This window comes from Bos indicus, chromosome 11, assembly GCF_029378745.1.
Source record: "Bos indicus isolate NIAB-ARS_2022 breed Sahiwal x Tharparkar chromosome 11, NIAB-ARS_B.indTharparkar_mat_pri_1.0, whole genome shotgun sequence".
NCBI lineage: Eukaryota > Metazoa > Chordata > Mammalia > Artiodactyla > Bovidae > Bos > Bos indicus.
Genome location: NC_091770.1, coordinates 13,073,864 through 13,204,599, shown reverse-complemented (window position 1 = coordinate 13,204,599; position 130,736 = coordinate 13,073,864). Strand labels below are relative to the sequence as shown.

The following is a 130,736-nucleotide window of genomic DNA, read 5'->3' as shown; positions in this document are numbered from 1 at the left end:
TAATTGACAGAATGTGTGCCATATATTTAAGAGTTTTGGTGCAAACTGGCTACAGAAACAGAACAAGAATTTCTTGGCCTAGGGGTTTTCTTATTTGTTAATTTTTTTCTACAGGCTTAGTTTAGAAGAGCTGAACAGTTAGCTCCATTTTGAGCTAAGTTTTCTTAGAACAAGGGCGGTTTGGATGACATGAAGTTAGGAGGTAAGGCCATTAAAAAAAGCAAAATAAAAACAACTTAGGCTTTTTTAGATGCAACTGGGTGTTCTGAGAAGTTAACCAAAGTTTTGTAAGAGTGTTAAGCTCCAAACAAAGAAGGGAGAGATTTTTGTGTAAAAAGACTACTGTTTGCTAGTTTTGCTAAGAATATAGATTGATGTTCATAAGACTTAAACCTTAAGAAGGGTTGGGGAGGGCGTTTGGAGGGGAAGTTGTCCCAAACTGATTGCCTGTGGACCATTTGTTGGACTGTAACAGTGTTTTATGTTTAGGATTAGTTGCCAACACTTTAAAATAAATAAAGCAGATTCAGACTTCCCTGGTGGTTCACTGGTTAAGACTGTGCTTCCAATGCAGGGATCATGAGTTTAGTCCCTGGTTAGGGGACTAAGGTCCCACATGCCATGATGAGGCCAAAAGAAAAAAAAGCAGATTCACTCACACACACCCCCTGCATTCACACACACACACACACACTACACATACACCAGTCTGCATTTCCAGTGTTTAAAGATTCCATGAAGGCTGAGATTACTTTAATGTGCTGCTGCAATAGACTGGAGCTGGGGTGTGCCTATCCCTTTTAGAAAGACACCTCCCCTTGGATGTCTCCACCATTCCCTTTTGCCCCTAGTTTCGAGGCTAAGTGTCAATAGTCAGTTACCCTTTGTCCTTGTGCTACTGTTTTTTCACTGTAGTTTTAAGAAGGAAGGACAGTATATTTTGAGTCCACTTTTCTCTCAAAAGTAGGGAAAGAAAAAGCCATTTTGATTATTAAAAAAAAAGAGATTTTTGTTGTAGAAATGCAGAATATTACTGTTTTAGTATGCAAAGTATATCTGTATCAAAAAAGCACAAATTAAGATGCCATTTTATTTTTCAATTTCAAAGGAGACTTTATTTTTATTATATGTTTATTTTGCTGGGTCTTAGTGGCAGCATATGGGATCTTCAGTCTTCATTGCGGCATGCAAACCCTTAGTTGGGGCATGTGGGGTCTAATTCCCTGACCAGGGATTGAACATGGGCTTCCTGCATGGGGAGCACCAAGTCTTAGTCACTGGACCACTGGGGAAGTCCCAAGATGCCATTTTAAAACCAACCATAGGTAGTAAGCAACATAACTAGTATATGGAAAAGTTACAATAGGGCTTGTTTTTGAATGTGAAATAAGGGACACTACTACAATATGTAGCTATTTACGTGGAAAGAAAAAAAGTTCCTGGGCATCAATACCATATAGCAATGGTAAGTTCCTAAAGCAATGCCTGTTGAGTAGGGCAGAAATTATGTACCTCAAAGAGAAAAAAAGTAAACGTAAATATCATTGGAAATACTGTTTCATAGCATACTGAAGATATGACCAGGTAATATTACAAATTTAAATCATTTGTGGCATTTTTGATTTAAGCTCATGAAAATACATAAAGAGATAATATCACATAGTTAACACGTCTAGTCAAGGCTATGGTTTTTCCAGTGGTCATGTATGGAGTGAGAGTTGGACTGTGAAGAAAGCTGAGCGCCAAAGAATTGATGCTTTTGAACTGTGTTGTTGGAGAGGACTCTTGGGAGTCCCTTGGACTGCAAGGAGATCCAACCAGTCCATTCTGAAGGAGATCAGCCCTGGGATTTCTTTGGAAGGACTGATGCTAAAGCTGAAACTCCAGTACTTTGGCCACCTCATGCGAAGAGTTGACTCATTGGAAAAGACTCTGATGCTGGGAGGGATTGGGGGCAGGAGGAGAAGGGGACGACAGAGGATGAGATGGCTGGATGGCATCACTGACTCAATGGATGTGAGTCTGAGTGAACTCCGGGAGTTGGTGATGGACAGGGAGGCCAGGCGTGCTGCAGTTCATGGGGTCGCAAAGAGTCGGACACGACTGAGCAACTGAACTGAACTCATTTGTGATGCCTGAAAATTTTCATGAAGACATTTTGGATTTGTTGCCCATGAAATGGCAATATCAAGTGACTCTTACATATGTTAGAAAAGTCTGTCAAAATTTAATGTAAGTGTATAAAAATATATTAGCTTGGTTATAGATAGTGCTCCTAGATTAGTGAATAGTTGGGGTTAGCATTGGACCATGTTAAAAAGTCAAGGCCTAGATTTAATAAATTGTTTATTGCAGATTTTACTAGGAATAATTTTTAATTATTAAATTAAATTTTTAATTTGCTTAAAAAATGCAGCCAAGATAGTAATGATCACCATAAATTGGATAGTAATTCCTGAACTTCAGATGGTTCAAGACTTTGAAGAATTTATGGTATGCATAAACCTAGTCTTCAATGTATAGTTTAGAGATGACAGTGCTTTTTTAAATGGTTATAAAAAATCAATCTGTACTTGCATCCAAGGGAAAATCTTTCCTCTCAGTTTACCAGTGATGAATGACTCAACTATTTGGCTTTTTTGGTTGGCGTTACAGCTCATCTAACTAGTGATCTTAAAAAAAAGGATTATTTTTACAAGGGCATTCAAAAGGCGTGCCATATAATTCAGCTCTCCTATTTGTAGTAAATATATATATATATATATATATTTGGCAAACTTTTTTTTTTTTTTGGCTCTGCAGCAGTTCCTGGACCAGGGATCCACATGCACCCCCTGCAGTAGAAACACAGGGTCTTAACCAGTGGACTGCCAGGGAAGTCTGGCAAATATTTTTTCAGAAATAGTCTGGATCACTGTCACATACTAAAGTTGGTTTCCAAAAGTGAAAATTGTGGCCTTACTGTCATTCCCCCAATTATGGAATTTAAGACTGAATTCTAAGAGATTTTTTGATTTTATACTTTATGAAAATGAAAAATTAATTTTTCAGTTAATAACAATAAGGTGAATGGATGGCTACAAGTGAAAGTATTCATTTATTTATTTGAATGTGCTGGGTCTTAGTTTCGGCATGCGCGATCTTTAACTGAGGCGTGTGGATTCTAGTTCCCTGACCAAGAGTCGAACCTGGGCCCCCTCCATTGAGAGTGTGGAGTCTTAGCCACTGGACCACCAGTTATGTCCCCCAAATGAAAGTATTAAAAGCTAAATTTTATAGCATCGGAGCATTAGAATTCTGAATCCTAAATTCAGAACTCACTATGCAAAGCTTCATGTTTGTTTGAAAGTACCTGTGTTTAAGAGGTGTTGTCTTCTTTTATGAAAATCAGTTTAAAAAAATATACTGGATTCAAGGGCTGAGCTCTGTATTATAGGTTGCATGCTAACTACATTGACATCTTGGTAAAGGGTAAAGGGTGTCAAGGTTTTGGTTCTAGATCAAAAATATATGAGCTGCAAGAAAATTTTAATAATTGTTTCTCTTTTAATTTGTTTTTTATTTCAGTTTCAAATTTATAATATCTAATACCATAATTGCTTGCATTTATGTTACATGCCTAAATCATGGTTCATTAAAAGTAATGTTTAATTCTATTTCTGGTGTTGAACTTTCTGTTATCTTGATCTCTTCAATTATTTATGTTCTAGCTTGTCCCCCATGTGTGTCGCACGTCCCCAGTAGGGGTTGGAATTTGTGACTCTTGTCATAGTTGAAAGGTGAAATGTTAGCTATGTCCTTGGGGAAGATGGCAATGAAAATACGGTGATCACATCATTCTAATTAATTACACTGTTATCACGTTTTCTTAACTTAGGCATTAAATCTATTTGCATGATGGTTTGTTTCATGGTGGCAGTTTTAGGGGATGAAAATTGAGCATTTCAACATTGTAAGTATATATCAGACAGCTCAGTATCATGGGACCAGAGCTTTTCCCTTCACCCCTCTCTCACCCCCTGTAGAATCTTCAGTGGGAGTTCCCTGTGAAAACTTCTAGGCAAAGCATTAAAAAACAGCACCCATAAGCTTTGATAGGGTCAGAGACCCCACCCAGACTCAGTTTAGACAGGTAATTCTGTTCAAGTGAGGAACCAGAGGCTGTGCTACTTATGTTTTGTACTAACTCCTGAGATACTGTCATTGCCTCATTGAAATTCTTTGGTTTGGGATCAGATGCATGTAGTCTGTGAGAAGCTGCCTGGTACTCCCCTCTCCCTGGCAGCGCTATCCTCCCCTTGGCTCTGATGCTGCTACAGCTCTGCCTTCTCAATTGCTTGCTGTGTATTGCCTTTTCATAGAATTACAGGCTTGAAAGACTGTAGTAATGCTTTTGACCACAGAAAAAAAGTTTTTTTCTAGTTTATAAACTGGCCCGAGGAAAACAGAGAAAAAGAGAATGATGGGAAAAGTTCTTCTAGCGGGGAGGGAGGACGGCACGCGGGCGTCGGCGTGGCCCTTGCGCTCTCCCTTTCCTTCCCAATAAAAAAAAAAAGAACAGTTCTTCTAAATCTTAAGGAATTTGTAGGTACTGAATTGTCACTGTGAGTATTTCCCTTTTTCTTCCCTAAAGTTCAGTATCTCTTTGGGTGTTTACATTTTAATTTTGCTGAATGTTTAGGAAAAAATCTATTTATTTAAGAAACGGCAATTTCAAAGGGTGAAATGTCAGCTCTTCACCTTTCTCCATACTCCCTTTTGACCTTCTTTGGGGTCAGATAGGTATGACAAGAATATGTTTCTGGATCTTTTCTTCAGTAGTTCTCAAATGTGGTCCCTGTGCCAATAGTTTCCTGTACCGCCTGGAAACGTACTAAAAATGCAAAATCTTGGGCCCCATCCCAAACCTACAGCATGAGAAACACTTGGGGCCTATGTCGGTAGCAATGTGTGATGATCGTGGCATATGCTAAAGCTTGAGAACCACCACTCTAATGACTTGAATTATATCTCTGTTAGCTTTGTACATGGAAACCTATACAAGTTTTAAAACTCCTTTAGTGTCTTCATGCTTTCCTGTCATCGCTTTGGGAGTCTGGGATAAAGTATATATTGGAGTGAACTGGGGACCTTTACCCTAGCTGGCTGGGACTTGTTTGGTTGTTGCAGTCAGTGAACTGCCTTGAATGACAATTACTGATTGTTGAGGTAACGGGTGAGATAGAGATGCCATGGGTACTTTCAGAAGAAATCAGATCTGGCATCCCAGGAACTAGTGACCTGGTTCTGAGACATGGCCAAGACCACTTATTCTCATCTTGATTAGTGGCGGTAGTTTAGTCACTAAGTTGCCTCCAACTCTGTTGCGACCCTGTGGACTGTAGCCTGCCAACTTCCTCTGTCCATGGGATTTCCCAGGCAGGAATACTGGAGTGGGTTGCCATTTCCTTGTCTTCATTAGCTAGTGTATGTAATTCACTGGAGAGAAAAAAAAGTCTGAGTATACAACTTTGCATGTGAAATCGTGTGTTCAGTTTCTTTTTATTGTGGTAAAATATGCATAACATGAAATCTACCATTTTGAACATTTTTAAGTATACGCTTCAGTGACGTTAAGTACGTTCACACTGCTGCACACCTATCATCACTATTCAGCTCCTGGACTTCTCCATCGTCCCACACCGAAATTCAGCACCTATTAAGCAGTAACTACCCATTCCTCCCTCCGTGGAGCCCCGGACGACCACTATTCTGCTTTCTTTCTCTATGAATTTGACTATTCTAGGTTCCTCATGTAAGGGGAAGGATACAATTTTTGTACCTTTGTGTCTGACTTATTTCACTTAGCATAATGTCTCCAAGGTTCATCTAGGTTGTAGAAGGTATCAGAATTTCATACGTTTTAAGAGCCAAATTCCGTTATGTGTATATACCACATTCTGTTTATCCATTCACCTGTGGGTAAAATTTGGGTTGTTTCTACCTTTTGGCTCTTGTGAATTGGTGTACAAATATCTGCTCAAGTCCCTGCTTTCAGTTCTTTTGAGTATATACTTAGAAGTGGAATTCCCAGATCATATGGTAATTCTCTGGGCTTCCCTGGTGGCTCAGATGGGAAAGAATCTGCCTACAATGCATGAGACCCAGTTTTGATCCCTGGGTAGGGAAGATACCCTGGAAAAGGGAATGGGAACCCACTCTGGTATTCTTGCCTGGAGAATTCCAGGCAGAGGAGCCTGGCAGGCTACAGTTCTTGGGGTTGCAAAGAGTCATTTAAGTTACTCAAAATCAACTGATTCGTGGAGGTAAAGGAAGAGAAATATGTACTATTGAAGAGGGCCGGAGGGACTGCTGTTGCCTTTTTCTCACTTTGTGAATATGCAGTCCATTCTGTAACAGTCTGTGGAAACTGTAAATAGTTTGAAGGGTCGCAAAGAGTCAGATACGACTGAGCGACTGAACCGAACTGACCATTTATAAAGAAGAGTTATGCATGATTCAGGAGGCGAGACAAACGAACAATAGTGGTATTTTTACACTTTGGGGCAGGAATATTAGTTTTAAGGGAATGTCTCACCCATCGCAGGATTTTTATTTATTTTTGTTGAAGTATTGTTGAGGATGAGATGGCTGAATGGCATCACCCATGTGATGGACGTGAACTCAGGCAGACTTCAGGAGGTGGTGAGGGACAGGGAGGCCTGGCATGCTGCAGCCCGTGGGGTCGCAAGTAGTTGGACACGACTGGGCGACTGAACACGTAGACACATTGATTTATACTGTGTTGGGTTCTGCTGCATAGCAAAGTGCTTCAGTTGTTTGTGTGTTGTTTTTAGTCACTGAGTTGTATCTCTTTTGCAACCCATAGACTGTAGCCCGCCAGGCTCCTCTGTCCATGGGATTTCCAGGTGAGAATATTGGAGTGGGCTGCCCTTTTCTCCTCTAGGGGATCTTCCCCACCCAGGGATCTTCTACAGATCTCCTACATTGGAAGGCAGATTCATTACCATTGAGCCCCCAGGGAAGCCCCTCAGTTACATACACACATTCTTTCATTGCAGGATTTTTAGTATATCTGACCCTTGGCTGTTAAATGCCAGTAGTTCCTGAGTTATTGAATCTATCAAAGAACCACTCCTACAGATCTTCAAACATGAGTGGGTGGGGCAGGGGTTAGGAGCATTCTGTCTTGGTTTGTGAACACTAGAAGAGCAAAAGAGGAAGAACACAAGAAGGTCATAAAGAAAGAAGGTTGAGTGAAGAAGCATTAGAGGAACTGACCACCTGGTCTTTAGGATTGGTTGCAGAAAACTGTGAATGCTGTATTTGAATAAGGAATTTTCAGAGATTATCTTGACCATAAGGTGGACAAGCAGGTGAGTTGGGTGCACTCAGTTTCTCTCGGAGGTTTAAGTTGGGCTCTCAGTTGCCAACACCAGGGAGCTGGCATGAAATGGACATGTGTCTAAGAGACTCTACAGTCTTCCCCTCTGACCCTCACACAGGAGTGTTCCCCTGGGACCTGCACTGGTCTTGTCTTGCCGGGCCCACCCTGTTCCTTCTCGCTCTCAGAGGAAGGGAAGGGGAAATACCCTTGAGGGGGAGACCATCCTTGAGGTGAAGAAATAGGTTAGTGACTAATTTAAGAATTCTGATTTGATATAAAGTGTTACTGGAGTAACTAAGGAAACACAGAATGAATTCTGCATAAAGAACTGTTTTGACTGTTATAACCGGAAAGTTGCATAGGTTTCCCTTCAGGAGGGACTTGGTGGGACAGCTTTCCTTTCTGGTTTTGGGCATGGCCAGCCTTGGTCTAGAAGTTCAGTAATAGACTGGATTATGCCCAGTTTTGGTCTCCACACTTTTAAAAAGGTATAAATTCAGGAGTACATAGAAGGGGATCAAAATTTTTCCAGAACCCTGCTCAAAGGTTTAAATTTTTCAGTAGCAATACTACAAAAGACCACAAGATGGCAACAAAAGAACTCGAAAATGCCACTTTTTTTTTTTTTAAGTAGATTTGGAAGAGGTGAGTAACAGACCAGATGTTCCTTGATGAAAACAAGAAAAAGAGTTTAAGAATGCATATACTTTAAAACTTACAGAATAATCAAAATGCTTGCTCAGTAGATTTTTTTCAGAGTAAATTTGTGCTTGCTTATTGTTTAGGTAAAGGATTTCATACATGTTAAAAGACAGTATTGTGGTGTCACCTGTGAATCTAAAAAAACACCTCAAACTCAGAGAAACATAGAGTAGAAAGTGGTTTCCAGGGACTGGGGGTGGGAGGAGCAGAGGATGAGTTTGTTAGATGGCATCACTCACTCATTGGACATGAATTTGAGCAAATTCTGGAAAATAGTGGAGGACAGAGGAACCTGTTTTTGATGTGCTACAGTCCATGGTGTCACAGAGTCAGACATGACTTAGCAACTGACTAAGCAACATAACCACATCTTTATCCATTCCTCTGTCAGTGGACACTTAGATTGCTTCCATGTCCTGGCTGTTGCAGATAGTGCTGCAGTGAACACTGGGGTCCATGTATTTTTTTGAATTATGGTTTTCTCCAGATGTATGCCCAGGAGGATGATTGCTGGATCATATGGAAACTCTGTTTTTAGTTTTTTGAGGAACTTCCTTGCTGTTCTTCATAGTGGCCACAGCAATTTACATTGCCACCAACAGGGTGGGAGGGTTCCCTTTTCTCCATCTCTCACCAACATTTGTTATTTGTAAGTCTTAATTTCTTTAGGATCAATTTCTAGATATAAAATTGCTATATTCAGGATGAAGACATTTTTAAAAAAAGGTTTTGTTAAGGTAAATTGCCTTCCAGAAAGATAGCATCCCCATTGATATTGAATGGGAAAGCTCATTTTTTTTCCTTAGGAATAGGCCTTTCTCTGTTAAGCTCCTTCAGTCAATTTGACTGTTTCAGTCTTGACCTCTGTCTTTAGGCATCTTCAAGGTGGGGAGGCACAGCTTATCTTCCTCTTGTCCACAGTCTGCATCCCAGAGACTGGCTTACTACCTTGCGGTATATACCTTTGTCCCACCTAGAGTCATCTGGGGTGGGCTAGAGGAGGCCCGGAATGGCCTTGACTCATCACCTGTCCTGTTTCTGTGGCTCTTTTTGGATCCTTATCAGATCTACCATCATGTCTCCTTCTGCACTTTAGATTTTTTTTTTTTCCTAGGCTGTGCTGGGACTTCACTGGGGTGTATGGTCTTCTCTCTAGTTGTGGCTTGTGGGCTTAGTTGCTATGCGACTTATGGGCTCCTAGTTCCCAGACCAGGGATTGAACCTTGCATTGGAAGGTGGACTCTTCCCTACTGGACCACCAGGGAAGTCCCTCCTTTACTTAGCATGCAGGAGAAGCTTTTGCAATGTAGTAAGGTTAGTATATCTGACTCACACTATTTTGGGATTTGTGTCTAGGCAATAAAGGCACCTCTTTGCAAGGCTATTTATGGTGTTTACTGTATGTTTTCAGATAAACCAATTTGACTGAAGCTTGTTCTTTCCTGCCATAAATAGTCAATTATATGACAGGATAGTTTCTGACTTCGAGATACAGAAAAACCAATTCAAACAAATTCATTGTTTTACCTAGCAGCAGTAGAGTGGGCTTCAACCTGGTAAAACTCAGCAGTGACTCATTTATGTCATTATTGCTGTTGTTGTTTAGTTAAGTCATGTCTGACTCTTTTGTGATCCCATGGACCCCATCAGGCTCCTCTGTCCATGGGATTTCCCAAGCAAGAGTACTGGAGTGGGTTGCCATTTCCTTCTCCAGAGGATCTTCCTGACTCAGGGGTTTCTTTACTGCTGAGCCACAAGGAAGCCCTGTGTCATTATAGAACCCAGGTTTATTCCTCTCTTCATCTGCTATTATCTGCAGAGGCTTCATCCTAAGGCTGCCTTCTCGTGGTGGCAGGGGAGCTGCCAGTAACTCTGGAGAATGCCACAGACTTCCTTGGTGATTTCTTGGAATAGAGGCAGGGAGGATCTTATTCTACTAAAATGAAATAAATCTTTGAATCTGTTATAGTATTGCTTCTGTTTTATGTTTTGGCTTCTTGGACTGAAGGCATGTGGGATTGTATCTCCCCGACCGGGGATTAAACCCCTATCGCCTGTGTCGGAAGGTGAAGTCGTAACCACTGGACTATCAGGGAAGTCTCCTCACTTTTAAAAAAATTTTATTTTTATTTATTTGGTTGCACCCGGTCTTAGCTGTGGCAGGTGGGCTCTCCAGTCTTCAGTGCGGCATGTGGGGTCTTTAGTTATGGCATACGATCTCTTAGTTGCCCCCAGGCCTTCTGCACTCAGAATGTGGTCTGAGCCACTGGACCGGCAGTGGAGAAGTCCCTGAATACTGTGACCACGAGAATGGAATATTCTGACTGGTCATGTGTCTACTATGGGGTGTGTCGGCGGCAGGGAGGTGCAGGTCAGCCACATATAAACTACTTAGAAATGGTTCCCTTCTGGAAAAGGGTTTGGTTACTGGAAGAAGGCAGGAAAATGCTGGGAACGCAAAAACAACAGTTGCTCACTATGATGGAATTTTATTAATAGCAATTCAGAGGAGGTTAGTTTGACTAGAGCAATGGCCTTCAAGTTGTGGTCCCTAGACCTACTGAATCAGAATCTCTGAGGATGGGGCCATCAGTCTGTGTTTTAATAAGTTCACCAGGTGATTCTGATACAGGTGAAGTTTGAGGTCCAGTGATAAAGAGGTTTCCCTCAGGAGCTGTGGAAGTGCAGTGGACTCTCAGTTAATTCTGGGTATAGGGGGATTTCTTATGGGAGGCCTAATATTGTTGGGTCCTAAAGTAGGAGGCAGACCTCACTGTGTGAGGAAATTTCCATTTCATTCTCTCTAACTTCCTGTTCTTCTTTTTCACTGAAGCCTGTGAAAGCCTTCCACTGTCAGTTTACCATATTTATCCTGCCTCTTTGAGCCACTGTGACTCATCTTTTCTTTCTCCTAGAATATCCTTTTTTTTTTTGTCGTCACTGATTTAAACCCTGTGTGTGTGCTCTGTGCTAAATCTCTTCAGTCGTGTCCGACTCTTTGCGAGCCTATGAACTGTAGCCCGCAAGACTCCTCTGTCCATCGGATTCTCCAGGCAAGGATACTGGAATCACAACCCGGGCATTGAACCCACATCTCCTACACTGGCAGGTGGATTCTTTACTGCTAGTGCCACCTGGGAAGCCCTAGCCATTCTTGAAGGTTCAGTTTAAACTTGTCTCTTTTCCAGGAAATCTTACCTGGTAGTCTCAATTTTCATACATTTTAATGATTCCTTGTATACCAGGTAGCACCGTGGTAAGTACTAGAATTGTCTAAATGAATTATACTATTTGGTTTAAAGGATATATATATGCATATTTTTGGAAAAGGCAATGGCACCCCACTCCAGTACTCTTGCCTGGAAAATCCCATGGACGGAGGAGCCTGGTGGGCTGCCATCTATGGGGTCACACAGAGTTGGACACGACTGAAGCGACTTAGCAGCAGCATGCATATTTTTAAAGACACTATTAGAATGCCCGATAAAAAAGGCTCTGCTGCTGCTGCTAAGTCGCTTCTGTCCGACTCTATGCGACCCCATAGATGGCAGCCCACTAGGCTTCTCTGTCCCTGGGATTCTCCAGGCAAGAATACTGGAGTGGGGGGTTGCCATTTCCTTCTCCAGTGCACAAAAGTGAAAAGTGAAAGTGAAGTTGCTCAGTTGTACCAGACTCCTAGTGACCCCATGGACTGCAGCCCACCAGGCTCCTCCATCCATGGGATTTTCCAGGCAAGAGTACTGGAGTGGGTTGCCATTGCCTTCTCCAAAAAAGGCTCTACCAGTTTACATAGTAACCACCTTATGAGGATACTTTGTTTCCTACATTCTCCTCATCAGTATAGACACCATCAGTCTCTCTAATTTTTGCCAGTCTGAAAAATGAACTATATCTCTTGTTGCTGTTTTAATTTGCATTTCTTTGACTTTTACTATACCTGAACATCTTTTCTTTGTTGGCTATTTGCATTTCTTCCATATCTTTCTTGTTAATATAATACCTGTGTCAGTTTGTGCTTTGTCAGAATATCCTAGAATGAGTGACTTATAAACAACAAAAATTTATTTCTCACAGTCTGGAAGCCCAAGATGTGGTTGCCAGCATAGTCAGATCTAGTGGTAGGTTGCAGCTCCTATCTTCTTGTATCTTCACAGAAAAAGAGCAGAAAAAGAGCATAGAGCTCTCTGGGGTCTCTTTTTTAAGGGTTCTAGTTCCATTCAGGAGAGTTCCACCCTCATGACCTAATTACATCTCAAAAGCCCCACCTCCTAAAACCATCACATTTGGGATTAGGATGTAGATTTATGAGTTTTGGGGGCTGGGGAGGGGGCTGGGGGGATGAGTGGGAAGGAACACAAACACTTAGGACATAAAATATTCTAAGTCCATTAGTTTTTTTAAATTATGATAATAGTTAGTGGTAATACTTGTATTATGAAAATAATAAAGTAATAACAGAAAAAGTGATCTTTTTCTTTTGGTGTACTTTTTTTTTTTTTTGCGTTTTAACCCACTCCAGTACTCTTGCCTGGAAAATCCCATGGACAGAGGAGCCTGGTAGGCTACAGTCCATGGGGTCACGAAGAGTTGGACATGACTGAGCGACTTCACTTTCACTTTTCACTTTCATGCACTGGAGAAGGAAATGGCAACCCAGTCCAGTGTTCTTGCCTGGAGAATCCCAGGGATGGGAGCCTGGTGGGCTGCCGTCTATGGGGTCGCACAGAGTTGGACACGACTGACGTGACTTAGCAGCAGCAACACATATATAGGTTTATGTAACTGCCACCATAATCAGAATAAAGAATAGGTTTTGGACTTCCCTGGTGGTCCAGCAGCTGATTCCACACTCCCAGTGCAGGAGGCCAGGGTTCAATCCTTGGTTAAGGAACTAGATCCCGCATGCCACAACTATTACAAAATCAGGTGCAGCCAAGCAAAAAAAGAAAAGAACAATTTCATCATTCCAAAAACTCGCTTGTGCTAGCCCTTTGTAGTCATACTTTTCCTCACCCATAACTTCTGACAACTACTGATCTGCTCTCCATAACTATAGTTTTGTGGCTTTGAGGATGTCAAACAAATGAAATTGTATAGTTAGTTCAGTTCTGTTCAGTTGCTCAGTTGTGTCTGACTCTTTGGGACCCCATGGACTACAGCACGCCAGGCTTCCCTGTCCATCACCAACTCCTTGAAGGTTGCTCAAACTCATGTCCATCGAGTTGGTGATGTCATCCAACCATTTCATCCTCTGTTGTCCCCTTCTTCTCCTGCCTTTGATCTTTCCCAGCATCAGGGTCTTTTCAAATGAGTCAGCTCTTTGCATCAGGTAGCCAAAGTATTGGAGTTTCAGCTTCAACATCAGTCCTTCCAATGAACACCCAGGACTGAGCTCCTTTAGGAGGGACTGGTTGGATCTCTTGCAGTCCAAGGGACTCTCAAGAGTCTTCTCCAACACCACAGTTCAAAAGCATCAGTTCTTCGGCACCCAGCTTTCTTTATAGTCCAACTCACATCCATACATGACTACTGGAAAAATCATAGCCTTGACTAGACAGACCTTTGTTGGCAAAGTAATGTCTCTGCTTTTTAATATGCTGTCTAGGTTGGTTATAGCTTTTCTTCCAAAGAGCTAGCGTCTTTTAATTTCACAGCTGCAGTCACCATCTGCAGTGATTTTGGAACCCCCCAAAATAAAGTCTGTCACTGTTTCCATTGTTTCCCAATCTATTTGCCATGAAGTGATGGGACTGGATCCCATAATCTTAGTTTTTTGAATGTTGAGTTGAAATTGTATAGTATGTAACCTCTTATGGCTGGATTCTTTCACCTAGCATGATGTTTTGAATTCTTTCAAGTTGTTTCATGTATTTGTTCCTTTCTATTGCTGAGTAGTGTTCATTGTGTAGATGTACTAAAGTTTGTTTATCCATTCATCCATTGAAGAACCTTTGGGTTGTTTCCAGTTTGGGACCGTTACAAATAAATCTGCTATGGATATTTCTATACAGTTTTTGTGTGAACATAAGTTTTTATTTCTCTAGGGTAGATCTCAGGAGTGGGATTATTGGGGCATACAGTAAATGCATTTAGCTTTACAAGAAAGCAGCAAACCATTTCCTAGAGTTGGCTGTATCATTTTGCATACCCACCACAGTGTATCATATTACCCTACCACCTTTGCCACAGCTAATTAAATCAGGGGTAAGTGCCTTAGACTTGTGAGTAGACTAGCATGAGAACTCTGCAGCAAAAAGGATAAGAGCACCTCAAAAACTGAATTTGAGATTCTCAAAAAGAAGCGAAGCAAAAGCCAAAGTAGAAGCGAAGCCCAAACCTAGAAATACTGAGTCACCTGTGGTAGACTTATTAAGTAGGGAACAGTAAGTGCCTATTTCAGAGGGAGTGAAGAGATAAATCAGCAGAGCTGCTATTGGATCATGAACGATGAAAAGCTCATAGCCCATTGTTCCTTGAAAACTGACCTGGCTGCTGACTTGAAGACTTACACCTTTAATTTTTTTTCTTTTCTGTGTAGCCTTGAACTCTCATTAGTTATGAAGGGAACTTTTAATATAAAAGCTTCATTGAGATATAATTCATATACCATAAAATTTATCCATTGAAACTATTCATTGTTTTTTGTATATTCGTAGTTACATACTCATAACCACAATCATTATTAGAAACATTTTCATTACTTCAAAAAGAAGCTCAATACCCACAGCAAAACAGCCTTTCTTATTATGGGGACCAGGTATAGTTCCTGCTCATCCCTAAGTAATAGGTTTACTTTTCTTGCATGCCTATGAACATATTCAAACAAGACAGTCTCAGCTTATGGCCAGAACCAGGTATCAACCTACATTCTCAAAGTTGAAAAGCTTATCTCCCACATGTGATTGTTCACTCCTGTGGGGTCCCGTGTGATGTCCTCCTTCCCAGGCTATAAGTATTAATAGTAAGTGAAAGCAAACTGCTCTCAATCTCATTTTTCCAGTGTTGGTTGTCAGGTGTTCAGTCATGCCCTTAATCCTAAAATGGGCATTCCAACTTCATGAATAGGGCGATGAAGAAGGAAATTAAAACAAGCGCCCAATAGTAGATTTGAGTAGGCAAATCAGCACACTTTAAAATAGTTATTTCAGATTTTCCCATCAGAGGAGCAGGAAGGAAAAAAAATATATAAAATTTTTTAAAAGAACAAACCCTAAGAGGAATGTGGAACAGCATCAGACATACCAATATATTACAGGAATCCCAGAGAGAGAGAAAAGAGAAAATATGAAAGAAGGACATTTTGAAGAAATAATATACAAAAACTTTTCAGATTTGGTGAAAGACATACAATTACACATCCAAAAAGTTTAATGAATTCCAAGCAGAATAAAAGAGATCACTGGAAGACACAATATAGTCATATTGTTAGAAGAATAAGACAAATCCTGAAAACTTCCTTGTAGATTTCTCTCATCTACAGAAACGAGGCAAGAGAGAAAGGACCTATCTTGTACAAGGATGCCTCAGTAACAATGACAGCCAGTTTCTCTTCAGAAACCATATTGGCTGGAAGGCAGTGGGATGACTTGCTAATGTGCTAAAAGAAGAAAATGTCAACCAAGAATTCTATATCTGGTAAAACTATCCTTAAAAAGTGAAAGAGAGTCATATTCCTTCGACTGCCATTGCTGCCATCCCAGGAAGATGGAAGGTGGGAGAAGAGCCTGTGTCACTTGTCACTCAAGTCCTCCAATTGTTACCCCAAAGAGTTTAGGATAGTTAACCTATGCCAAGCTTGTTAGCACTCCAACTCTGATCCAGAGTTGATCCAGGATTGCATCCAGTGCAGTGTCTACGTCATCAGTATTCTCTTTGACTGGAGAGAGCTCTACAGTATTTAATGGGGCCCAGAATGTGTGTGTCTCAGCTAATCCAGTGGGAGTTTCCAACTACAGCAATAAGCAAAGACATTAATCAGTCAGTCAGTTTAGTCGCTCAGTCATGTCTGACTCTTTGTGATCCCATGAATTGCAGGACGCAAGGCCTCCCTGTCCATCACCAAAGTGATGGTGTTCACTCAAACACCCGGAGTTCACTCAAACTCATGTCCATCGAGTTGGTGATGCCATCCAGCCATCTCATCCTCTGTCGTCTCCTTCTCCTCTGCCCTCAATCTTTCCCAGCATCAGAGTCTTTTCCAATGAGTCAACTCTTCGCATGAGGTGGCCAAAGTGTTGGAGTTCAGCTTTAGCATCAGTCCTTCTAATGAACACCCAGGCCTGATCTCCTTTAGGATGGACTGATTGGACCTCCTTGCAGTCCAAGGGACTCTCAAGAGTCTTCTCCAACACCACAGTTCAAAAGCATCAATTCTTCGGCACTCAGCCTTCTTCACAGTCCAACTCTCACATCCATACATGACCACAGGAAAAACCATAGCTTTGACTAGACGGACCTTTGTTGGCAAAGTAATGTCTCTGCTTTTCAACATGCTATCTAGGTTGGTCATAACTTTGCTTCCAAGGAGTAAGCGTCTTTTAATTTCATGGCTGCAGTCACCATCTGCAGTGATTTTGGAGCCCCCCAAAATAAAGTCTGACACTGTTTCCACTGTTTCCCCATCTGTTTCCCATGAAGTGATGGGACCAGATGCCATGATCTTAGTTTTCTGAATGTTGAGCTTTAAGCCAACTTTTTCACTCTCCTCTTTCACTTTCATCAGGAGGCTTTTTAGTTCCTCTTCATTTTCTGCCATAAGAGTGGTGTCATCTGCATATCTGAGGTTATTGATATTTCTCCTGGCAATCTTGATTCCAGCTTGTGCTTCTTCCAGCCCAGCGTTTCTCATGATGTACTCTGCATATAAGTTAAATAAACAGGGTGACAATATACAGCCTTGACGTACTCCTTTTCCTATTTGGAACCAGTCTGTTGCTCCATGTCCAGTTCTAACTGTTGCTTCCTGACCTGCATACAGGTTTCTCAAGAGACAGGTCAGGTGGTCTGGTATTCCCGTCTCTTTCAGAATCTTCCAGAGTTTATTGTGATCCACAGCCAAATTTATTGACACAAGTGCTACAACAGAAGGAATATCTGGTTCTGGTGCTGGTATTGAAACAGTCTTTGGTGGCCTTATCATTAGATATGACAGAAACCCTTCATGAAAGAAAAACAGTTCTCATATGCTATTCTTGGACTTGCCTTGTCTGAAGTGCTGAATCTCTTTTGTTTGGTGGTTTCTTTCTTGATTTTTTTTTTTTGCCTTGCAACAGAAACTACTGCTTAAAATGTTTTAAATTTGTATTAATAACACATGTAACTGTGTAGCTTACTGTGACTCTGAAAACTGTAGTGTTGGTGTTGTGGAAATGTATGTTATTTCCAAAGTCATTTTATTGAAGGTAAAAACAAAAGACAAATGAAGGAGAAATGAGGATATTCCCAGATAAAAACCAAGAGAATTAGTTATTAGTAGACATGCCCCATAAGAAATGATAATGAAAGTCCTTCAGGATGAAATGAAAGAGCTGCTGCTGCTGCTGCTGCTAAGTCGCTTCAGTCGTGTCCGACTCTGTGCAACGCCATAGACGACAGCCCAGCAGGCTTCACCGTCCCTGGGATTCTCCAGGCAAGAACACTGGAGTGGGTTGCCATTTCCTTCTCCAATGCATGAAAGTGAAAAATGAAAATGAAAGAGCACTAGATAGTAACTCAAAACTATATGAAGAAATAAAGAAAAATAGTAGAAGTATTGACAAAGGTAAATGTAAAAGTCAATATTATTGCAAGTTTGGTTTGTAACCTTTTCTTCCTATATGATTTAAAAAGTAAACCTATGGTGTAAAGTAATAACTATAAATCTATATTAATCGGCATGCATTGTATAAAGATGTTCCGTTCATTTCAGTTCAGTCACTCAGTCGTGTCCGACTCTTTGAGACCCCATGAATCGAAGCACACCAGGCCTCCCCTTCCATCACCAACCTCTGGAGTTCACCCAGACTCGCATCCATCGAGTCAGTGATGCCATCCAGCCATCTCATCCTCTGTCGTTCCCTTCTCCTCCTGCCCCCAATCCCTCCCAGCATCAGAGTCTTTTCCAATGAGTCAACTCTTCGCATGAGGTGGCCAAAGTACTGGAGTTTCAGCTTTAGCATCAGTCCTTCCAAAGAAATCCCAGGGCTGATCTCCTTCAGAATGGACTGGTTGGATCTCCTTGCAGTCCAAGGGATTCTCAAGGGTCTTCTCCAACACCACAGTTCAAAAGCATCAATTCTTCGGTGCTCAGCCTTCTTCACAGTCCAACTCTCACATCCATACATGACCACAGGAAAAACCATAGCCTTGACTAGACAGATTTTTGTTGGCAAAGTAATGTCTCTGCTTTTGAATAGGCTATCTAGGTTGGTCATAACTTTCCTTCCAAGGAGTAAGCGTCTTTTAATTTCATGGTTACAGTCACCATCTGCAGTGATTTTGGAGCCCAAAAAAATAAAGTCTGACACTGTTTCCACTGTTTCCCCATCTATTTCCCATGAAGTGATGGGACCAGATGCCATGATCTTAGTTTTCTGAATGTTGAGCTTTAAGCCAACTTTTTCACTCTCCACTTTCACCTTCATCAAGAGGCTTTTTAGTTCCTCTTCACTTTCTGCCATAAGGGTGGTGTCATCTGCATATCTGAGGTTATTGATATTTTTCCTGGCAATCTTGATTCCAGCTTGTGCTTCTTCCAGCCCAGCGTTTCTCATGATGTACTCTGCATATAAGTTAAATAAACAGGGTGACAATATACAGCCTTGACGTACTCCTTTTCCTATTTGGAACCAGTCTGTTGTTCCATGTCCAGTTCTAACTGTTGCTTCCTGACCTGCATACAGATTTCTCATACAGATCAGGTGGTCTGATATTCTCATCTCTTTCAGAATTTTCCACAGTTTATTGTGATCCACACAGTCAAAGGCTTTGGCATAGTCAATAAAGCAGAAATAGGTGTTTTTCTGGAACTCTCTTGCTTTTTTTGATCCATCGGATGTTGGCAATTTGATCTCTGGTTCCTCTGCCTTTTCTAAAACCAGCTTGAACATCAGGAAGTTCACGGTTCACATATTGCTGAAGCCTGGCTTGGAGAATTTTGAGCATTACTTTACTAGCGTGTGAGATGAGTGCAATTGTGCGGTAGTTTGAGCATTCTTTGGCATTGCCTTTCTTTGGGATTGGAATGAAAACTGACCTTTTCCAGTCCTGTGGCCACTGCTGAGTTTTCCAAATTGCTGGCATATTGAGTGCAGCACTTTCACAGCATCATCTTTCAGGATTTGGAATAGCTCAACTGGAATTCCATCACGTCCACTAGCTTTGTTCGTAGTGATGCTTTCTAAGGCCCACTTGACTTCATATTCCAGGATGTCTGGCTCTAGGTCAGTGATCACACCATCGTGATTATCTGGGTCATGAAGATCTTTTTTGTACAGTTCTTCTGTGTATTCTTGCCATCTCTTCTTAATATCTTCTGCTTCTGTTAGGTGCATACAATTTCTGTCCTTTATTGAGCCCATCTTTGCATGAAATGTTCCTTTGGTATCTCTAATTTTCTTGAAGAGATCTCTAGTCTTTCCCATTCTGTTGTTTTCGTCTATTTCTTTGCATTGATCGCTGAAGAAGGCTTTCTTATCTCTTCTTACTATTCTTTGGAACTCTGCATTCAGATGTTTATATCTTTCCTTTTCTCCTTTGCTTTTCGCTTCTCCTCTTTTCACAGCTATTTGTAAGGCCTCCCCAGACAGCCATTTTGCTTTTTTGCATTTCTTTTCTATGGGAATGGTCTTGATCCCTGTCTCCTGTACAATGTCACAAACCTCATTCCATAGTTCATCAGGCACTCTATCTATCAGATCTAGGCCCTTAAATCTATTTCTCACTTCCACTGTATAATCATAAGGGATTTGATTTAGGTCATACCCGAATGGTCTAGTGGTTTTCCCTACTTTCTTCAATTTAAGTCTGAATTTGGCAATAAGGAGTTCATGATCTGAGCCACAGTCAGCTCCTGGTCTTGTTTTTGCTGACTGTGTAGAGCTTCTCCATCTTTGGCTGCAAAGAATATAATCAATCTGATTTCGGTGTTGACCATCTGGTGATGTCCATGTGTAGAGTCTTGTGTTGTTGGAAGAGGGTGTTTGCTATGACCAGTGCACTTTCTTGGCAAAACTCTATTAGTCTTTGCCCTGCTTCATTCCGTATTCCAAGGCCAAATTTGCCTGTTACTCCAGGTGTTTCTTGACTTCCTACTTTTGCATTCCAGTCCCCTATAATGAAAAGGACATCTTTTTTGGGTGTTAGTTCTAAAAGGTCTTGTAGGTCTTCATAGAACGGTTCAACTTCAGCTTCTTCAGCATTACTGGTTGAGGAATAGACTTGGATTACTTGATATTGAATGGTTTGCCTTGGAAATGAACAGAGATAATTCTGTCGTTTTTGAGATTGCATCCAAGTACTGCATTGCGGACTCTTTTGTTGACCATGATGGCTATTCCATTTCTTCTAAGGGATTCCTGCCTGCAGTAGTAGATATAATGGTCATCTGAGTTAAATTCACCCATTCCAGTCCATTTGAGTTCGCTGATTCCTAGAATGTCGACATTCACTCTTGCCAACTCTTGTTTGACCACTTCCAATTTGCCTTGATTCATGGACCTGACATTCCAGGTTCCTATGCAATATTGCTCTTTACAGCATCGGACCTTGCTTCTATCACCAGTCACATCCACAGCTGGGTATTCTTTTTGCTTTGGCTCCATCCCTTCATTCTTTCTGGAGTTATTTCTCCACTGATCTCCAGTAGCATATTGGACACCTACTGACGTGGGGAGTTTCTCTTTCAGTATCCTATCATTTTGCCTTTTCATACTGTTCATGGGGTTCTCAAGGCAAGAATACTGAAGTGGGTTGCCATTCCCTTCTCCAGTGGACCACATTCTGTCAGATCTCTCCACCATGACCCGCCCATCTTGGGTTGCCCCACGGGCATGGCTTGGTTTCATTGAGTTAGACAAGTCTGTGGTCCTAGTGTGATTAGATTGAATAGTTTTCTGTGAGTATGGTTTCAGTGTGTCTGCCCTCTGATGCCCTCTTGCAACACCTACCGTCTTACTTGGGTTTCTCTTACCTTGGGCATGGGGTATCTCTTCATGGCTGTTCCAGCAAAGCGTAGCCTCTGCTCCTTACCTTGGACGAGGGGTATCTTCTCACAGCCACCCTTCCTGACCTTCAATGTGGGATAGCTCCTCTAGGCCCTCCTGCGCCCCTGCTCCTCCCGGCCGCCGCCCCTGGCCTCAGGCATGGGGTTGCTCCTCCCGGCCGACGCCCCTGGCCTCGGGCGTGGGAGTGTGGGGTAGCTGTAGTTGGTGACAATAACAACATAAGGAGGGTGGAGCTGTAAAGAATTTTTTAATATAATCTACATTGAATTGGTAGAAAGTCTATTTTATCTAACTAATACTAATATAGCCTCTTCAGCTTTTTATTATTGGTAATATTTAATATTTGCTTGATATTTGTTTCCCATTCTTTTACTTTCAACCTAATTGTTTCAATGAGTCTGTAGTGTATGTCCTGTAGACAGTATATATTTGAACGTACATTTGTATCTATTTTGATGATCTCTGCCTTTTGATTGGATTCTTTAATCCATTCACATATAATATTATTTATATGATGGATTTATGTCTATTTTGCTTTTAGTTTTCTATTAGTCTCATAACTTTTCCCCTTCTGTTCTTCCTTTATTGCTTTGCTTTGTATTACGTAGTTGTTTTCCTAGTGTAACATCTTCATTCTTTTAATAATCTTTTTCTTTATGTAGATTGTTTTGAATTATTTTCTTAGTTCTTGCTCTAGGGTTTACCATGTACATTTAGACTTTTCAGAGTCCATTCAGGTTTGTACTGACTTGGTAGTTATATTTAAAAGCATCACTCTTATAGAGTACTAGTGCCTTGTCCCGTTTTCAGTGCTTTAAAAATAACATTATATATATATTACATGTGCCAAAATACAGTGTTATAAATATTACTTTATATAATTTTATGTCTTTTAGGGAAGCTGAGAGAAGAAAGGAGAGCAAGTCTATATTTATAGAATTTACTATAGTAACCTTCTTATTTACCACTTTTGGTTCTCTTCACTTGTTCCTGTGTTTTCAAGTTACCACCTGGTGTCATTACCTTACGGAAATACAGATTTGCTTTCATTCATTTTCTTCTATTATTATCCAAATGGATTACATTTCTATGTGTTGTAGGTCAGCCATACAATTATATAACGGTTCTTTTATAAGTTGATTTTTAAATCACTTAAGAGAACAAAGGAAAATAAATATTTATATTGTCTTTCATAATTACCTTTACTGGTGCCTTTCCTTTTCCTGAGGATTTGAATTACTGTCTGCAGTCTCTTGTTTTCCACCTTAATAACTTTGTTTAGCATTTCTTGTAAGATAGGTCTTCTTGCAACAGATTCTCAGTTTTTATTTTGAATGTCTTTATTTTACTTTCATTTTGGAAGATACAAGATTTTTGGTTGACAACTTTTTCCCTGTAACACTCGAGTATGTCATTCCACTGTCTTTTGGCCCCCATTGTTTCTGATGAGAAATCAGTATGCCGTGAGTCATTTTTGTATTGCTGCTTTCAAAATTCTTTTTTGTCTCTGTCTTTTAACATATTTACAATGATATGCTTGTATGTGGATATATTTATATTACTTGGATGAGCTTCATGGATGTATTGACTAAATGTTTTTCATCAAATTTGTGAAGCCATTGGACATTATATCTTAATTTTTTTTTTAACTGCTCCTTATCTCCTCTCTCTTCTTCTGGTACTTCCATTATGCATATGTTGGTGCACCTACTGGTATCCAGCATTCTTCTGAGGCTCTGTTCATCTTTCTTCAGCCTTTTGTCTCCTGTGTTCTTTGAGTTGCATAATTACCACTGGTCTATCTTCAAGGGGCTTCCCTGGTGGCTTGTGGTAAAGAATGCACCTGCCAGTGCAGGAGATGTGAGTTGGATCCCTGGGTTGGGAAGATCCCCTGGAGAAGGAAATGGCAACCCCCTCCAGTAGCCTAGGAAATCCAATGGACAGAGTAGCCTGGCGGGCTGTAGTCCACGGTGTCACAAAGAGTCAGATACAACTTAGCCACTAAACAACAATAACAGCAACAATGACTGTTGTCAAGAGAGCTGACTCTTTCTTCTATTAGTTCAGATCTGTTATTGAACCCCTTTAGTTAACTTGTCATTTTACTTACTGCACTTTTTATCCTCCACAATGTTAATGTAAGTTTTTTTTTAAAATTACTTCTCTCTGTTTATTGACATTCTCTACTTGTTGCAATTTTGTCATACCCTTATCTACTTCTAGCATGGCTTTCTTCAGCTCTTTCAATATGTTTATAATGATTATTATGAAATCTTGCTAAATCCAACACCTGGACCCTCTCGTAGCCAGTTTCTGTTGCCTATCTTTTTTCCTATGTAAGAGTCAGGCACACTGTCCTGTTTCTTTGTATGTCTTGTAATTTTTTTGTTGAAAATTAGACCCTCTAGATAATATATTGTAGTGAATCTGGATACTGATTAGCCCTCTCCCTGGGGACTTGTTTGTTGCTATTTGTCTACTTAATTGTTTAGTGACTTAACTATTTTAGTGAAATCTATTGCCCCTGTAATGTTCAGACTCTGTACGTGCTCCTCAGAGGTTGTAGCCTTCAGTGTGCACAGATTGCTCTGCGATGACAGTGTTTCAGCAGGGCTCTTTGTGTCTTTCCCTGATCTCTCTGTTAAGCTGTCTGCCTCTATTGGTATCACACCCAGATTTTAGGCTGATTTTTCTGCTGTTTCTGTCTGTACCCTGGGACATAAATTTCTTTGTAGTTTGGTCCAATTAAATTTGGCCTCCTTTACTAGCGTACTTTTTTGAGACTAGTCTCTTGACATGTTTTCTGTCCCTAGAAGGCTATTTTAGCTTTTTTCTTTCACTGGTTCTCTCTGTTAAACTTGCTGACCTAACAGTTTAGCTTGCTGTTATTATTGAAGCTATCAGACTTCCTTTTAATTTCTTAACTCAATTTTTCCATTATTTTTGAGATAATAGAAAAATTGGCTTAGGCTTGAACTTTTCTATACTGTTTTAAATAAAGTCATTTCCTCTTAGGAGAGATTAAGAGCTCTCTGTTGTTATGGCTGCCTTTCTACCTGGGCAAAATTTCTGAGCCACTGTGCCAGAGCAGGTGTTAGGGACAGTGGCCCACTTCTTTGGAATGACAACCCTGCTTAAGAGCAGATCACTGGGTGAGGCGGTAGCCTCTGGTCTTCCTGGAGTCGAGTCACTGTCCTGCCAACAGCTTGAAGGAAAGTGAAAGTATTAGTCACTCAGTCACATCTGACTCTTCAGGACCCCATGGACTGTAGCCCACCAGGTTGCTCTGTGCATGGAATTGTCCAAGCAGGAATTGCCAGGTGGGTTGCCATTCCCTTCTCCAGGGGATCTTCCTGACCCAGGGATCAAACCCAGGTCTCCCACATTGCAGGCAGATTCTTTACTGTTTGAGCCACCAGGGAAGCCCACCAATAGCTTGGGACAAGGGCAATTAGGGCCACAGTATCTTTGGCCTGCTTCATCTGGGATTGAGCCTCCAATTTATGTGTGTGGTCTGGGCTTAAGAAGGGAGCCCTAAACCTCTATGCTGCACTTGCCTAAAATTTATTCTCTGTTACACAGAGTTAGGAGGGAAAAGAAATGTTCGCGGCTCATCCTTCTGGGGGTGGGGGAAGCCATATCCCTTTGGAGTCAGGGGAAGAGGGAAGCCCATCTTCTTGTCAGTACAACCTAGAGTAGAGTTTCCATCACATGAGCTTGGTGGGAGTGACAAGTGAGTGGGTTATGGGTAAAGTGCCACAAACTTTCACTTCTTACCAAGAATTAGTAGATTTTCTTAAATGTTTCTTCATTTGCCATGTACCTTTAGAGCAATTTACATAGAATTTAAATTATTGTCTTTAAAAATAATTTTCGCCAGTATGTTTGGTTCACTGGGGAGTATGTCTATAGAACTCTTCATGCTTCCACTCTTGAAATGGACCTTTTTGTTGAGTTGCTTTTGTAGCTGGTATGTAGAATTTATACAGAGATATGTGTGTGTGTGTTGCTCAGTTGTGTCCAACTCTTTGTGACCCCATGGGCTGTAGCCCACCAGGCTTCTCTATCCATGGAGTTCTCCAGGCAAATCCTGGAGTGGGTTGCCATTCCCTTCTTCAGGGGATCTTCCCACCTAGGGAATTGAACCTGGGTCTCCCGCATTGCAGGCAGATTCCTTACTGTCGGAGCCAACAGGGAAGCCCACATGCAAAATAAAGTGGTAAGTAATTCATAAGATGAAAATCCTGAAGGTAAAGGATTATTCTTATATTTTTTGCATGAGGAAACTATTTCTTTGTATTGCTTAGAGTTCAAATCAAAATCCTGTTATTTCTAAATCCCAGGTGCTTGTTCAATGACTGATATGCTTTTGATTTGTATTTTTAATGAATTGAGACCCTAATCTTCAGATAACAAAGGCATTTGTTATGTACTGCTACATAAAAAATTTCCCTGAAACCTAATGGCCCAAAACAAAAATACACTTTTTTTTTTTTTTTTTTTTTTAATCCTTACCATTTCTATGGGTCAGGAATTCATAGCTGGGCAGTTCCTCCTTAGATTCAGGCATGAAGGTGCTTTCAGGATGTTGATTTAAGCTGTAGTCATTTATGCTTCACTGAGGCTGGGGGTTCTGTCTCCCAACTGGCTCCCTGAAACGGCTGCCAATTTGGTGGTAAGTTGTTGGCTGGAAGCTTTAATTTCTCTCCTTATGGGCTTCTCTGGCTTTCCCTAATGTGAGTAATCCAAGGAGAGAAGGGAGTCAGTCAGAGTTTACTCTTTTCATGGCCTAGCCTTGCAAGTCACATAGCATCACTTGTACCACATTCTATTCATTAGAAACAATCTGGTAAATCGAACCTTCCTTCAGAGGAAATGGAATTGGGCTCCCCTTTGTGAAGTGAAATGTATCAAAGAATTTGTGGACTGATTTAGAAACCATCTTAAGAAGAGGCAAACAGATTTCAGTTCACCATTGCATTAGCTATGATAAAAACTCAGAAAAATATCTAGTTTTCTTGAGTTAGTTTCTACAATTCTCTATATATTATACTTGGCTACACAACTTACAGTCTGGCATAAATCCTGCAAAATTCAAGTATCAGTAAGAACTATGTTTTCTCAATGTTTTTGTTCTGTTGCAGGACCTGAAATGGTGTGGGATTTCTCAAATTTTCATCATGGCCCCTTGTCTATCCCAGTAGTTAGATTTGGATTCTAAAGACAATGGTTGCCTCCAAATTCTATTAGGATAGTTGCAATTGAGATGAAATGGCGATGAGCTTCTTTGTCATTGAAACAAAGCCCCATTTATGTTAACAAATCACAGGATATGTTTGTGATGACTATTCTTTTTCTAATACGTTTAGGCATTAAGCTGTGACTGTGCTGAACGGGCAGAAGCTGAGCTCTGGATAGAGCTGCTTGTCTGACCAGTCAGAAAACAGAGTGGGTAAAATAAGAGGGTGGGGAATTGTAAAATAGAGTGTAGGTGAGAAGAGGATATGGGGTAGGATAGCTTTTTTTCCGATATTAGACATTTTTAGATGGGAATGAGAATATCTGTAAGTGGTCCAAGGAGACTAGATGACATGAAATCCTGGAGTAGCATGAATATAGTAGACTCTAAAGAGCCTGGCAGGCTATAGTCCATGGGGTCACAAAGGAGTCAGACATGACTTAGAGACTAAACAACATTAAGATTGAAAAAATATTTTGCCATGAATATTGATGAGCATCCTTCAGTTTATAGGAGATTTCCAGACACATCTTAATAGGCAAGCTAATCTGGTCCCCTCCCTTTAAAGAGATTGAAACTCAATGAGTTTAGTATCAGAGCAGGGACTAGAAAGGTCAGTTCCTAATCTAGTGTTTTATTCAGTGTTTTTATATTGCCTTGAGTGGTTCATAAGGCTTTGCATTATCTGGTTCCTTGATACCTCTCCACCTTCAATTTCCCCTACATCCTGTCACCTCAGCTGAGCTGGCTTTCTTATTCCTCCAACACACCCAACATGCTCTCTCCTCTCCAAGGAGGACCTCTCTGATTACCTTATTGAAAGCATAACCCAGCCCCTTGCTTCATCATTTTCCTTATTTGCCTTATTTCCCTTTAAAGAGGTTATTACAGTTAAATGAGATCAGATGGGTGGGCCCTTATCCATTATGACTGATGTTCTTTTAAGAAAAGGGAGAAACACCCGGAATGCACAGGCATAGAGAAAAGCCCACTTGAGGACCCAGCAAGAAGGTGGCCGACTTTCTTGTCCAAAGAGAGAAGCCTCAGGAGAAATCAAACCTGTCCACATCTTGATCTTGGACTTCCAGCCTCCAAAACCGTAAGAAAATAAGTTCTTGTTGTTTAAGTCATCCAGCCAGTGGTATTTTATGGCAGCTTAAACCAGTATTCCTTGTTTCCCTCCACTCATCTCCTTAGTTACTCATGCTGTTGCAGCCTTGTTAGCCTTCTTGCTGTTTCTCAAATATGCCAAGCTGGCTTTCACCTCAGTGAAACACCTCAGTGAAATGTAAAACACTGAAAGCTTGGAAAGCTCTTCCTCCCACATATCTCTGCTGCTGCTACTGCTGCTGAGTCACTTCAGTCGTGTCTGACTCTGTGCGACCCCATAGACGGCAGCCCACCAGGCTCCCCCATCCCTGGGATTCTCCAGGCAAGAACACTGGAGTGGGTTGCCATTTCCTTCTCCAATGCATGAAAGTGAAAAGTGAAAGTGAAGTCGTTCAGTCGTGTCCAACCCTCAGCGATGCCATGGACTGCAGCCTACCAGGATCCTCCATCCATGGGATTTTCCAGGCAGGAGTACTGGAGTGGGGTGCCATTGCCTTCTCCGAAATATCTCTGCAGCTTATGCTTAATTCCCACACTTCAGTCAGGTTTCTGCTCACATGTTGCCTTCTTAATGATGCCATCCTATTTAAATTTTAGCCTTTGTCACCTCTTGGTTCCCTATGTCCTGATTTCTATGTTTGTTTTTCCTCATACCACTTATCACCATCTGACATACTACATAGTTACTTTATTGTCTGTCCCTCCCATTAAGGCTGGAGATGCCATGAGAGCAGGAGTTAGTGTTGCTTTCTGGTTTGCCACTGATACTTTGGTACCCAGAGGGCTCCTGGCACAGAGTAGGCCCTCGAGTAATATTTATTGGATCAGTTGGTGGATGAACAAATGGCACTGGCCCATAGGTAGGCAAAAAGATTGATAGGATAGACTAGAGAGGCCATAAATCCATTTTCATATATAGGAATTTAATAATTTGTTGTCATTTTTTTTAAAGGGAAGAAATTGCAGAGAAGGGAGAAATGGTTGTTTACTTAATGTATGGAAACTTCATGGTTGATGTAATACATTTGGAAGAAGACAAAGTTAGGTTGCTACTTTTTATCATACAAAGAATTCATCTTAGATTAATTGAATGTCTAAATGTAAAAAAGTTATAAAAATATAAGCAAAAATATAGATATTTTAGAAGAATTTTTGGATAATTTCTGTGTGTATATGCTTTGGGTTGGGTGGGGGGGTGAGATGAGGCTTCTTAGACCGAAAGCAAACAATTAACAAACAAAACGCCCACACCATTTAGAAGTCATAACAGAATAAGTGACAAATTTGATTACATTTAAATTTTATAATGGCAAAAGACACTAAGAAATAAAAATTGTCAATGAGGAGGAACCAATTGCGACATATTTGACAAAGGGTTATATTCCTTGTATACAAGCACCAGCTCTTTATAAAAGAGACAGTCAGCTCATTAGAAATACAAAGTGTATTAAAAGGGCTTTAAAAAAAAAAAAAACTCATCAGGATCATTCATCCTTTCGTCAGATATACACTGATTTTCTACTGTGTGCCAAGTATCATTCTAGGTATTAAGAGATAAAGCAGTAAGAAAATCAGACAAATGTCCCTGACATCATAGATCTCATGTTCTAGTGGAGGGAGATAGGTAGGAAATAATGAGATAAACCATAAGGTATGTTAGAAGGTGATAAGTGCTATAGAAATAAGGCCATGTAAAGGAGCAACATAAAGGAAGTAAATATAAGAGGTTACAGCACCCAACTCTAGGGAAATGAATAAGAAAACTTAGATGGAATGGATGCTTTTTCTAGGAGAATGTAAATGACAAGAATGATTGTGGAGGCAGGAGAGAAATTCTAGCCAAATTATTATATGTCTTAAAATATCTAGAGAAAGTTGTTTAAGAGCAACCCCTAGAAAAAGCGCCAGAAGAGGTATTTCAAAGGTGAATTCTACCAAGGTTAAAGAGCAGACAGGTCCATTGATTTTTTAAACTATTTTAGAGTTTAGAGAAAGAAGTGAGGTTGTAGAGAATGATTATTTGTTAACATATTAATAACAATGGGAATTCATATAAGTTTTTTGAAAACTGTTGTGTCAATATCTAGTAAAATTAAATTATCTATCTCCTTTAATCTGGCTGTCTCACTATTGGGATTCTTGCCTTTGGAAATAAAAAATATCAGTTGGTAAGGCTGTTTGTATAAAACAATGTTTGTAGTATCAACTTCAGTGTTCAACAGGTTGAATTAATTGATGGGTGAGTTATACTATGAATATTTTATGCAACTATTTAAAAAAGAATTTATATGATTTACTTGGAGAAATGTCAGTAATCAGGAAAGCAAACAGCAGGCTAAGGTGTAAATCTTTGGGGAAAAAAGAATGAAGAACATTTCCAATTACACGCAAATAACATGTTTGTGTATGTTTATATGAATATAAAGAAATATATGAAAGGAAATAATCACACTTGAACCTTGATTATTTGGAGTTTTGGGAGAGCTTGGCTTTTTCTTTGTTGTTTTTGGCTTGTTGCCTCTATCAAAATTTTTAGTATGAAATGAATATCCAGTAAGATATTTTATAAAAGACTTTTCTTTCAGCATTTTCTATGCTAGTTTTAATGTGAATAAAAGACGTACATCTGCTTGGGTACTAGGTAAAGCTGATGCTAGAAACGGGGGAGTTGATATTAATTTGGTGGTATCCAAAAGGCAGTATAGCAAGAAGAGATAAGAAAGCCTTCTTCAGCGATCAATACAAAGAAATAGACGAAAACAACAGAATGGGAAAGACTAGAGATCTCTTCAAGAAAATTAGAGATACCAAGGGAACATTTCATGCAAAGATGGGCTCGATAAAGGACAGAAATGGTATGCACCTAACAGAAGCAGAAGATACTAAGAAGAGGTGGCAGGAATACACAGAAGAACTGTACAAAAAAGATCTACATGACCAAAATAATCCCAATGGTGTGATCACTGACCTAGAGCCAGACATCCTGGAATGTGAAGTCAAGTGGGCCTTAGAAAGCATCTCTACGAACAAAGCTAGTGGTGACGGAATTCCAGTTGAGCTATTTCAAATCCTGAAAGATGATGCTGTGAAAGTGCTGCACTCAATATGCCAGCAAATTTGGAAAACTCAGCAGTGGCCACAGGACTGGAAAAGGTCAGTTTTCATTCCAATCCCAAAGAAAGGCAATGCCAAAGAATGTTCAAACTATCGCACAATTGCACTCATCTCACACGCTAGTAAAGTAATGCTCAAAATTCTCCAAGCCAGGCTTCAGCAATACATGAACCGTGAACTTCTAGATGTTCAAGCTGGTTTTAGGAAAGGCAGAGCAACCAGAGATCAAATTGCCAACATCCTCTGAGTCATCGAAAAAGCAAGAGAGTTCCAGAAAAACATCTATTTCTGCTTTATTGACTATGCCAAAGCCTTTGACTGTGTGGATCACAATAAACTGTGGAAAATTCTGAAAGAGATGGGAATACCAGACCACCTGACCTGCCTCTTGAGAAACCTAAATGCAGGTCAGGAAGCAACAGTTAAAACTGGACATGGAACAACAGACTGGTTTCAAATAGGAAAAGGAGTACGTCAAGGCTGTATATAGTCACCCTGCTTATTTAACTTATATGCAGAGTACATCATGAGAAACGCTGGGTTGGAAGAAGCACAAGCTGGAATCAAGATTGCCGGGAGAAATATCAATAAAGTCAGATATGGAGATGACACCACCCTTATGGCAGAAAGTGAAGAGGAACTAAAAAGCCTCGTGATGAAAGTGAAAGAGGAGAGTGAAAAAGTTGGCTTAAAGCTCCATATTCAGAAAACGAAGGTCATGGCATCTGGTCCTATCACTCCATGGGAAATAGATGGGGAAACAGTGGAAACAGTGTCAGACTTTATTTTTTTGGACTCCAAAATCACTGCAGATGGTGACTGCAGCCATGAAATTAAAAGACGCTTACTCCTTGGAAGGAAAGTTATGACCAACCTAGATAGCATATTGAAAAGCAGAGACATTACTTTGCCAACAAAGGTCCATCTAGTCAAGGCTATGGTTTTTCCTGTGGTCATGTATGGATGTGAGAGTTGGACTGTGAAGAAGGCTGAGCACCGAAGAATTGATGCTTTTGAACTGTGGTGTTGGAGAAGACCCTTGAGAGTCCCTTGGACTGCAAGGAGATCCAACCAGTCCATTCTGAAGGAGATCAGCCCTGGGATTTCTTTGGAAGGAATGGTGCTAAGGCTGAAACTCCAGTACTTTGGCCACCTCATGTGAAGAGTTGACTCATTGGAAAAGACTCTGGTGCTTGGAGGGATTGGGGGCAAGAGGAGAAGGGGACAACAGAGGATGAGATGGCTGGATGGCATCACTGACTCGATGGACATTGAGTCTGAGTGAACTCCAGGGGTTGGTGATGGACAGGGAGGCCTGGCATGCTGCGATTCATGGGGTCGCAAAGAGTCAGACATGACTGAGCGACTGAACTGAACTGAAAAGGCAGGATTTGTGAATTTGACCAGATTTTGCCAATGATTGAATTTTTGCCAATGATTGAACTCTACAAAGTAGAGTTACGTTGAGAAGTTACTCAGGTTCTCTCAACCCAAGGTTTTTAATTGGTAAAAGAAAGGTTAAAAGTATTTACCACATTCAATTCAGTTCAGTTCAGTCGCTCAGTCGTGTCCAACTCTCTGCGACCCCATGAATTGCGGCAGGCTAGGCCTTCCTGTCCATCATCGACTCTAGGAGTTCACTCAAACTCATGTCCATCGAGTCGGTGATGCCATCCAGCCACCTCATCCTGTGTCGTCCCCTTTTCCTCCTGTCCCCAATCTCTCCCAGAATCAGAGTCTCTTCCAATGAGTCAACTCTTCGCATGAGGTGGCCAAAGTACTGGAGTTTCAGCTTCAGCATCATTCCTTCAAAAGAACACCCAGGACTGATCTCCTTTAGAATGGACATGTTGGATCTTCTTGCAGTCCAAGAGACTCTCAAGAGTCTTCTCCAACACCACAGTTCAAAAGCCTCTTTTACCACATTAGGTAGGTATTTTTATTGTTTAACAACTCAAGAAAGGATCTTTAAAGTGTTAAGCTTTTACCTCAATAAGATTTAATTGAATTCATATTTCCTGACATTTTCAGTGGCTGTGATAGACCTCGCATTATTGCAAGTATATATCTATTTCTATATCTTTATATAGAGGATAAAAGGCAGGCAAAGCATTACAATATCCAATGCCAGATGAGTACTATTTATTTTAATGTATTATTGAAGGCAAAAATGATCAGGGAAGACTTAATGGAGGAGGTGGGACAATGCAGGTCTTACATATGCTCATGATTTGGACAGGATAGTATTGGACAGGCACGGAATCGCAGAGGCACTGATACCGGTGCAGGAGTTTTGCCAGGGACGCCTGGAGTAACACACGCGAGAGCGCCCCCTTCCGGAACCAAGTTTCGCTGGTCGGTTTCTCTTGTCTACGGGAGAACCATGTGCCGGGGGTACGCAGGCGCGGGCAGCAGATGAGGGCTCGCCAAGGCTCGGCAGACGCGCATGCGTGCGGCTCTCTGGAGGCGGTAGCTTCTTCGGCGTCGAGACTGGAGGCTGAGTGCTAAACTGTGGGGCGCAAATGGAATCCGGCGGTTAGTCGGGTAGGCATAGGTAGGACGGCTGCCTTGTGGGGAACAGGGGATTGGAAGGCGGGAGCCCAAAGCGTGGAGGTCCTGAGCCTTTCCTGTACGGTCCAGGCCGACCATTGTATCTGTGTCGCAGCGACTGCGCACAAAATGGCGGCGGGCTGACGGCGGGGGCGGGAGGAGATTGGGGGACCCCCGGGATGGGAAGGGAGCTTGGCTCCCCAGCCACAGCGTCGGTTCACCGCACTGCTCCGGAGGGGCAGGTCGGGCACCGGGGTGAGGACCCTGCTTCAGAAAGAGCCGCCTGACGCGTTTGCACTGGGCGGAGGAACGAAAACAGCCCTTTGGCAAGGCCGTGGCTGCCCCTTCCCCATCGGCGCAGGGCCGGCCGGGCCGCGCCAGGCCTGACAGGAGGAAGCGGTGGTGAGGGAGCTTCGCGGAGGGAGGAACCATTCCCGTCGGGCCCGGAGGAGAGGCAGTGGAGCTCGAGCTGAGCCCATTAGCGAGCGACATTGTATAAGAAGCGTGGAGGAGAAGAACGTGTTTGTGTTCGGGGCTGGGGAAGGGGGAGCTGAGGTGAAGGGGGAGCGTACGATGTAGCGGCTTTGGCTGGTCCGGGTTTCTTCTGCCTGCCTTGTGCGGGAATGAAAGCCAAGAGAATGTCGTCTCTGTGCGGGATACGAAGGGCTCACGAACTGCTCTGATACTTACTTCCAGATTTCTCAGAGGAATCGAGAATGCGGATCGCTAGTGATTCCTAGCTTGGGCCCGTTCTGTTCAAGTTGGGGGGAGAACGTGTACCACATACGAGAATCCTTGAGGACAGCTGAAACAGATCTTCTGTTGAGATAACTGAATGAGGGAGACTTCTATTATTACAAGACCTGTAATTGAACTAGACAGTGAAGGCTGCCTCAAGCTATTTCCTCTTAATCTTAAAATTTGCTCCTAGGCAAAATTTGGGGGGGGAATACTATTTTAATCTGGAGGAGTTCTGAAAAAAATTTGTTATAGGGATCCGGCGACTTACGTTGGTTTAAATTCTTTTTCTAACCAGCTTTGGAATTGTGCAAACAAAAAATTTTTTTTATTGTAAAGGGTTAATGTATTTTTCAAGGATGTCTGTTGGCTCATTTACAATTAAAATTGATAAACTGAAAAAACTTACAAAAATGAGGTTAATGAAATTTATACAGAAAAATGAACGCATAATTTACATTATTTCAACATAGCTTTAAATATTGTTGATGAGGTATTCTAGACTTAGTGGGCTTATGTTGTATTCTTTTTCTTTTTGGCAACATTTCATATACACTTTATTTTGTATTCCCATACTTTGTAATATACACTTTTAAGTAATTATGTAATATACACTTTAAAATAATATGTAATATACATATTTTATGTAATAGACACTTAAATAATATACACTTTAAAAATTAACACGTTAGTACACTAAAATATGCTGGACCATTCCCTTGATTGGTTGTTGAAACCAAGTGAGGGAAAGATAAAACAGTTGGAAGAAATCACAAAATCTCATCCGTTTTTATTACTAGCTTTATGTCACACATATCTATTACCTTGAGTATTGGTTATATTTTAGTTTTGTAACTGTAATGTGTTATTTTGTTATGGAAGGTGTATACAGCAGATACTCAGGTTTTAAAAATGCTTCTTAGAATCAGTGATCACTTTGTATTTCATGGCTGTCTTAAAGGTTTTCTCTTGGGTGCTCTTAAGAAGGTCATCTCTGGAAATTTTGTTTTTATGTAGTGAAAGAAAATGAGAGACAAATAGTTTAGTGGAAAGAGAATAGGCTTTGGAATCAGAAGATTTGGCTTCGAATCCCAGTTTTCCTCTTACTGTCTGAGTGAAATGTGGGGTAAGTTATTTTAGTCTTCCTGAACTTTTATGTCCTTGTCTGTAAAGTGGTAATAATACTGCTTCCTGCCTGGAATTATTGTGAGGGAGAAAATGTGTGAAAAGCCCCTATCCTTTGAGACATAACTAGGTGCTTAATAAATGTTAGTTGTTACTACTGCAAATTTTTAGGTGCTTTGGAAGCATCTTTTGATAGAAAATTGCAACCTGCAGATAGTCCCTCTTAATAAAAAGAAGAGGCTTAAAGAATGTAGGTTAAATTGATAGAATTTTGGAGCTGAAAGATCATCTAATGTTTCATTAAAATACTTTGTTCATCTATAAACTTTATGTATACCTCTCTTACTTTATGTATACCCCTCTTGAAGCACGTATCAAAATTGTAACCATTTATTTATATGATTGTTAGGCTCATCTTTGTATCTGTCTCAATGCCTAGTTTGTGTTAGATACTCGCAGGTCGGGTGAATGAACTCAGCTGATGGTTGCCAGAGTCTGGGTAAGAACACAGGCTTTGGGGTCCAAATCATGCTTTGCTCCTATGACTTAACGTATACTGATCAGGGTTTGGAAAAAAATCTGTCCAAATGATTAATAAAATGCTTTATATACTGAGAAATAGTGCTTCTAGTCTGGGTACCCAGTAACATATTTTGGGGTGTTTTGCAAGTAAACAAGCCACTGAATGTTGAAGTGGTTTAGAGATCCTCCAAACTGAAAGTAATTATACTTGTGGCTAAAGCCAGTAAGCCTTCTTTATGTTTAGCTTTTCTTACTCTTTCACTGCTTCAACTTATTTATTTACTGTAGTCTGAAATTTGTGATTGAAATGAAAATGAGAGGAAGATAGGTATATGGAAAATAAGAGTAATGGAAAGGAAAAAAACATAGTAGGGAAAAGGTAAGGTATAAAATAAAACACAGCTCTAATGATCAGTGAAGATCAAGAGTAATGGTTTTGTATTGCAAAGAAAAAAGTTCAGGGAGTTTAGGAGAAGGAGTTTTTAAGGTGTGCATATTTTGATATTTTCTTAGTGCTACCTTGGGAAACTTATATTTTGGATTATTTTTCAACTCTTGAGCCCCTTAAATAAATACCAAAATATATTTATTGTTACAGTCTTTAAGTTTTCATACTTTTCCCTTGCCTCATTTCTAGTCCATTTTATTAAACTTTCAGGTGATTTCTTTGTTGTCTCTGCCTAATGAGTGACTGTTACCAACTTTCTATTCTTTTTAATTTCCTCACTTGTTAGAAAAATTTTTTTTAATTAGGGAAAATTTTAAGTCTTTACAAAAGCAGAAAGTATTATATACTTATCACCCAGCTGCAACAATTAAAATTTACAACAATTATAAGTAAATCTTGTCTCTGCTCTCCACCCTGTTTTTTTAAGCAATTCCTATGACATATTCCTTAATTTATAGTTCAGAATTTTTCTCTAAAATTTTAGAAAAAGACATGAATATCACACCTAAAGTAATAATAATTCCTTAATGTCAGATATTCAGTCAATTATTCAAATCTCCCCATTTATTTCTTACATGCTACCCCACCGTATTGATATTTTTGGAAATTATCTAGGTCTTAATGAAAGACAACTACCTGCTTCTTAAGTAAAGCATTTTGTTTATTAATGTAACATTTTTTGAGCCATCTGTTGCATGTCAGGGGGTATAATTTTAATCATTTTTTACATCAACAGTACGTGGAGTCATGGGTTAATCAGCTTGCTGAGGCTCACATTTTTAGCACTCCAGGATCAGAATTAAAGCACTGAGTCTAGGGTCTAAGTTCTTAAAAAAACACTATGCTGTGTTAGTCGGAAATTTTATTTATGGGAGTTACCCAATTTTGCATGAAATCACTGCTGGCACCCTTCGTAGTAGGGTGGGTGTCTTCAGATCAGTGGAAGTTTCCCCAAAGATCAGATTATTATGGATTGCATAATGGTCTGACTAACAGTCAATAGTTAGGGAGTGAACGTGATGTAGAAAAAGAATAGCCAAATCCAAAAAAGTGCTTAGGGCTGATTTTTTTTTTATCATTGCCAGTTTTCTGCCTGTAGCCATACTTACTTATAGTCCTTTTTTGACTGAGGATGTAACTAAGATGTTAGGTAGCCCAGTGTTGGGTCATTAACTATTTTTGAATGAGTTAAAATGCTGGCTGACAGGGGAATACCCTATTTCCCTTCCCTCTGTCCTTTTGCATGCTTGAATGCACACACACCCTTATTTTTTCCCTGAACTATTTTGAAAATAACTTGCACATACTGTACTCTTAACCTTTATTAGTTTATTAGTTATTTAGTAGTTTATTACGTAAGAATAGGATATTTTCTTCTGTGGTCATAGTACAGTTATCAGTCTCAGTAAATTTAATGTTGATTTGATTTTTTTTTTTTTTTTTACCATTTTCTGATTTTTTTTCAGTTGACCCAATAATGTTTCTTGTAGCAGTTCTCCCCCTCTCTAGTATAGGATCAGTCTAGGATTAGGTAACTGCATTTAGTTATCATGTTTTTTTAGTCTTGTTTACTTTGGAATATTCTGTAGTCTTTTTATCTTTTGTGAGGTTGACATTTTTGAAAAATACTGTTTGCTTTCATTTAATAGAACATTTCTCACTTTGGATTTTTTTTTTTTATTCTTTTTTTGATGTTTCCTCTTGAGTAAATTATATGTCCCTGGCCAGAAAAATCAAGTTTCTATGTTCCCCCCATGGTACCAGATCTATAGATGAAGTCCATCTACCCTTCATGAATTATGATGTCTGAGCACAGGTTTGGTCAAAATGTTTTTTTCCCCCTTGAACTGATCTGTGGAGATTTAACACCACCCAAATGTCTTATTCCTCATTAAAATTTAACTCAGGATTTTTGCCTGAACCAGTCTTTACATTACTGTGATGTTACACAGTGATTTTCCAACTTAGTGATTCCTCTGTGTTTACAATGATTGATTGCTATGGAGGTGTGGACACCTGGTTTTTTCAGTGGTTTGTAATTTATTACTGTCCAGTTGTTTATTGCTTTCTCTTACATGTGTATATGTATGTGTGTGTATGTGTGCACATGTGTGTATGTGTGCACGTGTGTGTATATGTGTGTGTGTGTGTGTTAATCCCTCAGTTACGGCCAACTCTTGGCAACCCTGCAACACCATGGGCTGTAGCCCACCAGGCTCCTCTGTCTGTGGAATTTCCAGGCAAGAATACTGGAGTGGGTAGCCATTCCCTTCTCCAGGGGATCTTCCTGATGCAGGGATCGAACCCAGGTCTTCTGCACTGCATGTGGATCGTTTTACCATCTGAGCATCAGGAAAGCCTGTATATGTATATTTATAATCCTGTTTTCCACAGTCAGAATCCTGGTTCCCAGTGCTATAAAACATTTACCTAGGCTCTTCTCGATCCCATGGCATATCTGAAGTTATTTAAGAATTAATTCATCCATACCACTGCAAAAAAAAAAAGCAAAAAAACCCAGACTACTAAAAAGAGTGAGAATTCTTAAAAGTTATCTTTTCTCCTAAGTCAAATAGTGGTTTTATAAATTACTTAAGTAGTTTTCCTTTTCCCTTTTAAATAGCTATGGTGTTCATTTGAAAAATGAATTAGTTTGCTTTCAGTTTTAGCTTTCCCCTCTTCTTCCCATCCTTTTTTAATTAAAAAAAAAAAAAAAAAAATTACATTGTTAACCTGATTCTGAAAGTCAAAATTATATAGTAAGGTATACTCCATAAAGTATCATTTCCATTTATTTCCTTTCAGTCCTTTCTGTTACCCCTTATGTAACCTACTTGTTTCCTGGTTATCCTACTTCTTGTAACCGTTAAGCTAAGTGGATATATGTGTCTTCTTGTTTCTATTTTTTACATAAAAAGACACATACGCTGTTTTGTAGTTTGTAAAGACTTTAAGGCATTTGGCATTTTAAGACATTTGGCCAGATAATTTAGGTATGCTTAATTGAAGATTTTGGATGGCATTACCGATGCAATGGAGATGAACTTGGGCAAACTTTGGGAGATGGTGAGAGACTGAAGGCCTGGCATGCTGGAGTCCATGGGGTCGCAAAGAGTCAGACATGACTGGGCGACTGAACACCAACAAATTTAAGATTTTGGAAACCCATTCTAGGCAGGTGGGAACATTTTTTGGCTCATGCACTTCTTGAGGGCAGGGAGGGCAAAGATGCAGTTTTACCTCAAGAACAACTGAGTAGTAAATGTCTTCAGTACTATAGTTACCTCTTGGTCCTGCTTACCTGTTACATTGGCATTATTTTGTTTCAGTGTTTGTGCTTTCTCACTAAGGTGGTGAGTATGCTGTCAGCTGCATTTTGTCAACAGTTTTATCCGTACTTATGATTTTTCTCATTTCTAGTTTTAAAAAAATCCCAGAAAAGATTTCTTTATTCCAGTTTGGATTTGGTGGTTTCTTTTGGACTGATGTGTTTTATTTTTTGAGAGTACTGAAGTAGTAAGTAGAACCACCATCTCAGGGGGGCATCATTTACTGGGAATACTGTGTTGTCTGTAAAGAATCATTTATGTGTACAGTATGTATATTCCTAAAAAAAGAAAAACATGTAAAAATTATACTCACGTATCTTATTTATAAAAAAGTTTGTGTTCCTGAAAATAATAACTATCAAATCATTGCTATCCAAGGTTTTTAATGGCTTTCATGGTAATCTATTTCTGATATTGTGCATTATTAGCAAGTTGATCTTCCATTTTCTTTAAGATCTGAAATCATGATGGTTACCAATCCTTTGTGAAGTTTGTGATGCCCTTCATGATAAAAACAATGTTTCTAGTTATCTGCTTATTTTTTCTTTGTTTCTTTGGCACTTTCATTGAGGTGTGCCACATTTTGGCATTTTAACATCCAGCATGATATTCTGTATTTACGCTTGTGGCACCTTCAGAATTCTGTGACTTCCATACCTTTTGTGGGACAAAACTAAAGGTAGAAGAGAGTTGGCTGAGTGGATCTGTCTGTATATACTAGAGGAGATTAGAAGGTTGAGAACCAGTTAAACTGAGAAAAGCACAGAAGTAACTGGTCAGTGTAATACTTGCGTTGTTAGTAAGTGTGAAGGTAGATTTTATGTATTCTGAGACACAGTTGCTCTGACACAGGGTATCAAATCAGGTATGTGGGTATAAAACTAGAAAAGTAATGTTAATGGTAGTTTTCCTTTTGTGGTAAGGTTAGAAGACTGTTCTTTTCTGCATGTCATGAAGATGATATTTCTTTGGGGAGGGTGGTCATGAACAGGTATTGCTTTTTTAATAATTAGAAAAAACAAAGCTATAAAATTTAAATTTTATGTACCTAGAATACAGGATGGAAAGAACATTGAGAGGAGTTCAATTTGTGACCTTGCCAGTTAGTTCTAAGGCTTTACTTAATCGTAAACTTGAATTCCCTTGCTTACTTGGTGGTTGTAAGCTCAGATGAGATAATGAATACCGAAATGCTTTTTAAACCATGAAGTGGTTTAAAGTTCAAGTATGGGGTTTGATATAAATCTTTTCATTGTGAATCTAATTGGAGCCATTATGATCTGCCTGACTAATTTTTGGTGATGCTTTTATATTTTTAGATTTCAGACTTCTTTATCAATACGTATAAAGAAAATGAAGGATTCTTTTCCATCTGAAAGACTGTATCAAAATAGCAAGTAGTTTTTGATTGTGGTAGTGGACATGTCAGAAAGTATCTCAAGGGATATAATGGTGAATTTTTTAATACATCAAGCTATTCATTTCTGTCTCAAGAATTCAGTTTCTACTAGATGCTTCCAGAGTTTTTCTCATTGACTATATCTTGTTTCAGAGAGGCATGTTCTAGTTGATAGGGCATGGAAGATCGTTTTTAACTGCTACTTGTCTTCAGGAGTTCAGAATGTTTTCTGACCATTAAATACCCTGTTTTTGAAAAATATGGAACATAGGAAAATAAAATGTTAATTTAAAATAGAACTAGTATAGTTCATACAATGAAGTTTTGTGTACCTTCTTCCCCTTTCCATCCATGTATGTGTGCATATATACAAAACTAGAAATTCCATCAAAATATTAGTTCATTATCAGTAATGATTTTACTGGTAAGGATTTCACTTGCTGCTTTTTATTGTTTTCTTTAACAAGCATATATTATTTATATCATCAAGAATAAAAATTCATTTTAAAGGGTGAGTATTATTTAATCACAATTGTGTTCAAAGTAATTAATAATTAAGGACTCAGGTCTCAATTCAGATTTTTCTAAGTTAGTTTAATGATGTGTTGATTCTCTGTAAATTTGTTGGGCGAATGAACCTTTTTGTGGCCAGAACTCCTGGAGTTAAATGAAAAAGGCTTTATAATTGTTGTCCTTATTTGTTCAGTTGTTTTCCAGGTGTTAATGCCAAATTTACCCTTGTCTTACTGGTTCTTGTTTCTTACCACATTGTTTTTAGGTTATATCAGTTGCATTCTCAAAAGACTTAAGGTTTATTTTCTTTGGTGTGGGATAACCTAATTGCTACTAAGAGGCTTCATATCAAGAGCCCTTGGCTTATTTTGCTTAATTTTACTCAATCTCACAAATAGTTTTTTCCCCACCAAAATAAATATTGAAACAGAGAGGAATGAGATATGTGTTATCTGAATGAATGAACTGTTTAATAACAAGTCAGTTGAGTCAGGTGGGAAGGAATGATGTAGGGGAAAATGAACTAAATGAGATTTTAGACAAATCTGCATGTTATTTATATGTTGCCTGAAAATCATAACAGATTAGCTGATTTTGGCTTTGTTAGACTTTGGTGTGATAATGTTAGATTTGATAGAGAAGTATGAAGTTATGTTGGTTTTATACTCTCCAACCCTCCTTTTTTGTTTTCTGTTAAACATTTCATACTTAATATTTAGCACTGTTTTTGGGGGGGTTTTTTGGGAGGGTAATGTTCAGACGTGTGAAAAAGTAGAGAGGAAAGGTAATAAATTCTTTTGGACCCGTCACTCACCTTCCTCAACAAATATTTTTGCTAGTTGTGCTTCATCAAACTTCCCTCATCCACTAAACACCACACTTCACCCCTGCCAAAATGCATCCTTTGTTTTCTAGATTATTTTAATGAAGATCCCAAATTATTTGTTACACTTGTTAGGTACAATAACATTTGATTCTTTAAATACTGGTGCATCAGTGAACCTCTGTGGATTTTCAGTTTATAATAGTCAAAGAAAAAGTGTTTAGTTGGGGGTTGGGGAGCTTGCCTTTTTCCAGTCTTTTTGCATTTTTGAGTTTTTTTTTTTTCCAAAAGACATTTCCATTATTATGAATTAATTGCTTCAAAACATCTTTTATAAAACACAGTTAATTTTGGTGATTGCTTTTATTTTTGGACTTCCAGAGCACCTGTTATATTGTAGTTCTTCCAGGATGGATCTTGTTTTCTGGAGATTTAACTCTGTTCTTCTTCTGAGTCTGTTAGGATAGAGGTTGTATGTGAAAAGAGAAATTATTTTTATGATTTCTGCTTTTGCTCATCTCTTAGCTCCCCTGCCCCAAATTTAACTCCCCTCTGCTTTGCAAAGATTAAAAAATACTGATGCTTAGGAGTGTAATTTACCTGCCTGAAAGGTCCCTGCTTAATGGAGTGAGGGCAGGGAGAGTGACACTAACGTTTATTGGGCAGCTCCTTTATTAGATGTTATACACATTTATATTTCATCTAACTTAGTCCTTAACAGTCGGAGAAGGCAATGGCAACACACTCCAGTACTCTTGCCTGGAAAATCCCATGGATGGAGGAGCCTGGAAGGCTGCAGTCCATGAGGTCACTAAGGGTCAAACCCGACTGAGCGACTTCATTTTCACTTTTCACTTTCCACTTTCATGCATTGGAGAAGGAAATGGCAACCCACTCCAGTGTTCTTGCCTGGAGAATCCCAGGGACGGAGGATCCTGGTGGGCTGCCGTCTGTGGGGTCGCACAGTCGGACACGACTGAAGTGATTTAGCAGTAGCAGCAGTCCTTACCAGTAATCCAGAGAGGAAGATACTGTCCCATTTTACTCATGAGAAAACTTATGGTCCAGAGGTTAAGTAGCTTGTCCAAGACCTTAATAGTAAGTGGTGAACCTTGTAGAATTCAAACCCTTCTCATCTGACATACATTACTAGTTTAGAAATGAATTTGAATATTGCATGAATTACTGCATTTATTAACACTAATAGCTGAAAGTGTGCCATTGTTCAGTTGCTAAATCGTGTCCAACTCTTTGTGACCCTAAGGACTGCAGCATGCCAGTCTCCCCTGTCCTTCACTGTCTCCTGGAGTTTGCTCAGACTCATGTCCATTGAGTTGATGATGCTATTCAACCATCTCGTTGTCTGTCATCCCCTTCTCTTCCCACTGGAGTGGGTAGCCATTTCCTTCTCTGGGGGATCTTCCTGACTCAGGGATTGAACCCAGGTCTTCTGCATTGCATGGCTTTGCCATCTAAGCCATCAGAGAAGCCCAAAGTGTGCCACAGGAAATGCGCAAAGAGATTCTTGTAAGGTGTGACTTGGAAACAGTCTTGAAGAGTGAGCTTGGTTCAGAGAGCTAAGGGTATTCTAGGTAGTACAGTATGAATAAAGTGTGGAAGCAAGAATGTTGAAAGTGGTCAGGAAATTGCAAATAGACCCATTTGGCTGTAGCATACATTTTTAAATTTAATTTTACTTATTTTTGACTGTGTTGGGTCTTTGTTGCTGCGCTGGCTTTTCTGTAGTTGTGGCAAGTGGGGGCTATTCTTCATTGTGGTGTGTGGGCTTCTCATTGCGGTGGCCTCTCATGGAGCATGGACTCTAGGTGTGCGGGCTTCAGTAGGTGTGGCAGATGGGCTCAGGAGTTGCAGCGCACAGGCTTAGTTGCTCCACAGCACAGAATCAGTCCAGAGTCTCCTGCATTGGCAGATGGAGTCTTTACCACCAGTGAAGCCCCTGTAGCAGAAACTTTTCATTAAGTATTATTGGCTAGTAAAATGTGAAAGGTAGATTGAGATTAGATTATATACTAAATGCCAGGTTGACAAGTTTGGACACTATCTTGCAGGTAGCAATAAAGTGGTGAAGGTTTTTATGTAGAGGAGTGATGGTAAATGCTTTAAGGATATTAGTAATGACAGAATGAATTGGGATGAAGGGCAGCTGTGGTGAGAGTGATGAGAGCTTGCAGTAGGGTTGTGATGATGGTGAAAGGAAAAAAAATTCTATATTAGAGATTTTGACAGGAATACATAGAATTTTATAGTTAAAAAAATTAGTTAAAAACGGAAAATAAGATGCTTTTGAGCCTCTGTGACTGAAGGAATTGGTGTAGAGAACAGTATTGAAAATGGATAGTTTGGGAGAAAATTCCAAAGTCAGTAAAAACAGTAGCTAAAAGTTGGCATAAAGGAGAGAGGTTCTTCAGAAGTATTTTTTTCCTCTGTCTTCATAGATAATTTTATTAAATAGTCCTAGAGTTACTGAAGATTCACATGTCTTAACTGAAGCTATATTTTGTGTTGGGCCAGAATACTATAGCTTTGTCAGAAACATGCAGTTGATAAATTTAATTAGTTTTAAATTTTTAAATCATCCCAGCAGTCTCTCATTTTATTACAATATTTTATTTAGAAACCTTAACCTAGGCTGGCAAATCCCATGGACGGGGCAGTCTGGTGGGCTACAGTCCATGGGGTCGCTAGGAGTTGGACACAACTGAGCGACTTGACTTTAACTTTTCACTTTCATGCATTGGAGAAGGAAATGGCAACCCACTCCAGTGTTCTTGCCTGGAGAATCCCAGGGATGGGGGAGCCTGGTGGGCTGCCGTCTCTGAGGTCACACAGAGTCGGACAAAACTGAAGCGACCCGAGGAGCAGCAGCAGCAGCAGCAACCTAGGCTATTCTACATTTTCTAAAATTTGATAAACACATGTTGAGTAAGATCTTATTATCTGAAATCTCTCTTCTCCCAGTTTCCTCAAAACTCTAGAGGATACCCACCCTATGAAGCTCAACTCAGGTATTCTTGACTTCTCCCAGAAATAAATCCATTCCTGATGTTTTTTAGTGTTGTTGTAATAATGACACAATCTGTTTTTCTTGTTACATCGTTTGCACTTTGCCTATAGGAATCATGTTTTACTTGGCTTGAATACTTCATAATGATTGTCATATTAGATAAAAATTTTTAATAAAGTGAATGAATGATTCTGAACTCATTCCTTTCCACTAAAATCAAAAGGGTCTGTGCAGGGAAGGGGGGAGATCTTTGGTGATAAACAAGAACTGAGAACTTACCGACCACAGCAACTGAATGTTATTTTCACCCCATCCCCCAGTGGCATGCAGTATTTGGACACTTCTAAGAAGTTTTAAAAGGAGTTGTAATTGCCGCTCTGCACCTAGGACAGCACCCAGCGCAGCATAGTGTACAGGAACTCTGGCTTGAGGTTTGGGGTTTGTATTCTGGATTCGGGAAAGAAGAGCAAGTTTTTGGGAAAGTTTAAAATCCTCATAAACAACTCTAAAAATGTATGAAATGCAGAATGGTTTCATGGCTTTGTTTCAAAATGTTTTACACTGGCTGTAGAACCCACTTCATGAAGTAGTTTGAGTTAAAATGATCTAATATTTGTGTTTTAACTTTCAGCTTTGTGTTATTCTTGGAAAATTTCGCACCACTTGTGAATTCCTTGAACCTGGGCATTGCAAACCCACTTCTGTTGGGCCCATCTCCTTTGCACTTTGCTCAGATTAAGACTCAGTTGGCGCTGCAGCAGCTGAATGCCATTGCCTCACATAGTTCAACACCACCTTATACTTTATTAAATCAGGCTTTCTTGAAAATAGCCATGTCGAGACCCAGGTTTAATCCTCGAGGAAACTTTCCACTTCAGAGGCCACGAGCACCTAACCCTTCTGAGATGAGGCCTCCAGGACCATTTATGAGGCCTGGATCTATGGGTCTTCCAAGATTTTACCCAGCAGGGAGAGCCCGTGGAATTCCACACAGATTTGCCTGCCATGAATCTTATCAGAATATGGAACCACAGAGAATGAATGTTCAGGTAACTCAACACCAAACTGATCCAAGATTGACCAAAGAAAAATTGGATTTTCATGAAGCACAACAAAAGAAGGAGAAGCCTCATGGTAGCCGATGGGATGATGAGCCTCATATATCTGCGTCAGTGGGAGTGAAGCAGAGTTCTGTAACACAGGTTACAGAGCAGAGTCCTAAAGTACAGAGCCGCTATACAAAAGAGAGTGCCTCAAGTATCTTAGCAAGTTTTGGATTATCTAATGAAGACTTAGAAGAACTCAGTCGCTATCCTGATGAACAGCTAACTCCTGAAAATATGCCATTAATCTTGAGGGATATAAGAATGCGAAAAATGGGGCGCCGATTACCTAATTTACCTTCTCGGAGCAGAAATAAAGAAACACTTGGTAATGAGGCAGTTTCGAGTAATGTGATTGATTATGGGCATGCAAGCAAATATGGCTACACAGAAGATCCACTTGAAGTACGTATTTATGATCCTGAAATTCCAACCGATGAGGTCGAGGATGAGTTTCGGTCACAGCCAAGCATTTCTGCATCTGTTCCTGCTCCAAATGTGATGTGTAATTCTATGTTTCCTGTTGAAGATGTGTTTCGACAGATGGACTTCCCCAGTGAGTCCTCCAGTAATCAGTCCTTTTTCCCAGTTGAGAGTGGAAGCAAGATGTCAGGTTTACACATTTCAAGAGGACAGTCAGTCCTTGAACCTGTAAAATCTGTCAGCCAATCCATTAGCCAGACAGTTAATCAGACAATGAGTCAGTCTCTGATTCCTCCTCCTATGAACCAGCAACCTTTTTCATCGGAATTAATTTCAACTGTAAGCCAACAAGAGCGGATCCCACGTGAACCTGTCATTAATTCGTCTAATGTACATGGATCGGGAGGAAGTAAAAAGAATTACCAGTCAGAGGCTGACATCCCCATTCGGTCTCCCTTTGGGATTGTGAAAGCATCCTGGCTACCAAAGTTTTCGCATGCTGATGCCCAGAAGATGAAGAGACTTCCAACTCCTTCTATGATGAATGATTATTATGCAGCATCTCCAAGAATATTTCCACATTTGTGTTCTCTGTGTAACGTAGAATGTAGTCATTTGAAGGTGAGTGTTTTTAAAGATCACTGTATCATGATAACTCAGTGCCCAAGTTTCATCTAAATTCTCATATGTATGCTGGTGTTAACTAGTCATTAAGGAAATGGCAGAAATTGTGATTGCAATGTCAGTGCTTAGTTGTAATCTTAAGTAGCCTGGCCTAAGTATTGAATTGAGTGTTAGGCTTTCTGTATTCCTGTGACTGGGCACACCACATGGATTTTTCCATTTATTTTGAACTTTTGAGAGGTTATCCCAGAGAATGCAACATAAAATTTATATGACACAAACTGTATTTATAAGACAATGTCACATGAGTTACCTTTATCTGAATAAGAGAATCTGTTAGTAAAAAATAAAAATTTGGAATAAAATATTTGTACTGCACACTTTTAAAGAGACAGTATATTTTAGCTTTGCATGTATCTTACCTGTTTTGAGCTAAAGATAGTTAATGTTGATTTAAATATTTTCTGACTCTATGATTCTTATCTGGATTTTTAGTGCTTCATGAGAAGGAGCTTCTTAAGATAACTAAATCCATAGCGTAGCAAAATTGAGTCAGAATGAATTATTGGGACCAGCTGTGGGCTCAGAGCATAGAGTGTAAAATGATCTGTACAGAGAAGAGTCTTTAAAAAACAAAGGAGCCTTAGGTGTCTTCATGGTTAGGAGAGTTAGAATGAAAGTATTTTACTGAGGTCCTGAGGAATAACGTAGAATATATTGTTTGATAGTAATCACTGGTGGATTTGAGTAGAATTTTCTGAATATTTATTTACTATATATGTTTGGAAACTACTGTTTTTTCTATTTACTAATGTGATTTGAAGATTTATATTACATGTGACCAGGAAGGAATGTATTGCAGTATTTTCTATGGGAACAAGCTATGATTCAAGGCTGTAGCATTGGTTGTATACTTTAATAGGCTTAAAAGTCTATAGGTGTTTATTCCCTTGGTTTTTTTTCTCCTTCCAGTATTGTCCTTTTATTGTCTTTCTGTTACCCACTCACCAGGTTTCAGCCAACAAGAATCTGATACCTGGAACTGATGCTTCGGTCAGAAATGTTGTTGAAAGCAAAGGAAATCAGCATTCTACCTCATTTTAGCCAGATTTTCTGAGTGCTAATAATAATTGCCTTGCTCTGTCAAAGGGAATAGCAAAGTCTTTAAAAAATCTCAGCACTTAGTTAAAATCTAGCCCTGGCCCAAGTACTGAATTGAGTGTTAGCCCCTCTATGTTCCATTTATTTTGAACTTTTAGTTAGTCATGATGAATCTAAGAAAAAATAATATCTTAAAAGTTTTAATTTTTATTCTGTTGAATAGAAAATACACACATTCAGTAACTGTTTACTGGTTACTAATTTTGTACATGATGCTACATTAGGTGCTGGAATGAAAATAAACTACATAAAGTTTACATGTTGTTCTTAAGCAGTTTATACAGTCTCACTGAAGAGAAAAATTACACACCTAAGGAATTTTTTAAAAATTAGAAGGCAACAAATAGTTTGGTGATTGTAATTGACTTGTTTGGATAGGCTGTAGGGAGAGAGAGATTTAATATTTCTATCTTGATTGTAGGCTTATATCAGTTTAGGCCAGCATTATCAATTTACCAATACTTACTGTGTATTTCACAGTGTGTAATTAAAAATCATGCTTTCTGGCATCAGAAGACTTCTATACTCCAGTTAGATAAGACTTGTTGAGTGACTAGGTGCACTAAGTCTGTCTGGATTAAAGTGATCTGGTCGAGAAGACTTCATGGAGTAGGTTGAAGGTGGTTCTTGAATGATTAGTAGGCTTAGATGTACCCAGGGGAAGGGGAATGACATTTCAGATGGGAGTAACAATGATAAGTTTGAGGGGCCTAGAAAAACTAGCCCAGGGAGTTTAGATGTGAAATGAGAGGCATTAAGCTAATTAAGATTCTTTGATTCATGAAATGACACATTAAAAAATATATTTCAGGAAGATAAATCTGACTGCTGTGTGCAAGATGAATAGGAATGAAGAGAGAGAGGGTAGGACGCCTAATTTGAGGCTTCCCTAGTTATTCAAGTGTATGTTGGTGACAGTATGGATTAATATGATAAAAGTACAATAAAAATAAAAATCTTCCTCACCCAGAGATCAAACCTGAGTCTCCTGCACTGCAGACCGATTCTTTACCATCTGAGCCACGAGGGAAGCCTGTAATGTGATAAAAAGACATTAAACATTAAAAGAAATCATTTAATGATTATTAGAGTTCATAGAAATCAATTGCCTTTTTAAATGAACAGATACCTTTTAACAGCCGGAACAGCACAATGGACCTAATTAATGAATTCTTCTCTACTAGATGACAAATGATAGGGATTTGTGAACATGGACTTAGGTAGTATAACCTACCTCTCTTGTTTCTGTGATGTATTTTGTTGCCCTGTAAGTGTGCATGTATTTGACATTATAAATGTGTAACCAATAAATATAAATTATCAACTGCAAATTTTTTTTGCTAAGTAACAGCTAACGATGTTACCTACCCCTGAGTCAAAACTACAGTCTGAAAAAGACAAGAAAAATGAGGAATTTTTTTTTTTTCTAAATTGAGTTTCAGACATCAGAGAAGTCATGCTTAGTTTAGAAGTTATGTCTTTTTGACTGTCACAGTTGGTTTAGAAGTCTATCCTTGGTTTAAAGCCATGTCTTTCTGACTAAAATAATTCAGTTCAAAAAAATACTGACATAAATGGTTTTTTTAAGTAGTTGGTAGATAAGAGAGTGATATGGGTAGGTATTTTCAAAGTTGGATTCTGGGTCCACTCAAGTCTGCAGTCCTTGCTGCATCTTCTGCCTAGTAGGTAATTACTACTCTCTGGAGAGGAGTCCCGCTTTTGGACCCTTGTCTTATTGGAGAGTAGAAATTGGGGTGGTGTAGATATATTTACTGAACCTAAAAGTGAGTAATGTCAGTAAAGTGGATGTGTGTGTGTGTGAACTGGACAGAGTATGCCTTAAATAACTTTTAGCTGTCAGCATTAGCTGATAGTTGCTATGTCAAATGCATATCTAGTATTCTATCTTCATGTTTTTTCAAGAAAAGCTGAAAGTCTGAATTTTTATATATTGGCAACTTATTCAAATAAAACACTTTGTGGTCCGATTAAATCATGCCCATTTTGATACCTGTCAGTGTGTCTAATGTAAACAATATCTAGTTACTATCAAAGATACGGGTTTAGCAGTACTAAAGACTCCTAACTGCCAGTCTCTTCTAGCTTCCTATTTCCCTGAGCAGGATATGCAGACTTTATTTTTTGTAATCCACAGTCAGTTCCATGGCTTAATGAAATACTTTAGGGTTTGTCATAACCTGCTGCTGAGTATTGCAAGTAGCATGCACTTGTTTTCAGATAGTTCTTGACAAGGCAGATTCCAAAATTAGTGTCAACTGTGGTTTTTAACTGGATAGTTCTAGTCTTTGGCAATGACAGACTAAAATGTTTTTGAAATGGAAATGAATAACATTTTCCTCAAGGAATGTTTTAAAATATGGAAGGAACTGTTCAGTAAGTTTTCTACCTGTCCAAATATTGGAGACACAATAAAACGTTACTCACACTTTGCTTTTAACTAATTGTTTCACTTGGGGGACTCTCTTTGAAAATTGTAGTGCCTTAAAAAAAAAAATCAGATGTGTCTTCCAGGAGCTTTTATGGGTACAAAATATAATTTTAGGGCAGCTTGTGAGTGAAGTTAAAGGAGAAAGCATTTTGTTCATTGTCAAGCTCTATATGTAAGGCATATTATGTCTTTGAAATGATACTGCTTTCCACTATATCCTGAAAATAAATGTTTTGATCAGCAGCATTTTTTCATATTTTTACTAATCTTATCCTTTGTCAGTATATAGTGAGTACCTTGTTTGGAATGGTATTGGCCTGAGAGGTAGGATTTTTTGTTGTTAATGTTGTTAGCTTGAAGTTTAGAGTTGTAAGGCATCAAGACTATATTTTGGAGATGCCATTTCAAATACCATTCTATTTATAGAGTTCTTGATACTGTCTGTAGTGCGTGTTTTTTTTTTAATATTTGAGATGAGTTATTTCTGATCCATGCTTTTATTTTCTCCAAGTTTAAATGTATGTTTGACTTCAAAATGAGTATCTATGGGTAGGATTTTTAAAATGTTTGCCATAGCTAAAATGTTTTAAAATGGCAGCAATGAGTTGATATTAAGTGCTTTTATTTAGAGTCCTTTTATTTTTGTTTGTGAAATTTTTATTGAGTAGCCATATGGTATTTATAACTAGGTTTGTTTAATTTTTGAAAAAACAAAGGATGCTGTGTCATGTTAAAAAGCCTAATGTAATTAGTCAAATGAGGAATGTTCTAATTTGTGCACTTTTCTCCTTTTACAATAGGATTGGATTCAGCATCAAAATACATCTACTCATATTGAGAGTTGCCGACAGTTACGTCAACAGTAAGAACAATTTTTTTCATTCTTATAGGTGGCAAATTTACAGAATAGTTAAATGTTTCAGGTATAATTGTTTGACACCTTTAGTGTGGTACTTTGGAGAAAAATATTTTTAGAAAGCTATTGCCTATTTGAAATACTAACTTTATACAAATTTATTTAAACTTTTTCTAAAAGAGAATTAAATACAATCCTTTTTTCTGACTCCTTCCCAGTAGGTAAATTTAATATAATTGGTTCGTTCCTGCTGCCTTGCCTTCCTTGGAATAGTTTATCTGCTTCAGAATACAAAGCCTTCCCTTCTCCTATACTTCCCTCTCCTTCTTCCTACCCTTTCCTCAAAGAATAACTAACTAAAAACCACTCAAACCAAACTCTAGTATTTAATTTCAGGTCTAAATCTCTCTCGGTTTAGAACCTGTTTTCAGAAAAAAACCCTTAAGTAGGAAATGAACAAGCTAGATATGGTGCTTCCTAACCATTGGTTCTTCAGTTCTTTCGCCTTTTCCTTCTTTAAGACAGGGCACCTATGAAGGTAAAAAGTGTGATTTTCTCTTGCGTCGTCTGGAGTTAACATAAAATTGTGTTCCCCTAGTATCGTTAAACATGCTGATTCAGTTGTGTGTCAAATTCCTGGTCATTATAATGATGATGGTAACATGTTCTTGAGCAAATGAATTTGTGACAGCTGTTTTGGTTTTTCACATTGTTCTTTATGAAAATGTCACCACAATTTTTTTGAGATTATTCATGACTCTCCTTATCATACATGATAAACCTTTCTCGGACTAGTTTTTTGAAGTAGGGACATTTATAAGCTCATTTAACTAGGAAGCTTGAGTGTTTCTAGTTTTAGGAATGGCTGGATTAGGTGCTCAAAAATCAATGTGTCAGTAATACTTTCATTTCTTGTCTGTTCCTTTCTGCTTTGTCTTCATGAGGACACTTCTCCACAAAGCAAAGTGACCCCCTTAGTTCCAGACTTAAGTGATCTGAATATCTAGCATTCCTGGAGTTAAAAATAAATAAAAGCACTTCTTTTCTCATAAATCCTGCGGAAGTCTTTGGTTTGAGTCTTTTGGACCACTGTGGGTTAGTTGTCCATCTCTAAACCAATTACAGTGGTTGTAGGCATAGGGTACTATGACTCAGTTGGTGTCATGTGCCTACTCCTGATGTAGGGTGTGATAGAAGCCCTACCTGAATCATATAGACTGAGAATAGAGAGTTGCTTACCTGTATAGATCTGTGCACAAAGACATTGGTTGTCATATAAAGATAATTTGTTACTTAATTGGACCATACTGCCATTGTAAATGGAAAATCTCGCCTAAAGTCACAAATTTTCGCACAGAAACTCAGTGGGATGTCTCATTTTTATGAAGCTAGGGGATTTAGATGTGAGGGAATTAGTTGCTGTAGGTAGGCATTAAATGCTAGTTACAGGAGTCTAGCTACATGCACTGCCATTAATTTTCTATGCCAAATGGCATTTATGCCTACTGAAAGCTTTTTGTGTAGATAAGCCTTTTTTTCATGTACATAGGACCCTAATTTTAAAGCAGGTAGTTTCCGTGCCTGGTACTTTGTTGTTCTGTTTTACATTTTTACCTTTTTCAGGTACTCTTGAATAATTTTTTCATGGCTTTCTCTCTACTGCTTAAAAAACAAATGCATTAGATTTGATTAGGTGCTTTGGATCTTTGCAAGACAAAACATATGCTATTTCATTGTTTTTTTATAAGCTGCATTGTGCTTCTGTACTTAAATCTATTTAGTCATTTCTTTACTGATGTACGTGTGAGTGCTCAGTTGTGTTTGACTCTTTGTGACCTCAGGAACTGTAGCCTGCCAGGCTTCTCTCACCATGGGGTTCTCCAGGCAAGAATACTGGAGTGGGTTGCCATTTCCTCTTCCAGGGGATCTTTGCAACCCGGGGATCCAACCTGTGTCTCCTGCAACTCCTGCATTGGCAGTGGATTTTTTTTTTTTTTTAAACTACTGAGCCACCTAGGAAGCCTGTACTGATATATATTTAGGTTTCAATTTTTTTTCTTAAAGGTTTATTATCTCTTCTCTCCGTCTTATTGAATCTTTCTGGGTTATGACACAGAAGTAAAATTGATTAACTTGAGAAAAGATAGTGCATTATCTTTAGTATTAAAAATAATAATTAACATAATAAAGAGCTATATGCTTGTGTGCTGGACATTCTTCTAAATGCTTTTTACACAGTGTAATCTTCAAAGCAACTCTGTGAGATCATATTTCAACCCTGTGAAATAATAATATTTCATAATATTAACTGAAATATTATGTGAGAGATACATGTAATGATTTTTTGTGATTTTACCAGTGAGAGGCAGCTTCCCAGCTGTCATACTGCAAATAATTGGCACAACTAATATCTAACTCATGGCTCTTTTTTAAAACTTTTTTCCACTCAATACTTTATTCTGAAAAGTTGCTCAGGTGCAACAAATTTGAAGGGATAATAAACATAGTCTTCCTCTTTATTAACCAACTGTTAACATTTGATGTGTCTATTATACTTTATATGGACATTTTTAATATTAGTTACAGTTTTTAAAAACTAGTTGAAAATACATTGCAGTCATTGTAACACTTCACTCCTTAATTCAACATCTACCTCTTAAGAAAAAGGAAAAAAAATTTTAAAGCTTTTATTTTATATTGAGGTGTAGCTGATTAATGAACAATGTTGTGATAGTTTTAGGTGAACAGGGAAGGAACTCAGCCATATGTATGTATACATGCCATTCTCCTCCAAGGCTCCCCTCCATAAGAATAAGGAAATTTTTTCTACAGTGGTTATCTGTTTTAACTACAGTATAACACATGATCAACAATGATTTCATAATACCTTCTAATACACAGACCAAATTCAAATTTTCCCATTTTTCCCAAAATGCCATTTATAACTATCCTTGCCTCTCCCACTCCCCACACTTTTTTTGAGGCTATTTTCACAACGGTTGACTTTTGAAATGTCTTGTCTTGTAGACTGTTCCACATTCTGCACCTTTCTGGTTTTTTCCTCTTCATTAAATTCAGGTTGAACATTTTTGTCACAAAAACTTTATAGGTAATATATATACTTATGTATCACGTTGGGATATAGATGATGTCGTTTACTTAGGTCCTTGTTCTTAGCCATTATATTATATTGTCATGTATTATGCTTCTGAAACATTTTAAAAAACTGGTTAGGTAACACACAGGCAGCAGATATAAGAACATGTAGTCTAGTGGTTAACTTAGATCTAAAACATCATTTCACATCTGAAATATTATTACCCCCTCTTGAATTGGAAAGCTCTGGAAATTTAGTAATTTCTCTGTGTTGGCAACAAGCTGTATTTCCAGGATCGCACGTAAGAGAAAGCTAAGGCTTACTTTTATTAAGTAACTGACTTTCAGATTGTTGTACTCAATCATGTCCGACTCTTTGTGGCCCCATGAACTGTAGCCTGCCAGGCTCCTTGTCCATGGGATTATCCTGGCAAGAGTACTGGCTACTGCTACTGCTAAGTCACTTCAGTTGTGTCCGACTCTGTGCAACCCCATAGATGGCAGCCCACCAGGCTCTGCCGTCCCTGGGATTCTCCAGGCAAGAACACTGGAGTGGGTTGCCATTTCCTTCTCCAGTGCATGAAAGTGAAAAGTAAAAGTGAAGTCGCTCGGTCATGTCTGACTCTTCACGACCCCATGGACTGAAGCCTACCAGGCTCCTCCATCCATGGGATTTTCCAGGCAAGAGTACTGGAATGGGTTGCCATTGCCGGAGTGGGTTGCTATTTCCTCCTCCAGCAAAATGCAGTACTTGGGTGTAATCTCAAAAACAACAGAATGATCTTAGTTTGTTTCCAAGGCAGATCGTTCAACATCAGGGTAATCGAAGTCTTGCCCCAAACACTGATGCTGAAGAAGCTGAAGTTGACCTGTTCTTTGAAGAGTTACAATATCTTCCAGAATTAATACCAAAAAAAAGGATGTTCTTTTCATCATAGGGGATTGGAATGCAAAAATAGGAAGTCAGGAGATACCAAAATAACAGGCAAGTTTGGCCTTGGAGTACAAAATGAAGTAGGGCAAAGGCTAACAGAGTTTTGTCAAGTAGAATGCACTGATCATAGCAAATACCCTTTCCAGCAACCCAAGAGATGACTCTACATGTGGACACCACCAGATGGTGATGGTGACCAAAATCAGATTGATTATGTTCTTTGCACCCAAAGATGGAGAGGCTCTATACAGTCAGCAAAAACAAGACCTGGAGATGACTGTGGCTCAGGTCATAAGCACTTTATTGCAAAATTCAGACTTAAATTGAAGAAAGTAGGGAAAACCACTAGGCCATCCAGGTATGACCTAAATCAGATGTCATGATTATATAGTAGAGGTGACAAATAGATTCAAGGGATTAGTTCTGGTAGAGTGCCTGAAGAACTATGAACAGAAGTTCGTAACACCATTCAAGTGGCAGTGACCAAAACCATCCCAAAGAAAAAGAAATGCAAGGAGGCATAGTGGTTGTCTGAGGAAGTTTTACAAATAGCTGAGGAAAAAAGAAAAGTGAAAGGCAAGGGAAAACGGAAAAATATACCCAACTGAATGCAGAGTTCCAGAGAATAGCAAGGAAAGATAACGCCTTCTTAAATGAACAATGCACAGAAATAGAGGAAATAACTAGAACGGGAAAGATGAGAGATCTCTTCAAGAAAATTGGAGATATCAAGGGAACATTTCATGTTCATGGAAGGATGGCACGATAAAGGACAGAAATGGTAAGGACCTAACAGAAGCAGAAGAGATGAAGACGAGATGGCAAGAATACACAGAAAAACTATACAAAAAAGATCTTGATGACCTGAATAACCCATGATGGTGTGGTCACTCACCTATACCCAGACATCGTGCAGTGTGAAGTTAAGTGGGCCGTAGGTAGCATTACTACCAGTAAAGCTAGTGGAGGTGATGGAATTCTAGCTGAGCTATATAAAATCCTAAAAGAAGATGATGTTAAAGTCATAATCCCTTATACATACATACATATATATGTAACATACATATATATACACACATAGTAGAGGTAACAAGTAGGTTAAAGAGATTAGATCTGATGGTGCCTGAAGATCTATGGATGGAGGTTTGTAACACTGTACAGGAGACAGCAACCAGAACCATCCCAGAGAAAAATTGTAGTAGTAGATGAAAAAAATTGTTCATGTTTGACAGTTGTTGATGCTGAGTGATAGATACACTGGATTGAAGTTAAGTTTTTTACCTTCTCAATTTGTCACATTGATAGTTATAAGATGCTCCAGCCTTCATATCTGCTCTCAAAGCAGGAAGGATGATGCAGAAATTTTCTCAGAAGTCTGCCAGTGGTTTTGTACCTATATGTCATTGGTTTGAACCTATTACTGGCTCTCTTCTAAAGAGACTGGGAAAGCAGATTTAGCTTTCTTTAGCCTTTGTTACGGAGGCAGACCTGGGAAAAGGCAATTGAGAATTGGCGTTTTTGTTTGTTTTTGACTGTGCTAGGTCTTTGTTGTGGCTCCCAGGCCTCTCTGGTTATGGTACATAGACTCTCTATTTGGCACATGGTGAGAATTGCTTTTGAGTTAACCTGCCAACAATATCTGAGACAAATGTCAACAAATAAAAACTGCTTTACCTTTAGTTAGTTTTTGACCTCACTTTATTTTCTTGTCAGGTGGCTTGCTGCCTGCATTTCCTTATGTAGCTCTCTACTTGGCTACTGAAATTGTATTTTTGTACATCTGCGATTTAATAATTTAATCATTATTTCCCATTAACATGTAGAGTCCGGATTCTCTGGAATAGTTGAAGGTGAAGATGTCTTTTTCTTGGACTTCTGTGGTGTTACTTCTCCTACTTTTTCTTTCTGTGATTACCCCTTAATTTCTTTCATTGGTTTGAAAGAACCAATTGCTTTACTCTTAAGTGTTAGTGTACATAAGATTCTGTCCTCAACCCTCTTCCCAGTAACTCCATTCTCTATCTCATTAACTCTTAGTGCTGTAGTTGATGTCTGATTTCTAAATATCTCAACACTCATCTTTTTCTAGACATTTATTTCCAGTTGTTTTGCAAACATTCCTATGTTCCCTTCACTTCAGAAATGTTTATTGTTCTCCATTGCCTTTTACTTAGGTTCAGCTTCCTTAACATGACTTCAGGGACCTTCAAAGTTTGTCTCTGAGCTGTCTTGCCAGGTTTTCTGCCTCATAATTCCTTTTTGTCATGTCCATGCTGCGGCCACACTGGTTCCTGGAATAGAACACATGTTTGCCTGTAATCCTCCTTTTACGTATTGCCACAGTATGAAACCTAACCTGATCCTTCCCTCTTGATAACCCTTTTTAAAGGGCTACCTGAAAAGCAACCTTTTCTTTGAATTGTCCCCTGAGATCCTCTCTGAGGAACACTTGGTACAATATAAGGGGCAGCATTCATGTCTCATTCTGTAGAATGGTGTCCTCTAGAGTTCTGCAGAGTTGAGTAAACTGTCTTTAACGCTTACCTAAGCTGGTGTTTTACAGCTCTTCTATACCTCTTAACAATTTTATGTGTACTTCCTATTTTACCTAAATAAATGTCAAGGCGTTTAAAGTACGGGGAATGTGTTTCTTTTTCCTGAGTTGCCTGAAACTGACTCTTTATTGAACTAGACACTCAAAATATTTTACTTTGAAGAAAATATTCATATTTTAATATACTAATAAATCACTTAACTTTTTAAAATGTTTTAAATTTTTTTAATTAAAAACATTTTTTAATAAAAAAATTTTTTTTCCAATTTTTTAAGATTTTTTATTTTTTTATTTTTTTTGCTGCACCACATGGCTTGTGGGAACTTAGTTCCCCAGCTAGAGATTGAACCTGTGCCCTTAGCAGTGAAAGCATGGAGTCCTAACCATTGGACGGCGAGGGAATTCCCTTAACATTTGTTTTGAACAGTATTCTCTATATATTGCAGGGAAAGATTGAGCCTTATAATCTTAACTGTTCATTAATATTGTTTATTCTCAAAATAGGTATCCTGATTGGAATCCTGAGATCCTCCCATCAAGAAGGTAGTTATTTTTTTTTAATAGTGGTATTATTGAAATTTGATTTTCCTTTAAAAGTAAACACTTTTTTTTTTTTAAGGCACTGTTTTGAATAGAATCTCATTTTTACCATTTTTATTTTTAAACAGTAGGGAAATGCAACCATCTCTAGAAATCTTTAGTTACCCCAGTTTACCTGTAATAGCTCCCATCTGTGAACTTTTCTTTTTTAGTCTTTTCTGAAAATACTTTATACTTTTATTCTTATTTTATGTTTGTGGGATCTTAGATTATAAATGGCAGATTATAAATGGCTTGAAGGCTGAGAATGGAGTTTCCCTATTCAGTGTGTATAAATAAAAGTATAGGAGTCAAATATTTGTGGAAGGCGTAATCTTCGTGGGAAAATTGTTGAGAAACATTTGTTATTTCCTAAATTCTTTATATAACTTAATACTTTCAAAACATAATTGGATATAGTAGTGATATAGGAAAAATGCAAGAAATTGGTGATATTTATTTGTGAGTAAACAAAACAGGAATGTAAGCAGTCAGAGGTGATCATCTGCTTTGACTGATCCTTATTCATTTACAAAACCTAACTGCATCATAACAAGCAGGTTTTTGCTTTACATAAATACATGATATTAGAGTTTGGCATTGTTAATATTAATAGCTTGATTTTAAGAAGGTAAATCTGTCATTGATATAAATTTAAATTTATAGAAAATTGATGAATCTTGTGTTTTTATTCTTGCACTTTGTAGAAATGAAGGCAATAGAAAAGAAAATGAAACTCCAAGAAGACGATCTCATTCCCCCAGTCCGAGGCATTCTAGGAGATCAAGCTCAAGTCATAGATTTCGTCGATCTCGAAGCCCCGTGCGTTGTATGTATAGACCAAGAAGCCGAAGTCCAAGAATTTGCCATCGTTTTATTCCTAGATACAGATCCAGATCCCGTTCACCGTATCGAATGAGAAATCCATTTAGAGGTAGTCCAAAATGCTTTCGATCAGTTAGCCCTGAAAGGACATCAAGGAGATCAGAGAGATCATCAGGTACACTTATGTTTGTGAATAATAAGTACTTATTTTGACTAAACCATTCTAGTTTTTTTTTTTTTAATTCATTTGATTTTTTTTTTCCTGTATTTGCGTTAAGCTTGAAATGTGACTTACTTACTCTTCTCAAGATTTTTTTTAAATGTTGACATTTTGAGATATTTGGCTCAGCTCTTTTTGAAACTTCTAAGGTTTTTAAGAAATTAAATGTTGTAATTTATTAAATTTTAGAATTTCTGTGTGAAATTTGACTCACATTACCACCTCTTTCGTTCTTCTTCCCTTTATTATGTATCACAAGAAATGTGGGAGAGTGTATCTACACACCCAACATCAAACTTAAAAAAACCGGGGATATACAGATATCTTAGTTTGCCTTAGTAATTGATTATAGACTTGTCTTCCATTAATTAATTTAAAACATTTTAAAATTGTTCAAATTTTCAACGTGTGTCTTAATGTTGGTTTAGTGACCTTTCCAGAAGTATTTTTTACATAATTTTTTTTCTGAAATCTTTTCAGAGGTCTGAGATTTTTTTTCCTTTTTCAACTACATATCTCTGAAATAAAATATGGTAGCCAAAATAGTGTATCCAGCACATTGGATGCAGAATTCTCTGATTAGAGAATTCAGATGTCTTCTTTTAAGCCCAACATTTAAGTGTTCAGGAAAATAATACTCATCTAAAAAATTTTTGTTTTGAAAGTAAAGTTTTTTATAAAAGTATATTGTTTATGTTAACATAGGAGTTTTATTATTAAATAATATTTTTAAAATTCTATATTAGTTTCTTCTGTGGTAAATATTGATAAATTGAATACAAATGCTCTTTGGAGTCCTCAGTTTTTAATACTGTAAAGGGATACTGAAATCAAAAGTTTGAGGATCTCTGGTATAAGAGAAGCTCACTGAATAAAGGATCTTCATGTGAATACCTTTTGAGTAAAGAATTAAAGACTAATAATTTTTTTGTATGTATTTGCCACCTGTTGGCCTAACAGTGGCTCAGTGTGTTAAATATTTGGGCAGTTGAGGGGTTATATTATTTTTTTATAAAATTCTTTTCAATTGAAGTAGTATTTGTGTACTTTTAATAGATAGGAAAAAAGCATTAGAAGATGTAATACAACGATCTGGGCATGAGTCAGAATTCAGTAAACAGAAGCATCCTGAAGCAGTTGATAAAGGACACTCACCAGCACAAAAACTTAAAACTGGCAGTGGAGCAAAGACATCAGTTAAATCTACAAGTTCTGCAAAGAGTGATTCAAATATAGGAGGACATTGTACTCGTTACAAATCAAAGAATCTTGAAGATGATACCCCATCAGAAAGTAAACAAATGGCTGATAAAACGGTTTCTCTGCAACGTAAGGTCAGTACTTCTTTGTTAGTGAAAGTAGAAGTGTGTACCTTCACTTGTTAATATGACAAAGAGAAAACAAAGTTGTTCAGAATTTTTAATTTTCATATTTTTGAGGAAATTGTGATTTATTTTGATACAAAATATTTTTTATTGATTTCTGTTTTGAATACAGGAAAGGTCCAATAATTAAAGTCTTATAGATTACAAATATCAAAATTGAGAACATTTTGATGGTTTGGTGTTTTTGGCTGACCACACTGATCCATGTTACAAGTTTTGCTCTCTGATTGGGGAAATGGACGTAATCAGTAGTATTAATGAGTTTTTGTAATCTTTGTTAGTAATCTATGAGTGACTATCTGCTGAGAATCATTTGTAATCTGTTTTATGTTTTTTTATAGTATAGTTCAGAAGCTACTTTGTTGCCCAGTGTAGAATACTAGTCTGTTTTCTGGGTACTAATAGGTGTATTTTATAACATTAACAGATCTTCAAGTGTTTAGGTATACATTTCTCTTAACATTGTCTTAACTTTAAACAATTACAGTTCCTTGCCCCCATAGAGCTTATATTTAATAGGATGAACTTACAGTAATCAACCTGATACTACAGAATTTTGAAGAAATATTGAGTATAGGGAATTAATTTTGAAAAGGCTAACTGGTTCTGTAACATTCATTTTGTTTCTAGATTTCTAGATGGCAGTAGTGGAACTTTAAAAGTTTTTTTGAGTCAATTTTTAACATAGGTGGTAAATAATAAAGTATATTCAAATTGTATATATGAATCTATTAAAATACTATGTCTATCTAGATATTTTTTAAATTATTACAACAGACTAAATAAAGCTGTAACTTCAGCTTTACTGATGATGTGCCATCCAATTTTGTATAGAAAAGTACTCTTTACTAGTTTTGGACTACTTCATAGGTCTGGTTTGTTACGAAATGCTTCTCTGTACAGAAAAGAGCATCTGTGATTGGTTGCCTGTAAACTGCCCGCTGTTGGGTTTGAGTGGTAAAATATAAAACATTTCTTCCTGCTTTTCTTAGTATTTCAAAAAGTTTTTAAATGTTCTAAAATATTTGTATAAGTAGAAAGTATAAGAATTATTTATATTTATAAGCAGAATATAATATTTTAATAAAAAAGATTGCTTAATGTACTAGGATAAATGGTAGAAAAATTATATTGGGAATTATTGTAACTATACTTTGTCACTTAATTTGGTTTAATTTTCATTCATCTCAAAAATAGCTTCGGAAGGACCAGTCTTCACATTATGGTCCTGTTCTTCTGATATCTGAATTACCAGAAGATGGCTGTACTGAAGAAGAAATTAGAAAAATATTTCAACCATTTGGAAAGGTTAATGATGTCCTGATTGTTCCATACAGAAAGGAAGTGAGTTATTTAGTCTGTTCTAAAAAGTCATAATTTTGTTTTATAAAGACTTGTCAGATCTTTCAGCTTTTACTCCATATACAACTGTTACTTGAGTTATGTAAATGTTTGGAATTGAATGAACAGGGTTCCTAGATACTGCTTTATATCCTTTACAACAGCACACTGTTTTTTTAGACGAGTACACTTTTCTTTGAAGGGCCAGATAATATTTTAGGTGTGGCATGTCATAGGATTTCAACTATTTTGCTCAGCTATACAACTCTGTTGTAGTACTTAACAGTTATAGATGATATATAAATGAATATGCATGGCTGTGTTCAAAAAAACTTATTTACAAAAAAACAGATGGCAGGCCATAGTTTGCCATTCATTGCTTTAGCACTTCAGTGAGGTGATGTTAAAAAAAAAGATTTTGTTTGTACAGTATTTTTTACATTTGAATTGTATTTCTGTAACTTACATAGTAAAGTTCTATAAACTCTACAAACCCTGGAGTAAACAGAACATGAAATTAGGAGGTAAAACAAGGGAACATAGTTGGTATAATTTTCTTTGTTGCAAGAAACCTTAAAAAGTTCAAATTTAACGGCAGCTAGACTAGATCCTGCCTTCTTTCCTGTTGTTCAGTGAGCCCTGCCTTCCTGTTTCTTACTCTCTTATGATCTTGCCATGGACTGCTTCCTCCTTATCTTGGTAATGGTATAGAAATTCCATTAGGTTAAATGTCCATTTTGTGTGTGAAAACATCCTAAAGATCAGATTATACTTTAGCAAGAGGAAAAAGTGAAAGGAGGTAAAATCAACAGGACTTGAGGTAATTTCAGTTTTATATTCCACAAGGAAGTATTAAGTCAGAGAATTTTAAGGTAGATTTTTGACTTAAAGTATAATATGTTTCATTTTAGGCTTACTTGGAAATGGAATTTAAAGAAGCAATTACTGCAGTCATGGAGTACATTGAAACAACACCTCTTCTGATAAAAGGGAAAAGTGTGAAAGTATGTGTTCCAGGAAAGAAAAAGTCACAGGTAAACTGAATTTAGTTCTTACACAGTTCATTGTTGTTTAGTTTAATTTTTTTGAAGTATGTTATATACAGAGAAGTGCATAAAACTTAAAATGTTAAAAAAAAAAAAAAACTTAAAATGTTAACTCCATAGACTGTGTATAAATTCACATACACTGAACTTAACTTCGTGTATGCATGTGTCTGTGTATGTGTGTGTGTTAGTTGCTTATTCGTGTCTGACTCTTTATGACCCCATGGACTATAGCCCAGTGGGCTCCTCTGTCCATGGAACTCTCCAGACAAGAATACTGGAGTGGGTAACCATGCCCTCCTCTAGGGGATCTTGCCCACCCAGGGTCGAACCCACGTCTCATGTCTCCTGCATCAGCAGGTGGATTCTTTACCACTAGCAGCACCTGTGAAGTCCCATATGGGTTTCATCAGTTCAGTTCAGTTCAGTTCAGTCGCTCAGTCGTGTCTGACTCTTTGCGACCCCATGAATCGCAGCACGCCAGGCCTCCCTGTCCATCACCAACTCCCGGAGTTCACGCAGACTCACGTCCATCGAGTCAGTGATGCCATCCAGCCATCTCATCCTCTGTCGTCCCCTTCTCTTCCTGCCCCCAATCCCTCCCAGCATCAGAGTCTTTTCCAATGAGTCAACTCTTCGCATGAGGTGGCCAAAGTACTGGAGTTTCAGCTTTAGCATCATTCCTTCCAAAGAAAGCCCAGGGCTGATCTCCTTCAGAATGGACTGGTTGGATCTCCTTGCAGTCCAAGGGACTCTCAAGAGTCTTCTCCAACACCACGGTTCAAAAGCATCAATTCTTCGGCACTCAGCCTTCTTCACAGTCCAACTCTCACATCCATACATGACCACAGGAAAAACCATAGCCTTGACTAGACGAACCTTCGTTGGCAAAGTAATGTCTCTTGCTTTTGAGTATGCTATCTAGGTTGGTCATAACTTTCCTTCCAAGGAGTAGGCGTCTTTTAATTTCATGGCTGCAGTCCCCATGGGTTTCATAAATGTTTGCTAATTCTGTTACATTGGTATTTTCCCCTACTGGATTGCTTGCCAAATGGCAAATTGCTTGCCACATTGTAAACAATTAAATGGTAAGCAATAGAGTAGGGGAAAATATGTAACAGAGTTAGCAAACATTTATGAAATCTCTGGCTAGGTCCAAACCACAACCTTGACTACATCCTGCAAGCCCCTTGCATGTTTCAGTCACTTATTTGGAAATCAAACCACGTTAAGACTTACACATTTTCCTCATTCTTTGAAAGTTCTGTGTGGCATTACTTGGTATGAACATACCATGATTATTTTATCAGTTCCCTTGTGGATTGCTTTTTAGGTTATTTCTAGTTTTTCATTACTATAAACAGGACTTCAGGTAACTTTCTTGTATATGGCTTTCATAGGCCTTTATTATGCATTTTGAGATGATGGCTGTAGTGGACTTGCTGGGTACTAGGATATACTGTAATAAGAAATGTTGGATCACCTGTTAAATAGCTGTAACAATTCACAGTCTAATAATTTATGTGAGTGCAGGTGTCTCTCCATTATAAATGACATTTTATTATTTGCAGTTTTAAAATCCAGTATGTAAAAAATGGTATCTAGTTTTGATGATCATCTTTAATGTTGTGTTTGAATTGCTTTTTTTTAAATGTGTTTATCTATTGTAGTTTCTGGATTTGCTATTCCCACAAGGTTTTCTATATATGTATAAGGTATTTTAAGTTGCTGGTCTGTTTCCTGTTTAGCGAAGTTGCTTTAGTGTTTGTTGCAAGCTGGTCTGCTGGTGCTAAATTAACTTAGCTTTTGTTGTTGTTGTTGTTGTTCAGTTGCTAAGTTCAGAAGCATGCCAGGCTTCCCTGTCTTTCACTGTCTCCTGGAGTTTGCTCAAATTCATGTCCATTGAGTTGATGATGATATCTAATCAATCTCATCCTCTGCTGTCCTCTTTTCCTTTCCCTTTCAGTATTTCCCAGCATCAGGGTCTTTTCCAGTTGAGTTGGCTCTTTGCATCAGGTGGCGAAAGTATTGGAGCTTCATCTTCAGCACCTATTCTTCCATTGAATATTCAGGATTGATTTCCTTTAGAATTGACTGATTTGATCTTGCTGTCCAAGGGACTCTCAAGAATCTTCTCCAGCACAATTCAAAAGCATCACTTCTTCAGTGCTCAGCTTTCTTTATGATCCAACTTTCACATCCATACACGACTACTGGAAAAACCATAGCTTTGACAATACATACCTTTGTTGGCAAAGTGATGTCTGCTTTTTAATACACTGCCTAAGTTTGTCATAGCTTTCCTCTCAAGGAGCAAGAGTCTTTTAATTTCATGGCTACAGTCACTGCGGTGATTTTGCAGCCCAAGAAAATAAGATCTATCACTGTTTCCATTGTTTCCCCATCTGTTTGCCATGAAGTGATGGGACCAAATGCTTGATCTTAGTTTTTTGAATGTTGAGTTTCAATCCAGCTTTTTCACTCTCCTCTTTCACCCTCATCAAGAGGCTCTTTAGTTCCGCTTTACTTTCTGCCATTAAGAGTGGTGTATAATCTATATTTCTGAGTTTGTTGATATTTCTGCCAGCAGTCTTGGTTCCAGCTTATAATTCATCCAGCCCAGCATATAATTCATCCAGCCCAGCATTTCGCATGATGTACTCTACATATAAGTTAAGTAAGCAGAATGGCAATATACAGCCTTGTCATACTCCTTTCCTAACTTGGAACTGAACTGTTGTTCCATGTCTAGTTCTAACTGTTGCTTCTTGACCTGCATACAGGTTTCTCAGGAGACAGATGAGGTGGTCTGGTACTCCCATCTCATTAAGAATTTTCCACAGTTTGTTGTGATCCACTTAGTCAAAGGCTTTAGCATAGTCAGTGAAGCAGAATTAGAAGTTTTTCTGGAACTCCCTGTTTTTTCCATGATCCAGTGAGTGTTGACGATTTGATCTCTGGATCCTCTGCCTTTTCTAATCCCAGCTTGTACGTCTGGAAGTTTGCAGTTTAGGTACTGCTGAAGCCTACCTCGAAGAATTTTGAGCATAACCTTGCTAGCATGAGAAATGAATGTCTTAGCTTTTGCTTGTCTATAAAGCTTCTGATTTCTCCATCGAATCTGAAGGAGAGCTTTGCTGGGTAGAGTATTCTTAGTTGTAGGTGCCTCCCTTTCATCACTCTAAATATAATTGTGCCATTCCCTTGTGGCCTGCAGAGTTTATGCTGAGAAATCAGCTGATAATCTTATGGGTGTTCCCTTGTTTGTTATTTGCTTTTCCCTTGCTTCTTTGAATATTTTTTTTCTTTGTCTTTAGTTTTTCTCAGTTTGATTACTGTGTGTCTCACCATGTTCCTCCTTGGGTTTATCCTGCTTGGAACTCTCCTTCCTGGGACTCTATGTGGACTTGGATGACTTTTTCCTTTCCCATGTTAGGGAATTTTTCAGCTATTACACTAGTATTTTCTCAGGTCCTTTCTCCCTTCTCCATTTGGTACCCCTATAGTGTGAATGTTGGTGTGTTTAACGTTGTCCCAGAGTTCCCTTAGACTGTCTTCATTTCTTTTCATTCTTTTTTATTCTTTTCCATGGCAGTGATTGCGACCATTTTGCCTTCCGGGTCACTTATCCATTATCTGCCTCTCTTACTCCACTATTGATTCCTTCCAGTGTATTTTTCTCTGCAATTATTGTATTTTTTTTTTATCTCTGTCTGTTCTTTAGTTCTTCTGTATCTTCTTGCATCTTCTTGATCTGTGCCTCCATTCTTTTTCTGATATCATGTTTCATCTTCATCTTCACTGTCATTATTGTGAATTCTTTTTCCGGTAGTAGGTTGGCCATCTCTACTTCACTTAATTATTCTTCTGGGGTTTCATGTTTCCTTCTTCTATGACATATGACTCTTCTCTCATTTTCTCTAACTTTCTGTAACTGGTTTCCATTTCGTAGGCTACAAGATTGTAGTTCTTGCTTCTTCTGTTGCTCTCTGGTGTATGAGGCCATCTTAAGCGACTTGTGCAGGCTTTCTGATGAGAGAGGCTGGTTCCTCCCCTGCTGTAGACTGAGCTGCGTTTTGTCCCTCGCTTGGGCAGGGCCATGCTGAGGGAGACTTAAGTCTGCTCATGGGTGGGGTGTGTTCCTGTCCTGTTGGCTGTTTGGCTTTGAGGTGACCCACCACTGAAGTTTATAGGCTGTTTGGTGGAACTAATGTGGGCCTCTAGAAGGACTCATACCAATGAGTACTTTATAGAATTGCTGCTGCCAGAATCTTTGTTCTGCAGTGGGCTACAGCCATCCCTGCCTTTGCAAGATCTTCCTTTAGTAGGCAGGTGGGTCTGACCAAGTCTCTATGGGGTCCTGTTTTTTTCCCCTGAGTCCTGGTGCACACAAGACTTGTCTGCTCCTTTCCAAGAGTGGAGTTTGTGCTTCCTCCAGCCTTGTGGAATTCCTGCAGTCAAATCCTGCTGGCCTTCAAAACCCAATTCTCTAGGGACTCCTTCTCCTGTTACCAGACTCCAGACTGGAAGCCTGACATGGGGCTCAGAACTTCCAATCTTGTGGGATAACTTCTGTGGTTTAATTGTTTTCCCGTTTTGTGAGTTGCCCACCTGTTGAGTATGGGATTTGATTTTAACATGATTGCACCCCTCCTGCCATCTCATTGTGGCTTCTCTGTCTTTGGATGTAGGGCAATTTTTTTCTGGTAGGTTCCAGCCTTTTTTTTTGGTCACTGGTTCTTCAGCAGTTAGCTGTGAGTTCGGTGTTTTCCTAAGGAGGTGAGTTCATACCCTCTGCTCCACCAACTACAGTATTGACTTTAATTTATCTTTTTCAGTTTTTTTTAATTGAAGCATAATGTATTTACAGTGTTATACCAGTCTCTGCTGTACACAAAGTGACTCAGTTCAGTCGCTCAGTCGTGTCCGACCCCATGGACGGCAGCACACCAGGCCTCTCTGTCCATCACCAACTTCCAGAGTTTACTCAAACTCATGTCCATTGAGTCGGTGATGCCATCCAGCCATCTCATCCTCTGTCATCCCCTTCTCCTCCTGCCTTTAATCTTTCTAAGCATCAGGGTCTTTTCAAATGAGTCAGTTCTTTGCATCAGGTGGCCAAAGTATTGGAGTTTCAGTTTCAGCATCAGTCCTTCCAATGAATAATCAGGACTGATTTCCTTTAGGATGGACTGGTTGGATCTCCTTGCAGTCCAAGGGACTCTCAAGAGTCTTCTCTAATACTGCAGTTCAAAAGCATCAGTTCTTCACTGCTTAGCTTTATAGTCCAACTTTCACATCCATACATGACCACTGGAAAAACCATAGCTTTGACTAGATGGACCTTTGTTGGCAAAGTAATATCTCTGCTTTTTAATATGCTGTCTAGGTTGGTCATAACTGTTCTTCCAAGGAACAAGCATCTTTTAATTTCACGGCTGCAGTCACCACCTGCAGTGATTTTGGAGCCCCCCAAAATAAAGTCTGTCACTGTTTCCATTGTTTCCCCATCTATTTGCCATGAAGTGATGGGATCAGATGCCATGATCTTAGTTTTCTGAATGTTGAGTTTTAAGCCAACTTTTTCACTGTCCTCTTTCACCTTCATCAAGAGGCTTTTTAGTTCCTCTTCACTTTGTGCCATAAGGGTGGTGTCATCTGCATATCTGAGGTTATTGATGTTTCTCCCAGCAATCTTGATTCCAGCTTGTGCTTCTTCCAGCCCAGCGTTTCTCATGATGTACTCTGCATGTAAGTTAAATAAGCAGGGTGACAGTATATAGCCTTGACATACTCCTTTTCCTATTTGGAACCAGTCTGTTGTTCCATGTCCAGTTCTAACTGTTGCTTCCTGACCTGCATACAGGTTTCTCAAGAGGCAGGTCAGGTGGTCTGGTATTCCCATCTCCTGAAGAATTTTCCAGTTTGTTGTGATCCACACAGTCAAAGGCTTTGGCATAGTCAATTAAGCAAAGTAGATGTTTTTCTGGAACTCTCTTGCTTTTTTGATGATCCAACAGATGTTGGCAATTTGATCTCTGGTTCCTCTGCCTTTTCTAAAACCAGCTTGAACATCTGGAAGTTCACGGTTCACATATTGCTGAAGCCTGGCTTGGAGAATTTTGAGCATCACTTTACTAGCGTGTGAGATGAGTGCAATTGTGCAATAATTGGAGCATTATTTGGCATTGCCTTTCTTTGGGATTGGAATGAAAACTGACCTTTTCCAGTCCCATGGAACCGCTGAGTTTTCCAAATTTGCTGGCATATTGAGTGCAGCACTTTCACAGCATCGTCTTTCAGGATTTTAAATAGCTCAACTGGAATTCCATCACCTCCACTAGCTTTGTTCGTAGTGATGCTTTCTAAGGCCCACTTGACTTCACATTCCAGGATGTCTGGCTCTAGGTGAGTGATCACACCATCGTGATTATCTGGGTCGTCAAGATCTTGTGGTGTTCTCTTGTGTTGCTGGAAGAGTGACTCAGTTATTCTCTTATATTCTTTTCCATCATGGTTTATCACAAGATATTGTATTCTCTGTGATGTACGTTAGGACCTTATTGTTTATCCACTCTAAATGTGATAATTTGCATCTACCAACCCCGTACTCCCAGGCCATCCCTCTCCCTCCCCCCTCCACCTTGTCAACCCCAATTCTGTTCTCTGTGTCTAAAAGTCTTTCCATTTTACAGATAGGTTCATTTGTGCCATATTTTAGATTCCACCTGTGTGATATCAGGTGATAATTGTTTTTCTCTTTCTGACTTAACTTCACTTAGTGTGATAATGTCTATAGTTGCATCCACGTTGCTGCACTTGGCATTTCATTTTTATGACTGAGTAGTATTCCACTGTATTTATACCATATCTTTGTCCATTTATCTGTTGGTGGAAATTTAGGTTGTTTTTGTGTTTTGGTTCTTGTGAATAGTGCTGCTATGAACATAGGCGTTCATGTGTCTTTTTGAATTACAGTTTTGCCTGGATGTATTCCCAAGATTGCTGGATTATATGGTAATTCTATTCTTAGGTTTCTGAGGAACCTTCTTTTTGTTTTGCATTGTAGCTGTACCAGCTTACATTCCCATCAGCAGTGCAGGAGATTTCTCTTCTCCACATCCTCTCCACATCCTCTCCAGCATTTGTTACTTATAGACTTTTTAATCATGATCATTCTGGCTGCTGTGAGATTGTACCTCATTGTAGTTCTGATATGCATTTCTGTAATGTGATGTTGAGCTTCTTTTCATGTGCTTACTGACTATTTGTATATCTTTGGAAAAATATCTGTTGAGGTGGAGAATTAACTATTAAGATCTTTTGTCCATTTTTTGATTGGGTTGTTTGTTTTTTTGTTCTTGAGTTATATAAACTATTTGTATATTTTGGAGTTAAGCACTTGTTGGTCCTATCATTTATAGAAATTTTCTCCCACTCCATATCTTGTCTTCATTTTTTGTTGTTTTTGTTGGGTTTTTCTTATAGTTTTCTTTGCTATGCAAAAGCTTGTAAGTTTTATTAGCTCCAATTTGTGGTTTTTTTTTTTTTTTTTTTTTTCTTTTTCTTTTTATATCTATTGCCTTGGGAGACTAAGCTAAGAAAAACGTTGGTACCATTTGTATCAGAATGTTTTTGCTATGCTCTATTTTAGGAGTTTTATAGTGTTAAATAAAACTAGACACTGAAGGTGGCAGAGCAGAAGGATATGAACTCACCTTACAAAAACGCCAAAATATGTTTTAAGTCTTTAAGCCATTTTGAGTTCATGTCTGTGTGTTGTGAAAGGGTATGTTCTAACTTCGTTTTTTACATGCAGCTGTCCAACTTTCCCAGCACCACTTGCTGAAGAGACTGTCTTTTTCCCATTGTTTATTCTTGCTTTGTTCATTGGAGATTGACTGTAATTGTATAGGTTTATTTCTGGGCTCTCTATATTGTTCCAGTCATTTGCATGTCTGTTTTTGTACCAGGTGCAAACTGTTTTGTTTACTGTAGCTTTGTAGTATTGTCTGAAGTCTGGGAGAGTTATGCTTCCTGCTTTTCTTTTTTTTCCCCCCTGACAATTGCTCTGGCAATTGTGGGTCTATGGTTCCACATAAATTTTTGGATTATTTTACTTCTGTGAAAAAATGTCATGAGGGGGTAATTTGATAGGGATCACATTAAAATCTGTAGATTTTTCTGGATAGTATTTCCATTTTAACAGTGTTCTTTCAATTCAAGAGCATGGGCTATTTTTCTGTTTCTTTGAATCTTCTTTTATTTCTTAATATTTTATAACTCTCAGCATGTAAGTTTTTCACTTCCTTGCTCAAGTTTATTCCTAGGTTTTTAAATTTTTTTGGTGAAACTTTTTTTCTCGTGGAAGGTTTCTTTTTTTTTTTTTCGGTTTATTTATTTTTAATTGGAGGATAATTGCTTTACAGTATTGTGTTTGTTTCTGACATATATCTTTTGGTGAGATTTTAAAGGACATTCTCTTTCTGATATTTCATTGTTACTGTGAAGGGAATGCAACCAATTTCTGAATGTTAATCTTGTATCCTACTACTTTGCTGAATTCATTTATTAGATCTGTTCGTTTTTATGTATAGTTCTTAGGGCTTTCTATATATGTATCATGTCACCTGCATATAGTAACAATTGTACCTCCTCCCTTCCAATTTGGATCCTTTTTATTTGTTACGTAATAGGAGTTTTTATCTTGAATGGATATTGAATGCTTTTTCTGCATCTGTTGAGATGATCATGTGGTTTTTGACTTGTTACTGTGATGTGTTACGTTGATTTGTGTATACGTTGAACGATACTTGTGAACCTGGGATGAATCCCACTTGGTCGTGTTATGTATGCATCAATGATACTGACCTGTAATTTTCTTTTTTGGTGGTTTCTTCCTCTGGTTTTGGTATTAGAGTGATGGTGGCTTTATAGAATGTCTTTGAGACTGTTCTCTCTCCTTCAATCTTCTATATTCTTCTTTGAGAGAATTTGCCTATGATGCCCTCTGGTCCTGGGCTTTTTTTGTATTGGAAGTTCAGTTTTGTTTACCCTTTGAAAGAACCAGCTCTTGATTTTGTTGACTTTTTTTCCCTATTCCTAATCTCTATTTTATTTCTCCCCCACCTCCATCTTTATTTCCTTCCTTCTTCTGACTTTAGGTTGTTTGTTTATTTTTTTTTTTAATTCTTTTGTGTAGTAGATTAGGCTTTTTACTTGGGATATTTTTCTTGTTTTTGATGAAGACCTGTTATCACTATGAACTGGTCTCTAAGAACTGCTTTTGCTGGATTGCATAGGGCTTCCCTGGTAGCTCAGACGGTAAAGCGTCTGCCTACAATGTGGGAGACCCGGGTTTGATCCCTGGGTCGGGAAGATCCCCTGGAGAAGGAAGTGGCAACCTACTCCAGTACTCTTGCCTGGAAAATCCCATGGATGGAGGAACCTGGTGAGCTACAGTCCATGGGGTCCCAAAGAGTCGGACACGACTGAGCGGCTTCACTTCACATAGATTTTCTATGGTTGTGTTGTTGTTTGTCTCACGGTACTTTTTAATTTCCTTATTGAACCTTTTTTTTTTTTTTTTAAGTAGCATGTTATTCAGTCTCCATGTAATCTTTTTTTTTTTCTTGTTTCCTGTGGTTGATTTCTCGTTTCATGCCATTGTGATCGGAGAAAATGCTTGAAATAATATCTGTACCCTTAAATTTGTTTAGGTTAGTTTTGTGCCCCAGGACATGTGGTCAATCCTAGAAAATGTGTGTGCACTTGAAAAATATGTATATTCTGTGGGGTTTTTTTGGATGCAGTGTCCTGAAAATACCTATTAAGTTTTACTTTTCTGTTGTAACATTTGGGACTTCTGTTGCATTTTGATTCTCTGTCTGGAAAATCTCTCCACTGATGTGAGTTGGGTGTTACTTTCCTACTATTGTCTTCCTGCTGATTTCTCCCTTCATATCTGTTAGTTATTTATGTATTTGGGTGCTCTTAAATTATGTGCATATTTGTTGATGAGTGTAAAATCTTCCTCTTGTATTGATCCTTTTATCATTATATAGTGTCCTTTATCTTTGTAGCCTTTGCTTTAAAATCTGTTTTGTCTGATATGAGTATTGCAAGTCCTGCTTTCTTTATTTTTGCATGAGATATCTTTTTCCATGCCTTCACTTTCAATCTGTATGTGTCCTTTGCCTTAAGGTGGATCTCTTGTAGGCAGAATATGGTAGGCTTTTATTTTTTAATCCAGTCTGTCACTCTTTTATTTTTTTTTTTAATTTTACACATGATAGTGTATATCCCCTCTTCGGTTTTAAAAATTAATTAATTTTTGGCTGTGCTGGGTCTTTGTTGTGTGTGGGCTTCTCACTGTGGTTTCTTCTTTTGTTGCTGAGCACAGGCTTTATGGGTTTGGGTTCAGTAGTTGCGGCACACAGACTCGTTAGTTGTGGGGCCAGGCTTACTTGCTCTGTGGCATTTGCAATCTTCTAGCACCAGCGATCGAACTCGTGTCTACTTCATTGGCAAGCAGATTCTTATCCAGTACTCCACTAGGGAAGTCCTACTCTATGTCTTTGGATTGGAGTATTGACATTTAAAGTAATTATTGATTCATGTATTTATTTCTATTTCTTTTTTTTTTCCTTTAAAAATTTTGTTGAAATATAGTTGATTTACACTTTTCATTAAAAAAAATGTTGAAGTGTAGTTGATTTACATATTGCCACACCAAACTGTATTTTCCAGTTGATTCTTTTCTTCTTCCCTTTTACTTTTTGTGATTTGATCATTTCCTTTTATTCTGCCTCTCCCTTCTGGCCTGCAGTATTTCTGTATTGAAGTCAACTGATAGCCTTCTGGAGGTTCCCTAGTAATGAACTCTGTTTTTATTTTGCTGCCTTTAGAGTTCTCTCTTTATTTTTAACTTTTGCCATTTTTATTATGTCTTGGAGTAGGTCTATTTGGGTTCATCTTGTTTGGGACCTTCTGTGCTTCCCGTATCTGGATATGTTTCCTTCTTTAGGTTTGGGAAATTTTCAGCCATAATTTCTTCAAATACATTTTCAGTCCCCTTTTTTCTTTCTTTTTCTTCAATCTCTGCATAGACTGGCCTGCTTTATATTATTACCCCATAGGTCTCTTATATTGCCTTTTTTTTTTCATTTGGCTTTCTGTCTGCTCTTTTGATTGGGTGCTTTCCATTAGTCTGTCTTCTAGGTCACTTATTCTTTCTTCTGCATTATTCATTTTGCTATTTACTGCCTTGAGCTCAGCTTTCATCTTGACAAATGAATTTTTAGATTTTACTTAGCTCCTTTTCACAGTTTCTAGTTCTTTTTTAATAATAATCTGTATTTCTCTTGATAGCCTTTCTTAATTCCTTCAGTATTTTCATTATCTCCTTTTTCAACTCAGTGTCTTTTAGACTGAAGGGTTTTGTTTCATTGTTCCTTCAGGGAAATATTCTTGATATTTTAACTGAGAGTGGTTTCTCTGCTTCTCATTTTCCTTGTACTTCTCTTAGTCCAAGAGTTTAGGAGAAACAACTGTCTCATGTTGTCTTAGAGGGCTATTTATAAGCAGGAACATCCCCGTATAGCTTTTTTGGGTTTTAATATTTTTTTGGTGTGAAGGCCGGTTTTGATTTGGATGCTTGCTGTCTCTTTCGTCAGCATGTGCTGGTTGTTACCACCTTGATAAGGAGTATGCAAGTGCACAGATGCTCGACTGATGTAGGTTCCCAGGAAGGTGGGGGCTGCAGTTGTGTTCCTCTGCAGTGACAGTGTTATTCTGCAAACCCCCAGAGAGGTGGGGGCAGTGGTTGGCATTGGGTCATGAAACCCTTGGCAGCAGAGGCAGGCCTCACATGCTCCCAGGGAAGTTGACCCTGAGTGCGGACTCACAGCAGTGGCAAGCCATGCAAGTTCCTGGAAAGGTGGGGCATTGACTTACAGATTGTTTGTGGAACTCTTGGCAACGGCATTGGCACCAGTCTGTGCCTACCCCTGGAATCTGAGATGGCAGCTATGACTTGCACCCAGCCCTGGAGTTTGTGTGGGCCGCCTATGAGCATATGGAGAAAGAAGCTTCTGTGACACCCCTCTCCTCTTGCGCCCCCTCACAGTGGTCCCTTGTCTCTCTGAAGAACCTGGGCTTCTTCTTGGACTCCCATCAGTTGTGGTGTACTACCTCGTAGCCCCTTCAGACTGTCTTCACACAGCCAACTCCAGTCCTGTCCGTTGGGCCTGACCTCCAAAGCCCAAGCCTCAGGACACAAGCTCCACCTGCCCTAGTGGTTGAATGGACAAGCATCTTAGGCTGTGGGGAGCTGACCAGCATCAGCAGTCTGTTCAGGTTTCCCTTGGCTTTGTCCTCTGCACCTCTGTCGCTGAGCTCTCCTCTGAGGCTGTATTTCCCCCCCTCTCTGTTACAGCTGATCTCATCAGTGAGGGGACTTCCCAGTGTGCAGAAGCCTTTTCCTCTTTCACAGCTCCCTCCCAGAGGCACAGGTCCTGTCCTGATTCCTTTCTTTATTTTCTCTATTCTTTTGCCCTTCCCTGTTATGTGGAGATTTTCATGCTCCTTTGGAAGTCTGTCTTCTGGTATTGTTCAGTAGATGTTCTTTGTAAGTTGGTCTACATGTGGATGTACTTCTGATGAATATGTGGGAGGAGAGCACTGCATCCTGTTTCTCACATTTTTCTATTGGGTTATTTGCCTTTAAAAAATTTTTCATCTGAAGGTGTTCATTATCCTAAGAAACTAATTTTGTATTATACATGAGAAGTATTTTCTTTTAGAATGTTGCTTATATGATACGTAAAGTTTTTTTAATTTTGGTGCACTCCAGTTTTACTGCCTTTTTACTCTTAATGGCTTTTTTCTTTTATTTTAGAAGACCTTTATACCAATGCCAGAAAGATATATTTCCATTATGTTGTAAATCTGTTATTTGTGATACAGTGTGTGAATGATATGACTGTTTGCAAAATGGGTAACCAATTAACCCAACACTATTTATGCCTCATTTGTCTTTCCTCATTGATTTGTAAAGCTGTCTTGTGTATAAACTACCTTATACACATAGAGCTGTTTCAGTCTGTTAATTTTCATATGAATGCTATGTAGTTTAAATTTTTCTAACTATAGTTTTATAATACTTGCCATTTTTCTAATAGAATCATTTTTCTTTGTTTTCTCCTTCCATGTATTTTTGCTTAATCTTAAACATTTACTCCTACATATTAGATTTAAAATCCGTTTGTTCTCTAAAAAACCTTAATGAGCGTTTAATTGGTACTGTACAGAATTTGTATTGATGTATTTACAGTACTAAATCTTGCTGTCCAAAAACAGGTTTTATTCCTTCATTTATTTAGGTTTCATTTTGTGTCCCTCAGCGAGTTTTTACATTTTTTTCCCATAACGTTCATTTGTATGTTTCCATAACATGCATTTTGGAAGAAGTGTTAATTTTTATTTATTTGTATATGTCATAAATATTCTTTCAATTGCTATTAAAAGAGTTTTATTTTTTATGTTTTCTGGTTAGTTATTATTGGAGTAACCCATCATTCTGGTTTACTAATATTAGGTACATACATGCCCATCTCATTGTCCCATTGTCCTAATTTGAATAATTATTACATGGTGACCGTTGTCATTACCAATTTAGAATTTCTTTCATTTTCAGTTAACAGAAAACTTCTCCAATGGTTTATTAAACAAATAAGAGGTTTATTTATCTTACAACAGGAAATTGGCTGGTGGGTGATCTGTGGCTGATACAACAGCTCTAAAATATCTTCAGGAACCCAGCCTTTTGATTTTTCTAATTCACTGTCATTAGCATGTACTTTTTCATCCTTTTTGTAAGATGGTTGTTGTACCTTCTGGTATTATTTCAATCTTTCAAACAGAAAGAAAGGAATGTGTCAGGAACACAATGAATTTTTAGTGTCCCTCTACCCCCCACACACACTCCCAAGAAGGAGGAGTTCCCCAGCAACTTCCACCTACTTTTGATTTATCAGAACTGTGACACATATCCTCCTCTATTGCAGAGAAGAATAAGGGGAAGCAAGAACTGAATGCATAATTTAATAATTTAAACTTTATTTTGAGACATTTAAATGTTATTCAAAGTTTTCAGCAGGGCTTTGACAGTGAAATCGATGGATTTGAAAGATTCATCAGGAAGTGATCTGCAGAATGAATTAGTAGGGCAGATGACTCTGAAGGCAAAGAAAGCTTAGCATATTGATTAAAGGAAAGAAGAGAAAAGATCACTGAAATCCAGTTAGAGCACTCATCTAGACAAGCAGACTACTCTAACAGTTTGGGGTAGGTTAGTAACCTTGAGAATAGAAAGAAGAAATAGCTTTTATACCATTGACTCTCAAGCAGGACTAGCTGATGATTAAAGTTTTAAATGTGAGATCAATATTCTTTAATTCTAAAATGTTTAATCTGGGAAAATGACTGAGTAGTGATATATTTAGGGTATTATAGTATTTCAAACAGATTAAAATAATTCTCTTAGATGACTTTTTTATAAGGTTGGTAAGGCAGCAGTGTAAGTTGAATAGTTCAGTCATTAACTGTTTTTGATTTTCATAGTAAAGAATGGCCTAAGTATCAGCACTGAAAACTAGAAAACATGCCATCTACCTGTCACAAACATTGATGTTCTTCAGTTAAATATGGTTTGAGTGGTGCTGAATTAAAGCCTTTGAAGATTTACTCATGACCTCTCTCTTGTGGTTGACCAGAGGGAACCCCCAACAGAACTCTGGTTATGGCTTCTTCAAGGTTAGAAGTTTATGGGACAATCTTTTGGCCTGTTACCACAGGGGAAGACATTAAGTTTTCCTGTCAGAGCAAGCACAAAATCGACTGGAAACTCAAACTAGGAAAAAAGAATGTCAGCCTTATAGCTTTCTTGGTCTACACCTTAATTTTGGCATGAATAGTTAAAACCATGACAAAACCTTTCTGCCTACATTTGATGTTTCATGTTAGGACTGCCTTGGACTCTGTGATTCAGAAAATACTCTCTTCATTTTGCTACTTTTCGGAATCAGTAATAAAATGTTAGAGAAAAGATAAAAACTTTCTACAGCCCTGTATTACACCTGAAGGATTAAAGTATGGTTCTGCACAGTTCTGGTGACAAACCTTGTCTAACAAATAACCATGTGTTTAATTACAAGCCAGCATAGACATGAGTCTTTAACAATGATTCTTAACCAGTCTGCTGAAAGCAAGCATTCTTCTTTTCCAGAAAAATTGGCACATGTTGGTACTCAGAATTTTCCTTAAGGAAGCAGGAGCTCTTGATACAGAAAAAAATATAATCAGAGTTTTCAACAGACAGAAGGACCTTTGCAGTTATAAAATAGTGCTGTGGCTCTTCAAGAAAACAAAACAGAAAAAACAAGACTTAAAAAACTCAGATTTACTGGTTTCAGCAAGATTCATGGTGACCATTACATCTAAAACCTAGAGCAAGCAGTTAGCTTAGATTTAAGAAGACTGCATGGAGAACAAAAACAATGCCAGGAAGCAGTGCACAGTGGTTTGAGCATTATGGAAAGTCTGATTAATAACAGATAAAACTGAGGATATACAATCAGTTCAGAAGAGAGTTTAGTTTCATTTTAATTCAAAAATTATTTCTTGGGACTTCCTGGTGGTCCAGTGACTAAGACTTTATGCTTCCATTGCAGGGGGGTGTGGGTTTGATCCCTGATCAGGGAACTAGCTCCCACATGTGACAACTAAAAGTTTGTGTGTTGCAACTAAGAACCAGCACAACCCAATAAATAAATATTTAAGGAAAGAACTATTTCTTAAACATCTTTTGTATGTCAGCCATTGTGGTACATGCAGAAGATGCATTAATGAACAAGGCAAATATGCTTCCATCCTTCTTAGAACTTAACAGTCTATTAGTAAAGGTTAAAAGGTCTAAAATAATGAAGAGGAAAGTCATGGTGGATGCATCTAAGAGACCCAGTCTGCATATAACTAGGATTACAGAAAGAAGATATCACTTAAAAACTGGTGAAGATGTTAAGTTTCATAGTTACAAAGGTGAAAGCCCTAGTGATCCAGGCAGAAACTGTGTAAATGTAAAAAGAGGTAGACCAGCCTTAGATAGCCAAGCAAGTCATTCTCAAGGTTGAGTGAGAAAAAGATTGATTCATTGTAATTTATTATGTGGATTTCAAGTCAAATAATCAAGTTGTATGCTAGGACAGTATTCTCAGACATATATGGGTTCAAAGAACCTTTCATCTATATGTATTTCCTAAAATATAATTATCAAAATGAAGAACTTAAGAAATGGGGAAGTTATGATATAAAACGGTGATTGCACCAGGCTTCTCTGGTGGCTCAGTGGTAAAAAATCCATCTGTGAATGCAGAAGATGGAGGTTTGATCCCTGGGTCATAAAGATCCCCCAGAGAAAGGAAATTGCAACTCACTCCAGTATTCTTGCCTGGGAAATGCCATGGACAGAGGAGCTGGGTGGGCTACAGTCCATGGGATCGCAAGAGTTGGACACGGTTTAATGACTAAACAACAGAGAGTAATAAAACCATTTAAACATAGAATGCATGTATGCTCAGTCGTTTCTGACTCTTTGCTACCCCATGGACTGTAGCCCACCAGGCTCCTCTGTCTGTGGTATTTCCCAGGCATGAATACTGAAGTGGGCTGCCATTTCTTCCTCCAGGGGATCTTTCTGGTCCAGGGATCAAACCTGAGTCTTTTGGATCTCCTAAATTGGTAGGCAGATTTTTTTTTTTTTTTTTAAATCACTGAGACACCTGGGAAACCCATTTAAACAGGATAAAACACAAATAGTTGTATCTTTATAAAATAGTATAAATTGTTTAAAAAAATTAAAAACAATAACTTTGTCTTAAAATAATGTCATCAAAATTAGCATGTAAGCCAAGGTGTAAGGGCTTTTAAATTTATAAGAAGAAATAATAGTTTCATATTTCTTTTGAAATTGGAGATACCCATTGAAAATGAAAGTGAAGTCGCTCAATCGTGTCTGACCTTTGCGACCCCATAGACTGTAGCCTACCAGGCTCCTCCGTCCATGGGATTTTCAAGGCAAGAGTACTAGAGTGGGGTGCCATTTCCTTCTCCAGAGGATCTTCCTGACCCAGGGATCAAACCTGGGTCTCCTACATTGTAGGCAGACGCTTTACCATCTGAGCCACCAGGGAAGCCTATTACCCATTAGTAGAATATAAGTAGGAGGATGTTAAGTCACTTCAGTCATGTCCGACTCTGTGTGACCCCGTAGACAGCAGCCCACCAGGCTCCCCTGTCCCTAGGATTCTCCAGGCAAGAACACCGGAGTGGGTTGCCATTTCCTTCTCCAATGCATGAAAGTGAAGTCGCTCAGTCGTGTCTGACTCTTCCGACCCCATGGACTGCAGCCTACCAGGCTCCTCCGTCCATGGGATTTTTCAGGCAAGAGTACTGGAGTGGGGTGCCATCACCTTCTCCGAAGTAGGAGGATGAGTATCTTCTAAACTACTGGGGGTAAGGGAGATGTTGGGATAAAATCCCGTATGGCACAAAAATGCCTCCAAAGAACAGAAAACATAAAATGACAGCAATTATAAGTTCAAATCATTTTAACACATTTATTCAGTTCAGTTCAGTTGCTCAGTCATGTCCGACTCTTTGCGACCCCATGAGTCGCAGCACGCCAGGGCTCCCTGTCCATCACCAACTCCCGGAGTTCACCCAAACTCGTGTCCATCAAGTCAGTGATGCCATCCAGTCATCTCATCCTCTGTCGTCCCCTTCTCCTCCTTCCCCCAATCCCTCCCAGCATCAGAGTCTTTTCCAATGAGTCAACTCTTCGCATGAGGTGGCCAAAGTACTGGAGTTTCAGCTTTAGCATCATTCCTTCCAAAGAAATCCCAGGGCTGATCTCCTTCATAATGGACTGGTTGGATCTCCTTGCAGTCCAAGGGACTCTGAAGGGTCTTCTCCAACACCACAGTTCAAAAGCATCAATTCTTCGGTGCTCAGCCTTCTTCACAGTCCAACTCTCACATCCATACATGACCACAGGAAAAACCATAGCCTTGACTAGACAGATTTTTGTTGGCAAAGTAATGTCTCTGCTTTTGAATAGGCTATCTAGGTTGGTCATAACTTTCCTTCCAAGGAGTAAGCGTCTTTTAATTTCATGGTTACAGTCACCATCTGCAGTGATTTTGGAGCCCCCCAAAATAAAGTCTGTCACTGTTTCCACTGTTTCCGCATCTATTTCCCACGAAATGATGGGACCAGATGCCATGATCTCAGTTTTCTGAATGTTGAGCTTTAAGAAAACTTTTCCATTCTCCTCTTTCATTTTCATCAAGAAGCTCTTTAGTTCTTCTTCACTTTCTGCCATAAGGGTGGTGTCATCTCCATATCTGAGGTTATTGATACTTCTCTTGGCAATCTTGATTCCAACTTGTGCTTCTTCCAGCCCAGCGTTTCTCATGATGTACATATAAGTTAAATAAGCAGAGTGACAGTATACAGCTTTGACGTACTCCTTTTCCTATTTGGAACCAGTCTGTTGTTCCATGTCCAGTTCTAACTGTTGCTTCCTGATCTGCATACAGGTTTCTCAAGAGGCAGGTCAGGTGGTCTGGTATTCCCATCTCTTTCAGAATTTTCCACAGTTTATTGTGATCCACACAGTCAAAGGCTTTGGCATAGTCAATAAAGCAGAAATAGATGTTTTTCTGGAACTCTTCTTGCTTTTTTGATGATCCAACAGATGTTGGCAATTTGATCTCTGGTTCCTCTGTCTTTTCTAAAACCAGCTTGAACATCTGGAAGTTCACGGTTCACGTATTGCTGAAGCCTGGCTTGGAGAATTTTGAGCATTACTTTACTAGCGTGTGAGATGAGTGCAATTGTGCAGTTATTGGATGTTCACTAATTGCCAAGCTTAAAGAGCAATGCACCTTTCAGTAAGGTAGTTATGGAAGGTCTCATTAAAAATGTGAAAAGGAAGTGAAGGTGTAAATTGTTCCTTGAATTGGGAGCATTCCAAACAGCAACTGCAGAAGACTTCCCAAGTCCATGCCTATGTAGTTTGTTTTGTTTTAGGAGTTTAAAGGGTGCTTGGGATTGAAAGTGGAGATGGCTGTAAAGAGATATGTGGTGATTTGGGGGTAAAGAATGGGTAAAATGAGTAGTGTAAACTTTTAAGTATTAGCTTTTTTTCTGAGTGTGATGAAAGGTTTTGAGTTTAGGAGTGGTAGTTATCAGTCTGGTTCTGTGTTAAAAATGGAGTGAGGGTGGTTGAAAAGCAAAGACAGAAGCAGAGACCATTATGAGTCTATTATAGTAATTAAAGCAAAAGATTGTGATAGATTGGACCAGAGTGATAGTAATTAGTATCAGAAATGGTATGGCACTATTAGAAATGTCTTTGAAAGATAGTGATAAGAAAATGCCAATAAGTGATAAAAGACAAGATATAAAATTACACTGTATAATCACAAGTTGAAAATATTTTATTTCTGTCTATAAATAGAAAAGGTAATTAGCATTTTTACTTCAGGGTAAGAAGGTTTTTATTTATGGTTGTATATGTGTGTAGATTTCATATGCTTTTGTGTATTTTGTATATTCCCTTTTATAATTTGAGAAGAGGCTTAAGGTTTTCAAAATATTTTTCTTTCATAGAACAAAGAGGTGAAGAAAAAGATGTCAGATTCAAAGAAAACATCTGCATCTACTTTAAAGTAAGTAATTCTATGATTTTCTGCATGAGAACAAATATACATATGAATTAAATTTTAAAAGTTTTGACAACTACATTTTTAATATATTTTAATCTCCCTGACTCAAATGGGACATCATTCTAATTGAATTATTTTAAACTTTTTTAGATATAAGCTTTGCATCTTTAGAAGATTTTGGTGTTAGAATTTCTTGGCTAATTTTTTTCTTCTTTTAATAGAAAAGATACAGATGCTTCCACAGCTGTTGAAACTGTGACTGCAGCTTCTGCTAGTAAGTTGTTCGTTTACTACTCCTCCAATATGAGTATATTTTGTCAGTTTACTGGAAACTTCTTGCAGGATGATGCTAGGAAAATAGTATTCATTGTGCTTTAGTAGAAGGGATCCACATTGGCCCCTGTTTTAAGCTAGTGATCCACTGGAGAATGCCCATATTCTTCAGCCTTGCATAAATGAGCCCTTACCCTTTCCCCCAGATTACTTTTTCAGTCTCTTGTCACACACATGTATATTATGTTTCAGTTACTCAGAGCAGTTCATTTTCCAGCTGTTCTGTCCTATTTCATTTCACAGGTCTTTATACTGTCCATTCATGTAGAGTCATTGTCTAAATTACAGTTAACTTTACTTAGTAACAACCTGCTCCAGTATCCTTCCCTCTAGATCCCGTGGACAAAGGTGCCTGGTGGGCTGCTGTCAATGGGGTCACACAGAGTCGGACACAACTGAAGCAACTTAACATGGGTGTGTGCATTGGAGAAGGAAATGGCAACCCACTCCAGTGTTCTTGCCTGGAGAATCCCAGAGATAGAGGAGCCTTGTGGGCTGCTGTCTCTAGGATTGCACAGAGTCAGACACAATTAAAGCGACTTAGCAGCAGCAGTAAGCACTTCTGAAGTACCTACTTAGTAGGTACCAGGCCTTGTGCAAGATAATGAAAATACAAAGCCAATTAAAACTCCTTTTGGAGGGTCAAGGTGGGGCAAATTCCAATTTATTCTTTAAGGCCTGTCTCAGAAAATGCTTCTTCTTGATACCTTTCATGACCCTTAGGCAGTTCAGTTCAGTTCAATCACTCAGTCATGTCTGACTCTTTGTGACCCCATGGACTGCAGTAGGACAGGCTTCCCTGTCCATTACCAACTCCTGGACCCTGCTCAAACTCATGTCCATTGAGTCGGTGATGGCATCTAACCATCTTATCCTCTGTTGCCCCCTTCTCCTTCTGCCTTCAGTCTTTCCCAGCATCAAGGTCTTTCCTAATGAGTCAGTTCTTCACATCGTATCTTTGATCTGCTTGCAGTCTAAGGGACTCTCAAGAGTTTTCTCCAACATCATAGTTCAAAAGCCTCAATTTTTTGGCACTCAGCCATTTTTATGGTCCAATTCACACATCCATACATGACTACTGGAAAAACCATAGCTTTGACTCTACAGACCTTTGTCTACAAAGTAATGTCTCTGCTTTTTAACATGCTGTCTAGGTTTGTCATAGCTTTTCTTCCAAGGAGCAAGCATCTTTTAATTTCATTACTGCAGTCACCATCCGCAGTGATTTTGAAGCCCAAGAAAATAAAACCTACCACTTTCCACTTTTCCCTCACCTATTCACTATGAAGTGGTGGGACCAGGTGGGGCCATGATCTTCATTTTTTGATTGTTTGAGTTTTAAGCCAGCTTTTTCACTCTCCTCTTTCACCTTCATCAAGAGACTCTTTAGTTCCTTTTTGCTTTCTGCCATAAGGGTGGTATCATCTGCGTATCTGAGGTTATTGATATTTCTCCCCACAATCTTAATTCCAGCTTGTGCTTTGTCCAGCCCAGCATTTCTCATGATGTACTCTGCATATAAGTTATATAAGCAAGTGACAATATACAGCCTTGACATACTCCTTTCCCAGTTTTGAACTTGTCTGATGTTCAATGCCTGGTTCTAACTATAGCTTCTTGACCTACATGCAGGTTTCACAGGAGGCAGGCAGAATACCAAGGTGGTCTGGTGTTGCCATTTCTTGAAGACTTTTCCGCAGTTTGTTGTGATCCACACAGTCAAAGGCTTTAACATAGTCAGTGAAGCAGAAGTAGATGTTTTTCTGGAATCTCTTGCTTTTTCTATGATCCAACGGATGTTGGCAATTTGATCTCTGGTCCCTTTGCCTTTTCTAAATACAGCTTGAATATCTGGAAATTCTTGGTTCATGTACTGTTGAAGCCTGGCTTGAAGGATTTTGAGCATGACCTTGCTAGCATGTGAAATAAGTGCAATTGTGTGGTAGTTTGAACATTCTTTGGCATTGCCCTTCTTTGGGATTGGAGATTGGAATGATACTGACCTTTTCCAGTTCTGTGGCCACTGCTAAGTTTTCCAGATTTGCTGGCATATTGAGTGCAGCACTTTGACAGCATCATCTTTTAGGGTTTGACATAGCTCAACTGGAATTCTGTCACCTCCACCAGCTTTGTTTGTAGTGATGCTTCCTAAGTCTCACTTGACTTCCCATTCCAGAATGTCTGGCTCTAGGTGAGTGATGACACCATCATGGTTATCCAGATCATTAAGATCCTTTTTTCCCGGAGTTTTTGTATAATCCTTTTTGTATAATTCTGTGTATTCTTGTCCCCTCTTATTAATCTCTTCTACTTCTGTGAGGTCCATGCCATTTCTGTCCTTTATTGTTCCCATCTTTGCATGAAATGTTCCCTTGGTATTTCTAATTTGCTTTTAGAGATCTCTAGTCTTTTCGCATTCTATTGTTTTCCTCTGTTTCCTTACATCATTCACTTAGGAAGGCTTTCTTGTCTATCCTTGCTGTTCTTTGGAATTCTGCATTCAGATTGTTATCTTTCCTTTTCTACTTTGCCTTTAGCTTCTCTTCTTTTCTCAGTTATTTGTAAGGCCTCCTCAGACAACCATTTTGCCTTTTTGCATTTCTTTTTCTTGGGGATGGTTTTATCACTGCCTCGTGAACAGTGTTACAAACCTCCATCCATAATTCTTCAGACACTCAATCAGATCTAATCCCTTGAATTGACTTGTCACTTGCATTGTATAATTGCAAGGGATTTGATTTAAGTCATACCTGAGTGGTCTAGTGGTTTTCCCCTACTTTCTTCAATTTGTCTGAATTTTGCAATCGGAGTTTATGATCTGAGCCACAGTCAGTTCCCGGTCTTGTTTTTGCTGACTGTATAGAGCTTCTCCATCTTTGGTTGCAAAGAATATAATCAGTCTGATTTCAGCATTGACCATCTTGTGATGTCCATGTATAGAGTCGACTCTTGTGTTGTTGAAAGAGGGTGTTTGCTATGACCAGTGTGTTGTCTTGGCAAAACTCTGTTAGCCTTTGCCATGCTTAATTTTGTACTCTAAGGTCAAGCTTGCCTCTTACTCCAGGTATGGGACTTCCTATTTTTGCATTCCAGTCCCCTATGATGAAAAGGTGTTAGTTCTATAAGGTCTTTCAGGTCATCATAGAACTGTTTAACTTCAGCTTCTTTGGCATTAGTGGTTGGAGTATAGACTTGGATTGCTATGATACTGAATGGTTTGCCTTGGATAGGAACAGAGATCATTCTGTCATTTTTGAGATTGCATTTCAGACTCTCTCGTTGACTATGAGGTCATCATAGAACCATTCAACTTCAGCTTCTTTAGCATTAGTGGTTGGGGCATAGACTTGAATTATTATGATATTGAATCATTGGCCTTGGAAATGAACTGAATTACTACCATATTGAATGGTTTTCCTTGGAAACAAACTGAGATCATTCTTTCGTTTTTGAGATGGCACTCGAGTGTTGAATTTTGGACTCCTGTTGACTATGTGGGCTATTCCATTTCTTCTCAGGAGTTCTTGCCACCAGGAATCAGTAGATACAGTGATCATATGAATTAAATTTGCCCATTCTGGTCCAGTTTAGTTCACTAATTTCTAAAATGTCAGTGTTTATTCTTGCCACCTCCTGTTTGCTATTGCTGCTAAGTTGCTTCAGTTGTGTCCGACTCTGTGCAACCCCATAGATGGCAGCCCACCAGGCTCCCCCGTCCCTGGGATTCTTCAGGCAAGAACACTGGAGTGGGTTGCCATTTCCTTCTCCAATGAATGAAGGTGAAAAGTGAAAGTGAAGTCCCTCAGTCATGTCCGACTCTTAGCGACCCCGTGGACTGCAGCCTACCAGGCCCCTCCATCCACGGGACGTTCCAGGCAAAAGTACTGGAGTAGGGTGCCATTGCCTTTTCCGATCTCCAGTTTGACCACTTTCAGTTTACTTTGATTCATGGACCTAACATTCCAGGTTCCTATGCAGTATTGTTCTTTTCAGCATAGGACTTTTACTTTTGCCACCAGACACATCCACAACTTGGTGTTGTTTCTGCTTTGGCTCAGCCTTTTCATTGCTTCTGGAGCTATTTCTCCTCTCTTCTCCAGTAGCATATTGGGTATCTATCATCCCGGGGAGTTCAACTTTCATTGTCATATCTTTTTGCCTTTTCATTCTGTTCATGGGGTTCTCAAGGCAAGAATGCTGAAGTGGTTTGCCATTCCCTTCTCCAGTGGACCACGTTTTGTCAGAACTCTCCACCATGACCTGTCCGTCTTGGGTGGCCCTACATGGTATGGCTCATAGTTTCATTGAGTTAGACAAGGCTGTGATCCCTGTGATCAGTTGGTTAGTTTTCTGTGATTGTGGTTTTCATTCTTTCTGCCCTCTGATGGATAAGGATAAGAAGCTTATGCCAAGTTAGCTCTTTCCTAAATGTAAATGATATTTTTTGTAATGTGTTATTGAAGTATTTTTCTTACTATTTTAGCCAAAACTGGACAAACCAAGACATCTGCAACCAAAGTAAATAAATCTTCAGGTATGTTTTCTATATTAGGATGTTAGACATATTAATTAAATTTAAATTGTTTAAGACGGTTATGTCAGTAGTCTTGGATTTCATGTGATAAAGTGTTTGCTGAGTATATACCAATTTTTGAAATTTATAGTCGAGAAAGCATATTTAGTAGACAGTGCTCTTTTCCTGCAGTTACTATAAAAATAAAATAATTTAACTGGCAAACTATTTCTCATGGTGAATATTAGAAATATTTCCCTTTTTCTCTTTTTGGTCTTTTCTGTTTACTTTTCTTTTATAAAATGGCAAATTATGTTCTATTTGCCTTTTTTCGTAGGCTACATTATATTTTCAAGTAACTAATTTAATTTAACCAGTTTAATTTTTTTTCTCCTTGCCCTAGTATTTATCCCCCTTTCTGTTTTTCCTCTACTAGAAGTAGTAAAGTGAATTTCTTTGTGGTAATAGCATAGAATAGTGAAAGAAGAAACATCTTAAGGATTCATTTGGGCTAAGGTTACTGCAGTGTGACAAAACTTGGGCATGACTAGGAAATGACTGGTTAAATGACAATATAAAGATTAGTATTTCTCTTTTTGAGCAAAAATTAAGGTCTCTCTTTGGATATGAACAGTGAATTTGTAAGCTGTTTTGATTAAATATTATAGATGTCCTAATTCCTTTTAATAACTTTTCAGAAGCATGATCATATTTCAGAGAAGGTCCTGTTAAATAGGGCGATTACCACCATTGTTTATGAATAGGGTAGTGTGCACAGAAATCAGTAAATTTCCCCAGACTTCACAATTTAACTTGGAATTCAGCTTGGATTTAATGACTTCTGATCCTGGGCTTTTTCCTCATATACTGTCTTGCTGCTTGTTGAGAATCCTGTTTCTAAACTTCTTGTTGCTCTCTGAATAAAAAGGTTCAGTTTTTCTTGTTCTCTGGCAGTCTTTTTAGTGACACTTAGATGAAAAAGTCTTTATATAAACATCATTTTGGAATATAGGCAGCAGTAATATATGCATATGTACAAAGTGTTAGAGCAGTTCAAAAAGTTGTGTTAAAATAAGGACCCATTACGAATGAGTCAAAACAATCTTGATGTGGCCTGACCATGATATAGGTATTCTTTAAGGGCTTCCCTGGTGACTCAGCTGGTAAAGAATCCGCCTGCAATGCGGGAGATCTGGGTTTGATCCCTGGGTTGGGAAGATCCCCTGGAGAAGAGAATGGCTACCCACTCCAGTATTCTGGCCTAGAGAATTCCATGGACTGCATAGTCCATGGGGTTACAAAGAGTCAGACAAGACTGAGCGACTTTAACTTTGAAGGGCTTTTTAATTGACTGGGAGCCAAGGAAGTGTGAACTGGGAGGTCCTAAATATAACTGCTTTTGGAACCATTAAAGCTATCATACAAATGTTTTTATATACTGTAGTTAGTAATTTTGCTTCTAGTTGATTTGATTTAAGTAACTTGCCTGAATGCTATTTTTTAAATACCCAAAAAGGGAGGTGAATTATCATTTCTAATTTACCACATAATCTGTGTCCCTAAAAATGATAGCATTTTATGTTTTGAATAAAATATAGTCCGTTGGCTCTTATATCCTTTGTGAGGTTCTTTCAGTATTGTTGATACTAGTTAATAAATAAACCAGTTTTGACTGAGCTTTTGTGATTTAGGGAAGTCAGCGGGTTCTGTCAAATCTGTGGTAACAGTAGCTGCTAAAGGTAATAAAGCTTCAATCAAAACAGGTAAGACTGTTGAAAGGTTATATTAAGTTTATTTATAATTCTGGTTTAAAGAATATAATAAATATCAAAAGCAAGTTTTAAATTTATATGATTTGTATCTAGTAACATCTGGAAAAGTTCAGTAGATACTTCTTTGATACTTAAAACTTAACACACATACAACTTTTGTTTTTAGGTGCTTTGGTCTTTGACAGTTTTTGCCATTGCAGATATTTTTGGAAATACTTCTGACAGCTGTATGATATTAGGCTGCTATCACCACTTCCCCCTTGTTTAATCTTTCTTTTCCTCCTGTTTTTAGAGTTGTCACTTCATATTATCTTTCTCAGCTTATAGAACTCCCTTAATATTTCTGCTTTAAAGATTTTCTTTCCATGTTATAAGAATGTATCCTCCATCAAGAAATGGAACACTTAAGTTGTAACATGTTGAAACTATCATGATCTGTTTATTAATATATTTTCCGAGTAGACTAACGTAATTGTAAAGAATCTTTGTGGAAATAATAAAATAGAATTTTTGTGTGTGATTTTGGTGTGCTTTTGGCACATGAGGATCAAATTTGTGAATCATTAATAACCCTTAACAAAAATTATATCTCAGTTTATATTTTCTTTTAATCTTACTGGTAAACAGATATTGAAAAAAATTAGAAATAAATACATGGAAAAGAGCTCCTTTTATAATGAAGTTGAACTACTTATTTACTGACGTATTAGTATGAAACATGCTAAATGACTGAATAGAGCCTTATAATAATAATTCTACTTTTAAAAGCAAAATCTAGTGGAAAGAAGTCTCTGGAAGTCAAAAAGGCTGGAATTGTCAAGAACAAAGACATTAGTAAATCTGTGAATGTACCAGGTAAGCTTGAATTGCTATCATTCAGTGCTTTTGTTTCATTAAATCCTATCTGTATAATTCGAGGTATATTTTGGAGTCGATGCTTAAAAATTGTTTCAAAGGAAATTTTGTATTAGCTTTGTCTTCAATCAGGTCAGCTTATGGAGACTTGAAATAACAAAAGAACCTAGCTTAAGTTCCTGTTTATATTCATTAGTTTTAATTGTATTAGTGTGTTTTTCTAGACTAATAAGGGCTCAGCTGGTGAAGAATCCACCTGCAATACGCGAGACCTAGGTTCAATCCCTCAGTTGGGAAAATCCTCTGGAGAAGGGAAAGGCTACCCACGCCAGTATTCTGACCTGGAGAATTCCATGGACTGTATAGTCCATGGGGTCACAGAGTCGGACGTGACTGAGCAACTTTCACTTTCACTTTGATCTTGCAGAAAGCTCTGAAATGAAGACAAATGTGGAAGTCAAAACCACTGAAAATGGAGCTAAAGAAACTATTTCAGGTAGGCAAATAGAAATTTAATTTTGTTCTTTTATGTTTAAAGATGAAAGATTAAAAATAAATTTTACTAAGGTTTTTGTGTCATGTGTGTATATATATATATATTACATATATATATTACATATATATATAAAATATGTTGGAAATGACAACCCACTGCAGTATTCTTGCCTGGGAAATCCCACGGACAGAGGGGCCTGGTGGGCTACAGTCCATGGGATCACAAAGAGTTGGAAACAGCTGAGTGATTCAACAGCAACAACTATAGGGTCATACCTAGGTGAATTTAAGAATATTGTGATTCAGATCTTCACCTTATGTCTTGATTTTGCTCTCAGAAGAAATAAAACTGAATTTATTATTTAAAAGCCAGTTATTTTTGTAACTGTATCCTATTTAAATTTCTCTGGTCTTTTGCCTGTTATATACATTTTCATGAAGCTACTATTTAATCCATTGTGGAATAAAGTTAGATCTTGATAAATAAAATACATTTGTGTGAATTCTTATTTTATTTTGTATCTTCAGCTGCTTTGGAGGCCACAGAAAATGAACCAGTCAACAAGGTCAGTTTTTAATTTCACTTTTTTTTTTTTTAAAGCTTAAGAGATTGTGACACAGTGTAGTTTTCTTACTATAAACCTAGGTAAAAAATGTACATATAAGGTATGGTGAAAATCCTGGTCTTTTGTGACCTTGTAAATATGTTTTGAGTTTAAAAATCGTGAGTTGCAGAATAAGTCACAGAAATTTAGGTGCAGATTATCATAAATAAATGTACATGTTATTGAGCATTTCTTTTCACTGAGAAGAGAGTGTTAGGCCAGCTGGGTTTTTGAGTAGAAAAACAACAGAATTTTGTGAAATTTCTTTTTTTCTTTTTTCTTATAGAGGCAAATGGGAGATATGTTAATACTTAGAATACCAGTTAATTTTTTGTATGTTTAGAGGAGCAAGTGGCATTTGCAATTCTATTTCAAGGGCTTTAAGTTCACTTTGTTTTCCTGTGCTTATATGTATCATCTTGAATATGTTAAAATTGCATTAATTTAGAAATTAGTGGTTAAGATCTTGAGACCATTCAGATGCTGAAGATAAGTTCATATTAGAATGGTTGCCCTATTCTTCAAGTAGTAGTTAAGTAGTATGTGTTAACTTACTATTTTGGTTTGAGAAGAATATTTTAAAGCAGCAGTAGAATATTTAGATTTACTTATTGCATTCTAGAAGGAATCATTTGTGAACACAGTTTGCATGCTGTTTAAAAATCATTCTCAACTAGCTTATGAAAATTATAATTTCCTACCCTCTCACCCTCCAGAAAGAAAAGTTAGAAGTTGCCAAATTTACTATAGTGCACTTCTGTGGATTTCACCCAACATCCACTAAAGGAAAAGTTGGCATTTTGGGGGGAGTCATCTTGAAGAATAAAATAGATCTAAGAGAAGAGAAGGCAGAAGTGAAAGTATTTTGTAGTGAGGATTGGGTTATGGAGTAAGGATACTAAGAGACTAGGTAAGCTTTTTTATATTGCTTAAAAGGGATTATTTTACTCAGTATGATAAAAGGATATGCCCTGATTTCCAGTAGTCCTGTGTAGATGTGAGAGTTGGACTGTAAAGAAAGCTAAGCGCAGAGGAATTGATGCTTTTGAACTGTGGTGTTGGAAAAGACTCTTGAGAGTCCCTTGGACTGCAAGGAGATCCAACCAGCCCATCCCAAAGGAAATCAGTCCTGTATAGTCATTGGAATGACTGATGCTGAAGATGAAACTCCCATTACATTGGCTACTTGATACAAAGAACTGACTCATTGGGAAAGACCCTAATGCTGGGAAAGATTGAAGGCAGGAGGAGAAGGGGATGACAGAGGATGAGATGGTTGGACGGCATCACTGACTCAACGGACATGAGTTTGAGCAAACTCCAGCAGTTGGTGATAGACAGGGAAGCCTGGGTCGCAAAGAGTTGGACACGACTGAGCAACTGAACTGAACTGAGCTGATTTGGAGCATCAAATATTAGCATCACAAGGCACAGGAATGGGAACAGTACATGAAAGAGTTATTGTCAAAGACAGGCAGCGTTATGTTTTTAAACTTGTTTTTAAATAATGGTTACGAAAGAGAACTAAAGACCTTGACTAGATGACAGAATTATTCTGTATACTTACAGAGTGGGGAAAATGCATTTTGTTTTGTTTTTAATTTGTGGTTTAGACCAACTGTCTGAATTAATCAATATTAAATGCAATTTAAATACTAACAGTGATCTGCAATGTAAAACTTAAATATTTAAGTAAATAACAGTTAAGTTTTAATGTCAATTCTTAAATTTGTTTTGAAGGAAACAGAAGAAATGTGTATGGTACTTATTTCTGATTTGCCTAGTAAAGGATATTCTGTTGAAGAAGTTTCCAACCTTGTAAAACCATTTGGTGGTTTAAAGGATATTTTGATTTTGTCATCTCATAAAAAGGTAAGAGTTGAAAATCGTTGTGAATTCATGTTGTCTGCAAGCTCATTTTGAAAAATATTAACTTTACAAAACTTGGAACAAAGGGTTTAAGAGCAACACCTCAAAATAAGCTGTCTCAAGCTAAGGCATTTTTAAAATACAAAATACAATCTTTGACAAAGGAGGCAAGAATATACAATGGATTAAAGACAATCTCTTTAACAAGTGGTGCTGGGAAATCTGGTCAACCACTTGTAAAAGAATGAAACTAGACCACTTTCTAACACCATACACAAAAATAAACTCAAAATGGATTAAAGATCTAAACGTAAGACCAGAAACTATAAAACTCCTAGAGGAGAACATAGGCAAAACACTCTCCAACATACATCACAGCAGGATCCTCTATGACCCACCTCTCAGAATATTGGAAATAAAATAAAAAATAAACAAATGGGACCTAATTAACCTTAAAAGCTTCTGCACATCAAAGGAAACTATTAGCAAGGTGAAAAGACAGCCTTCAGAATGGGAGAAAATAATAGCAAATGAAACAACTGACAAACAACTAATCTCAAAAATATACAAGCAACTCCTACAGCTCAACTCCAGAAAAATAAACGACCCAATCAAAAAATGGGCCAAAGAACTAAATAGACATTTCTCCAAAGAAGACATACAGATGGCTAACAAACACATGAAAAGATGCTCAACATCACTCATTATCAGAGAAATGCAAATCAAAACCACTATGAGGTACCATTTCACACCAGTCAGAATGGCTGCGATCCAAAAGTCTACAAATAATAAATGCTGGAGAGGGTGTGGAGAAAAGGGAACCCTCTTACACTGTTAGTGGGAATGCAAACTAGTACAGCCACTATGGAGAACAGTGTGGAGATTCCTTAAAAAACTGGAAATAGAACTGCCTTGTGATCCAGCAATCCCACTGCTGGGCATACACACTGGGGAAACCAGAAGGGAAAGAGACACATGTACCCCAGTGTTCATCGCAGCACTGTTTATAATAGCCAGGACATGGAAGCAACCTAGATGTCCATCAGCAGATGAATGGATAAGAAAGCTGTGGTACATATACACAATGGAGTATTACTCAGCCATTAAGAAGAATACATTTGAATCAGTTCTAATGAGGTGGATGAAACTGGAGCCTATTATACAGAGTGAAGTAAGCCGGAAGGAAAAACATCAATACAGTATACTAAAGCATATATATGGAATTTAGAAAGATGGTAACAATAACCCGGTGTACGAGACAGCAAAAGAGACACTGATGTATAGAACAGTCTTATGGACTCTGTGGGAGAGGGAGAGGGTGGGAAGATTTGGGAGAATGACATTGAAACATGTAAAATATCATGTAAGAAACGAGTTGCCAGTCCAGGTTCGATGCACGATACTGGATGCTTGGGGCTAGTGCACTGGGACGACCCAGAGGGATGGTATGGGGAGGGAGGAGGGAGGAGGGTTCAGGATGGGGAACACATGTATACCTGTGGCGGATTCATTTTGATATTTGGCAAAACTAATACAATTATGTAAAGTTTAAAAATAGAATAAAATTAAAAAAAAATACAAAATACAGTTAATCACATTTTTAAAGTTTTATTCTATAATCAGGTGTAGTTTTATGGTGAGAAGGATGGATTTCCCCATTAAAAATTTGCTTGAAAATTTAACAGAAAATACTTTAATAATAGTTTTTTAACAACTTACAAAGTTTTGTTTGGCTGTCTTTACTAGTATTTCTGCCTTTTTTTTTTTTTTTTTACCATTTATACTCAAATGGGAAATAACCATTTTCAGATTCACACTGATGGAGTCATCAGTACATAGAACCAGCCTAGTTTTATCTGTATGTCTTCAGTTTTCTATAATAAGTGTTTATTGCTTTTGTAATTTTAAAACAAAATGTGTTAATAATGAACAACTTGTAGGAGATATTTATAGGACATGAAAGTTCAGTGAAGTTTAAATAGTGGAAACAGCACCCTCAGAGTGGTGGCACATAGCATTCTTATAGAAAGGAGTTGGTGATCATTAGAAATTTTTGGGAGTGAAACCAGTGTACATAAGAAAACAAAGAAGGAAGGGATAGTAAGTGTAAGTAATTACATTCAGTTTTACCTTATATCAGAAGTAGATTACTTGAATGGTTACACAGTTCTACATTAAAAATCATTGAACTGTACACTTAAACAGGTGAACTTTATGATATGTAAACTATATTTCATTAAAGCTATTTTCTAAAAAGCACATTATTTGTAATGTTTTGAGATGGATAAAAATTGAAAAAATACATTTTTTTAGTATAAGAATTTTATGTGATAATACATTGACATGGGGGAAATTGTGAAACTCTGGGAATGAATAATTCAGATTCGTAGTTTGCATCATATACCGAAGTGAATGTGCATAAATATAAAATCCGAATACAAATCTAGATTATTTATGCCCAGTTTTGATTAGACTATCAAGTCTAATCAGTTGAATAGACTATTAAGTTTTTGGAGATTAAATATTTTTCTAGATGTTATGTGGAAAAATATCAGATTCACTCATATAAACATTTTAAACATTTTTGAAATTAACATAAAGGAAAATTGAAATAAAAGATTTAAAATATTTGTGTAAATGGGAAACAGAAGATTTGTATAAACATGCTATAAAATACTAAAAGTTTGATAAATATGCTGGCTAATGACATAAAGAGATAACTCATTTTATTAAAACTATAACTATAAATAAAAATATGAACTGTTTTCACCTCATTAACTATCAAACATATGGAACAAGGTTAAATAGTACCCAGGTATGAAAATTAAAACCAAACTGTCAGATCAGATCAGCTCAGTCGTGTCCAACTCTTTGCCACCCCATGAATCGCAGCACGCCAGGCCTCCTTGTCCATCACCAACTCCTGGAGTTCACTGAGGCTCACGTCCATCGAGTCAGTGATGCCATCCAGCCATCCCATCCTCTGTCGTCCCCTTCTCCTCCTTCCCCCAATCCCTCCCAGCATCAGAGTCTTTTCCAATGAGTCAACTCTTCGCATGAGGTGGCCAAAGTACTGGAGTTTCAGCTTCAGCATCATTCCTTCCAAAGAAATCCCAGGGCTGATCTCCTTCAGAATGGACTGGTTGGATCTCCTTGCAGTCCAAGGGACTCTCAAGAGTCTTTTCCAACACCACAGTTCAAAAGCATCAATTCTTCGGCGTTCAGCCTTCTTCAAAGTCCAACTCTCACATCTATACATGACCACAGGAAAAACCATAGCCTTGACTAGACAGACTTTTGTTGGCAAAGTAATGTCTGCTTTTGAATAGGCTATCTAGGTTGGTCATAACTTTCCTTCCAAGGAGTAAGCGTCTTTTAATTTCATGGTTACAGTCACCATCTGCAGTGATTTTGGAGCCCCCAAAAATAAAGTCTGACACTGTTTCCACTGTTTCCCTATCTTTTTGCCATGAAGTGATGGGATCAGATGCCATGATCTTCGTTTTCTGAATGTTGAGCTTTAAGCCAACTTTTTCACTCTCCACTTTGACTTTCATCAAGAGGCTTTTTAGTTCCTCTTCACTTTCTGCCATAAGGGTGGTGTCATCTGCATATCTGAGGTTATTGATATTTCTGTCGGCAATCTTGATTCCAGCTTGTGTTTCTTCCAGTCCAGCGTTTCTCATGATGTACTCTGCATATAAGTTAAATGGTGACAATATACAGCCTTGACGTACTCCTTTTCCTATTTGGAACCAGTCTGTTGTTCCATGTCCAGTTCTAACTGTTGCTTCCTGACCTGCATACAAATTTCTCAAGAGGCAAATCAGGTGGTCTGGTATTCCCATCTCTTTCAGAGTTTTCCACAGTTCATCGTGATCCACACAGTCAAAGGCTTTGGCATAGTCAATAAAGCAGAAATAGATGTTTTTCTGGAACTCTTGCTTTTTTCCACAATCCAGCGGATGTTGGCAATTTGATAACATAACAAACACCCTCTTCCAACAACACAAGAGAAGACTCTATACATGGACATTACCAGATGGTCAACACCGAAATCAGATTGATTATATTCTTTGCAGTCAAAGATAGAGACGCTCTATACGGTCAGCAAAAACAAGACCAGGAGCTGACTGTGGCTCAGACTATGAACTCCTTATTGCCAAATTCAGACTTAAATTGAAGAAAGTAGGGAAAACCACTAGACCATTCAGGTATGACCTAAATCAAATCCCTTATGATTATACAGTGGAAGTGAGAAATAGATTTAAGGGCCTAGATCTGATAGAGTGCCTGATGAACTATGGAATGAGGTTCGTGACATTGTACAGGAGACAGGGATTAAGACCATCCCCATGGAAAAGAAATGCAAAAAAGCAAAATGGCTGTCTGGGGAGGCCTTACAAATAGCTGGGAAAAGACGAGAAGCGAAAAGCAAAGGAGAAAAGAAAAGATACAAGCATCTGAATGCAGAGTTCCAAAGAATAGCAAGAAGAGATAAGAAAGCCTTCTTCAGCAATTAATGCAAAGAAATAGAGGAAAACAACAGAATGGGAAAGACTAGAGATCTCTTCAAAAAAATCAGAGATACCAAAGGAACATTTCATGCAAAGATGGGCTCGATAAAGGACAGAAATGGTATGGACCTAACAGAAGCAGAAGATACTAAGAAGAGGTGGCAGGAATACACAGAAGAACTGTAGAAAAAAGATCTTCACTACCCAGATAATCACGATGGTGTGATCACTCACCTAGAGCCAGACATCCTGGAATATGAAGTCAAGTGGGCCTTAGAAAGCATCACTATGAACAAAGAAAGCTAGTGGAGGTGATGGAATTCCAGTTGAGCTATTCCAAATCCTGAAAGATGATGCTGTGAAAGTGCTGCACTCAATATGCCAGCAAATTTGGAAAACTCAGCAGTGGCCACAGGACTGGAAAGGGTCAGTTTTCATTCCAATCCCAAAGAAAGGCAATGCCAAAAAATGCTCAAACTACCGCACAATTGCACTCATCTCACACGCTAGTAAAGTAATGCTCAAAATTCTCCAAGCCAGGCTTCAGCAATATGTAAACCCCGAACTTCCTGATGTTCAAGCTGGTTTTAGAAACCAAACTGTACGCTGCTCCAATTTTATACTTAAGAAAATAACAGAACAGAACTTGATAACCGTTACACATTTCTTTGGTTCTTTCTTTCCTCATATTTCTCATATTTTGTCAATCATTGAGTTTATTTACTTGATTCATGATCGTTTATTGTCTGCTACATACTATATACTGCTCTAGGTAGTAAGGATATAGTGATGAATAAGATAAATAAGATTTCCTTAGTGTCATTTACTACAGTGTCCCTTGTTATTCCTCTTTAGTATTGCTTTATGAGTTCAGTCATTATTTCTTGGTTTTAGTTGTAATGTTCTTAGTGTATATGCCTCACCTTTCTAAGGAATGCATTTTTTATTTTAAAAATATTTGGTAAGTTATGAAATTCATTTGACTCATAAGTATTAAATTTTTTAAGGAGAAGTAACTTAATAAGACTTTTTTTTGTTCTTGTCATTTCTATTTTAAAAGGCATTTATAGAAATAAATAGAAAATCTGCAGATTCTATGATAAAATTTTATACCTGCTTCCCAATATCAATGGATGGAAATCAACTCTCAATAAGTATGGCTCCTGAAAACATGAATTTAAAAGACGAGGTAAATAATAGATTTACCATTGTATTTACTAGACTATTATTAAAATTTTTAATCAAATTTATTATAGTCTGTTTTGTTTTCTAGTTTTCTTCTTTGGGTCATGTGTTTTTTCTCGGACACTAAGAAAGCATCTTCCTTTTTCTCCATAGTCTCCCATCTCATTGTTTGAGAGTTACTTCCATACTGAGGGAATCCAATCCCTCATGTATGGTGGAAGGGATTATTTCCTTTCATTTCTTATAACTGGCTCGTGCTAGGTCTGATCTATTTTAACTTCTGAAATTTCTTCTCTCTTCATCCCATTCACCTTTGCTTCACCTCTTTAAAACTCATACTAAAAATAGTTATTTGTTATATCCTCTGCCTTCAGTTTTGTCTTTCTCAAAACCTTTTTCACAAAGTCATGACACTGGCATAAAATTCAAATTTATTTGAATTTAATTAATTTAGAAATCCTTCATTGTTTCTGTGTGGCCTACAAAGATTTACTGCTAAGAGGCATGAAGCAGAGATACTAGGAATCTCTAGAGAAAGGTGGAAACGCATGTCTTTTGAAAAAGCTTTCCATACAGAATCATTCTAATGTGATATAATTGCTGGGGTAGTTTTATATATGTCAGCATTGAAGAGAAAAAAATTTAAGAATTCTTGTCCCATAAGGTAAAGTTCGTTTTCTGTACATTTAAGCTTTCATCAGCTAGCTTCTTCCAGCTTTGATGTCTTTGTGTTGTGCCACTCCTGGCCTCTTTATATAATTCAGTAACATCAAATTGCTGTACACTTAAGAACCTTGTGATGTTTTTTTCACTAGCTTATATCTCTGTGTGTTCTCATCCTCGAGTTTGCTTTGTAATTTGAGTTCTCTTAGTGTCTGCTAAATTAGATCTCTTATTCCTTGTATGTGAATTTGAGTGTCTTTCCCTCAATGGTACCCTCTTGGTAGTCTTTAATGTTCTTAGGGGACTAAGAAGAATTAAAGTCTATGGTCAGGTATGACTTAACTTTTGTAGGAACAGGGAAAGATTTTTGGAAGGAACAGAAATTTTGCTTGACTCTCATTTTATGAGGTAGTTATTAATGCTTGTTCATATTTTATTATAAATCTTGACTAATTAAATATATAAATAAGAAAGAGTATGCACCTTCAATCTTCTTTATTTTGCCTTTCTAGGAAGCTATATTTACAACCTTGATTAGAGAAAATGACCCAGAGGTAAATTTTGCATTTAAACGCTTTTGTACACTTGTTTAACTGATAAAAACATTGTTTGTTTTATTGTTTTCACCTGTCAAGAATTAAAGAAAATCTTGGCACTAGCTTTAAAAATTGAAGTGATGGAGATGTCATATGAGTCTTCTCTTGGTAAAAAAAAAAAAAAAATAAGAGAGGATAAAGGAGTCCCTAATGTGAAATATTTTTAGATTCTGGAACCATATTAACTGACTTGGATAAATATTGGGTATATTAGGTATTTTGGGTAAATGTTATGTTGATAGAAAAAAGATTATACTTCTTTTTTTTAGTATATTGTTTCACTGATCATTCAGATATAAAATTAATACATTATCTTTACCTATATAGTCATTTTCTTACTCTTCCGAGGGGATGTCACCTAAACTCAGAAAAACTAAATTATTGTTAATCTGTGTTTTACAGTTTGATACTTCAGCTGTGTGTGTGTGTGTGTGTGTGTGTGTGTGTGTGTTTCTAATGCTGTCTCTTAAAAAACTACAGGTAAATATAGATAAAATTTACGATCGATTTGTACATCTTGATAACTTACCGGAAGATGGACTTCAGTGTGTACTTTGTGTCGGACTTCAGTTTGGGAAAGTGGATCACCATGTATACATGAGTAATAAAAACAAGGTAACAAGGTCCCTTCTATTTTAGCTTATATATATATATCTTTTAGAGAATATGTTCAGTTCAGTTCAGTCGCTCAGTCATGTCCGACTCTTTGTGACCCCATGAACTTGCAGCACTCCAGGCCTCCCTGTCCATCACCAACTCCCGGAGTTTACCCAAACTGATGTCCATCATGTCGGTGATGTCATCCAGGCATCTCATCCTCTGTCGTCCCCTTCTCCTCCTGCCCTCAATCTTTCCCAACATCAGGGTCTTTTAAAATGAGTCAGCTCTTTGCATCAGGTGACCAAAGTATTAGAGTTTCAGCTTCAACATCAGTCCTTCCAATGAACACCCCGGACTGATCTTTAGGATGGACTAGTTGGATCTCTTTGCTGTCCAAGGGACTCTCAAGAGTCTTCTCCAATACCACAGTTCAAAAGCATCAATTCTTCGGCACTCAGCTTTCTTTATAGTCCAACTCTCACATCCATACATAACCACAGGAAAAACCATAGCCTTGATTAGATGGACCTTTGTTGACAAAGTAATGTCTCTGCTTTTTAATATGCTGTCTAGGTTGGTCATGACTTCCAAGGAGTAAGCGTCTTAATTTCATGGCTGCATTCACCATCTGCAGTGATTTTGGAGCCCCCCAAAATAAAGTCTGACACTGTTTCCACTGTTTGCCCATCTTTTTGCCATGAAGTGATGGGACCAGATGCCATGATCTTCGTTTTCTGAATGTTGAGCTTTAAGCCAACTTTTTCATTCTCCCCTTTCACTTTCATCAAGAGGCTTTTTAGTTCCTCTTCACTTTCTACTATAAGGGTGGTATCATCTGCATATCTGAGGTTATTGATATTTCTCCTTGCAATCTTGATTCCAGCTTGTGCTTCCTCCAGCCCAGTGTTTCTCATGATGTAGAATATGTAGCTGAACTCTGTGTTCAGTACAGTTTGCAACTTTTAATTCAACTTCTGAACTGTAAACATTATTCAGTCTCTGAGCAGAATTATAATATACCGTTTTATTTTCTACTGGGCTGTAATAAGAAGGAAGAACTCCTAGTTTTAAGGGGAAATAGAGACTTGCACAAGGTAGAAAGGTAATGTGTGCAAAGACCATTATCTTATGGGGAAGTTTAGACTTGAGTTCATCTAGCCTTAAGTACCTTTGTGACCTTAGCTAAGTTGTTTACACTTTTAGTTCTTATTTGTAAAAGGAAAGAGTGTCAACCAGATATTTTCTAAAGTCCTTTCCAGTGTTAAAACACACAGAGATAACTCTGTTAAGTTATATGTAAAGAAGTAGAAATAACCATTCCTTATTTTCATAATTTGGCTAAAGCCAAAAAGATAAATCCTTTTTACATTTGCTGTACCCTCTGTCTTTTCTTAATTCACACTTGTGCCCATGAAAATTAGGGTTTGGTTGAGAAGAGCCCTGGAGGAGGAAATGACAACCCATTCCAAATCCCATGGACAGAGGAGCTTGGCAGGCTACAGCCCATGGGGTAGCAAAGAGTCGGACATGACTAAGCAGACATGGACACAACCGTATATTACCTAGAAAGTTCAAAAGGATTTTATAGCAAACTTGACAGTATTTGCTCCATAAAATACACCCGATCTCCCAAGTAGAAGTGAAGTGAAAGGAAGTCGCTCAGTCATGTCTGACTCTTTGCAACCCCATGGACTGTAGCCTACCAGGCTCCTCAGTCCATGGAATTTTCCAGGCAAGAGTACTGGAGTGGGTTGCCATTTCCTTCTCCAGGGGATCTTCCCAACCCAGGGATCGAACCTGGGTCTCCTGCACTGCAGGCAGAAGCTTTACCATCTGAGCCACCCGGGAAGCCCGATCTACCAAGTAGTAGATAGTAATTCCTTTGACATGTTTAAGAAATTTCTTAAATCATGTTTGTCAAAGTAGTGCTAACCATATTTACATTATTGTTCAGCCATCACCACTCTCCATCTCCAGAGCTCCTTATAAACTGAGACTTCCTATCCATTAAACAGGAACTCCCCATTCCCTCTTTTCATAGCTCCTGGCAACCACCACTCTACCATTCACATTTTTGTCTCTCTGAATTTGACTATTGATATTTTAGGTACCTCATATAAGTGGAATTGTACAATATTTGTCCCTTTGTGTCTGGTTTATTTCACTTAGCATAATGTCTTCAGCATGCTTTGTAGCCTGTGTCAGAATTTCCTTCATTTTTGAGGCTGAGGCTGATAAAATATCCCATTATATGCATGAACCACATTTTATCTGTCTACTCATGTGTTGGTTGACACTTGGGGTTACTTTTGCCTTTTTTTTTTTTTTTGCTTTTGACTGTGTGATTAATACTGTATGAACATGCATGTACAAATACTTGCTCCAGTTCTGGCTTTCAATTCTTTTTAGGTATATATTAAAAAATGAAATTGCTAGATCTTATGGTAATTTTACTTTTAATTTTTTAAGAAATTTAATATTTTTTTGTCTTCTCCAAGGCAATTCTTCAGTTAGATAGCCCTGAATCTGCTCAGTCAATGTACAGCTTTCTGAAACAAAACCCACAGAACATAGGTGACCATGTATTGACCTGCACATTATCTCCAAAGATGGACTCATCAGAGGTAAGATGATTTTGTATCAGTTTTTGTTTGTGCTTTTAGAAAATGAAGGAGACATAAAGGTTATTCTCCCAAAGCTAGAGGATATAATCTGAAAGTAATTTTGAGAATTATTCTTGGGCAGTAGTCAAACTGGTTATGAGTTCAGATAGTTTGTTTTAAAATTTTATTTTGCAATCACTATTCCAGTTTTTATAATTTATGAAACTGTGAATTTGTCTAAATGAGAATAAATTGAGGTAGTCTTAGGAAATGTAGCATATATGGTCATACATGCAGAGCAATTCAATATTCATAGCATGATTATCTCCAGAATGCAGAATCTACACTGAGTCCATTTTTACTTTCTCCTGATAGATGTTTGTTTTTTTCTTTTGTTAAATTACTTATAAACTCTCTTCTTTTATAAGAAATAAAATTTTACAGTTTCTTGGCTTGCACCATAGTAAAAACACTGTCGTCGTGTTACTCAGGTCATATAACTTAATTACTATTTTTTGAATCTGCTCTCAGAGCTGTTTTTCTCACGCTCTGTTCTGAATTTATGGTCATTTGCTTTGTTAAGCACCTGTATACCTCTGCTTTTCTTTTTATTGGTCTTCTGAGTTACATCTGTTATTTCTTGGACTCCGTATCTCCTATTCTCTTGGATTACTTTCTGTTTGCTAGAATACATTGTCAACTAATTTTCCCAGAAAGTATATGTGGCCAGTAGACCTTTTGAATCCCTGCATATTTGGAAATGACTTTATTTTTCTCTTACTTATTTCATTGATAATGTGTTTAGGTGAAGAATTCTTTGCCCATACTGTTCTTTTATTGTTTGTTTTTTTAGTGGAGAAGACAGACTGTAGATAATTCACACACACATATACACCTTATCTATTATAAAATAGGTTAGCTGCAATACGTTGTGTGTGTGTCAGGTGGTTAAAAAGTGCTGTGAAGTACTGTGGAGACAAATCAAGCTAAAAGGATACAGAGTGCTGAATGACCGGGTATGCCAGGGGGATATGTGTATTTTAGACTGGTCAGGCCCCTCTGAGAAAGAATTATTTGAGAAACGTAAAAGAAAGAAGAGAGCAAGTTCTACTAACATAGCAAGGAGAAGAGGTTTTTAGAGAAAATAAGCGCCAAGGCCTTAAGGACAGTTTGGTGATTTGGGAGGATCAGTAAGTACAGTGAACAAGGTTTGAACTTGGTTTGGATTTTATTTTCTACATTCTTCAGATCTAAAAATTAGTATATTCCTTCTTCACCTGAGGAAAATTTTTCTCTTATGTCTTTGAATATTCTCTTCAAAGTTTAATATTCTGTCTTTCTGAAAGTAGCACTTGTACTGATACTGTGGATGCTATATCCTATTGAATTTTTAAAATTTTAAGAACAGTTCTTTAGAGAGTATTCTTTAGAGTTCTTTTTAAAGGAGTTCTCTGAAATATCTTTTTTTTGTATGCTTAACTTGTTCTCTTTTGTGCATTTGTTTCTCTCTGACTAATTTACGAATAAAGCAAGTTAGCTAATACAGGTATCTGGTATAGATTTCCTTCACTGTCATATAGGTTGGTTTTTTTCTAAGAAGTTTTCTCAAGAGAAAACTGCTGGTAAGCACTATGGATAGGGTTTATACTGCCATCTTTAGTTTTCTTTATGTATCATTACAGTGTAGGCGCAATACCTTACCAGGTATCCTAGTAAAGAAGGCCTTTACTCTGGGATGTGAACTCTCACACCAGGAACCTCTCTAGAAATATTATTCAGTTTTTATATAATATAGTTCTCAGCTTTTAATCTGACAAGATCTAAAGAAGTATCATTCTCAGTTCAGTACACATGATTCCCCCCAAAAAAAGCCTTCAGCTAGTATGTAAAAGTTCTGAAACCTGGATATTTTTGCTGTTTTGTTCAGTGATGTATCCTAAGTGCCTGGATCAATGCTTGGTACCTAAGCACTGAATTTTAATTCCTGCTTCTTTGATTTTGGGCTCCAGGACATTGCTTTCTTGGTGGTTCAGATATATGTTTAAAAGGATTGTTGTTAAAATTTGTCCAGGATTTCTATATGTTTTGTGTAGAAAGCTTTTTAACTAGTTTGGAGAAGGCAATGGCAACCCACTCCAGTACTCTTGCCTGGAAAATCCCATGGATGGAGGAGCCTGGAAGGCTGCAGTTCATGGGGTCGCTGAGGGTCGGGCACGACTGAGCGACTTCACTTTCACTTTTCACTTTCATGCATTGGAGAAGGAAATGGCAACCCAGTCCAGTGTTCTTGCTTGAAGAATCCCAAAGATGGGGGAACCTGGTGGGCTGCCGTCTATGGGGTCGCACAGAGTCGGACACGACTGAAGCGACTTGTCAACAGTAGCAGCAGTCTCCCTTATAAATATTAATAGAAGTCTTTTAAAATTATAATTTCACACAAAAAGATGTTGATATTTCAGGTTTTTATTCTTAGCAGAAGTGGCATTGCCAGGCTTTTAAAGTTAAAATTTTTCCTATGTACTTATGGAAACTTATTTTTCTCATTAATTTCTGTGTATCATTTATTCTGTATAACCTTATTTAGAGCTTTTAAAAATGGGGGGAAAAGTTCTAGAACATGATAATTATATGGACACTGAGAACTACCTGTTTTGATGTATTTTTAAGGTATGGTTTTGTCTTTTTTAGCTTAGATTTTTAAGAACTGAAAACACTGCATTGATGAATTAAATATTTGAAATCCAGTAGAATAGACCCTAATAAAATATGGAATTATATTACAGGTGAAAGCTGAGAAAGACCCAGAACTAGGAAAGGAAAGGTATGTTTCTTTAAGTTTGCTAAAACTTTTTATAAGTTAATTACTGAATTTTATTTCTGTATTTTATGGTAATTGTTTACTTATAATAAAAAGTTTATCTTTCATGATAATTCTGTGTGTATATGAGTGTTGTCAGGGTGTTTTTTGTTTTGTTTGGGGGTTTTAGGGGGCCTATGTTTGACTTTCGGGCCTTTTGTTAATGTTGTTTTTGGTCTCTTTCAGATATTTACTGAATTGTTTTTTTTTTTTAAAGGAAAAGAGAATGTATACACACAGTTTATATTAAATATATAAATTTGACTTCTTTATAAAATGTTTTGCTAAGACTTGAACAATTCAACTGTGTTATCACTATTTGCTAGACTTTTCTATTCCAAAATAGTTAGGCACAATAGTAAATTTTCAATTTTTTTGTAGAACCTTTTGAAAGTTCATTGAGTTTTTAAAACGAAAAAGATACTATTTAGTGTATATTTTGGTATAAAACAAAATAATATGTACACTGCTTTATATTTTCAGAGGTTGAAAGTTTGTTCTTCAGAGTCTATACAAACTAGTAACTCACCACTTTTTTGGACCACATATGGTATATCCTCTGCTTAGTGACTTTCTCATCCTGATAAATACCATACTCATTACCACCTTTGTCCCACCGATGAATAAACCCCCATTTTACTCCTCATCATTGGGAATCACTCATTGAGAATTCTTTCTCTTTTATAGTAAGGAGTTTACCCTTACTTCTTAGTCAGTTGTAGTAAGAGCTTATCAATTTGAAGGAGGAGTTTGAGTGTTTAAATATGGGAAGTTTATATTATTTGATACACTGCCTAATTGTAAGATGCCTGAAAAACAGAATTTCTTACAAGTTTTTGTCTCAGTTTTTATCAAATGAGACTTTTAAATGATAAAGCTGATTATAAGTATATTTATAAGCAATAGATTTGCTATATGGGTTCACACAGACTTTTTTAAGTTGTGCATCATTGTACCAGTTATATTTACATGCCTAAGAAGTAGAAACCAATAGCAGTGTTTGCTATAAAAGCCTACAAAGGGCTGAATAAATAACAGTGCCACATGTGGTAGTGTAAATAGACCTGCAGTTTGGGCACAGTAACTGGCTTGTAAGTAAGTAGGCTCTTCCAAAAATCCACTTTATATATTTCATTTGACAGTTTCTTTCATGTGTGAAAGAATAGGTATTGTATGTGTTTTCGTCATTTTCTCTTTCATTGTTTTGACTTTTAAAATCAGGTGTGTCTTAATTTACAGATAGTTGTCTGAGCTTATAAAAAGAATTTTTAAAGTTCTAGCACTAATAATTTTTTAATTTCCATTTTGCAATAATTTTCTGATATGCATGACATTAGACAAAAGAGATATGGGATATTGCTGAATACTTCACATTTCTTTTTTTTCTCTCTTTTATTCACATTTCTTTATTGGAGTGATCCTGAGAAAATACTGGTGCTTGTTCCTTTTTTTTTGTTAAAGCACTTATGGATACTAATTCATTAATACGATCCTCTTGTTTATAATTAATGTAAAGCGTTTGCTTTTTAAAAGAAATCTCACATGGATATATTACTAATTTAATAAAATTCTGCATTTTACCTGTTCTAACTGCCCCCCATGTCAGCATTATTTATCATGTGATTAAGGGTGCAAAATGAAGTGTTTGCAAGTTCATTAATAATGTTGGGAAAAACTCAGTGGCTGTAACTAATCTTCAGTGTTATGTTTCATTCTAAAGTTTCTTGGAAGTATGTTGTTGTTCAGTCGCTAAATCGTGTCTGACTTTGCGACCCAATGGACTGCAGCACACCACACTTCCCTGTCCTCTACTATTTCTCCTGGAGTTTGCTCAAACTCATGTCCATTGAATCAGTGATGCCATCTCATCCACTATTGACCCCTTCTCCTGCCCTCAGTCTTTCCCAGCATCAGGGTCTTTTCCAGTGAGTCACCTCCTCCCATCAGGTGGCTAAAGTATTGGAGATTTCAGCATCAGTCCTTCCAATGAATATTCAGGATTGATTGCCTTTAGGATTGACTGATTTGATCTCCTTGCTGTCCAAGGGACTCTCAAAAGTCTTCTCCAGCACAACAATTTGAAAGTGTCAGTTCTTCAGCACTCAGCCTTCTTTACAAACTCTCACGTCACACATAGCTACTGGAAAAACCATCGCTTTGTATCTTTGTCAGCAAACTGATGTCTCTACTTTTTAATATGCTGTCTAGGTTTGTCAAAGCTTTTCTTCCAAGGAGCAAGCAATCCATTTAATTACATGGATGCAATCACTATCCACAGTGATTTTGTATCCCAGGAAAATAAAATCTGTCACTGTTTCCATATTTTCCCCCATCTATTTGCCATGAAGTAATGGGACCCGGTGCCATGGTCTTCATTTTTTTAATGTTGAGTTTCAAGGCATCTTTTTCATTCTTTCACCCTTACCAAGAAGCTCTTTAGTTCCTCTTCACTTTGTGCCATTAGAGTGGTATTATCTGCATATCTGAGATTGTTGATACTTCCTGTCAGTCTTGGTTCAAGCTTGTGATTCATCCAGCTCTGCATTTCGTATGACATACTCTGCATATAAGTTAAAGAGACAGGGTAATAATATATAGCCTTGACTTACTCCTTTCCCAGTTTTGAACCAGTTGTTCTGTTTGTGATTCTGTTCCTTCTTGACCTACATACAGGTTTCTCACAAGGCAGGTAAGGTGGATGAAGTAGATGTTTTTCTGGAACTCTCTTGCTTTTTTGATGATCTAATGGATGTTGGCAATTTGATTCTCTAGTTACTCTGCTTTTTCTAAATCCAGCTTGAACATCTGGAAGTCCTTGGTTCATGTATTGTTGAAAACTCGCTTGGAGAACTTTCAGCATTACTTTGCTAGCATGTGAGATGAGTGCAATTGTGCGGTAGTTTCAGCATTCTTTGGCATTGCCTTTCTTTGGGATTGGAATGAAAACTGACCTTTTCCAGTCCTGTGGCCACTGCTGAGTTTTGCCAAATGTGCTGGCATATTGAGTGCAGCACTTTATCAGCACCGTGTTTTAGGATTTGAAATAGATCTGCTGAAATTCCATCGCCTCCCCTACCTTTGTTCATAGTGATGCTTCCTAAGACCCACTTGACTTTCACACCCCAGGATGTCTGGCTCTAGATGAATGACCATACCATCATGGTTATCTGGATCATTAAGACCTTTTTTGTACAGTTCTTCTGTGTATTCTTGCCACATGTTAATCTCTTCTGCTTCTGTTAGGTCCTTACAGTTTCTGTCCTTTATTGTGAAACATGGAAAGTGTGTGTGTGGTGTTAATCTTTGATCTCATGGCCAACTTTTATTGTATACCTTTTCTGAAGGTTTTGAAACCCTAGTGTTATAGTGGGATGGGGATAGGACAGGAATGGGAAATTAGATACCTCTGTACTGAATCCTGCCTTCCTGAAGTCCTTTTTTGGTCTAGTTTCCAGAATATGACTTTGTTTTCTTTGATCTTTTAAGAGACTGGTTTTTTGACTCTGGTGTTAATACTTTCACTTATCTGACTTCTCAAACTGACTCTCCAAGCTAACTTGGTGAACACTGAAACTTTTTCCATATTAGCCAGAAAACTAGATACTATTTGAATCCTGTGAAGAAAGCAGTATAATTTTAAAAGACTGACACACAAGAACAAATACAGAATTAAGCTGTTTTCCCAAGTAGGCTCATGCTGTCTGTCCGAAGTGTGGACCTGCATAGTGATTCATTATGTTAAAAAGATAATAGCTTTTTAAATTTATTGACAAAATTGAAATATGGTAGACAGGAAGGACTTGGCTATATCCTAGAGCCAGGAATCAAAATCACCAGTTTTCTCTTTCTAAAGCCCGATAAATTGGTAGTTTCATATAGTCTTAACTTGTAAAGCCTTTAGGGTTACTGTGCAGTTCTGTAATGAGGCAGGAATTTGAATTAAATCATTATTGGAAATCAGTCTCTTAAAAATGAAACTTAAAAATGAAAGCTCACGTTTTGAGAAGTAATATTTACATGACTGCTTTAACTGAATATCACAGCTTTTTCTCATCTTTGTCATATTTGTGCTTGGCAACAAGTTTTTTCTTGATGTGTTAGAATTTGGGACATCAAATGTCAGCCATTTTATATTTTAATATAAGGGATGTGAATTATTTCAAATAAAAGTCTTTAAATCTTTTCAAGTATACAAAGGGTAGCTTATACAGATGAATAGAATATTATTTGATTAAAGTCTGTGGTTGCTGACTTTTTAACTTAAATAAATTCTTGAAACTGTTTGCCTTAACAGCTTTCCTATTCAAGAGGTGTTTCTCTGATCTCTTAGGAAAGTTTTCTCTTTTGGAATTTTAAGTTTACAATCTTTGAGGGAGGGAGAAATTGTTTATTGGCTCATATGATTAGACCCTAATGTATAGCAGTTTTTCCAAATTTTTGAAATATTATTAATGTCTCAGGACACAGATAATACATCATCTTGTGGTAACTGAAGAGTAGCATATCTTTAATTATTCTCTATAACTGGAAAGATTTTAACATCTTTCTTGTGATATAGCAAAGGCACCTACATACTTTATAATAAGACTACATGTTTATGTAAAGGTGATCTTATCAGCTTTGCCACTAACTTTAAATTTCTGACAAGAGTATTTAAAAGGTATTTCCCAAGAAAGTTTTCTTATAAGTATTACTAACAAATACAGTTCTTGGGAAATTAAAAACAAATCTGTTTCATATCCTAAAGAAAGAGGTGACATATTAAGAGTGTGAACTTGCACTTTCTGTTTATGTTCCTTTTTGGTAAGGCTCACTTAGAGAATTGTAAATTTTAAAGCATGAGTCATTAGTTACATGAACCATGAACATATTTTACTGATGGGAAGCTAGGATCTAATAATTTTCAATGTCTTGAATCCACATTTAGCCTTCTAATATCGGGCGGGGGGTAATGACACAGAGGGGGAAAAAATGGTTATAACTTACGTGGGTAAAAGGCTCATACCAGTGGTCATAATATTGCCATTATTTCATTGAGCTAAAAGGAAATCCTTAGTGCAGTGGAGGCTTTTATCAAAACTTCTTAACCATTTTAATGTTGATTGACTGGATTTCCCAGTGCTTATCACTATTGCATTAGGAAGTCTTGACAGTTAGCATAGGCAGGGTTATTTATAATGGTTGAATTCTCATCATAGTTTGATTTTTGTTTGTGTTTTTGTTTGTATTCTTTTTGTTTTTAAATACTTATAGCCCTGACTTGAAAAACAGTCCAGTTGATGAAAGTGAGGTGCAAACAACAGCTGATAGTCCCTCTATTAAACCTAGTGAGGTTGAAGAAGAATCTGTTCCCAGCGTTCAAACAGGAACTTTTATACAGCAGAAAGAGCCTTTTGAGGAAGAACCAGAAAAAACACTGTGTGTCTCTGATTTTGCTCTTGAAACAGTTGAAGTTGAAACTCAAGGAGAGGAGGTCAAAGTGGAAATTCCTCTTGTAGCATCCACGTCAGCCAGTATTGACTTATTCACTGAAAATGTAGGGGAATCTGTTTTAAATCAGCAGGTGTATACCGGTGACTTTGAGAAGGAAGAGACAGAAATTATTAACCCGGAAACAGAGTTATCAACCTCTGATAATACATTTATAGAAGAAAGGAACATCAAAGGAATTCTAGAAGACTCTCCATCTGAAGCAGATTTCTTTTCTGGGATTACAGAGTCTATGATAGAAGCTGTAGCTGAAGTAGACAAACAAGAAACTGTTTCAGAAATAGTACCATCTACTTGTGTTGTGGCCTTAGTACCTGGAATTTCCACTGGGGATGAGCAGGCAGTGAGCACAAAGGGAATTTCTGAAAAAACTAACATGGATGAGAAGGAGGAGAATGAATTAAATACTAAGGAAGCCAGAATGGATCTGAAAACAGGAAGAGAGAAAGCTGAGAAGAATGATAGGATGGTTACAGAGAAGCTGGATAAGGTTGTAGCTGCAGTGAAAGAAAAGCCTGCAGAAAACTCAGTGACCAAGGCATGTCCAAATAAAACAGTGGTTCAGGCCAATAAGCCTGATGAAACTAGTAAAATCAGTATGCTGGTTGCATCAAATGCATCTAGCAGTAAATCAGGCATCAAGGCTGATGTGGTCTCTTCTACAAAGGCAAGAGCTACAGCTTCAAAATCTGAAAACCAGAAAAGTTTTCTAAAATCTGTACTCAGAGATCAAATAAATGCTGAAAAGAGGCTTTCAGCCAAGGAATCGGGTCTACTTAAACCTACAAGTGCCAGGTCAGGCGTGGCTGAAAACAGCAGTAAATTAAAACCCATTCAGAGCGGTGTTACCAGAGGAAGCAGTGGAAGGATCTCAGCCCTGCAAGGCAAAGATTCTAAACTGGATTACAGGGATGTTACAAAACAGCCTCAGGAAACAGAGGCTAAACCTTCCATCATGAAACGGGATGACAGCAACAATAAGGTGAGGAGGGTAGGAAGAACTAAGTGTCTTTGAAGTGATTAGTCTCTCTATTGTAGCTAAGGAGTAGGAGATGTAATTCCGTTTTATACTTTCATCTCCTCACTCCTTTTGCCCCCAAGCTCCCTTTTCCCTTTCTTAAATGACTCCATTGATTTAAGCCAGTAGACACTTAGAATAATAAGCTGAAATTTGTAATTTATTAACATGTGAAAGCATTATTTGGATAAAATATGGTCAGTAATAAAACTTTGGATTTAAAAATAATTCTGCAGTGACACTCCTGCAGTGATTTAACATCCTGCTTCTGAAATGGGAAACCGTTTTCTCTTTTAAATTGAAGCTTCATTTATCAACTTACTGATAGACATTGTAGCTATTGAGAAGAAAAGATTAGTAAAACTGAGTTGAACTACAGTTTATGGAGATGATGCCTGTACCGTTAAATGATTGTTGACTTCACTTGGAATACCTATTAAATATTTGTATCATTGAATGTGTTTGGGTAATATTTGCTTTCTGCTTTCTTTTTTTGTTTGTTTTAAAGGACATTAATAATTAGTTGTAAATTCTGTTTTTCTGTGTTTCTTATTTAATATTTCAGACTTTGACAGGGCAAAACACTAAGAATCCTAAAAATACCACTGGTAGAAGTTCAAAATCCAAAGAGGTAAGAAACAGTCCACTAATATGGACCCATCTGTTCCATCATTCCGTAAGAGTTCGTCTGCCTTGTAACTTGTGTCTCTCCTATAATAATTAGCTTGATACAGAGCAAGGGACAGGAATGAGATATTTTAATTTCGACCTTACTACCAGTTTGTTTTCTGACCTTGAGCTAAGCTAAATAGTTTGTGTTCTTAGTGTGGAGCAAAAAGTTATATAAGGATGGAAAGGGAATTAGAAAGGGAGACACCTCCAGTCTCCTCTCAATAGGAATAAGTTATAGTACAGAATAAAATCTTGTGTGTAAAGGAGATTGACTTTTGACTGGAGTCCTCTCCAATTTGTAGTCCTTTTGGTATAGTTCAATATACCCTGACTAGATGGGCTCTAAGATTTAGTTTCTGATTACTGACATCTACTGCCAAATAAACATACTATAATTTTTATTTGGCTGTTTGGTATTTTAGGTTTCTGTTACTCATAGATTATTTTTTCAGTTATTTTACTTTTTTCTTCTGGTAGGGGATAAATTTGAGCCTATTTTATTAGAGCAAGGAGAAATGTTACTAGTTTAAAAAGCCAGAAGTAAGGATTATGGTTTATTTCATGGCTTAATAAATTAATCGTACAATTGCGTACAGATTCCCCCTCCTGCCCCGAAATTAATGGGGTATGTATTCTAATGCCATTATCATGTTTGCTAGTAATTGGCCATTGATAGCATACTAAATGCGTAGGAGGCCTGCCAGGAATTTATTTTCTTTAGTATTGGCACCATTTTTCAAATCACAGATAACTGTTTCTTTTTAATTTTTTTTTACGTGTAGTTATATTTGTCATTAAATCTTAGTAATAAATTTTCTGTGTAACATTCTCAAAACATAAACCTTACATAGGCATACCTTAGAGATATTACAGGCTTGATTCCAGATTGCCATAGTAAAGGAATATCACAATAAAAGTGAGTCACATGAATTTTTTGGTTTCCCAGTACATGTAAGTTATGTTTGTACTATACTATACTCTGTTAAGTGTGCAGTTGCATTGTGTCTTCAGAAAATGTGCACACCTTAATTTTAAAATACCTTATTGCCAAAAAACGCTATCATCTGAGCCTTCAATAACAGTCTTTTTGTAAATAGAAGCATCAAAGATCACTGACTAGAGATCATCATAACAAATATAATAATGATGAAAATGTTTGAATGTGAGAATTACTGAAATGTGACAGATACATGAAGTTAGAAGATGCTGTTGAAAAAGTGGAGCCAGTAGACTTGCTTATCACGGGGTTTTCATGAATCTTCAATTTGTAAAAAATGTATCTGCAAAGTATGCCTGTATCTTAATATTACATATCTTAAAATATATATTATATGTGTAAATTCATCAGTGGAACAATCTAGTTAGCTGTTAACTTTCTAGTTTCATTTGAAGTGCTTTTAGTAGTCTGTGAAGTCTCCAAAACTCTTGGAAGATATCATTTAACATGGAAGCTGTAGCTTTTACATTATATTGTTTGATAAGTGCTTTAAATGCAGTATTTTTGTGCATCATATTTTAAAATTCATACATCATTTAGGAAATAATTGTAATCTTACTGAAATTGGATTGATATTGTTAGGATTTACCTTTGGCATTGTCTACTCTTTGGCTTTTTGGGGCTTTGAAAAATAATTTCAGCTGTAGGAAACATCTCTATGCTGAAATTCTCATACTATATCTCTTGAAATTCTCACAAATGATAGATATGTCATGCACATTTATTGAAACTATTTGGGACCTAGCCAGTTATCAGCAGTTATTCACAGTTCTGATTTTTTTTTCTTTAATTTTTCCAACAGGAACCTTTATTTCCATTTAATTTGGATGAATTTGTTACTGTGGATGAGGTTATAGAAGAAGTAAATCCTTTTCACGTCAAGCAGAATCCACTGAAGGGAAAAAGGAAAGAAGCTCTCAAAAATACCCCTTCCTCTGAACTGAACTTAAAGAAGAAGAAGGGAAAGATCTCTGCTCCTCGTGTGGTTGAGGGAGAGTTATCTTTTGTAACATTGGATGAGATTGGGGAAGAGGAAGATGCAGCTGCACAGCTAGCACAAGCTCTAGTCACTGTGGATGAAGTAATTGATGAAGATGACATAAATGTGGAAGACATGGTTAAAAATTCAAACTCACTTCTTACATTAGATGAGTTAATTGATCAAGATGATTGCATTTCTCACAGTGAAACTAAAGACGTTACTGTGCTGTCTGTGGCTGAAGAGCAAGATCTTCTCAAACAGGAACGCTTGGTAACTGTGGATGAAATTGGGGAAGTAGAAGAGCTACCTTTAAATGAGTCGGCAGATATCAGTTTTGGTGCTTTAAATACTAAAGGAGATGAGGGAAATACTGGAAGGGATTCTCTTGGGTTCATTTCTTCTCATATGCCTGAAGACCCTTCTACTTTAGTTACTGTAGATGAAATACAGGATGACAGCAGTGATCTGCATTTAGTGACTTTAGATGAAGTAACTGAAGAGGATGAAGACTCTCTGGCAGATTTTAACAATCTTAAAGAAGAGCTTAATTTTGTTACTGTTGATGAAGTTGGAGAGGAAGAAGATGGAGACAATGATTTAAAAATTGAGTTAACACAGAGGAAAAATGACCATCCCACTGATAAGAGAGGTGATAGAAAAAAGAGAACTGTGGACAAAAAGAAGACAAAACTTGAAGCTCTGTCTCAAGTGGGCCCAGTAAATGAGAATGTTATGGAAGAAAATCCGAAAACCATGATTGAAAGACGTTCAGCAGGTAGATACTTAGAAGTGGTAATTTTTGTTTTGTGAGAGGACTGTATTTAAATTTTTTAAAATATATTTTATAGGATTACTGATATAATTGTGGCCAAGTGATACTTTCCAAAGAAATATGTTCAAGATTCACAAAGTTGTCTTAGTTCAGATATTATGCCTAAGTTACTGTATCTCAAGAAAAAAATAACAAAAACAGAAGGCAAACTAGGGTAGCCAGATTAGAATTGGAATGACAATGTTATATTTGTATTATTGAGAATAATACAGCTTTTAATAAGTAGAAGGCTATTTATATCTAACTGCCTCCTAGTTTTTGCTTAGACATAGAATTTAGAAAATTTTGTGAAGGTCCCATTTCACTTTTAAGTAATATTTTGATGGTATACAATGATAGGGCAGTTCACTTTTAGTACTTCAGAGAGAGCAAGATAATTTCCAGTACAGAAATCTTAAGCGATTTAGCCAGACTAAGAGGGAAAATACTAGAAAGATCCCACAGACTTGTGGAACAAAATAGAAAAAAATGTTTGTAGGTTCTTTAAGAAAAGCAGGTAGGAAAGTGTAGTTTGGGTCAAGGTAAATGGGAAAATAAAAGGAGAATGCTTAGACTAATGCTGACTGTTTTAAAATAGGAGTCTCCTGTTTTTTTATTAGAAATAGGTTTCCTTTCCAAATTTGTGTAATACTGTATTTTTTGTAAAGAAGTATTAAAGTTGTTATTCAGAATTAAAACTAATTTAAACACTGTTACTGTTGTAATAAATTAGACTTTCTCTTTAAAGCTACAGTGCCAACCAAGAGAGTTAGAATTGGAAAAATGCCACCATCAGAAAAAGTTGTTACAGTGGAACCAGTGAAAGATGAAGAGGCCTTCCAAATTAGTGAAGGTAAAGTAAGATTAATTGAAGTGGGAGAGAGAGTAACACGACATGAGGTGGTGGTGGTTAAAGTTCCAAAGATCTACTAAGAAAAGTGTCAAAAAAGATTGAATAGGGCAAGGGATGAGAGTGAGGGGAGGCAGCCTATTAATAGTTAGATCTGGGTAAAGGTTTTTATCTTTGACATTATAGAGATTATTGGAGTGGGATAATAGAAAAATATTATCTAAAAATGTTATGTTGACACAAATAAGAAACAGTATCTAGAATGCTCCAGTTAACTTGACAAGTATTTGTTACCATGTATGTTATGTGTGTTAGTCACTTCAGTCCTGTCTGACTCTGTGACCCCATCGACTGTAGCCTGCCAGGCTTCTCTGTCCATGGATTCTCCAGGCAAGAATACTGGAGTGGGTTGCCATGCCCTTCTCCAGTGTCTGTTATATTCATAGCAAAATGCTAAATTCCTTGTACCGTTCTCTTTGCAGCATCCTCATTGCCCTCTTGCTTTTGTATTCCATGTTCTCTAAGGAAAAATGGCCAACTGTGATGCAGTCCAAGCTCACTGACCTAGCTCTCAATTGGGTCCTAAGTGCTGTTCCACAGTTTATTTAGGCCTCTTTCCTTTCCCATTTCCTAACCAAGTGTAATAAAAACTTGAAACCTTTCTGCTTTTTGTCAAACTGGATAAAATTTTTTTCTTTTTAGTCTTACTTGATTTCTCTGTATCATTTGTTACTCTTGATCATGTGCTTTTTCCTGATGCTCTCTCTCTGTTAAGTGAGAGATATTCCTCCTCTTTGTATTTTCTCCAAAGAGAAATACTCCTTCTTTGTCTATTCTTCTCCATTAACCTCTCCTTGATACCAAGCCATAGGCAGTGGTTTTGTTGCTGTTTAGTTGTTCAGTTGTGTCCAACTCTTGTGACCCCACAGACTGTAGTCTGCCAGGTGCCTCTGTCCACAGGATTTCTCAGGCCAGGTTACTGGAGTGAGTTGCCATTTCCTTCTTCAGGGGATCTTCCCAACCCAGGGGTTAAACTGTGTCTCCTGCATTGCAGGCAGATTCTTTACCACTGAGCCACCAGGGAAGCCCGTCAGTGGTTTTACTAACTGACAAATGCTTCTAGCATGATTTCATCAGAGCTTCCCCCCCTGAGGATTTCTACTGTGATGCGGCAGCTTCAACTGTCAGCTTGCTTAGTACTGCCTCATTTCCACAGAAAAATAAAGAAAGGATCACTTCTTTACTGCTTTTGTAACCATTTATTTTCATTATTGGGCAATATGTTTGATGAAAAACCTAGCTTAAGAAAGTAATTTCTTAAAGAATTTTAAATTTAAAATATTTGTTTTAATCTTTTAATTATTATGTAACATATATATTAATAATACATGGTATTGTTGTTTTTATTATTAGATAAAGGTGCCTTTGGAATGGTAGGAGCAAGTGTGTTTGAGAAAGCTTGTTACTCTGGTAAGGGAATAAATTCTTACAGCAAGAGACTGGAGGCTGTTTTAACCATCAAGTCAAGAAAAGGGAGACAGTCTTTTTAATCAACTCTTTGGGACTTGATGACTGATAAAATGAAAGGAATAAGAGAAGAGTAAATAATGAATTCAGTAGTTTCTAGCCATCCCCTCAGATGTGGTAAACGGTGGCCCAGTTACACGGGGAGAGCACTGAACTTGAAGTCACAAATCTCCCATCACTTCCTGGCTATGCAACCTTGAACAAAATCAGTTTCTTACCTCTTTTGGTTTTGCTTTCTCCTTTGTGAAGAAATATGGATAGTAATGATTTGACCTGCCTATCTCATATGTGTTAAAAGCCAAATGGGATATATATATAAAAGATTTGTCAAGTGCTATATTACAGTTAGGTATTTCACCTACTTAGGGTAACTAGAATTGCTTGGAACCAGTTTTTGGTTTTGTCTTCCCCCAAGATCATATTATGCAGTCTGCTGATAACATTGAGTACTTTCTTAGATGTTAATTCACTTTGCTGGATTTGAATGTTTGTAATTTTACTTGTGATTCAGTGTAACAAGGCTCTTAGTCCATCAGTGTAGACTCTGTTTTTCTTGGTTGGAATGGCTTCTGTAGAGGCTGTCAGAATTATTCTCTGCTCGTGTGCTTTTCCCTTTAATCTACACTCTTCTCCCAACCCAGCACTTTTGCATACACATGCTGTTATCCGTAATGTAGAACTCGAACTTCTCCCATTTACCTTTGAATTTTTTCTGGAATCATGTATAAATATGCTGTTAAACTTTAGTCCCATATCCTTAAGTCCATTTAATAAAGTTGAACTGATTTACCCATTTATTCCATATATAAAGACTCTTGGAAAAATAGTTGGGTGAGAAAGGTTTCCTTAGAGAGATGATCCATAAATTAATCTTTGAAGGCAGGGATTATCTGATGTTAGCCTCACAAAATCTGGAAATGGACCTATTTGCAGTGAAGGAATGGACATACAAATGTAAAGAATGAACTTTGTAGACACAGTTGGGGGAGAGAGTGAGTGGGATGAATGGAGAAAGTAGTATCAACATATATACACTATTGTGTGTGAAGTGGATAGTTGGTAAGAAATTGCTGTATAACACAGGGACCCAGTCTGGTGCTCTGTGATGACCTAGAGGGGTGGAATTGGGGGAGGGGAGGGGGGAGGCTCAGGAGGGAGGGGATGTATATATATAATTATGGCTGATTCGTGTTATTGTATAGCAGAAACCAACACAACTTCATAAACATTAAAAGACAAATCTGTAAATCTATTTTGAGTAACTTTTTTTCTTTGAAAAATTTAATGACTTTGGTTGGTGAAGAATCTGGATTAGAGGATTCAGAACCAGAACAGAAACGCAAGAAGATTGAGGACTCTTCAGGGAGATCAGTGGCACCTGATGTCCCTGAAGGTAAAGTAAAAATGATATTTTTCCTTATCCACGTGAAATAAAGATTCAGTATCATAATAAGTATTCTGTTGTTTAGGTAAGTAATGTGGTGAACTTGCTTAGATAATTAGAGTGGAAATTAACAAGTTTTGCGCACTGGCATTTCTGTGTTTTTACCTGGCAAAGATATTTTTATTGCACTCTTGAAGTCTGGGATAGGTACTCTCTTTGTTGCTCTGGTAAAATTGAGTTATACTTTCCCAGACAGAAATTACAGTTGAGTATTAGGACATGCTAGAAAAGCTTAGCTAGCAAACTTTGTTCATGGCCAGCTCAGATGAGCTGGGGGGCATCTGAGCCAGGGCTGAGCCGGCCAGCTCAGATGATCCGGGGGCATCTGAATGTGTTAGGCATTACCTGATATATTCCTCAAGCAGACAGTTGCCTGTCATTTTGCCTCTTCATACCATTATACCATTTCTTTAAAAAAAAAAAAAAAACAGTGGATGCTTAAGAGATTTATTTCAAAGACTGCCAGATTCTTTTCCAGTGCCCTGGCATCCTGGAAGCTCTGGAATATTGTAGAATTCATTTAAAAATAAAGACCTCAGTTTCGTGATTAGAAATTTAATTGCTCTTGATCGCTGTGTTTGCATATATATGTAAGTATATGCTGTGTGTAGTATGTTTGTCATGTTTAGATAAATTTATTAACACAGCTATAGAAAGAATATAACTGATTTTTTTTTCCCTTCCTCTTCCCTTTCTCTCTTTCTGAATTTTCAAGATTTAGACTTTCTTGTACCGAAGGCTGGATTCTTCTGTCCAATTTGTTCCCTCTTCTACTCAGATGAAAAAGCAATGACAAATCACTGCAAGAGTACACGTCATAAGCAAAATACAGAGGTAAGTTTTTTTATTCTTAACTCCTCATAGAATCTTCAGATGTTGTTACTACAGTTAAAGTACTGAAGTGTCCTTATAAAATGTACCTTCTTTCCCCTTGAAACAACTTTTTAAGGTTTGTGCCAGTTTATTTGTGTCCTTCACTGTATCTTGGCACTAACTTCTAGTTTTTATTCCTTATTTTCTGGTAGCATTTGCCAGAGTAGATTTTGTGTATTACTAGTCCCATGTGACCGGAGAAGGCAATGGCAACCCACTCCAGTACTCCTGCTTGGAGAATCCCATGGATGGAGGAGCCTGGTGGGCTGCAGTCCATGGGGTCGCTAGGAGTCAGACATAACTGAGCGACTTCACTTTCACTTTTCACTTTCATGCATTGGAGAAGGAAATGGCAACCCACTCCAGTGTTCTTGCCTGGAGAATCCCAGGGACGGGGGAGCCTGGTGGGCTGCCGTCTATGGGGTCACACAGAGTCGGACACGACTGAAGCGACTTAGCAGCAATAGCAGCAGCAGTCCCATGTGACACTCCATTAAAGTGTGGGAAACTATATAATCTGATGCCCTCTTGCAGAGTCATGGACACATAATGTATTAATGTTTTGGACTTGTCTAGCAAAAGAATCCACTTTATTTAAACCATTTCCTTACTACCACTATCCCCTTTTTAAGTTGTAAATATCTTTGGGAAGCATTTAGAATACAACCCCAGAGAATCATCATTAGCCAGAGTTGAAACAGTGGTTCTCATTTCCTCCTGAATGTTTGAGAGTTGCTCTGTGTATCCTCTATATTTAATTTGTGGCACAGACACTCATCTAATATTCTTTAAGCTGTTATTTACTTGCTGGAAGCTTATTCAATCCCCTAGTCAACTTAAAGAGTATCTAAACCCAAGGATCTAATACCCAAGATCACATAGCTAGTTAGGGGCAGATTTAGGATTTGAACCTACTTTTGTTTTATTCTAGGCTTGTTCCCTTAAACATTGTGCTATGCTACCTGTGCTCTTAAGTTATCATGTCACTTTTCCACTCGAAATCTTCCACTGGCTTCATATTACCCTTAGAATAATATCCAAACTTCTTATTGTGGGTCTTTAAGGCCCTACATGATCTGATTCTTTTCTGCTTCTCTGACCTCCTATTATTGCTCACCATGTTCCAGCTTTTTTGTCTCTGTTTTATTTTTCCTATATTAAAGGCCCTTTGCACCTTTATATTGCTATTCCTTTGCCCTTTTGCAACCCCTTTTGTCTAACTGGTTCTTCATCATCTTTTAAATCCCAGCTCAAACAACAGCTTCCCTGAAAGGCCTTTGACAGAGAAAAGACCTAGCTAAAATAGAGAACTCCTCCCACCTAAAAAAGAATCAGTCTCATTTACTATACTGTCTTTCTTTCCCTTATAATACTTACTGCCACCCCCCAAATTATCTTAATTGTTTATTATTTCTCTTTCCCCACTAGAATGTAAGCTCCATGAGGTAAAGGGTCTTACCTATCTTGTTGACCACTGAGTCCCCAAGCATCAATATAATGCATATTATATCATAAATACCAGATGATTGATGAAAAGAAATAATGTTAATATAAGGCACTGTTTCTTTAATCTTTATTTTGTAGGATCAAGCTTATTAAATTGTAAATACAATGAAATGTGTTAGGTATAATTGTAACACAGCAAAGCAGCATCTAATAAATATTTTATATTATGAATTGCTTTTAACAGAAGTTCATGGCCAAGCAAAGAAAGGAAAAGGAGCAGAATGAGGCTGAAGAAAGAAGCTCTAGGTGATTGAGGGGGTGGGGGGAAGAATTCATTAGAAATTTGTTTAGGGTCCAGTTGATTTGTGTATTTTTGTTATCACTTAATTTGTAATTTTTGTTTCAGAAGCAGATATTCATGTTGTACAAATTTCTGATTGCCCTTGATGTAGAGAGACTGATGGGGAAAGTATGATGGGTTTGATTTTTATATCAAATCATCAGGCATGGAGAAATATCTTTTAGAAGTGTTAAAATAAATGTTCCTACTGTATATTTAAAATATCATGTTGTGTTTGTGGCTGATTTATTGAAGACTTGCTTGCCTCTGGTTGCAGACAGGCTTCTCTACAACCACTGTGACTTGGGGTGCTTGGGGATCCTACTTACATTACTAGGAATCAAGGCATGACAGTGTTTGGCTTTGCTTCAGCTATCCTTGTACAGGTCAAAGATTTCTTAAAATTTTCAGTTTTTCTGGATAAAATTTAATTATGGCATGCTTAGCCCAGGTAGGTTTGAGTAAAACTTTGCTTGACTTTTTTAATGAATTAGAAAGATACTTTTTCTGCTTCTGGTAACAGCTGTTTTTGCCAGGACCCATTTAAGGTGATTCCTAGCAAGTCATTTTATATTACCTTGAAACTGTGAAGACAGAACAGCTTTTACTTCCTATAGACCACAGGAATTGCTTTGTAAACCGTTTGAATTATTATTGAATATGTTCGTAGGGAGTTGTAAAAGTGCAAAAAAGGAACTCACTGAATTGTTAGGTGCTGGACACAGTCCTGTACTGTGAAGTTGTAGATGAAACTGTGCTTCAGACATAAGCCTACTGACTTTGAATTTTTAATATCTGATCCTTCCATCTCTTAATATTGCTGTTGTTTGAGTTGCTAAGTCATGTCTGCCTCTTGTAACCCTGTTAACTGTAGCCTGCCAGGGCCCTCCATCCGTGAAATTTTTCAGGCAAGCATGTTGGAATGGGTAGCCATTTCCTTCTCCCAACCCGGGGATCAAACCTGTGTCTCCTGCATTGGCAAGCAGTTTCTTTACCATTGAGCCACCAGGGAAGCCCCTCTTTTTATTAGAATGCACCAATTAACAAAGAGGGTGAATGGAAGGAAACAAAAAACAACTATTTGTTTAGATCTCTTACTCCCATAACAGCACACACTACCTCACAGTCAGCAAGAGAGAAATGAAGAACACAAGACAGCATTTTTCTGTTGTTGCTCACCACACTAAGTGCACACTCAGTTCACACTTAACCATAGCCTGAGCAAAATGGCATATTACCACATGCGACAAACTAAGGAATGGTGTGTGGAGAGGGATGGCCTATGAATGCCAAGAGTCTATTATAATTATTAAAACCATATAGCTGAATGAGGTGACAAGAGAGAGAAGAACTCTTAAAACATTGGAGTATACGGTGCTGGCAGGCACTTTCACTGCCAAGGCTTGCATTCATTCATTCCCTGGTCTGGAACTTTTATTTTTGCTGTGCCTTTTCCAGCAAAGGTCCATCTAGTCAAAGCTATAGTTTTTCCAGTAGTCATGTATGGATATGAGAGTTAGACTGTAAAGAAAGCTGAGCGCCAAAAAATTTATGCTTTTTGAACTGTGCTGTTGGAGAAGACTCTTGAGAGTCCCTTGGACTGCAAAGAGATCAAACCAGTCAATCCTAATGGAAATCAGTCCTGAATATTCATTGGAAGCTGAAACTCCAATACTTTGGTCACCTGATGCAAAGAACTGACTCATTTGAAAAGATCCTGTTGCTGGCAAAGATTGAAGGTAGGAGGAGAAGGGGACAACAGAGGATGAGATTGTTGGCTGGCATCACCGGACTCGACGAACATGAGTTTTGAGTTACCTCCGGGAGATGGTAACAGACAGGGAATCCTGGTGTGCTGCAGCCCATGGAGTCGCAAAGAGGTGGACACAGCTGAGCAACTGAACTTAACTGAACTGTGGCTTTCAGAATCACAGTTCCCCAACCAGGGACTGAACCCAGGGCATGGCAGTGAAAGCATAGTCCTAACCACTAGATCACCTGGGAATTCCCTAATCATAAGAGTTTAAATGTGAAACACTGATTTCCTTCAAACTAGTTATCGGGACATTGAGATTCTAAATTAAAAGGAGCTGTTAAAGTGCAAAAGTATAGTAGAGGTGATTTATGTGTTTCATCCTAGTAACAGATGTTGATATTTTCACTATATGTAGTAAACAATGTCCTCTCTGCTGCTGCCCATATTTAAAACTGGGAAGTTTTATCTTAGGGCTCCAAATACGAAAGATTTTTATTTATATCCCCCCCCCCCCCCAATAAGCATATATTCTTTGCATATAATCTTAGAAGTATTCTAGACTTTTCCAGAAAAGCTTGAAAATATCTCCCTTTATTGACACTACACACATGGACTGTCATTTGCATAGTAGTTCTGCTTATTAGTTAAGGGATATAATTGGATTGCAACTTTTATCATTTCATCATAGTTTGTGTCATTTCTTTATCTAGACACCAGAGCAAGAAAAGGTTGTGTTCAACACCTCTATAAAAGCTTTTAGATTTTTTTATCCTTTCTGTCAAAGAATGTGGTGGAAATTTGCCTCTCCAAAACGGCTCCTTTTGAGTTCTTTTTTAAAAAAAAAGTATGAGAGTCAGGTTTTAAAACTTAGAATACAGTAATTTATTTATACATACTAATTACCTAGTTTCACTTCTCATTGTAAAGTAAATCTCAGCATGTCATTTTACCCATAAATGTTTCATTATGTATTTCTAAAAGATAAAGATTCTTAACCGATAATATGATTAAAAATATTTCTTAAATAAAAATCGAGTTCACATTTTCTACTCTTTCATAAATGATTTTTCTTTTACTGTTTTAATCAAGATCAAAGTTAGATCCATATATTGTTAGTATTCATAGGTCTTTTAAATTATTTTTAATATATAGACTCTCTTCTGGTATTTTATATAATAAAGAAATGAGATACTCAGTTCTGTAAAGCCATGCTACTCAGAATTTGGTCTTTGGATCTAGGGCCAGTCCACAAACTGGTATTAGTACAGAAATTGAAAGTGTTGGGAAACTTTATCACAGTTTGACAGAGACTGTCTCTTGGATCTAATAATTTTTAAAATTGGGCTTGTATTTTTTTTGTTGTTTTTTATTTGATTAAAAAAATTGTACAAATATTAGTCTGTGATAGATTGAAAAATAGGGTTAAAAATAGATTAAAAACTAAACTGATCCATCACATAGTTTGAGAAGCAAATTTTAAGTATTTGAATTCATAAATCTTAGTATATTTGTTGCAAAACCTTTGCAGTATTAGCCTGTTGATGTTCAAATTGTTTGATTTTTGGCCTTTTTGATTTGACTTTTCATTCTTTTTAACATGACACAAGTAATTTTCATAGGTTCCTTGCTATTCGTATGTGAAGGTTTTGCACACTTGTTTTATATACCTCCTGCCCTAGATCTGAAGTCAGCCATTTCTTAAAGAACAGTGGCTATTTAGGGTGTTCATTGCTTGTATTTGGTTATTGCTCTTTAGTAGATGGAACTTGGAATTATATGTTTTGTTTTTAAAATAAAATGCATCATGGAGACTTCCCTGGTGGTCCAAAGGGTAAGACTGCGCTCCCAATGCAGGTGACCCAAGTTCAATCTCTGGTCAGGGAACTATATCCCCCATGCCACAACTAAGACCAGATGTATTTAATCTCTTCTGTCTTAAATCTAAATCAATCTTTGTCCTATGTTAGAAATTCTGATTCTTAAGGACATCAGTTAAAATTAACAATACCAAGAGCACAACCAACAATGTGATTATTAAAAACAAAATTTTAAACTTAAAAGCTTTTCCATATAAAAAGAAGCCATAAGCAAAATGAAAAGATGATCCTCAGAATGGGAGAAAATATTTGCAAACAAAGCAACCAACAAGATTAATCTCCAAAATAACTGGGCTGGCCAAAAGGTTCTTTCAGGTTTTTCCAACCTGAGCAAACTTTTGGGCCAAACCAATACACAAACAGCTCATGCAATTCGATATCAAAAGAAACAACCCAACAAAAAACAGGTGAAAAATTTTAATAGACATATCTCCAAAGAGACATATACATGGCCAAAAAAGGACATGAAAAGATGCTCAGCACCATTAGGAAAATGCAAATCAAAACTACAATGAAGTATCACCTCACACCAGTCAGAATGGCCATCATCCGAAAATCTATTAATACTAACAGAGGGTGTGAAGAAAAGGGAAACCTACACTGTTGGGAAGGTAAATTGGTATAGCCACTTTGGAGAACTGTATGGAGGTTCCTCAAAACCTAAAAATAGAGGTACCGTATCATTCAGTAATCCCAATCCTGGGCATGTATCTAGAGAGAATCATAATTCAAAAAAATAGATGCAGCCCAGTGTTCATTGCAGCATTATTTACAATAGCCAGGACATAGACGCAACCTAAATCTCAATCGACAGAGGAATGGATAAAAGAAGATGTGGTACGTATCGACAATGGAATGTTAGCTGTAAAAAAAAGAATGAAATGACCTGATTTGCAGCAACAGGAATGGACCTAGAGATTGTTACACAAAGTGAAGTAAGACACAGACAAATACATGGTATCGCATATAAGTGGAATCTAAAGAATGTTACAAATGAACTTACCTACAAAACAGAAATATGTATTTGTATAACTGATTCACTTTGCTGTATACCTGAAACTAACACAACATTGTAAATCAGCTGTACTCCAATAAAAAAATTTTTTTCTACTTTCCTTTCACGTTGTCTTCAAAGTATAGGGCTTTCAGGTCACCTCCAATAGTTAGGCTGTCATCTAGATTAACATTGAGGTTTATTTAATTTCATTTTTATTTCTAAGGGTTACCTTTTCAATTTAATTTTGTGTTACATAAAACATTTTACATGGTTCTAAAGTCACACTTAAAAAGAAGCCTGGCTTCTATCTCCATTCTCTTGGTTTTCTTTCTGATACAAGTAACCTTTCTTTGTTAAATTTGTAATATATTTTTATGTATATATGCAGTCATACCCATGGGATAATCAAATAACCTTGTGCTGTTGATTGCTAACCTAAATGGAGATCTTGTGCATGCTTGTGTGCTCAGTCATGTCTGACTCTTTGTAACCCTATGGACTGTAGCCCACTAGGCTCCTCTGTAGGATTTTCAGGCAAAAATACTGGAATGAATTGCCATTTCCTATACCAAAGTATATTGCTGACCCAAGGATCAAACCCATGTCTTTTGGGTTTTTGGCCTTGGCAGGTAGATTCTTTACCACTGTGCCACCTGGTAAACCCAACCTTAATGGGGATCCAGTGACAAAAAAAAACAGGTTGAAGGTGGAGGAGAAGCTGGGAATATCTGAATCCTTTATAAACATAGGAGGGGATTTGCCAGATGCTGAATCTTTCATATATTACAAAACTGCTGAAGTTAAAATTACATGTTCCATGAGCTGAAGTACATCTTTTAATAAAACTTTAGTATTTTTTTTCTTAAAGGAGTGGTTTTTATAAGAAGATCTTAAGAAGATTTGAAAGGGGAGAGTGGGAAATGGAAAACGAATTCTGTGCTACAGAGTCCATGAAAAAAGGGAGATAGGGTTCTGTGATTGACTCTCTACCATTATACTCTGCCCTGACATCTATGAATCTTGATCAGCAAAACATTACAGGCTTCTGAGGTATTTGCTGAACTTTTAAAGGGTATGTGTATATATATTGTATGTAAATCATGTTCCTGTCTTTTTCAAAGGATTATATGGTAACAAAAGCATAAAAAGAGAGTTGACAACTTCACGTATGCTGAATGCTGAGAGGTATAGATGTTGAGAGTTGGAACATATGGAAAAGTAAAATATGGAATAACATGGAAAAGTAAAACATGGAAGTAACATACGGAAAAGAAAAATTACAACAAAGGGGGAAGGTTAGTAAAATGGAATTATGCTGTTTTTAATTTTTATATTACTTGTGAAGTGGTATAATAACTCAAGATAGATGGTGATAAATTAACCATCTACCACCAAACCAAAAAAAAAAAAAAGATAACATTTAAAAAATCAACAAAGAAGATAAATGATTACTAAAAAATAATATACCACCCCCCCCCAAAAAAAGGAAAGGGCAAATAAAGGATTAAGTTTTCTATTTGAAAACATACAGAAAGATGATAGACTTGGACCTTATGTGTATCAATAATTTTATGAAATGTCAATGGACTATACATTTCAATTGAACTAAAGTATACTTGAGGCATGAACTGAAACTAAGTGGTTGGCACATCCTCACTTGGCCAGCTTCTTGTACTGTGGTGGGCACGAAACTTGTAGATGAAGGTTTTACTTGTCTTAAATTTTAAGTTTTCATACAGAGAAAGTAATACAACCTGTGAGTAAACAACTCCAATGACTGTAGACATATAATTTGTATGAAAGTTCTTTCTTATGTAAGATGAGCTAATTTATCAAACTAGACATTGGAACTAGAGTCAGGAGTGAGTGGAAAAAATAATAGTGTCTGGTAGAGTGTGGACTTGTAGTATTTATTTCTCATAATCTAGGAGTATGTGGAATATGAATCTTATTTATGTGCCAGAATGCTAAATGTTTTGCAGCATTCTCAGTTAATCTTTGAAATAATCCTAGGAAATTGATGCTATGATAATTCCCATTCTACTTAATGAAGAAGCAAGCTCAAAGAGATGGTGACTACATCTAGCAAGTGTTAGCACTGGGATTGAAAACCGTTATCCCAGAGCCCCATGCTTTTTTTACCCTTCAGAGTTCTGGTCAGCTGATTAAACTCCTTGGAGTCATGAGGAAGAGAAATTGATAGATAAAACATAGTGATGGAGTCAAGAGAAGGAAGAAGGATGGCCTTCCTTGCATAGGGATGGAGTATTTTGTTTACTTGGAAAAGCATTAGTGGATAAGGTGGAAAATCTTGGTAGCTCACTGGTAGGAGTGGTCTCTGGGAGGGTAGGGTATTTTATTACTAATATTGTATAGAGTTGCCTGCAGTAAATGATGATGATAAAAAGCAGTCATACTCAGTTTTTTTTATTTTTAAGTATTTTACGGACTGCCCCTTTCCCAATTGGGCCTTTATGGAATAGACTATGCCCATTGCTCTGCCTTTGTACACTCCTGCTAGTGGGCTGCATCCCCCTAGCAGGGGCAGCCCTGCTGCATCTAGGGTGACTCCTTCAGCCTGTAG

General features: G+C 37.8%; 1 protein-coding gene and 1 non-coding gene across 6 annotated transcripts; one reads left to right on the top strand and one right to left on the bottom strand.

The window, feature by feature from the left end:
- The first annotated feature begins 33,157 nt into the window (after positions 1 to 33,157).
- Positions 33,158 to 123,746, top strand: ZNF638 (zinc finger protein 638). Of its 5 annotated transcripts, none has more exons than XM_019969950.2 (28): positions 33,158 to 33,298; positions 45,858 to 47,373; positions 51,787 to 51,848; positions 58,931 to 58,969; positions 59,713 to 60,005; positions 61,107 to 61,384; positions 62,633 to 62,779; positions 63,688 to 63,810; positions 83,554 to 83,612; positions 83,831 to 83,883; positions 88,426 to 88,476; positions 90,147 to 90,218; positions 90,996 to 91,082; positions 91,510 to 91,578; positions 92,106 to 92,143; positions 93,923 to 94,054; positions 99,629 to 99,757; positions 100,929 to 100,970; positions 101,493 to 101,627; positions 104,111 to 104,236; positions 106,999 to 107,036; positions 112,326 to 113,544; positions 114,146 to 114,211; positions 116,052 to 117,006; positions 117,791 to 117,895; positions 120,723 to 120,812; positions 121,579 to 121,697; positions 123,427 to 123,746. In XM_019969950.2, the coding sequence occupies exons 2-28, from the start codon at positions 46,060 to 46,062 to the stop codon at positions 123,490 to 123,492; spliced, it is 5,907 nt and encodes a 1,968-aa protein (XP_019825509.2). In that variant the 5' UTR covers positions 33,158 to 33,298; positions 45,858 to 46,059; the 3' UTR covers positions 123,493 to 123,746. The 5 variants fall into 5 exon arrangements, with proteins under 5 accessions (XP_019825509.2, XP_019825507.2, XP_019825505.2 ...); XM_019969948.2 differs by having other exon boundaries at positions 33,171 to 33,308; XM_019969946.2 differs by lacking the exon at positions 33,158 to 33,298 and having other exon boundaries at positions 121,585 to 121,697.
- On the bottom strand, positions 103,389 to 103,460 carry TRNAC-GCA (transfer RNA cysteine (anticodon GCA)). Its single transcript has one exon. It is a non-coding gene; the product is annotated as a tRNA-Cys (tRNA).
- Positions 123,747 to 130,736: the final 6,990 nt, after the last annotated feature.

What these genes read in the sequence shown, in the direction of transcription:
- ZNF638 (XM_019969950.2), top strand. Translation starts at nt 46,060, where the DNA reads ATGTCGAGACCCAGGTTTAATCCTCGAGGAAACTTTCCACTTCAGAGG. An exon ending in GAGATCCTCCCATCAAGAAG is followed by an intron (nt 58,970 to 59,712) that starts GTAGTTATTTTT and finishes TGCACTTTGTAG; the next exon opens with AAATGAAGGCAATAGAAAAG. An exon ending in ACATCTGCATCTACTTTAAA is followed by an intron (nt 83,613 to 83,830) that starts GTAAGTAATTCT and finishes TTCTTTTAATAG; the next exon opens with AAAAGATACAGATGCTTCCA.